This window comes from Homo sapiens, chromosome 19, assembly GCF_000001405.40.
Source record: "Homo sapiens chromosome 19, GRCh38.p14 Primary Assembly".
Taxonomy (NCBI): domain Eukaryota; kingdom Metazoa; phylum Chordata; class Mammalia; order Primates; family Hominidae; genus Homo; species Homo sapiens.
The window spans coordinates 1,553,934-1,683,852 of record NC_000019.10 but is presented as its reverse complement, the minus strand read 5'-3'; the positions used below and the strand labels follow the sequence as shown (position 1 = coordinate 1,683,852).

At 58.2% G+C, this 129,919-nt stretch overlaps 4 protein-coding genes and 2 pseudogenes across 56 annotated transcripts, besides 40 other annotated features; all 6 read left to right on the top strand.

Annotated features, from left to right (window-relative positions):
* Positions 10,952–11,479: an enhancer, noted in NCBI's record as "H3K27ac-H3K4me1 hESC enhancer chr19:1672373-1672900 (GRCh37/hg19 assembly coordinates)". NCBI's record gives its function as "activates a minimal SCP1, AML or CMV promoter by ChIP-STARR-seq in primed H9 embryonic stem cells {active_cell/tissue: H9 hESC(primed)}" and the evidence as "EXISTENCE:reporter gene assay evidence [ECO:0000049][PMID:30033119]".
* Positions 10,952–12,003: a biological region, named in NCBI's record as "H3K27ac-H3K4me1 hESC enhancer GRCh37_chr19:1672373-1672900".
* Positions 11,304–12,003: a silencer, noted in NCBI's record as "silent region_9742". NCBI's record gives its function as "represses an Ori minimal core promoter by ATAC-STARR-seq in GM12878 lymphoblastoid cells {active_cell/tissue: GM12878}" and the evidence as "EXISTENCE:reporter gene assay evidence [ECO:0000049][PMID:35858748]".
* Positions 14,159–14,909: an enhancer, noted in NCBI's record as "H3K4me1 hESC enhancer chr19:1668943-1669693 (GRCh37/hg19 assembly coordinates)". NCBI's record gives its function as "activates a minimal SCP1, AML or CMV promoter by ChIP-STARR-seq in primed H9 embryonic stem cells {active_cell/tissue: H9 hESC(primed)}" and the evidence as "EXISTENCE:reporter gene assay evidence [ECO:0000049][PMID:30033119]".
* Positions 15,846–15,895: a silencer, noted in NCBI's record as "silent region_9741". NCBI's record gives its function as "represses an Ori minimal core promoter by ATAC-STARR-seq in GM12878 lymphoblastoid cells {active_cell/tissue: GM12878}" and the evidence as "EXISTENCE:reporter gene assay evidence [ECO:0000049][PMID:35858748]".
* Positions 16,282–16,782: an enhancer, noted in NCBI's record as "H3K4me1 hESC enhancer chr19:1667070-1667570 (GRCh37/hg19 assembly coordinates)". NCBI's record gives its function as "activates a minimal SCP1, AML or CMV promoter by ChIP-STARR-seq in primed H9 embryonic stem cells {active_cell/tissue: H9 hESC(primed)}" and the evidence as "EXISTENCE:reporter gene assay evidence [ECO:0000049][PMID:30033119]".
* Positions 22,577–22,777: a silencer, noted in NCBI's record as "peak3223 fragment used in MPRA reporter construct". NCBI's record gives its function as "represses an SCP1 promoter by STARR-seq MPRAs in K562 erythroleukemia cells {active_cell/tissue: K562}" and the evidence as "EXISTENCE:reporter gene assay evidence [ECO:0000049][PMID:32103011]".
* Positions 30,500–30,609: an enhancer, noted in NCBI's record as "active region_13623". NCBI's record gives its function as "activates an Ori minimal core promoter by ATAC-STARR-seq in GM12878 lymphoblastoid cells {active_cell/tissue: GM12878}" and the evidence as "EXISTENCE:reporter gene assay evidence [ECO:0000049][PMID:35858748]".
* Positions 30,730–30,779: an enhancer, noted in NCBI's record as "active region_13622". NCBI's record gives its function as "activates an Ori minimal core promoter by ATAC-STARR-seq in GM12878 lymphoblastoid cells {active_cell/tissue: GM12878}" and the evidence as "EXISTENCE:reporter gene assay evidence [ECO:0000049][PMID:35858748]".
* Positions 31,070–31,119: a silencer, noted in NCBI's record as "silent region_9740". NCBI's record gives its function as "represses an Ori minimal core promoter by ATAC-STARR-seq in GM12878 lymphoblastoid cells {active_cell/tissue: GM12878}" and the evidence as "EXISTENCE:reporter gene assay evidence [ECO:0000049][PMID:35858748]".
* Positions 31,130–31,259: a silencer, noted in NCBI's record as "silent region_9739". NCBI's record gives its function as "represses an Ori minimal core promoter by ATAC-STARR-seq in GM12878 lymphoblastoid cells {active_cell/tissue: GM12878}" and the evidence as "EXISTENCE:reporter gene assay evidence [ECO:0000049][PMID:35858748]".
* TCF3 (transcription factor 3) lies at positions 31,238–74,561 on the top strand. 50 transcript variants are annotated; one of them, XM_047439290.1, is made up of 20 exons: positions 31,238–31,553; positions 33,566–33,676; positions 37,426–37,498; positions 51,448–51,521; positions 51,737–51,815; positions 56,427–56,494; positions 58,145–58,277; positions 59,853–59,902; positions 61,438–61,540; positions 61,630–61,799; positions 61,883–62,015; positions 62,662–62,720; positions 62,807–62,885; positions 64,000–64,073; positions 64,382–64,537; positions 64,619–64,742; positions 68,032–68,167; positions 71,423–71,646; positions 72,004–72,149; positions 72,484–74,561. In XM_047439290.1, the coding sequence occupies exons 2-19, from the start codon at positions 33,605–33,607 to the stop codon at positions 72,144–72,146; spliced, it is 1,950 nt and encodes a 649-aa protein (XP_047295246.1). In that variant the 5' UTR covers positions 31,238–31,553; positions 33,566–33,604; the 3' UTR covers positions 72,147–72,149; positions 72,484–74,561. The 50 variants fall into 50 exon arrangements, with proteins under 50 accessions (XP_047295246.1, XP_047295242.1, NP_001338707.1 ...); XM_047439286.1 differs by having other exon boundaries at positions 71,420–71,646; NM_001351778.2 differs by lacking the exon at positions 71,423–71,646 and adding an exon at positions 68,333–68,568 and having other exon boundaries at positions 74,254–74,561.
* Positions 31,790–31,869: a silencer, noted in NCBI's record as "silent region_9738". NCBI's record gives its function as "represses an Ori minimal core promoter by ATAC-STARR-seq in GM12878 lymphoblastoid cells {active_cell/tissue: GM12878}" and the evidence as "EXISTENCE:reporter gene assay evidence [ECO:0000049][PMID:35858748]".
* Positions 31,960–32,189: a silencer, noted in NCBI's record as "silent region_9737". NCBI's record gives its function as "represses an Ori minimal core promoter by ATAC-STARR-seq in GM12878 lymphoblastoid cells {active_cell/tissue: GM12878}" and the evidence as "EXISTENCE:reporter gene assay evidence [ECO:0000049][PMID:35858748]".
* Positions 31,960–32,319: a biological region, named in NCBI's record as "ReSE screen-validated silencer GRCh37_chr19:1651633-1651855".
* Positions 31,997–32,219: a silencer, noted in NCBI's record as "fragment chr19:1651633-1651855 (GRCh37/hg19 assembly coordinates)". NCBI's record gives its function as "represses an EF-1alpha promoter that drives an FKBP-Casp9 reporter gene in an ReSE screen in K562 erythroleukemia cells {active_cell/tissue: K562}" and the evidence as "EXISTENCE:reporter gene assay evidence [ECO:0000049][PMID:32094911]".
* Positions 32,200–32,319: a silencer, noted in NCBI's record as "silent region_9736". NCBI's record gives its function as "represses an Ori minimal core promoter by ATAC-STARR-seq in GM12878 lymphoblastoid cells {active_cell/tissue: GM12878}" and the evidence as "EXISTENCE:reporter gene assay evidence [ECO:0000049][PMID:35858748]".
* Positions 34,198–34,697: an enhancer, noted in NCBI's record as "H3K4me1 hESC enhancer chr19:1649155-1649654 (GRCh37/hg19 assembly coordinates)". NCBI's record gives its function as "activates a minimal SCP1, AML or CMV promoter by ChIP-STARR-seq in naive H9 embryonic stem cells {active_cell/tissue: H9 hESC(naive)}" and the evidence as "EXISTENCE:reporter gene assay evidence [ECO:0000049][PMID:30033119]".
* Positions 34,710–35,019: an enhancer, noted in NCBI's record as "active region_13621". NCBI's record gives its function as "activates an Ori minimal core promoter by ATAC-STARR-seq in GM12878 lymphoblastoid cells {active_cell/tissue: GM12878}" and the evidence as "EXISTENCE:reporter gene assay evidence [ECO:0000049][PMID:35858748]".
* Positions 35,360–35,629: an enhancer, noted in NCBI's record as "active region_13620". NCBI's record gives its function as "activates an Ori minimal core promoter by ATAC-STARR-seq in GM12878 lymphoblastoid cells {active_cell/tissue: GM12878}" and the evidence as "EXISTENCE:reporter gene assay evidence [ECO:0000049][PMID:35858748]".
* Positions 36,250–36,339: an enhancer, noted in NCBI's record as "active region_13619". NCBI's record gives its function as "activates an Ori minimal core promoter by ATAC-STARR-seq in GM12878 lymphoblastoid cells {active_cell/tissue: GM12878}" and the evidence as "EXISTENCE:reporter gene assay evidence [ECO:0000049][PMID:35858748]".
* Positions 56,998–57,499: an enhancer, noted in NCBI's record as "H3K4me1 hESC enhancer chr19:1626353-1626854 (GRCh37/hg19 assembly coordinates)". NCBI's record gives its function as "activates a minimal SCP1, AML or CMV promoter by ChIP-STARR-seq in naive H9 embryonic stem cells {active_cell/tissue: H9 hESC(naive)}" and the evidence as "EXISTENCE:reporter gene assay evidence [ECO:0000049][PMID:30033119]".
* On the top strand, positions 67,258–67,361 carry RNU6-1223P (RNA, U6 small nuclear 1223, pseudogene; annotated as a pseudogene).
* Positions 75,182–75,251: an enhancer, noted in NCBI's record as "active region_13618". NCBI's record gives its function as "activates an Ori minimal core promoter by ATAC-STARR-seq in GM12878 lymphoblastoid cells {active_cell/tissue: GM12878}" and the evidence as "EXISTENCE:reporter gene assay evidence [ECO:0000049][PMID:35858748]".
* Positions 75,282–75,331: an enhancer, noted in NCBI's record as "active region_13617". NCBI's record gives its function as "activates an Ori minimal core promoter by ATAC-STARR-seq in GM12878 lymphoblastoid cells {active_cell/tissue: GM12878}" and the evidence as "EXISTENCE:reporter gene assay evidence [ECO:0000049][PMID:35858748]".
* Positions 76,814–77,435: an enhancer, noted in NCBI's record as "H3K27ac-H3K4me1 hESC enhancer chr19:1606417-1607038 (GRCh37/hg19 assembly coordinates)". NCBI's record gives its function as "activates a minimal SCP1, AML or CMV promoter by ChIP-STARR-seq in primed H9 embryonic stem cells {active_cell/tissue: H9 hESC(primed)}" and the evidence as "EXISTENCE:reporter gene assay evidence [ECO:0000049][PMID:30033119]".
* Positions 77,891–78,200: an enhancer, noted in NCBI's record as "active region_13616". NCBI's record gives its function as "activates an Ori minimal core promoter by ATAC-STARR-seq in GM12878 lymphoblastoid cells {active_cell/tissue: GM12878}" and the evidence as "EXISTENCE:reporter gene assay evidence [ECO:0000049][PMID:35858748]".
* Positions 78,261–78,520: a silencer, noted in NCBI's record as "silent region_9735". NCBI's record gives its function as "represses an Ori minimal core promoter by ATAC-STARR-seq in GM12878 lymphoblastoid cells {active_cell/tissue: GM12878}" and the evidence as "EXISTENCE:reporter gene assay evidence [ECO:0000049][PMID:35858748]".
* On the top strand, positions 78,391–86,684 carry UQCR11 (ubiquinol-cytochrome c reductase, complex III subunit XI). The gene is made up of 3 exons (NM_006830.4): positions 78,391–78,493; positions 84,293–84,441; positions 85,638–86,684. Exons 1-2 carry the CDS (start codon positions 78,444–78,446, stop codon positions 84,411–84,413), a joined length of 171 nt encoding a protein of 56 aa, NP_006821.1. The 5' UTR covers positions 78,391–78,443; the 3' UTR covers positions 84,414–84,441; positions 85,638–86,684.
* Positions 78,571–78,640: a silencer, noted in NCBI's record as "silent region_9734". NCBI's record gives its function as "represses an Ori minimal core promoter by ATAC-STARR-seq in GM12878 lymphoblastoid cells {active_cell/tissue: GM12878}" and the evidence as "EXISTENCE:reporter gene assay evidence [ECO:0000049][PMID:35858748]".
* Positions 90,548–90,597: an enhancer, noted in NCBI's record as "active region_13615". NCBI's record gives its function as "activates an Ori minimal core promoter by ATAC-STARR-seq in GM12878 lymphoblastoid cells {active_cell/tissue: GM12878}" and the evidence as "EXISTENCE:reporter gene assay evidence [ECO:0000049][PMID:35858748]".
* Positions 90,848–90,917: a silencer, noted in NCBI's record as "silent region_9733". NCBI's record gives its function as "represses an Ori minimal core promoter by ATAC-STARR-seq in GM12878 lymphoblastoid cells {active_cell/tissue: GM12878}" and the evidence as "EXISTENCE:reporter gene assay evidence [ECO:0000049][PMID:35858748]".
* Positions 90,988–91,037: a silencer, noted in NCBI's record as "silent region_9732". NCBI's record gives its function as "represses an Ori minimal core promoter by ATAC-STARR-seq in GM12878 lymphoblastoid cells {active_cell/tissue: GM12878}" and the evidence as "EXISTENCE:reporter gene assay evidence [ECO:0000049][PMID:35858748]".
* MBD3 (methyl-CpG binding domain protein 3) lies at positions 90,988–110,257 on the top strand. 3 transcript variants are annotated; one of them, NM_001281454.2, is made up of 7 exons: positions 90,988–91,235; positions 98,639–98,798; positions 99,176–99,313; positions 101,141–101,231; positions 102,584–102,761; positions 105,315–105,518; positions 105,695–110,257. In NM_001281454.2, the coding sequence occupies exons 1-6, from the start codon at positions 91,222–91,224 to the stop codon at positions 105,511–105,513; spliced, it is 780 nt and encodes a 259-aa protein (NP_001268383.1). In that variant the 5' UTR covers positions 90,988–91,221; the 3' UTR covers positions 105,514–105,518; positions 105,695–110,257. The 3 variants fall into 3 exon arrangements, with proteins under 3 accessions (NP_001268383.1, NP_001268382.1, XP_047294895.1); NM_001281453.2 differs by having other exon boundaries at positions 90,988–91,331; XM_047438939.1 differs by having other exon boundaries at positions 90,988–91,331; positions 105,315–107,175.
* Positions 91,198–91,497: a silencer, noted in NCBI's record as "silent region_9731". NCBI's record gives its function as "represses an Ori minimal core promoter by ATAC-STARR-seq in GM12878 lymphoblastoid cells {active_cell/tissue: GM12878}" and the evidence as "EXISTENCE:reporter gene assay evidence [ECO:0000049][PMID:35858748]".
* Positions 91,638–91,737: a silencer, noted in NCBI's record as "silent region_9730". NCBI's record gives its function as "represses an Ori minimal core promoter by ATAC-STARR-seq in GM12878 lymphoblastoid cells {active_cell/tissue: GM12878}" and the evidence as "EXISTENCE:reporter gene assay evidence [ECO:0000049][PMID:35858748]".
* Positions 91,975–92,964: an enhancer, noted in NCBI's record as "NANOG-H3K27ac-H3K4me1 hESC enhancer chr19:1590888-1591877 (GRCh37/hg19 assembly coordinates)". NCBI's record gives its function as "activates a minimal SCP1, AML or CMV promoter by ChIP-STARR-seq in naive H9 embryonic stem cells {active_cell/tissue: H9 hESC(naive)}" and the evidence as "EXISTENCE:reporter gene assay evidence [ECO:0000049][PMID:30033119]".
* Positions 98,323–98,933: an enhancer, noted in NCBI's record as "H3K27ac hESC enhancer chr19:1584919-1585529 (GRCh37/hg19 assembly coordinates)". NCBI's record gives its function as "activates a minimal SCP1, AML or CMV promoter by ChIP-STARR-seq in primed H9 embryonic stem cells {active_cell/tissue: H9 hESC(primed)}" and the evidence as "EXISTENCE:reporter gene assay evidence [ECO:0000049][PMID:30033119]".
* Positions 98,934–99,545: an enhancer, noted in NCBI's record as "H3K27ac hESC enhancer chr19:1584307-1584918 (GRCh37/hg19 assembly coordinates)". NCBI's record gives its function as "activates a minimal SCP1, AML or CMV promoter by ChIP-STARR-seq in naive H9 embryonic stem cells {active_cell/tissue: H9 hESC(naive)}" and the evidence as "EXISTENCE:reporter gene assay evidence [ECO:0000049][PMID:30033119]".
* On the top strand, positions 112,993–113,278 carry RN7SL477P (RNA, 7SL, cytoplasmic 477, pseudogene; annotated as a pseudogene).
* Positions 115,249–115,298: a silencer, noted in NCBI's record as "silent region_9729". NCBI's record gives its function as "represses an Ori minimal core promoter by ATAC-STARR-seq in GM12878 lymphoblastoid cells {active_cell/tissue: GM12878}" and the evidence as "EXISTENCE:reporter gene assay evidence [ECO:0000049][PMID:35858748]".
* Positions 115,339–115,528: a silencer, noted in NCBI's record as "silent region_9728". NCBI's record gives its function as "represses an Ori minimal core promoter by ATAC-STARR-seq in GM12878 lymphoblastoid cells {active_cell/tissue: GM12878}" and the evidence as "EXISTENCE:reporter gene assay evidence [ECO:0000049][PMID:35858748]".
* Positions 115,528–129,181, top strand: MEX3D (mex-3 RNA binding family member D). Of its 2 annotated transcripts, NM_001174118.2 has the most exons (3): positions 115,528–116,389; positions 126,930–128,276; positions 128,464–129,181. In NM_001174118.2, the coding sequence occupies exons 1-3, from the start codon at positions 115,795–115,797 to the stop codon at positions 128,520–128,522; spliced, it is 2,001 nt and encodes a 666-aa protein (NP_001167589.1). In that variant the 5' UTR covers positions 115,528–115,794; the 3' UTR covers positions 128,523–129,181. The 2 variants fall into 2 exon arrangements, with proteins under 2 accessions (NP_001167589.1, NP_976049.3); NM_203304.4 differs by having other exon boundaries at positions 126,930–129,181.
* Positions 122,010–122,837: an enhancer, noted in NCBI's record as "H3K27ac-H3K4me1 hESC enhancer chr19:1561015-1561842 (GRCh37/hg19 assembly coordinates)". NCBI's record gives its function as "activates a minimal SCP1, AML or CMV promoter by ChIP-STARR-seq in naive H9 embryonic stem cells {active_cell/tissue: H9 hESC(naive)}" and the evidence as "EXISTENCE:reporter gene assay evidence [ECO:0000049][PMID:30033119]".
* Positions 122,010–122,863: a biological region, named in NCBI's record as "Sharpr-MPRA regulatory region 1835".
* Positions 122,569–122,863: a silencer, noted in NCBI's record as "tiled region #1835; HepG2 Repressive non-DNase unmatched - State 15:Elon, and K562 Repressive non-DNase unmatched - State 14:Gen5'". NCBI's record gives its function as "represses a minimal TATA promoter and a strong SV40 promoter by Sharpr-MPRA in HepG2 and K562 cells {active_cell/tissue: HepG2 | K562}" and the evidence as "EXISTENCE:reporter gene assay evidence [ECO:0000049][PMID:27701403]".
* Positions 129,182–129,919: the final 738 nt, after the last annotated feature.

Genomic DNA, 129,919 nt, shown 5'->3' with positions numbered 1-129,919 from the left:
CAGATGCATGCCCGGCTAATTTGTTGTATTGTTTGTAGAGACAAGGGGTTTCCCTGTGTTGTCCAGGCTGGTCTCGAACTCCTGGGCTCAAGCGATCCTCCTTCCTCAGCCCCCCAAACTGCTGGGATTACAAGTGCGAGCCACCACACCCAGCCTTATTATTAATATTACTACTATTATTATTATTATTGAGACAGAGTCTCACTCTGTTGCCCAGGCTGGAGTGCAGTGGTGTGATCTCAGCTCACTGCAACCTCTGCCTCCCGGGTTCAAGTGATTCTCCTGCCTCAGCCTCCCGAGTAGCTGGGATTACAGGTGTGCACCATCCCTCCTGGCTAATTTTTGTGTTTTAGTAGAGACGGGGTTTCACCATGTTGACCAGGCTGGTCTCAAACTCCTGACCTCAAGTGCTGGGATTACAGGCGTGAGCCACCGCACCCTGCCTATTATTATTATTATTATTATTATTATTATTATTATTATTATTAGTGCCTGCTGGGCAAGCCTGCTAACTGCTGCCCCTCTGTTTCCTCATCTATAAAATTGGCAGTGGCCAGGTGTGGTGGCTCCCAGCACTTCGGGAGGCCAAGGCAGGCAGATCACCTGAGGTCAGGAGCTCGAGACCGGCCTGGCCAACATGGTGGAACCCCATCTCTATTAAAAATGTAATAAATAGGTGGCTCACGCCTGTAATCCCGGCACTTTGGGAGGCCGAGGCGGGTGGATCACGAGATCAGGAGATCGAGACCATCCTGGCTAACACGGTGAAACCCCGTCTGTACCAAAAAATACAAAAAAGTAGCCAGGAGTGGTGGCAGGTGCCTGTAATCCCAGCTACTCAGGAGGCTGAGGCAGGAGAATGGTGTGAACCCGGGAGGCGGAGCTTACAGTGAGCCAAGATCGCGCCACTGCACTCCAGCCTGGGTGACAGAGCGAGACTCCGTCTCAAAACAAACACGAAACAAAAAACCCGGAGACCCGGAGGAGGCACCCAGCGCCTGCAGGGAACCAGCAACGGGGGCCAAGGAGCCAAAATACGGGGCCCCAGAAATGTCTGCTGTGGAGGGGCAGCAGCAGCTGAGTGCCATCTACTCTCTGGGACAGACCAAGGTGAAGATGGAGGAAAAACAGACGATAAACAGCTAAACCCGTACATCACCAAGAAGATCTCGGAGGGAAATCAAACAGGATCATGGGTGACGGGGAGGTGCTGGGGGCCCTGGGACTGGGGAGATTGGAGAAGGTGCTTCTGGGAGATGACACTGACGCTGAGACCCCAGGGAGTGAAGGAGCCGGGAGGAGATGCGGGACGGCGGCTCCCAGGCGAGGGCACAGCAAGGGCAGAGTCCATGTGGCGGGAAGGAGCTGGGAAGTTTCCAGCAGTAGCAATGGGCAAAGGGAGACAGTGAGTGGAGAGTGAGTGAAGACGGAGCCGCAAAGGTCACCCAGGGTCGGATGAGTGTGGGTTTTCTCCTCAGGGCACTGGGGAGCCATGGACTATTCTTGAGCAGGGTAGGGGTGTCATCTGATTATTTAATTATTATTTTATTTTATTTTATTTTATTTTATTTTTTAGACAGAGTCCCACTCTGTTGCCCAGGCTGGAGTGCAGTGGCACGATCTCAGCTCACTGCAACCTCCGCCTCCCTGGTTCAAGCAATTCTCCTGCCTCAGCCTCCCAAGTAGCCCACCACCCTGCCCAGCTAATTTTTTGTATTTTTAGTAGAGATGGGGTTTCGCCATGTTGGCCAGGCTGGTCTCGAGCTCCTAACCTCAGGTGATCTACCCACCTCGGCCTCCCAAAGTGCTGGGATTACAGGCATGATTCCTTTTTTTTTTTTTTTGATACAGGGTCTTGCTGTGTGGCCCAGGCTGGAGTGCAGTGGTGCAATCATAGCTCACTGCAGCCTCAACCTCCACGCTCAAGTGATCCTTCCATCTCAGCCTCCCCAGTAGCTGGGACTACAGGCACACACTACCACACCCAGCTAAAAAAAATTTTTGTATTTTTAATTTATTTTATATATTTTTTTTAATTTTTGAGACAGAGTCTCGCTCTATCACCCAGGCTGGAGTGCAGTGGTGTGATCTCAGCTCGCTGCAACCTCCGCCTCCTGGGTTCAAGTGATTCTCCTGCCTCCGCCTCCCGAGTAGCTGGGATTACAGGTGCACGCCAACCACACCTGGCTAATTTTTGTATTTTTAGTAGAGATGGGGTTTCACCATGTTGACCAGGCTGGTCTTGAACTCCTGGCTTCATGTGATCCACACGCCTCGGCCTCCCAAAGTGCTGGGATTATAGGAGTAAGCCACTGCGCCTGGCCTGTATTTAAATTTTTCTTTTTTTTTTTTTGTAGAGATGTGGTCTCAATGTTGCACAGACTGTTCTCAAACTCCTAGGCTCAAGTCCTCCTCCCGCCTCAACCTCCCAAAGTGCTGGGATTACAGGCATGTGCCACCGTGCCCAGCTGACATTTCTTGAGGCCACCCTAAGACCCAAATCTGAGCCCCCTTTCTGCATCCTGGCCCCGCCACCAACTAGCCTCCCCTCTCAGACAACATCTTCATTACAGAGCTGAGTTGTTTAAATAAATGAATTAATATTGACGAACCATCAGTGACCTAATAAATGATTAGTTAAGGTACACATACATCACGCCGCGGGGACGCCGGGAGCCCTTAATTACTGCTGTGGAGGGGCCGGCAGGGCCACGGCCACTGCCCTGCACCCCTTGGTCCCCAGACCCCTGCCCAGCCGTCCAGCTGCCCCCTGGGTCACAGAAGCTGGGCAGGAAGGCAAACCTTGCCTGTCTCTCCCTGTCTCTCCATCTCTGACACAGTCGCCTGGCAGAGACCATCTGCGTGGACTTGACTCAGCCTCAACCCAGCCTTCCAGCCTCCCCATCTGCCTCCAACAGCCCTTCCCTGGAAGCCACCAGGGCTGGTGGCTTAAAAAACATGACTTTAGGCCCGGGTGCGGTGGCTCACGCCTGTACTCCCAGCACTTTGGGAGGCTGAGGCAGGAGGATCACCTGAGGTCAGGAGTTCGAGACCAGCCTGACCAACATGGTGAAACCCCCATCTCTACTAAAGATACAAAAATTAGCCAGGCGTGGTGGCGCATGCCTGTAATCCTAGCTACTCAAGAGGCTGAGGCAGGAGAACTGCTTGAACCTGGGAGGCAGAGGATGTAGTGAGCCAAGGCTGCACCATTGCACTCCAGCCTGGGTGACAAGAGTGCCCAGAGCTTTGGGAGGCCAAGACGGGAGGATCACTTGAGTCCAGGAGTTCAAGACCAGTCTGGGCAACATAGGAAGACCCCATCTCTCTCTCTCTTTTTTTTTTTTTTTTTTAAATTTTTTTTAGACTGAGTCTTTCTCTGTTGCCCAGGCTGGAGTGCAACGGCGTGATCTCGGCTCACTGCAACCTCCACTTCCCAGGTTGAAGTGATTCTCCTGCCTCAGCCTCCTTAGTAGCTGGGCTTACAGGCACGCGCCACCATGCCCGGCTAATTTGCAAAATCCTATCTCTAAAAAAAAAAAAAAGAAGGGAAAAAGAAACAAGGAAACATGACTCTGTTCACAACAGCCTCCTGTGGCTCCCAGTGCACCCCAGAAAAAGACCCACGTCCTCAACGCAGCCCACGGGACCCTGCATGGCCCAGCCTCCAGCTCCAGTGTCCGGTCTTGCTTCCCCACAGCCTGGTTCCGGCCTCAGGGCGCTGTCCTCCTCCTTCCTGTACCAGAAGTGCTGTCTACTCTCTGAGCTCCTGCTCACCTCAGGCCACAGCTCAAGTGTCCCCTCCTCCAGGAAGCCCTCCCTGACCCCAGCCCGTGTTGGGCCCTTGGCAGCTGCCCCGGGGGGTCGCTTCTCTGCCTGCCGGCCCCACCCTGGGCTATACTGCTGTATTTAGGGGTCCTTTTGTTGAATGCACCTCCTTTTTTTTTGGGGTGCACTGGCATGATCTCGGCTCACTGCAAGCTCCACCTCCTGGGTTCACACCATTCTGCCTCAGCCTCCTGAGTAGCTGGGACTACAGGCACCCGCCACCACGCCCGGCTAATTTTTTGTATTTTCAGTAGAGATGGGGTTTCACCGTATTAGCCAGGATAGTCTCGATCTCGTGACCTCATGATCCGCCCACCTCGGCCTCCCAAAGTGCTGGGATTACAGGCATGAGCCACCACGCCTGGCCAGAATGAACCTCCTTCTTTGCCCTGAAGCCTGGGAGGGCAGGACAGGACCTGGCCGGATCACTGCTGGGTCGGGCATGGAGTTGGCTTTAGGGAAGTGCGTTGAGGAGTGGATAGGACCAAAGCCTCCTACAGACCCCGGCCTCAGTTTCCCCATCTGTCCAGCGGGAAGTGACCCTGACCAGGCGCCTGCCCCCTTCACGCTCATGACGATGCTCCTGGCAGGGACGTGCAGGCCGAGCCCCTTCCTGCGCCTGCCTTCATCAAGGCTGGAAAGAGGGCCAGGAACCAGCATGGGAGCACCTGGGGGGATGCCATGGGGGAGGTGGTCCCAGCCCCAGCCCCTGGCCTGAGGCATCTCCACACCCTGCAGACAACGAGAGGGACGCCCGGGCGCGGGAGCCTTTAGCCGCCTTTAGCCCTCCTCCGGCACCTGTACCCTGCCTGTGCCTCAGTTTCCCCAGAAGATGGGGGGTCTCTGCGGGGATCTGGCAGAAGTGAGGTGAGGCCTGAGGGGCTGGTCCTGGTTGGCTCATTTATTCTCTTCTCCCAGCTCTAGGGTGTCCACCTTCGATGGGTGCTGGGCTTTTATGAAGTCCTAGGCTGGGGGGACCAAGCCAGACACCGACCCTCCCAGATTTCAAGGGCAGGGCAGGGCTCAGAGAGGGCAGCGGCTGGCCAAGGCCATGCGGCCTGCTCGGGTCAGGGGACAGGGTGGAGCTGGGGCACCCAGGAGCTTCTCAAGTCTCTACCTGTCCAGCACCAAGGCCCACCAGGGCCCCATGAGGCCCTTCCCGGCAGGAGTGGGGGCACTTGGAGAGACCACAGCTGAGGGCTCCTGAGGCGGGTGGGGAGGGGGCCAGGGAGCTGGGAAGGGGAGAGATGTGGCTCCGGAGTCAGGGGGAGGAGAGGGCCAGAGACAGAGATAGGAGCATGGAGAGAGATGGAGAGACAAAGAGAGAGACAGAGACAGAGAGAGGGACTGGGGGACGAGGAGAGAGGGTCGAAGAGATAGAGATGAAGAAAGAGTAAGAGACAGAGACATGGAGATAGGGAGACAGAAAAGATGGAAAGAGAGAGACACAAAGGGAGAGGGAGACAGAGACAGTGGCAGAGATGGAAGAGAGAGACACAGAGAGACAGAGATGGAGAGAGGTGAAGATGGAGAGAGAGACACAAAGGGAGAGAGAGAGAGACAGAGAGACAGAGATGGAGAGAGGTGAAGATGGAGAGAGAGACACAAAGGGAGAGAGAGAGAGACAGAGAGACAGAGATGGAGAGAGATGAAGATGGAGAGAGACAAAAAGGGAGAGAGGGAGAGACAGTGGCAGAGATGGAATAGAGACAGAGAGAGACAGAGATGGAGACAGTGATGGAGAGAAAGAGGCAAAGATTAAGAAAGAGTAAGAGACAGAGACATGGAGAGAGACAGAAAGAGATGGAGATGGAGAGAAGGAAAGAGAGAGATAGAGAGGGAGACAGTGGCAGAGATGGAAAAAGAGAGATGAAGAGAGAGAGAAGGAGAGAGACAGAGGAGAGAGACACAGGCTCGCCCTTCTGGATGTCCGGCATTGGGGGGCTGCAGGGGAGACTCTGGGGGGACACGGGTGGGCCCCCCATCCCTGCTCTGGCCCTGCCCAGAGGCTGAGACACCCTGGCAACCCTCTCCAGCAGAAGGAATCACCTGCCTCGACCCCTAAGTGTGACCTCCCTGACATTCCTCTCCTGAGCTCCCTCCTCTCCTGTCCTCCCCACCATGGCGGGGTCCTCGCCCAGCTGGTCCCTACTGAAGAGGTCCCAGGTGGTACCGTGTGGTTGTAGCTCAAGCCAGCCACATCCCCTCCTTCTGCCTGCAACCTGGAGGGTGAGTCTTGGCCTCCTGTCTCCTCATGAAAGCTCTGTGCCTCGGTTTCCTCCCATTCAGAGCCTCAGAAGTACAAGCCCCGGCCCCTTTCCTAGGAAACAACCTAAGGTTCAGACACAGATGGGCCTGGCTGGGAGGGGTGGCTCACACCTGTCATCCCAGCACTTTGGGAGGCTGAGGCGGGCAGATCACCTGAGGTCAGGAGTTCGAGACAAGCCTGGCCAACATGGTGAAACCCCCCCTCTCTACTAAAAATACAAAAACTAGCCGGGTGTGGAGGCGGGTGCCTGTAGTCCCAGCTACTCAGGAGGCTGAGGCAGGAGAATCGCTTGAACCCAGGAGATGGAGGTTGCAGAGAGCTGAGATCATGCCACTGCACTCCAGCCTGGGCAACAGACCAAGACTCTGTCTGAGAAAAAAAAAAAAAAAGACACAGTTGGGTCTGGGTTTACAATCTCATCTTCTGGGCTCTGCGGCCTCAGACAAGGCCCTCCACCCCCCAGATCCTCAGTTTCCCCCTCTGTAGACTAGGCCAGTCATATTTCCTGCCTCACAGGCTGCTGAGAGGATGAAGAAGGTAGTTGGGGCATACAGTCGGTGCTCCATAATGTTAGGAACGATGGAAGGATAGAGGTTTTCAGGGACGATGGGGCAGGAAGGGTCATTGAGACCCAAGTGAAGTCCAGTCTAAGTGGTTTGTATTTACTGCTATTGCAAAATACTGTCATTTGGTCAATCAACAAACGTTGACTGTGGGACCACTGGACTGGGTCTCTGGGGGTGCATCAGGGTGAATGTGGGTGGGCATTGGAACCAGCTCCTACTGTGCCACAATTGGCAGGGGGACGGTTCAGGGCCTGGCACACAGCAGGTGTTCAACGAATGCGTGCTTGCCCACCCTCCAGCCCCCCGTGGGCATGGGGTCACATGTGGGAGCAAACGACCGCGGAGTGGAAGGGAAGCTGGTCCTGTCCACTGCCCACCAGCCCCCGACTCAAGCTCATGGGCCCGGGGCCTTTCTGCTGAGGCGTCAGAAGTTGGTGGTGGAAGGGCCTCCTCCTGCCCCCACCCATCCGCTGGCCCATCCTTTCCTCCCACACTCAAGGGTTCATCTGCTTCAGCTCAGGCACCTACCAGAGGCCTTGGCGGATGCAGAAGGGGTCACAGTGGATGGAGGGGCTGGTCCCCAACTCCCCCCACAACCCATCCCTTCCCTTCCTTCTACGGTGACCCTACTAGGGAGGCTCCCAGGAGCGAGCCGGGGGCCCGCCTGTCCCGGTTCGGCCCCTCTGGCTTGTTTGAGCTCCGGCCTCAGTTTCCCCATCTGTATAATGGGACCAGGGCCTCTGCCACTCTAAGTGTTGGGGTGAGGATCTGAGACAACGCACATAAAGGCTTGGTGGCACGGCAGGAGCGAGTCAGGAGCACGGATATTCATTATCACCATCATCATCATCCGCGACTCTATTTTTATGCGAAACGCTAATCGGATTAATAGGCCCCGCGCATGCGCGGCACACACTAGGCGCTCAATAAATGCAGCTGAACAAATAAACCCGTCTTCCTGGGTATGCGGCCTCGCAGAAAGGCGCACCCCTCTCTGCGCCTCAATTTCCAAACCCAAAACACAAAATGGGGGCCCCAGTTACCCATCCCCCGTTCCCGGGAGCGCTGGGCCGCGCCGCACCGGGACGCCCCCCCCACCGGGAACGAGCCCCCTCCCAGGCCCCTGGCCCAGCGCCCTTCGGGGAACCGTTTACAAGAAGCGGCGCGCTTCCCCCGCGCGGCCCCCGCCAGGCTGCCGTTCCCAGCCGGGATAATCTAATCGCGTTTCCAAGGCTGCGATCGATAACCCCGAGGCGGCGCCAAAACGAGGCTCTTAAAGGGCCAGCAGCCCCGCCCGGGCCGGCGGGGAGGGGGCCGTGAGGTGGGGACAGGCTTTGCGCGTCTGCGCCCCCCGGCCGGCCCCCACCTCCAGGCTGTGTGGCCCTAGGCAGGCAGCCTGACCTCTCTGAGCTGCAGTGCCGCAGCCGGAAAACGAGGTCCCCGGAGGCCAAGGGCAAATCTATTCCCTATCTGCGTCTTCCCCCATTGCCCGGATGGGGAAACTGAGGCTTGGGAAAGGAAGAGAGCAGCCTGAGCTAGGTTCTGCAGGCGATCCCACCCTCTCCCGCCTCTGGCCCCCCAAGACCCTGCCGCCCCTCCTGCCCCAGAATCCATACAAACGTCTTCAGCATGCCAGTCCTCCCGGGCCGGCTCACCGACCTGCCGCGGGACGCCTGGTGGCCCCACCCGGGCTGTGCCGCCCCGAGGAGGTGTCCCCAGCGCCCCACCGAGGAGGGGGGGCCAGCTTCTCCCGTGTGCTTGGAGGGTCCTCTCCCTGCCTAGCCTGCCCACCTGTTCCCCAAAGGGAAAAACCTCAGGGCACCTTCTTCCTTCTGCCCTGGTGACTGGAATGCGGAGCTGCCCAGAGAGACAAAGATGGAAGCTTCCAGAAATGGCAATGGTGGAATCTTCTAGAAGCAGCAGTGGTGGACTGCCCAGGAGCTATAGTGGTGACCTTTATTTATTTATTTATTTACTTATTTATTTTGAGACGGAGTCTCGCTCTGTCGCCCAGGCTGGAGTGCAGTGGCGCCATCTCGGCTCACTGCAAGCCCCGCCTCCCGGGTTCACGCCATTCTCCTGCCTCAGCCTCCCTAGTAGCTGGGACTACAGGCGCCCGCCACCACGCCCGGCTAATGTTTTTTGTATTTTTAGTAGAGACGGGGTTTCACCGTGGTCTCGATCTCCTGACCTCGTGATCCGCCCGCCTCGGCCTCCCAAAGTGCTGGGATTACAAGCGTGAGCCACCGCGCCCGGCCAGTAATAGTGACTTCTTTTCTGGTTGGTCCCCAGCCCTGACCACTGCCTGGCCCAGCGGCCTGAGGCCAGTGTCTTCGGGGCGTGTAAATTGGGATGAGGGCAGCGTTGTCCTTTCTCACCGTCAGCCCAGGGACTGTGTCTCCCACGCACTGGGCTCTCCAAAGGACTGTCCTGGACTGGACCCGGAGTCCAGACATCAGAGAGGCTGTGCCTCAAGGGAAACTGAGGCCCAGGGAGGGTCACACGCAGTGTGTGGCCCAGGGCTCGCCGGACCTTTGGCCCTGCTGACCCTCTCAACAGGGACCGGCTCACCCTATCTGAGTCCTGCCACCCCTGCTCCAGCCAAAGGACCCCCCCTGTCCTACACACACTGGGTCCCTCCCGGGAAGCCAGGCCTGACCCCACTTCCTTGTCACCTTCCGGGTCCGGGGTCGGGGCTGCAGGGGTGAGAGGAGATTGATCCAGCAGACGACCTTGTGGCCACTGTTGCCAAGGAGATGGCCCTTGGGGGCTGTGTGGGTGGCCAGGGCCAGGGAGTGACAGAGGGACAGAGGGAGGGAGGGATGAAGGAAAGGAGGGAGGGACAGAGGGGAGGGAGAGACAGAGAGGGAGGGAGGGAGGGAGGGAGGCACCAGCAGTGGGTACGGTCCTCACATCAGAGCCTCCTGGGCAGCTGGTTGGCTATGTTGACACAGCCTGGGAACCAGCATTCACCCCTCCCTGGCGGTCTGCCATTGACTAACCGCCATTGGGCTCCTGTCTACAGGCTTGGCTTGGAAATGAGACGCAGCTGCCACCACCCAAGTTCACCCAGGAGGGCTGGGAGCCTGGGAGCTGGCACCTGGTCTGCTCTCCAAGGTAGCTTCTGGTCCATTCACCCCCAGGACTGGGGTAGGTATCCTAGAAGTGGGGCCCATGTTCCAGGGCCCCACAGGATGAATAGGAGTTTGCCAGGTGGAGAGGGAACGGTAAAGAGGAGGGAGGCGGCCCGCTCATCCAGCCCCACCACTGGAGAGGAAGGGGTGAGTGAGTGTCAGGAGGGTCTCTGCTTGGCAGGCTCTGTGACAGGGGAACCTCTGGCTGAGGCCAGCTGGTGACTGCTGGGTTTGTGGGAGCTGAGCATGGATTTCCCATAGCGACGGGAGCTGCTGGGCCCGGCTGAAGGACGGTTAGGCTTCTGACCTGGTTACCGCGTGCCGGCTGGATACCAGAGATCAGGGTGCAGCCGTGGACCCCAGACACGGCCCTGCCTCCTAAGAGCTCTGCATCTCTTGGGGGCACAGGCAGCAGCTGGGGCTGACTGGGGACCGGACCCAGAAGCCACCACAGCAGGAAGAGGGTGCGGGTGCAGGAGGCTGCAGCCACTGAAGTGGGGGAGATCGAGTGGAGAGCTGGGGGTTGGGGCAGACCAGGGAGAGGCTGACTGGGGGCGACCTGGACCCTTTGGCTGCAGGGATCGGCTCACAGGGCCAGGGGGTTTGGGGCAGTGGAGCTGTGGGAGGGCCCTGGGGTATGTGGGGCCTGACTCAGGGGTGTCCTGTAGGACCCAGTCCATAAGGGGCCATTGCACTCAGGGACGCCAGCATGGGCTGTGGCTGTGAGTGCGCCCACATGCACACACACAAACATGCGCAAGCACACCAGAACACGCAAACACACGCGTTTACCAGGACACACATGTGCAGATACAGCAGGCCGCACATGAGAAGGTGTATGTGTGAACCTTCCTGGCACATACGTGCCCATGCGTGCACATGTATAAACGGGACTGACCATGTACAAACACACCTGAGCTCGTGGCAACGAGCGAACATGTCACAGCCTCTGTGTGCACCCACACGGACATGCCAGCACACGCATGCAAACCTGTGTATAGGAGTGAGCACACATGCTAGAATGCACACGAGCATGCGAGAACACGCATAAGCATGCCCCGTATACATCACGTGTGGCACACCTGAATCTACGTGAACACTGTTCATTCAGAAACACACCAACCACACAGGACCACGTGTGCCTCGGGTCAAAATGCCTGAGCCGGCCAGGCGCGGTGGCTCATGCCTGTCATCCCAGCACCTTGGGAGGCCGAGGTGGGCGGATGACAAGGTCAGGAGTTGGGGACCAGCCTGACCAACATGGTGAAACCCTAGCTCTACTAAAAATACAAAAATTAGCTGGGCGTGGTGGCACGTGCCTGTAGTCCCAGCTACTCTGGAGGCTGAGGCAGGAGAATCGTTTGAACCAGGGAGGTGGAGGTTGCCGTGAGCCGAGATCGCGCCACTGCACCCCAGCCTGAGTGACAGAGCGAGACTCCGTCTCAAAAAAATAAAAATAAAATAAAAATTAAAAAAAGCCCGAGCCGCGAGGCACTGGGGTAGCCGCGGATGCACGTGTGAGCGCGCACGTGGGGAGCGCCCGCGGGTTTCTGGGCTGCGGGCGCGCCCTGGTGGACGCCAGACCCGCTGCAGCTCTGTCCCTGGAAGGGGGTCCCAGTCCCACCTCCCTCGGTCTGGGCGTCACGCAGGGGTAAGAAGGGGACGGGACGGGGACAACACCAGAAGACCCAGGGAAGGCAGCCCGCAGGACCCCCATCATCCAGCTCCCTCCATTCTTCCCATGACGCGCCCGAGTTTGGGGGAGTCTGGCGAAGCTCCGTGTCCCCCACCCCTGGCGTCCCGAGCGGGGGCCGCGGCTTTCCTGAGCCCACCTCCCCCAGCGCAGGGTGGGCTCCGTGGGGTGGGGGCCCCGACGCCCGGGGAGGACCCGCGGCCTTGCCCCATTGGCCACCAGGTGGCAGCACGCGCGCCCGACTGAACCCCAGGACCAGCGAGGCCCCCGCGCCCCACCCCATGCACCCCCGGACCACAGGGAGGGGAGGGGTCTGGGGAGGACCCCGGGGGGCCGTGAGCACCAGCCTCGCCGCTCTATGCCTCGGTTTCCCCACCTCCCAGGGAGAGGGAGAATAACTGAACACACAGGCGTGGTGAAGTCACCAGGAGGGCTTCCCTGGGGAGGTGGGGTTGAAGGAAAAGGCACCAATGGTGAAGAAGAGCAGGCCGGGTACGGGACGCGGCAGGTGCAGAGGGCCGGGGGAGGGCGCGGTGGGGGCGAAGGGAACTGAGTCCTGAGCCTGGGCGGGATTGTGGGGTGGGGTTTGGAGGCAAAGGTCCCAGGTTTCCGATCTGAGCGCAGGAGGTGAGGACAAGGGCAGGATTTAGGGTCTACCTAGGACAGAGAATACAAAGGTTTGTTTTGATTTTTTTTTAAAGTGATATTCTTGGCCGGTAAATATTCTTACTATCCTCAGCCTCGATGGGTAAAATCCAAAGGTTTTAAGATACTCGGAACTTGAATTCACAGCTTTCCAAATATGGGATTCTCAGGATGGAGCCAATTGGAGAAAATTCCAGAATCCCAGTTCCCCTGGCCAATGCCAGCGTTGATGCCCAAATGCAAGAGTGGCAAAGACAGGGCGTGATGGCTCACACTTGTAATCCCAGCACTTTAGGTGGCTGAGGCAGAAGGCTCATTTAAGCCCAGGAGTTCGAGACCAGCCTGAGAAACATAGCAAGACCCCTGTCCTACAAAAATGTATTTATTTATTTATTTTTGAGACGGAGTTTCACTCTGTCGCCCAGACTGGAGTGCAGTAGCGATCTTGGCTCACTGCAACCTCTGCTTCCTGGGTTCAAGCGATTCTCCCTGCCTCAGCCTCCCGAGTAGCTGGGATTACACGCACGTGCCACCATGCCCAGCTAATTTTTGTATTTTTAGTAGAGAAGGGGTTCCCCTATGTTGGTCAGGCTGGTCTCCAACTCCTGATCTCAAGTGACCCACCAGCCTCTGCCTCCCGAAGTGCTGGGATTACAGGCGTGAGCCACGGCACCCAAACTCAAAATTTTAAATAATTAGGCTAGTGTGGTGGTACACGCCTGTGGTCCGAGCCACGTGGGAGGTGGGAGGATCACTTGAGCCAGGAGGTGGAGGCTGCAGTGAGCTATGATTGCACCACCGCACTCCAGCTTGGGTAACAGAGCAAGATCCTGCCTCAAAAGAGAAGAAAAAGAGTGGGCCGGGCGCGGTGGCTCATGCCTGTAATCCCAGCATTTTGGGAGGCCGAGGTGGGCGGATCTCCTGAGGTCGGGAGTTCGAGACCAGCCTTGCCAACATGGTGAAACTACTAAAAATACAAAAAGTTAGCCGGGCATGGGCCGGGCGCGGTGGCTCACACCTATAATCCCAGCACTTTGGGAGGCCGAGGCAGGCGGATCGCCTGAGGTCAGGAGTTCGAGACCATCCTGGCTAACAAGGTGAAACTCCGTCTCTACTAAAAAAAAATTCAAAAAATTAGCCAGGCATAGTGGTGGGCGCCTGTAGTCCCAGCTACTCGCAAGGCTGAGGCAGGAGAATGGCGTGAACCCGGGAGGCAGAGCTTGCAGTGAGCTGAGATCGCGCCACTGCACTCCAACCTGGGCGACTGAGCAAAACTCCGTCTCAAAAAACAAACAAACAAAAATTAGCTGGGCATAGTGGCGCACACCTGTAATCCCAGCTACTCGGGAGGCTGAGGCAGGAGAATCACTTGAACCCGGGAGGCGGAGGTTGCAGTGAGCCAAGATTGTGCCACTGCACTCCAGCTTGGGCAACAAGAGCGAAAGAAAGAAAGAAAGAGAGAGAGAGAGAGAGAGAGACGAGGGAGGGAAGGGAGGGAAGGAAGGGAAGGAAAGGAACGAAAGAGAGAGAGAGAGGGGAGGGAGGGAAGGGAGGGAAGGAAGGGAAGGAAGAGAAGGAAAGGAAGGAAAGGAAAGGGGGGGGAAGGGAGGGAAGGAAGGGAAGGAAAGGAAGGAAAGGAAAGAGAGAGAGAGGGGAGGGAGGGAAGGAAGGGAAGAAAAGAAAGAGAGAGAGAGAAGGGGGAGGGAGGGAAGGGAAGGAAGGGAAGGAGAGAGAGAGAGAGAAGCGAGGGAAGGGAGGGAAGGAAGGGAAGGAAGGGAAGGAAAGGAAAGAGAGAGAGAGAGAGGGGAGGGAGGGAAGGAAGGGGAGGAAAGGAAGGAAAGGAAAGGAAAGAGAGAGAGAGAGAGGGGAGGGAGGGAAGGAAAGGAAGGAAAGGAAAGAGAGAGAGAGCGAGAGAGAGAGAGAGGAGAGAGGGGAGGGAGGGAAGGAAAGGAAGGAAAGGAAAGAAAGGAAAGAAAGAGAGAGAGAGAGAGAGGAGAGAGAGGAGAGAGAGGGGAGGGAGGGGAGGGAGGGAAGGAAGGGAAGGAAAGGAAAGAAAGGAAAGAGAGAGAGGGGAGGGAGGGAAGGGAGGGAAGGAAGGGAAGGAAAGAAAGGAAAGAGAGAGCGAGAGAGAGAGAGCGAGAGAGAGAGAGAGAGAGAGAGAGAGAGAGAGAGAGAGAGGAGGGAGGGGAGGGAGGGAAGGGAAGGAAAGAAAGATAGAGTGGCAGAGACTCTGTGATTCCTGTGAGCCCCAGAGGCAGGGACCCCATAATCCCCAAGGGTCCCTGCAGCTCCCAGAGGCAGGGGCCGCTCCCAGGGCAGAGACCCTGTAACCTGTAACCTGAGGGCCAGCACCCCCCAGGCCAGGTGAGGAAGGCCCCGGTCCTCACCCCCTCACCGCCTCCGTAGTTTCAGAGCTACTGCACCTTTAAAATCATGTGCCAAAATTAGCAGCTCTGCTGTCATTAATATGCAAAAATGCAAATCAGGAACTGATTAAGCCCCAGCCCCAGAGGATGTTTCTACAGTGATGAATTCTATTGTCTGCGAGGGTGGTGGGTGGATGTGCTGGCGAGGGGGGATCAGGGGTGTAGATCCCGGAAGGGAGGGTCCTTGGGGGGAGTCCCAGCTCCGCCCCCCTAGTGCACACACAGCCCCTCCCAGCTGCCCTCCCCAGGACCAGTGGGTACGGGCAACTGGGCCAGGTTCCCTGTGTGACGGGGGAGTGTGGCTGGGGGTGGCCCGGGGAGGGACTCTCAGGGCCCTCACCCTGCCTGCTCCTAACCCGGGGAGGGACTCTCAGGGCCCTCACCCTGCCTGCTCCTCCACCCGGGATTCCCCTGGCCTCTGCCTGCAGAGTTTCAAATGCCTGTAAGGCGATTCCTTCGAAATTCTCCTTCCCCATCTGGCTGGGAGCCCCGACGGGCTGAGACCTCTGCCCTGTGGTTCCCCAGAGCACCGCTCTGAGAGGGCTCTGCAAACACCCTGCATGTGGGGAAATGCAGGCTCACAGGGGGAGCGATGCGCACAGGGTCCCCAGCCCGTGAGAGGGTCCTGGGCTCCTCCCGGTGGGTAGAGACCTTCATGCCAGCACAGAGGTGCTGGCTGACGCAGGGGTGCAGGCAGCAGGGAGTGGGGTGGAGCGGGAGGTCTGGAAGAGAGGGTGCAGCAGTGTAACCAGCCCCTGTCCGGGCCAGTCAGGGGAGTCCCCAGTGTGAAGGGGAAGGAGAGAGAGGCAGAGACAGAGGGAGACAGAGAGGCAGAGAGAGACAGAGAAAAAGACAAGAGATAGGAACAGAAAGAGAAGGAGACAGAGAAGCAGAGAAGGAGACAGAGAAGAACAGAAACAGACAAAGAGACAGAGAGATAGAGATACAGAGAGGCAGAGAGAGAGACAGGCAGAGAAACAGAGAGACAGAGAGGCAGAGAGACAGGCAGAGAGAGACAGAAAGAGATAAAGAGAAACAGAGAGACAACGAGAGAGATGGAGACAGAGAGAGATGGAGACACACACAGACACAGAGAGACTGACAGAGACAGAGGGACAGAAAGAGATACGCAGAGACAGAAAGAAACAGAGACAGAGACAAAAAGACAGACAGAGATGGGGAAGAGAAAGAGACAGAGACAGGGAGGCTGACACAGAGAGAGCACAGAGAAAGAAGACAGAGAGAAACAGACAGAAAGAGACAGAGACAGAGAGACAAAGACAGAGATGGAGACCAACCGAGAAAGGCTGAGGGGGACTCAGAAGGGGACCCAGAGGCAGCGTGAGCCGACCCAGCGCCCTCCCTCTGCACAGGCTCCAGCTGGCCTGGGGCCAGCCACCAGCTGCTGCCTCCCGCCCACCCTCCCCCACTGCCAGAGCCCCAGCTGCCACCGCCACACACACGGCCACCCTTTGGCGGCCCCACCAGCTGCCCCGGGACCCCACGGCGCCCTGGGCCAGGAGGAAATACCTTCGCCTGGGCCGGGGCTCCCAGATGCCTGTCAGGCCGCCCTCTTCGGAGCCTCAGTTTCCTCACCTGTAAGATGGGGAACCCCCCAACTTAGCCTGTGCATTTATGGAGCACCTACTGTGTGTCAGGCCCCAGATGGATGCTGGAGGTGTGGGGCGGCCAGGCTGGGCCCGGGGCTCCCCTTACAGAGCCAGGCAAGCCCCACAGGCGCAAGGGGGAGAAACAGGGGCCTGAGAGTGGGAGGAACGATAAACTGATGATACACCGGCAAAGGGGCCTGAGAGTGGGGAGGAACGGCTCCCGGCCGAGGGACATCCTGGGCACAGACCCTGAGGTCACAGGGAGAAAACGGTGTCCAAGCAGCAGCGAGGAGGTGGCCAGCGCAGCTGGAGGGAGGTGGGCAGAGGGGGCTCGGGAGGCCGGACATGGAGGGCAGTGGAGTCCTCCGAGACAAAATAAAGCTCAGGGTCGGCCGGGCACGGCGGCTCACGCCTGTAATCCCAGCACTTTGGGAGGCCGAGGCGAGCAGATCACGAGGTCAGGAGATCGAGACCATCCTGGCTAACATGGTGAAACCCCATCTCTACTAAAAATACAAAAAATTAGCCAGGCGTGGTGTCAGGCGCCTGTAGTCCCAGCTACTCGGGAGGCTGAGGCAGGAGAATGGCATGAACCCGGGAGGCGGAGCTTGCAGTGAGCTAAGATGGCACCGCTGCACTCCAGCCTGGGCGACAGAGCGAGACTCCGTCTCAAAAAAAAAAAAAAAAAAAAAGTTCAGGGTCAGCCAGGCCAGGGCGTTCCCACCTGGGATCCCAGTGCTGTGGGAGACTGAAGTGGAGGATTCCTTGAGGCCAGGAGTTTGAGACCAGCCTGGGCAACACAGCAAGACCCCCCTCTACACAAAAAATAAAAATCAGCAGGGTGTGGTCAGGTGCAGTGGCTCACGCCTGTAATCCCAGCACTTTGGGAGGCCGAGACAGGTGGATCACGAGGTCAGGATATCGAGACCATCCTGGCTAACACGGTGAAACCCCGTCTCTACTAAAAATACAAACAATTAGCCAGGCATGGTGGTGAGCGCCTGTAGTCCCAGCTACTCGGGAGGCTGAGGCAGGAGAATGGCGTGAACCCGGGAGGCGGAGCTTGCAGTGAGCTAAGATGGCGCCACTGCACTCCAGCCTGGGCGACAGAGCAAGAACTTGTCTCAAAATAATAATAACGAATAAGGAGAAGAAGGAAGAAGGAGGAGGAGGAGAGGCCGGGCGCGGTGGCTCACGCCTGTAATCCCAGCACTTTGGGAGGCCAAGGAGGGCAGATCACCCGAGGTCAGGAGTTCGAGACCAGCCTGACCAACATGGAGAAACCCCGTCTCTACTAAAAATACAAAATTAGCCGGGCGTGGTGGCAGGTGCCTGTAATCCCAGCTGCTCGGGAGACTGAGGCAGGAGAATTGCTTGAACCCGGGAGGCAGAGGCTGCGGTGAGCTGAAATCACGCCATTGCACTCCAGCCTGGGCAACAAGAGTGAAACTCCTTCTCAAAAAAAAAAAAAAAAAAAAAAGAGGAGGAAGAGGAGGAAGAGAAGGAAGGGAGAAGTAGGGCCCGGCCAGGTGCAGGGCACATGCTTCCCGCCCCTCTCCAGTTTGCTGTGTCCCCTGGATTCCTCCCGTGCCCCTGGGCCTGCCCTGACTCAGCCCTAGCTGCAGGCTCCTGTACCCAGTTCTGTATCCCGTCTCAGCCCAGGTCTCCCTGACAGGGTCAGGTTCAGGGTCAGGACAGGAGTGAGGAGTGGCTGGTGAATTTCTTGTCTGTCTCTGCCCAGTGTGCAGACTGTATGCGTGAGGTACATACCGGCCACGGACCGGCCGGAGACCCGGGGTTCTGCCCTGCCCTGCAGGTAGCTGAGGTTACGAGGGGGCCATGCCCCCACCCAGACAGCCGGGGTGATAAGGAGGCCAGGCCTGATGGAGCAGGAGCTGGGGGGGACTAACAAGAGTCTGAAGCAAATAGAAAACCTGAGACCAAGCTTCAGGGGGTGGCTCCGGGGGGTCACATGACCCAGTATCTCCCGGGCAGCCCTTGGGGCCGTCCCTGGCCTCTGGAAAGGGGCCTCCCCTTCTCACACCCCTGCCACCTGCTGGGAGACCCAGAGGCCCAGCCTCTGCTAGGGGCCTCAGCAGCAGAGAGCACCTGCTCCTTCCCGGGCAGGACTGCCCTGTAGGGCTGTCTGGGACCAAGTCACTTTTGCCATCCTGAGTCCTTTCCTCTATTGAAAAAAAAAAGTAAAATTGAGACTAGAATTGTTATTATTAATTTATTATTATTATTATTTGAGACGGAGTCTCACTCTGTCACCTAGGCTGGAGTGCAGTGGCACGATCTCGGCTCACTGCAACTTCTGCCTCCCAGGTTCAAGCGATTCTCCTGCCTCAACCTCCCTAGTAGCTGGGATTACAGGCACCCACCACTACACCCAGCTAATTTTTGTATTTTTAGTAGAGACGGGGTTTCACCATGTTGGCCAGGCTGGTCTTGAACTCCTGACCTCATGATCCGTCCGCCTCGGCCTCCCAAAGCGCTGGGATTACAGGTGTGAGAGCCACTGTGCCCGGCCTTAATTCGTTATTATTATTGTTCATCGGAAAACAATTATTATTCATCATTTTTCTTCTGATTAAATTTTTTTTTCTTCCTGAGACAGGGTGTCACTCTGTCTCCCATCCTGCAGTGCAGTGACACAAACTTGGGTCACTGCAGCCTCAACCTCTTGGGCTCAAACCATCCTCCTGTCTGAGCCTCTCCAGTAGCTGGAATACAGGTGCCTGCCACCACGCCTGGCTTTTTGTTTTTTTGTTTCTGTTTTTGTTTTTTTTTGAGACGAGGTCTCGCTGTATTGCCCAGGCTGGTCTCAAACTCCTGGGCTCAAGCGATCTTCCCGCCTCAGCCTCCCAAAGTGTTAGGATTACAGGTGTGAGCCACACAGTGCCCGGCCCTGATTTTAAAAGAAATTAAAACATTTTTGGCCAGATATGGTGGTTCATGCCTGTAATCCCAGCACTTTGAGAGGCTGAAGCAGGTGGATCACCTGAGGTCAGGGGTTTGAGACCAGCCTGACCAACATGGTGAAACCCCATCTCTAGTAAAAATACAAAAATTAGCCAGGCATGGTAGTGGGCACCTGTAATCTCAGCTACTTGGGAAGCTGAGGCAGAAGAATTGCTTGAACCTGGGAGGCAGAGTTTGCAGCGAGCCGAGATTGTGCCATCACACTGCAGCCTGGGTAACAGAGCAAGACTCTGCAACAAAGGAAGAAAGAAAGAAAGAAAGAAAAAGAGACAGAGAGAGAGGGAGGGAGGGGAGGGGAGGGGGGAGGGGAGGGAGGGAAGGGAAAGAAGAGAAAGAAAGAGAGAGAAAGAGAGAAAGAAAAGAAGGAAGGGAGGAAGGGAGGGAGAGAGGGAGGGAAGGAGGGAGGGAGGAAGGAAGACAGACATTTTCATGGGCCCTAAAAGCCTCCGGGGCCTGGGCCTGTTGCGTTCGATGGACAGATTGAACTCACCCTGGTGGGTGCTCTTGTTAAACTCCTTTGACAGATGAGAGCTCACACCATCGTGTGACCACAACCACAGTGGACTCGCTGAGCAGTGCTCCTTGCCCTGAGCTCAAGCTCACGATCAACCTGGTGGGGCCTCCCCAGGACACCAGGGGTTTCCCCCAGGGAACCCTGGGACAGCAAGAGGCCTCCCCACCCCCAGGGAAATGCCCGGGCAGTGCGGATCCTGCAGGAGGAGGGGGTGCCCCGGTGGAAGCCCACCCACGCCCGTTCTGTGGTTCTGCAATCTCAGTCATGCAGCATCTATGGTGAGGTGAAAAACTAAACATTCTTTAATTTTAAAAAGCGGCCGGGACCAGGGCACAGTGGCTCATGCCTGTAATCCCAGCACTTTCGGAGGCCGAGGTGGGGCTGATCACCTGAGGTTGGGAGTTCGAGACCAGCCTGACCAACATGGAGAAACCCCGTCTCTACTAAAAATACAAAATTAGCTGGGCGTGGTGGTGGGCGCCTGCAATCTCAGCTACCAGGGAGGCTGAGGCAGGAGAATCGATTGAACCCGGGAGGTGGAGGTTGCAGTGAGCTGAGATCACGCCATTGCACTCCAGCCTGGGCAACAAGAGCAAAACTCCGTCTCAAAAAAAAAAAAAGCGGGGTGGCGGGGGTCCGGGCATGGTGGCTCATGCCTGTAATCCCAACACTTTGGAAGGCCAAAATGAGAGGATGGCTTGAGTCCAGAGGTTGGAGACCAGCCTGGGCAACATAGCAAGATCCCGTCTCTACAAACAAAATAAAGAAAAATTAGCCAGGTGTGGTGGTACATGCCTGCAGTCCCAGCTACTTGGGAGGCTAAGGATGGAGGATGGCTTGATCCCAGGAGTTTGAGGCTACAGTGAGCCATGATCGTGCTACTACACTCCAGCCTGGGTAACAGAGTAAGACCCCATCTTTTTTTTTTTTTTTTTTTTTTTTTTTTGAGACACAGTTTCACTCTGTTGCCCAGGCTGGAGTGCAGTGGCGCAATCTCCGCTCACTGCAACCTCTGCCTTCCAGTTTCAAGCGATTCTGCTACCTCAGCCTCCTGAGTAACTGGGATTACAGGCGCCCCCCACCCCCGCCCACCACGCCCAGCTAATTTTTTTTTTTTTTTTTTGAGATGGAGTCTCATTCTGTCACCCAGGCTGGAGTGCAATGGCGCGATCTCAGCTCACTGCAACCTCCACCTCCCGGGTTCAAGCGATTCTCCTGCCTCAGCCTCCCGAGTAGCTAGGACTACAGGCGCCCGCCACCATGCCCGGCTAATTTTTTGTATTTTTAGTAGAGACGAGGTTTCACCATGTTGGCGAAGATGCTCTCGATCTCTTGACCTTATGATCCACCTGCCTCGGCCTCCCAAAGTGCTGTGATTACAGGCGTGAGCCACCACGCCCAGCTGAGACCCCATCTCTTAAAAAAAAAAAATTAAAACTAAAAAACATAAAATACACACAAAGATAAACCATCATCTTAGAACATGAAGATGAAGTGGATGCTGGCAGTCTTTTTTTTTTTTTTTTTTTTTTGAGAGGGAATCTCACTCTGTCACACAGGCTAGAGTGCTGTGGCACAATCTCAGCTCACTGCAGCCTCTGCCTCCTGGGTTCAAACGATTCTCCCACCTCAGCTTCCTGAGTAGCTGAGACTACAGGTGCCCACACCACCATGCCTGGCTAATTTTTGTATTTTTAGCAGAGGGGGGTTTCGCCATGCTGGCCAGGCTGATCTCAAACTCCTGGCCTGAAATGATCGGCCCACCTTGTCCTCCCAAAGTGCTGGGATGACAGGTGTGAGCCACCGTGCCCGGCCCCTGGCAGTATTTATTCAATGTCTCCAGGACAGCAGCTCTCCTGTCAGCCTCACCTTCCAAATATTCTGTGGCCTTGTATCCAGTGGCCATTTGCATTTCTTCTTGTATGAATTAATCATTCATTTCTTTACATGGTTTTCTTTTTGAGTTTTTTCTTATTGATTTGTTGGAACTCTTTGTATATGAAGAACCCAAATCCTTTGCCTCTTATGATGTTGCAAGTGACATTCCAACTGAGCTTCACGCATGTGGCCTTATGCATATTGTCAAAATGAAATTTTTTTTAAGAGGCAAGGTCTCGGTCTATCCCCCAGGCTGGAGTGCAGTGGCACAATCATAGCTCACTGCAGCCTCCAACTCCTGGACTCAAGGGATCCTCCCACTTCAGCCTCCCTAGTAGCTGGGACTACAGTTGCACACCACCATGCCTGGCTAATTTTATTTATTAATTTATGGTAGAGATGGGGTATTGCTATGTTGCCCAGGCTGGTCTCGAACTCCTGGACTCAAGCAATCCTCCCACTTTGACCTCCCGAAGGGCTGGGATTACAGGCGTGAACCACCACTCCCGGCCCCCAAAACAAACATTTTCAACCAAGGAAAAGAGAAAATAATGTCCAATGTAAACTCTCAAGCTAATCCTGCCTCTTCAAAAGATAAAGTAAGGGCCGGGCGCAGTGGCTCACGCCTGTAATCCCAGCACTTTAGGAGGCCAAGGCGGGTGGATCACGAGGTCAGCAGATGGAGACCATCCTGGCTAACTCGGTGAAACCCCGTCTGTACTAAAAATACAAAAAATTAGCCGGGCATGGTGGCGGGCACCTGTAGTCCCAGCCACTCGGGAGGCTGAGGCAGGAGAATGGCGTGAACCCGGGAGGCGGAGCTTGCAGTGAGCCGAGATCGCGCCACCGCACTCCAGCCTGGGCGACAGAGTGAAAAAAAAAAAAAAAAAAAAGATAAAGTAAGAACTGAAAGTGTCCCCCACCCCCAGAGTAACCACCAAGCCCTTGGGGCATTTCCTCCTGCACTTTTTCAATATGCTTTTTTCCTTTACAAAAGCTTCAACCAAAAGTGGCATGGCGGGTCTTTAACTTGTATTTCATTCCCCCAGAGAGGCGGCCTCAGGCGTCTCTTGGCTCCAAGCAGGCACGGGAACCTGACTTGCTGGACGGTCAACAGTCGGGTTCCTAGTGCAGCCATGACAGAATCTTCTTCTACAGCCCTTGTTGTTGGACACTTGGGCAGTTTTCAAATCAAGTGTTCTGTGCCACAAACCACGTTCTAATGCACAGCCCTGCTCATGCCGTCACGTTTTGTCTTGTTTTTAAAAAACGGCCTTGGCATGGGTGAGCAGTGGTCATGCCACCATTTTTATTAGATTTATTAGTTTGGTTTTTTTTTTTTTTTTTTGAGACAGAGTCTTGCTCTGTCACCCAGGCTGGAGTGCAGTGGCGCCATCTCGGCTCACTGCAAGCTCCGCCTCCCGGGTTCACGCCATTCTCCTGCCTCAGCCTCCCGAGTAGCTGGGACTACAGGTGCCCGCCACCACGCCTGGCTGATTTTTTGTATTTTTAGTAGAGATGGGGATTCACCATATCAGACAGGATGGTCTCGATCTCCTGACCTCGTGATCTGCCCGCCTCAGCCTCCCAAAGTGCGAGGATTATACAGGCATGAGCCACCGCGCCCGGCCCATTTGTATCTTTTTCACCAAGAGTGACTTTAGGTTTTTTATTCGTCTGTGTATCCAGTGGCCATTTTAATTTTTTCCTGTATGAATTAATCACTCATTTCTTTGCATGGTTTCTTTTTTTTTTTGAGTTTTTTCCTTATTGATTTGTTGGAACTCTTTGTATACGAAGAGCCCAAACCCTTTGTCTGTTATGATGTTGCAAATAGTTTCTCCCTAGCTTTCTCATCTCATCTAACTTCATTGTGAGTCTGTGACCACACAAAAGTGTTTAATTTTTATGTAGTCGAAAAACTTTTTTTTTTTTTTTTTTGAGTCAGAGTCTCATTCTTGTGTCCCAGGCTGGAATGCAGTGGCATGATCTCGGCTCACTGCAACCTCTTCCTTCCAGGTTCAAGTAATTCTCCTGCCTCAGCCTCCAAGTAGCTCGGATTACAGGCGCCTGCCTCTGTGCTCGGCTAATTTTTGTATTTTTAGTACAGAGTGGATTTCATCATGTTGGCCAGGCTGATCTCGAACTCCTGATCTCAAGTGATCTGCCCACCTCGGCCTCCCAAAGCGCTAGGATAACAGGCGTGAGCCATCATACCCAGCCTAAAAAACATTTTTTTTTTTGAGTCTGAGTCTCGTTCTGTTGCCCAGGCTGGAGTGCAGTCACACAACCATGGCTCAATGCAGCCTCAACCTCCCCAGACTCAGGTGATCCTCCTGCCTCAGCCTCCAGAGTAGCCGGGACTACAGGCACATGCCACCAGGCCCGGCCTAATTTTTGTATTTTTTTTGTAGAGATGGTGGTCTCGCTATGTTGCCAAGGTTGGCCTCAACCTCCTGGCCTCAAGTGATCCCGCCGCCTTGGCCTCCCAAAGTGCTGGGAATACAGACATGAGCTGCCGTGTCTGGCCTGTGTGGTCAAATTTGAAGAATTTTCTCCTTGCATGGTTCTGGATTTTGTATCTTCTCTATGCCTGAAAAGGACAAGGGGGCTGGGTGTGGGGCCAACCTTTGCTGAGCCTCTTCTGATCCCAGCACCTCCTGCTCACCCTCTCCTGTCTCACACGCAGCCACCCCCAGCTGTTAGAAAACTGCCGACCAAGGCCGGGCACAGTGGCCCACACCTGGAATCCCAGAACTTTGGGAGGCCAAGGGGGGTGGATCACCTGAGGTCAGAGAAGTTCAAGACCAGCCTGGCCAACATGGTGAAACCCCGTCTCTAATAAAAACACAAAAAATTAGCTGGGCGTGGTGGCAGGCACCTGTAATTCCAGCTTCTCAGGAGACTGAGGCAGGAAAATTGCTTGAACCCAGGGGGCAAAGATTGCAGTGAGCCAAGATGGCACCATTGCACTCCAGCCTGGGCAACAAGAGCGAAACTCTGTCTCTGGAAACAAACAAACAAACAAACAAACAAACAAACAAACAAACAAAGCAAGGAAGGCTCCCCGGAGGAGGTGGCCCCCAAGCTGAGGGTGGAAGGATGAGGAAGAGAAGACAGCCAGGTACAAAGAGAGGAAAGTTGTTCCAGGAGAGGACACAGCCAGGAAACAGGCCCAGAAACCAACAGGCGCTTGGAGGGACAACCAGGAGTGGCGGAGACGGGGAGGTGGGCAGGGACTTTCGGGCTCTGGGCAGCAGCAAGACATACAATGTCTGTGGAGTGCAGGGCCGGTCTGACGGAGGGAGGGAGGGGCGAGGGCAGGGTCCCGGATCCAGACAGGATGGCCCGGATGGGGGTGGGTGGCACATCCATCAGTGCCACCCGCCCCCGCCCCCTGGCCCTCGGCCCAAACCCAGGGAACAACTTGCATTTCCTCGTCTCGTAGCTTTTGCCTCTGCTGTTCCCTCTGCTCAGTTACCCTTCCTCCCTGTTCCAGCTTTGCAGGCTCAGCTCCAGGCAGCCATCCCTGCAGCCCCCAAGCCCTGAGTCTCCTCCTGAGTCTAGTTCTCACCCCTTGGGGTTGGGGGCACCTGTGCTCCCCGCCCTCCTAGGATCCTTGTCGTCTTTCCCCAGGGGCGCCCCCCCAGTTTCCCGTCTAACAGGCATCTCTTTCCACCCCTCCTGTTGCCTTGGGCATCCCACTCCACAGCCACGTCACCGGCCTCCACCTCGGTCTCCCAGATGCCCTTCCCAACCCCCAGTGAGACCACGTGGCCCCCTCGGCTCCTCCAAACCCGCGAATGAAACCCAACCTTCTTAGCGTGGCAAGGCGTCCCTGGATGGCTTCTGACCTCCCAGCCTTTGTGCCAGAGGGCTGACAGCCTGGAGTGGCCTCCCCCGTTTCTGGAAGGCACCAGGTGCAGGTGAAGGAGCCTGGCGGGGTGAGGTGGGGTCGGTGGGGGACAGGACAGGTGGGCCGGGGATGGGAGCCTGGCTCAGCTTCAGGCATGAGGCCACTTGAGTCCTGCCTCGGTTTCCCCATCTGAACAATGGGATGACGTCCTCTGTGCCTTGAGCAAAGTTCAGGGGAGGTGAAGACCCCCGGGAAGAAGGGAGATGCCCCCATTGTGCCCAGGGTACACTGCAGAGGCGCCGTCCCCCCATGTCAAGGCGGGTGCAGGTCAGCAGGGCTGCCTGTGGGCAGGTGCATGGGTGGCGGGAACTGAGAATCTGGCTGGGCTCCCTGTCCCCTGCCCTGCCCCCGCCTCGGGGTAACTGGGCCAAACAATGCCCCATGGGGGGTGATGGGCAGGCGCCCTGTGTTTGCACGGGCGGCCCCGGAATGTGGCAGGACAGGCCCCCGGGGGCCCCTGAGTCAGGAGCTGTGGGCGCCTGGCCAAGAGGGGGTGGGACCATCCTCGGCAGTTGGCCCTGGCCCTGGGGTGGACGGGCACCCGGCAGGTGCAGAGGGGCTGCGTGGGGGGCTCGGACAGAAGGAGGGCTCGGGGAGGCCAGGCTGCATCCAGAGCTGGGCTCCCCCCGACTGGGGACTGTGCCTTCTTCACTGGTGCCCCCTCTCACGCAGCCCCTCCTGGCCATGACCCGCCTTGTCTCATGGGGCCTGGACACCACCCTGGGACATGAGCCTCCTGTTCCCCCTTCACGCCTCTCCCTTGACCCACGCTGGCCCCACTCAGAGAACGATACCACCATTCACAGGCCCAGGTCCCTAACCCCACACCTAGTAGGCAGGCTGCTAACCCCTCATACCCACCCCCTGGGAGAGCCCTCAGTTATCCTCCAAATGTACCCCAGATCCACCCCAACTCATGGTCCCTGTGATCACGTCCGTCTCTTGCTCAAACTCCCACCATGGTTCCCTAGTCCTCTCACCATGAAGACCCAATTCCTCCCTGTGGCATAGGAGGCCCTGCCCCTCTCTCTGATCTTGGCTCCTCTTCTCTGGTCTTCTCTGGGCTCCAGCCTCACAGGCCCCGTTCCTTGAACACCCCACACCCCCTCCCACCTCAGTACCTTTGTCCCTCAGCTTCCCCTGCCTGGCATGGTATCCGCTCTCTGCCTGTCGACCGCATGCATCTTGAGGTCATAGCCCAAGAGTCACTGCCCCAGGGGACCCACTCCCTGTGGGAGATGGTCCTTCTTCCCCTGAATGCCCTACAGCAGGAGGTGTGAGGCTGTGTTCCCATTCCCGTCAACCTCAGAGCCTCCTGCCCAGCTCTCCTGGCCCTCTGGCTCCCATAAGTCTGGGTGGAGGGGTAGGGGTCTGATCACCGACAAGCCTCTTCCCTTCCTTGGTGTCCTCATAGCTGGAAGTGCCCGAGGAGTCAGGAACCCTTGTGATCAGACCCCAGGAACTGGAGTGTGTCCCCACTGCTCCATTTCACACCAGAATCTCCTCCCTCCGCTAGGGGAGAACAATCATAAGCCCCTAGCACTCCCAATCTCAGGAGGCTTCCCTGCCCAGGTCCAACCAGCAAGCCTGGAGACGCCTCCTCCCAGAAGGCAGGAAGAATGGGGCCGGGTGTGGTGGCTCATGCTGGTAAGCCCATCACTTTGGGTAGGCCAAGGCAGGAAGATCGCTTGAGGCCAGGAGTTCTAGACCAGCCTGGGCGACAGGGTGAAACCCCGTCTCTATAAAAAAATACAAAAATTAGCCAGGCGTGGCAGTGGGCACCTATAATCCCAGCTACTCAGGAGGCTGAGGCAGGAGAATCGCTTGACCCCAGGAGGTGGAGGTTGTAGTGAGCTGAGCTGGCACCACTGCCCTCCAGCCTGGACGACAGAGTGAGATTTCATCTAAAAAAAAAAATTTTTTTTTAAGAGATGGGGTCTTGCTGTGTTGTCCAGTCTGGTCTCAAACTCCTGGGCTCAAGCGATCCTTCCACCTCACCCCATCTCTGCTAAAATAAAATAAAAACGAAGTTGTGGAGAATAAGGGAATGGGCCCTACCCTGGCCGAGTCCCAGCCCAGGGCTCTGTGGGGTGGTCCTGATCTGGTCGTGTTGGGATCAGGCCCCTCACTGGAGGTCTGAGCTCGAGCAGGAAGCCCCCACTTTGGGAGGCGACACCGATCGCCCCAGCTGCCCGTGCTCAGTGGACGCCGGAGCGAGGTTTGTCCCAGGGCCTGACGTGGGTGATAAGTGCTGGGCCGCCACTCCCTTCTCCGCCCCTGCTGGAGGGCGCTGGGGGTTGGGGGAGTGTGTTCATACCCTGGGAGAAGTCAAAGGTGCCCACTTTAGGGACAAATGGAAACAGAAATCTGGAGGGTGGCCCCGAAGTCCTAATCCAAGCCCAGTCTCTCTGCGGACAGCTGTGGCCTGCACACCTACTGCGTCTGTCTCTGGAAACCTCGCCATCGCCGCCCCTCGCCCCCCTCGCTTCTGTGTCTCCCTAGTGGGAAGTTGTCCTTGGCCTCAGTTTTTCTGACATACGTGGTTCATGTTGGCGGGGGCGCACACAGTAGGTGTGGAGGGAACAGGCGGCAGGTGCAGAGGCCCTGCTCCTCCTCCTGCCCGGCCCCAGAGCAAAACAAAGGCCACAGTCAGGAGGATAGCTTGCTGCCTGTCCCCGTACCAGGGCCCTGGAGGGAGCACCCAGGCCTCGGGGCTGGGCAGAGGTGGTGGCCAAGTGGGGGGCCCCCACGGGCTGCTCCACCCAGTGACTCAGCCCCAGGACTGACCTCCTTGGGGAAAACAATGGTGGCTTGTGGTTACCAGCGGAACCTCCTGGCAGGCGCGAGCCCCAGGGTGCCCTGGGGCCCAGGGAGGAGACCCCTAGTCTCAGTTTCCTCATCTGTACGATACGTGGAACCACACAGGCAGGAGGACCTCACAGGAAAGAGCCACATTCAGGACTAGACAAGGGGTCCCTCATGGGTCATCCTGCCGGGACAGCAGGGACTGAGTCCATCACTGTCCACAGTGCTACGATGCGCGGCACAAGGCCCCGTTCGCTGTCAGTGCCCGATAATTGAATAGTCTTGTACGGCGCAGTGGCACACGCCTGTAATCCCAGCACTCTGGGAAGCCAAGGCGGGAGGATCACTTGTGCCTAGGAGTTCAAGACCAGCCTGGGCAACATAGGGAGAACCCCGTCTCTACAAAAAATACAAAATTAGCTGGGTGTGGTGGCGCGTGCCTGTGGTCCCAGCTACTCGGGAAACTGAGGCGGGAGGATCGTTTGAGCCCAGGAGGTCAAGGCTGCAGTGAGCTGTGATCTCACCACTGCACTCCAGCCTGGGCAACAGAGCGAGACTCTTTCTCAAAATAATAATAATAATAATAAGAAGAAGAAGAAGAAGAAGAAGAAGAAGAAGAAGTCCGTGATTGGATGGTTGCTTCCCTTCCGTGGGTGAAACTGAAGGGCTCCTCGGGAGGACTCCGGCTGCCACACTATGGCTTGGACCCTGAGTGTGGGTGGGGAGTGGCCCACAGTGAGCTCCCTACACTGGAATGGGGAGAGCCAGACCCGGCCACAGACACCCTCAGACCCATGGGGTCAGGGCTGGGCCACAAGGAAGGGCCGGGGGCTGAGGAGGCTGGGGTGGGATTGGAGCTGCTTGGAGACCCTGGCTCCGGAGAGGCCTCTGCGGGGGTGGGGGGCGGCTGAGGAAGGCAGGCATCAGCTGTGAGCACCTACTGTGTGCCAGACTCCCCCCTTCCACTGTCCAGATGGAGAAACCGAGGCCCGGAGAGTAGCACGAACTTGCCTGAGGTCACAGTGAGGTGGAGAGGGATGAGGGATTTGCAGCACAGACCCTGGGACCCACAGCCCTCTCCCCAGACCTGCGGCACGTGGAACTCTCTGGGCACGGAGGGTCGGACTGTGGACAGCCCAGTTTGGGTGTATAGCAGGAGGGGCTTGTGGCTTTGGTGGGGGGCCCCTGTGGCCCCGCCTCCCCGCCGGCCTGGCATAGGTGCAGCATTGAACTGTGATGACTCAGGGGCTCCAGATAGGGGTGGGAAAAGCCTCCCAGGTAGAGGACAAAGCAAACGTAGAGGCCCGGGGTGGGGATGAGCTTAGCAAGTTCTGGACCATCCAGAGGGCAGGATGGCTGGAGCCAAGCGGGCCAGCGAGATGGTGGCATCTTCCCAGGCTGGGAGTGGAGTGTAAATTTCCCTTTGGGGCCCCAGGGAGCCCTGGGAGATTGTGTTATTTTCATTTATTTGTTTAGTTATTTTACTTTTTTTTTTGAGACGGAGCCTCGTTCTGTCGCCCAGCCTGGAGTGCAGTGCTGCGATCTCTGCTCACTGCAACCTCTGCCTCCTGGGTTTAAGCGATTCTCCTGCCTCAGCTTCCCGAGTAGCTGAGATTATAGGTGTATGCCACCACGCCCAGCTAATTTTTGTATTTTTATTTTATTTTACTTATTTATTTATTTATTTTGAGACGGAGTTTCGTCCTTGTTGCCCAGGCTGGAGTACAATGGCGTGCTCTCGGCTCATTGCAACCTCCGCCTTTCGGGTGAAAGCGATTCTGCTGCCTCAGCCTCCCGAGTAGCTAGGACTACAGGTGCCCGCCACCATGCCCGGCTAATTTTTGTATTTTTAGTAGAGATGGGGTTTCACCGTGTTGGCCAGAGAGGTCTCGAACTCCTGACTTCAGGTGATCTGCCCGCCTTGGCCTCCCAAAGTGCTGGGAATACAAGCGTGGGCCACCGCGTCCGGTCAACTTTTTAAATTATTATTTTAAATTATTTTAAATATTTTTAGAGACGGGTGTGGGTGGGGGGGGTTTCACTATGTTGTTCAGGCTGTTCTCGAACTCCTGGCCTCAAGCGATCTTCCCGCCTCGGCCTCCTTCAAAGCGCTGGGATCACAGGCAGGAGCCACGGCGCCCGATCCTAGGCGGGGTCACTTTTTACTAAAATGTAGACACGGACTACTAAGAATCAGGAAGCCAGATCTGGCCTGAGTTCTGTCCAAAGTCAGGTCCAAATTCACAGATGCCGAGACGGAGACTCAAGTCGGCAAAGGCACCGCTGAGACTCCCCGCGGGGCTCTCTGACCCAGAGCCGGAGCCAGAGTCGGTTTTCCCGCCGGGAAAATGGGTCTGACGTAGCCCCCTCGGGGCCGTGATACCCGCTCGCACCACTCAGCACGCGGGGCCGGCCCGAGGAACGCAAATATAACCAAGCAGAAGGCTCCGCGCGGGCGGCCACGCCAACCTGAGAACAAAACTCCAGGACCCACCCCGGCCGCCTCTCGCGGCCTCTCGCTCGCAGAGTCCCGCCTCTGCTGAGGGGCGGGGCCGAGAAGAAAGGAGGCGGGGCCTCACCACGAATGGCTAGGATCCCCGCCCATCAGACTTTCGCGGCTTCCGATTGACCAGACTGCTCTGCCTTAGCTTTCAATCTCACGGGCCTTACTCGCTTGCGTCATGGACTAAGCGCACAGCTCGTGTGTGCTTCCGCGGACGGGGATAGTCCGTGATTTCTCCCCGCGCCGTGGCCCGACCGCCTCCTCTGCGCGTCCCCGCTCCCAGGCTCTGGACCTCACGGGATTCGGGGTCCTCACGAGGGTGCTCGAGAGGCCGAGCTAGGGCGTTCGGGCCCGAGCCGCCCGGAGGTGGCGGAGGGATCCGCGTGGGCCGCCGGGCGGGGCACTCGGGGGCGGGGCAGGGGCGGGGCCTGCACGGGGCGGGGCGGGGCGGCGCGGGCGGGGGGCGGAACATGTCTCCCGCCGCAGGAAGATGAGGCAGCGGCGGCGGCTGCGGGCGTAGCGGGCCGGAGCCGACGCGGCGGCGGGCACCGCGGGCACCGCGCACGCCGCTGCCCCAGGGGCGCCCCGGCCGGCCGCGCGCACGGGCCCCGCGGGACGGGCCACGCGGGGGTGGGAGGGGCCCGGGCCACGCGCGCCGCCGCCGCCGCCCACGCGCGACCCTCGGGGGCCCGGCCGCGACGCACCTTTGTCCGGGGGGGGGCCCCCCCGCTTCATGCCGCCGCCCCCCCCCACGCGCCGCGTGCCCGGCCGCGCCCAGCAGGTGAGCCCGGCGGGGGGCGGGGGGCGCGCCCGGTACCCCCGTGCTTTGTGCCCAGGGAACCCCGGCCCGCCCCGCGCGCGCTTGTTGGGGGGGGGCGCGGAGGAAGTTGGGGCGGGGGCGGTGTCGGGGGGCGCCCCGCGGCCCGGGAGTCATTGTTCTCCAACTTCGCGCGGCGCCGGGGGGGCGGCGACGTGGAGGAGCCCGGAGCTCGCCAGGCCCGCGTCGCCCCCGTCGGGCCGGGCACTTCGGGAAACTTTAAGCAGCCCCGGGCGGGGGCGCGGGGGGCGCCGGACGGGCTGTGCAACTTAGGCGCGAGGACCGTCCCCCCCAGCCCGGGCGCACGGGGACCCCGGGGCGCCCCCTTTCTCGGGTAGAGGGGGGCCCGGCCCGGGCGCCGGAGTTTGGGGTGGGGAGCGCGCGGGAGGGACGTCCTTTTGTCTGCGCGGGGAAGGTGCCGCGCGCTGCAGGCGCTGGTCGGGGCCGGGCGGGCCGGGGGGGGGCGCGCGGGTAACATCTGCTCCGCGTTAATGCGGGGCGAGGCGGCGGCCGCGCTGCGAGCTTCAAAGGCTCCCGGGCCGCACCGCCTGCACCGGCTGCGGGGGGAGGGGGGTCCGGCTTCCCGGGCCGCCTCCCCCCGGGAAAAAGGCGTTCCAGCGCGCCCCCCGCCTTCGGCGCCGTGCAAAGTGGCTTCAAACATTCTCCAAGTCTCTCAAAGTCCTTGGGACGCCCCAGAAGTCTTCCAGCTCCCGTAGAATGCCCGTTTTAGCTCGCCACCCCCCCAACTAAGTCTGTCTTAAAATCGGTTTCAGCTACCCCACAAAAAAGTGCGGTTTCGTAGTCCTCAAAAAAAGTCAGTTTCACACGCCCTCCAAAAAAGAAAAAAACTGAGCGGGGGAGGGGCTGCGCTGGGGCGCCCGCTTCACACCCGGCCTCCAGTTGGCAGACAAAGAGGGGATTTCTCTGCTTCTGAAGTTGGGTCTCCCTCGACCTCGGAGGCTCCTCCCCACCCCCAGCCTCGGAGGTGTCTCCCGGGCTGCCCCCGTCCCCACCTGGGGACCCCTGGGGAAAGTCGAGACTGGAGGGGCCTGGAGTGCATTTCTTTGGAATGGAAATTTTTCTCTGTACCTTTTTCTGGGGGTGGAATGGGTCTTGGCAGGTGGATCCCCCATCCCCCATCTTAGAATGGAGCCCCCTGGGACCACGCGGGAGCACCCTGGTCTTGAGACGCTCTCCCCGCTCATGGAGGGCAGGCAAGGGATGTTGTCAAAGTTTTGCTTAAAAATAATTCCCGGATACATCGCGACAGTAAAGCAATCTAGGGCTGTTTTTTTTTTCTTTCCTGAATACTGTTGGGGTTTTCTTGGGGGGAGGGAGATTGAGGGTGGAGGAAAGCTTTGCTGGTCCCTGCATAGGATGCGCGTCCCCCCCACCCCCGGCACTTTAAGTCTTGAAGCTTGTAAAAGAGTTTCGTGGTTTTCTGACTTGTGGATTTCCTTCATGTTGAATTTGGGGGCGACCTGGTCTTCAACGGGCTGTGCCATCTGCTGGGGGAGGGGGGAATCACCAAATTTCCCTCGGGGCGGGGTAGGATCGGGCTGTTCCTCCCTTTCCCGGGGGTAGGGGGCCTCAGAGGAAGCCCGGGGTTGGTTGGAAATGAGAGAGTTGGAGAAAGGAGAGGTTCTGGCTGCCCTGCGTGCAGTTTAAACTTGGCAACTTGATGCCCTGGTGTTCCCTGGGGGAGTTAGGGAGTTTATATTTGCACACCCTCCCCCCATTTTTCAGACTCCCTGTGGTCTCTGGGGAGGACTCTGCAGGGACCTAGACTCTGGAATTCCAGCTTCCCTGCGCCTGCTCCCAGGGCTCCCCGTGCCCCCAGGGCTCTGCTGGAACTCAGACCCCAGGGCGGTTGAGGGTTTTTTAGGTGGCTTTTAGCACTCTGTGCTTTGACCACTCACAACTCTTCTCCCCTCCCTGTTTCTCCCTGTCCATCTGTCCCCACATCCACCAAGCAGGGTTTCCAGGCCTGAGGTGCCCGCCCTGGCCCCAGGAGAATGAACCAGCCGCAGAGGATGGCGCCTGTGGGCACAGACAAGGAGCTCAGTGACCTCCTGGACTTCAGCATGGTGAGCCAGGACCCCCGCCCAGCCCCCGACACCCCTTTGCCTCCACAGTTCACGGGAAGGTTTTCAGGGGAGAGTGTTTGCTGAATACTTCAGCGATGGAGCCTCAGCTGTTTGGATGGGAGGCCCCGGTGGGGCTGGGGGAGTGGGCCGCTCTCTGGCAGGAGGCTGACAGCGCACGGCAGCACGTGTGCTATGGGGCTTTTGCCCGGACGCAGCATTCTACAGCCTACTGCTTTACAGATGGGGAAACTGAGTCCTCAGGGGCATGGTCCTGGGCCCCCAGCTTGGCTGGGTAAGCAAAATGCGGCCTTGATCTTCTGATCTGTAAAATGGGCCTGATCAGGGTCGCTTACCTCATTGTAGATACAAAAATTAAAAGTAAGTAAAAGATCACTGCACTCCAGTCTGGTTGACAGTGAGACCCTGGAGACCCTGTTTCAGTAAATGGGAGGGGGGCTGGGCACAGTGGTTCCCACCTGTCATTCCAGCACTTTGGGAGGCTGAGGCGGGAGGATCGCTTGAGGCCAGGAGTTCCAAGTCCAGCCCAGGAAACATAGTGAGGCCCCATTTCTCAAAAAGACAAAACAAAACTCAAAAAATTAGCTAGGAGTGGTGGTAGATGCCTGTGGTCCCAGCTACTTGGGAGGCTGAGGCAAGGAGAATCACTTGAGCCCTGGAGGTTGAGGCTGCAGTGAGCTGTGATTGCGCCACTGCACTCCTTCCTGGGCGATAGAGTAAGATCCTTCCTCAAAGAAGTAAAGGAGGGGGTGCCCAGTGCTGAGCGGACCACCCTCCGTGAACAGGGCAGACACAACCTGCCCCATACGGGACTCCCCTGGTGGGCAGAGGATGCGGGCATGAAACTGACTGTGTGGTTAATTAGTCACACGTGGGTGCTGAAGTTAAGCTGCCAGAAGCCGAGCTTGGGCCAGGAGGAGGCTGGATTGGGATTGAGTGGGAATTCATGGGCCACCGAGCAGACAGCAGCGCCACCATTGTGACTGCCACGGTTATCACTGCGGAGCAGGCAGGCCCGGTGGGGAGGGCGGGGCGGCTTCTTCAGAGTCTTAGGTGGTTGGATCTGTCCCTGTACGGCCCATTCTCCACCTGGGTGAACGGAGGCTCAGAGGGTGCTGGTCCTCAGAAGTCACACAGTTCAGGCAGGTGCAGTGAGGCTGGAATGCCGGAGCCCCCTGGGGTACCGGCCGCTGACGGGTGCTGTAAAGGCCCGGGGCCTCGGTTTGCCTGCTGGTACAGTGGGGCCATGTGTTATGGGTTCCTGGAGAAGCCCAGGGACCTTGGTTTGTTTCTTCTGGCCTGTCTACAGATGTCCTTAAATTCTGCTCCCCCCCCCCCCCCATGCCCAGTGGCAGCGTTTGGGGTTGAAACAGGTTGGGGGAGGGCACTTTCAGTCTGAATTTAACCCTCCCGCCTATGAGGCACAGGCCACTGAGGTCTGTCAAAAACAAAAGTCCCCAAACTGAAACAACACCGGCCACCCTGCGGAAAAAAACAGCCCAAGGGCCGGAGGGGCCAAGGCTCCGGAAGGGCCATGCTGGTATTTTTAAGCCCCGTTTTATTTTTGCTTCCCTGGCTGAGTAACCCGAGGTGCAGTTGGGTTGTTTTTTGTTAAACTGACAAGTCACAGACCGCTGGGCTGGAACAGACCAGCGTTTGGGGGGAGGGGGCACAGGTTCAGCCCCAGGACCTGACTCCTCACCTCAAGCCACTCAGCACGTCTCCCCATCCCGGGTCGGAGCCGTTCCCAGATGAGGAAACAGGCTGGGAGCGGCGAGGTGCCCGTCCTCTCCGGGCGTCCCCCCTCGGGCTTTACCCAGAGGTGGAGTTCCACCTCCCTGGCCAGGACGGGGAGGCAGAGGCAGCCCCTGTGACTGCCCGCATCCCCACTCTGTTCCTGCATGCCTGCCTTCTGCCCCTGCCGAGGCTGGGTCCTAGGGGAAGCACTTACTTCCCTGGACCAGATGCGTATAAAGTGAGAGAACAGGGAACTCCAAATAAATACGAGGGAGAACGCTAACCCAGGCTGTTCCCAGCGCGCCTTTGTCCTGCCCTGACCCAGGCTAGCTTTGGTCGGGAACGAAGGACCCGCCAGCACTGGCCTGGGCTGACATGCCCTGCCTGGGTCCCAGGCAGTCCCTGGGCCTGAGTCAGGGGCTTCAGGAATGAAGGGGGAGCGAGTCCCTAGGACCGAGGCTGTTGGAAGCGAGCTCCCCAGGCCCTGCCGCGTGCGAGACTCCCATGGGCTTTTGGGTTTCACCACGTCCCACACAGCCAGAGCCCTCGGTCCATTTCTCAGAAGAGGAAACTGATGCTCCAAGGGGTGCGGGGGCTGTTCTGGGCTGCTCATGAGGCCTGCAGAGCCCACAGGACACAGCCCGGTACCCATGTGACCTGTGGCACGTTGGTGCAGCCCTGGTGTCCTAGGGGACAAAGCAGATAGAAATGCAGTTGGCTGTCCCCCACAGCAGGCCTTTGTTTCCCAAATGAGAGGTTGGCCCTTGGAGGTCTGGGTCCAGGGGAGGCTGGGTGCACCGGAGCCTGCGGGAGGGGGTGTGGTCCAGGGCGAACACTGCCTTCAGCGCGGGTGCCACCCCTACCCGCAAGACCGTTCTTCCTCTCCAGGGCCAGGTGAGAATGCGGCCTCCGTTTCCCCTTCTGCAGGACCAGGGAGTGGGGGACAACCCCGCTTCCTGGGTCCCCTTTGGACCTGTGGATCGTGGCCACAGGCGCTGTGCCTTCGCCTCCTGGCTGGCTGGGGAAGGTGTTGGGGATCTTGGCTGCTCCTCAGAAAGCCCCTGGCTCTGATTCCAGCCACTTTGATCACTTAAGCCCCGATGGGAGCCTTAAAACGCAGCCCCTTGGGGCAGGGCGGAGGCTTGTTGTGTTTTTTTCTGTGGCAAAAGGGTTTGTTGCCGTTGGCTTTTCCGGTTAATGCCGCTGAGCCCGTTAATCTTTAGGGACTTAGTGTTCTGGGTACGGGTGAGCCGGGCGGGAGGGAGGGTGGCAGTCCCACACCCCTAGCACCCAGGAGCTGGATCAGCTGTGGGGTGCAGCCTCTCCCCAGCCCCTCCAGCTTCCTGCCGGGCCCGGGGCTCCATCCCGTGTCTTCCTCGACCTGCTGCCTGTCTGAGCCTCGGCTTCCCCTTTTGCCAAGCAAACCCATACCCAGCCCTGGTAGGGGGACACTGGGCCCTACCCCCCGCTCCAGGGACCCCCTGCTCCAGGGCCTGCCATGCGGGGCCAGTGCACACACAGGAAACGAGGAGTCAGCCAGGGCTCAGGCATCCGGGGACTCTCCACATGTCCACCTGTTGAGTGTAAACCTCTCACTTTTCAGAGCTGAAACGTAAAGACAACTTTGTATCACTGTCAAGAGCTGATAAGTTGTATCCTTCGCCTAATGGGATACCCCTCCCCCCAGAGCAAAGGCAGGGGGAACAGCGAGTTTTCAGCGGCAGGGACTCTGCCTGGCGGTACAGCGGGGTCATCGTCTGGAGTTTTCTCACTCTGGGCGTGGGTGTCCAGGGTGCAGCGTCACTTGAGGGCACGCGAGTCCTCAGAGTCTTCTGGTCTGTGATGGGGCGGAGCAGGACGGGCCGGGCCTAGATGGAGCGCAGTCTCAGGTTCCCGGGTGTCCCCAGCTCTGCTCCCAGCTTGGGTTTGAACCCGGGACTGTAGGGTTTGGTTTGCCACCCGCCCCGCTCACGTCTCCCCTCCCCTCCCTGCAGATGTTCCCGCTGCCTGTCACCAACGGGAAGGGCCGGCCCGCCTCCCTGGCCGGGGCGCAGTTCGGAGGTTCAGGTAGGACCCCGCCTTCCTGCCAGCGCTCGTGGAGTGAGGAGATCAAGGGTCTGTTGAAGACAGTGTGCGGGCGAGGGAGGCTGGGGCAGCAAAGGAGGGAGACAATGGGGAAAGGGCCACACAGGCCGGGTCGGGGGCAGCGAGCCTGAAGACCCCTGAAATCAGCTGCCGTTGCCCGTGTGACCTGCCTTGGGAGCCCGAGCCCCTGAGCCCCTCGTCCCCTCGTCCCTCCCGCGCCTGGAGCCTGGGTCTGGGGGCTGGGTGGGGCTTGTTTTTAGGCGCAGGGTTGGAGCTGGGCCTGTGTGTGGGTGGGGATCTCGAGCATCCGTTTCTCCAGTCAATCCATAAGGGGGAAACTGAGGCTCTGGAGAGGGCGTGGTGCGGGATCCCGGCTCTCACTGGATCCCACCCACCTTGTGAGCCTCGACGACTTTCATTTAAGCAGGTATTAGGCGCTTGCTGTATGCAGGGCCCAGCACCAGGGTGACCGGCCATTGTGGTTTGCCCAGGACTGAGGGGCAATTCCTGGGACCCGCGGCTTTGAGTGCTCAAAGCAGAAACATCCCAGGCTGACCTGGATGAGCGGGTCACCCTCGCTGATGACACAGCAGTGGGCGGGACAGATAGGGGAGACGTGGGGTCCTGGGGGTGGCCTGAAAATCACACTCTGGAGCATGGGCAGGGCTTCACGGCACACCCAGCGAGGGCCAGGTTGCCCCAAAGCGGGACCTCTAGTGAAGGTCTCCGCAGAGGGCGTGTCGGGGCAGAGCCCTGAGGGTGAGAGGAAGGGGCCGTGGGAGCATGAGGGGAGGAATTTGCCAGGCAGAGAGAGCAGCCCGTACGGACGCCCTGCGGTGGGACCGGCCGGCGGGGCGGGCTAGGGGCGCTGTGTTCGTTGCAGGGGCAGCGGGGAGCCCTGGATGGTTGTGAATGGAGAGAGGGTCTAGTCTGATGTGCATTTGGGCGGCCCAGGCTGGCTGTCGACAGGATTTGGTGGGGGAGGTTGGGGCGGGTGCCCCCGATGCTGCTTCAGAGCCACGGGTCTCTTTGTGGACATCAGCATCTTTCCGGGGAGTGGGGGCCTCGGGTTGGGGCCTCTGAAGCTGTGTCCTTCCTGCCTCCGGGATCTGGGTGGAAAGCGCCGTCCTGCAGTTATCTCCAGAATCCCCCAGGGGTGGGCCCTGGCTGGAGTGTCGGGGTTTTGAGTGGTGGGCAAAGGGGGTTCTGTACTTGGGCACTTGCACCCCCACATGGAGAGACATCGCTTTGCTGCCCCCACTGCCTCACACTGGCCTTCCCCTCTACGTGAGGAAGTGGCCACAGGGCTGGCCGGAATATGCTCCCTGAGGCGTGGAAATCCCCAAACGCCACCCTGCCAGCCCCCCGGAAACAGCCCCAGGAACCGGACATGCTAATGCTTCCCTGTGTGAGGCAGAGGGTCAGGCCCTGGGGGCTTCCTGGAGGAGGAAGCGCAACTCCCAAGGCCGTCCACCCCCATTCTCCTGGGCCTCTGGGTGGGCTTACAGCAGGGCCTGGTGGGGAGGGTGGGGTGGGAGGTGTCTTCCCTCGTCCCCTGTCGCCTCTCACCCCCTCAGCCCTGGCACGGACCACTGTGAGATTGGTCCCTGGGTAACCAGAGCTGTGGTGTGTAGGCCGTGTGGACCTGAGAATGCTCCCTCTGGGTTGCCTCTCCCTGGACGCCCAGCCCGGTCCCAGCAGGAACCTGCCAATGTTTGCAGATGTATTTTCTGTGGTTCCCACAGAGTCTCGCCCTGTGCTCCGGCCCTGCCCCAATGCTGCAGGTTGGGAGGGTCTCGCCTTGTCCCCTCACACGTTAGGGCGGAGGCTTTGGAGGGCCCAGTGAGGCCCAGTATGTTGCATTTTTTGCCCTTGAGGGACGTGATGTGGCTGCTCCAGCCTGGGACCCCCCAGCTCCTGGACACAGAGGGGTGACCCCCTCCCCGTTCAGTCCATGCAGTTAACGCCCGCCTGAGCCCGGGGGTGGTGGAGGATGCAGAGCTCCAAGGCCTGAGTTGGTGGCACCCTCCTCATTGCCTCCACTCCCCCAGGCCCCTGCAGGCTGTGGCGCTGGCCCCAGGTGTGGCCCTCCCGAAGCTCCCGCAAGATGGGCACCTGCTCTCTTCCATCGTCAGGTTCAGCGAGTCGATGGGTGCGAGGGGCGGAGGGATCCCGGCAGGGCCCAGGAGCTGCAGTAGCTCATTTCCCCGCTTCCTGCTTCTCCTCTCCGAGGACCCAGGAAGAGGGGAGTTTGGGGCTCATCAGCAGGATGGAGCCCCGGAGCTGTGGGATCCCTTCCCAAACCTCGGCTTCTTCCTGGAACAGTGGGTGCAGCTTCCTTCCAGGCGGGGCCTAGTTGGCTTCGGGGACGCCACCCTTCGCCAGGAGTCCCCAACGCTGATGGCTGATGGGGTACCCCAGCCGCATTCTCCACCTTGGCCCCTTCTTCATGTGCCCTGTTCTAGCTCCCTTTTAAGTCACCTCGCTTTTCTTAAGTTCATTTGAAAGGAAACTTTAGATTTGAGAACCAGAAACCCAGGTGAGAATAAAAGGTGTCCCTGAAAATTAATTAAACATAAGTTTTCCCCTGTGAAGGGTCTGCCTGTTCTTCGATATTTATAAATATTTAAAAATTGGTGTCGAGAGAGGAGTTAGGTACTGGGCAAGGTGGCTCACACCTTTAATCCCAGCACTTTGGGAGGCCAAGGCAGGAGGATCGCTTGAGGCCAGGAGGTCAAGGCTGCAGTGAGCTATGTTTGAGCCACTGCGCTCCAGCCTGGGTGACTGAGAGACCCCAACTCAAACAAACAGAAAAGGGCCAGACACAGTGGTTCATGCCTATAATCCCAGCACTTTGGGGGACCAAGGCGGAAGGATCGCTTGAGCGCAGGAGTTAGAGACCAGCCTGGGTAACACAGCAAAACCTCATCTCTACTAAAAATACAAAAATTAGCTGGGCGTGGTGGCGCACACTTGGGGTCCCAGCTACTCGGGAGGCTGAGGCAGGAGGATTGCTGGAGCCTGGGAGGCGGAGGTTGCAGTGAGCTGAGATTGCGCCACTGCCCTGCAGCCTGGGTGACAGAGCCAGACCCTGTCTCAAAACAGAAACGAAACAAAAAAGGCATTAGAGATTAACGAATAGGAAACCAAGATTTTCTGGTTGTCTGGATCGGAAGACATTTAAAACGGGAATAATTTTCGTACGCCTTCTCCCACCCACCGCCTCCCATTTTTGGAAACCCTCAGGCACAGGTCTCTGAGTGACAGCCTATCTTCTGCCAAGACAGACAGGCTCTGAGGCCACGGGAGACACCAGGAAATTGCTTATTGACGGACCAAAGGAAAGTTCTTTCCTATTTTTCATTTCCCCGTCGCTTTCTCTGTCCGTGCGATTGTAAGTGTGACACACGGTCAGAGTGAAAATCCACAGAACGGCACCTCCGCGTTCTGCTTTAAGAGGAAACCCCGGGAGAACCTGGCGCATGGGTCATTTCCTCCGGGTGCGTGTCTGGGAGTGGAATTGCTGGGTCCCTGGATGCTTTTTCACATTGAAAGCGTCCCTTGTGACCGGGCGCGGTGGCTCAGGCCTGTAATCCCAGCACTTGGGAGGCCAAGGCAAGAGGAGTACCTGGGACTAGGTGTTCGAGACCAGCCTGGCCAACGTGGTGACAGCACGGCCTGTCTCATTTAATAGGTGACAAAGATCGTGTCCTTTCACCTGCCACTTGTTTAATAGAGGGCGGTGGTCTTCTCGGAAGGGGATTGACCCTGTGAATGGCTCTCTGGTGAATTTTCTGTTACTCTCTTGGGCCCTCGTCCTTGAAGTTGATCCACTTTTTATTCTGAAGTCTTTCGGGATTCACAGGAAGTGGCAGAGTGTTCTCCTCTCACCTAGCCACCCCCAGGGGTACCGTCCCGCCCACCCGTGGTGCTGCGTCAGACCTAGGAAGCCGACATTGGTGCCGTCCACAGATCCTGATCAGATTCCACCGGCTTTACACGCACGTGTGTGTGTCTGTGTGTGCGTGCGGGTGTGTGTCTGTGCGTGTGCGCGTCTGTGCGTGTGCGTGCGTGTGTGCGCACGTGTGTGTGCGTCTGCGCGTGCGTGTCTGTGCGTCTGCGCGTGTGTGCGTGTCTGCGTCTGTGTCTGCGTGCGTGTGTGTACGCGTGCGTGTGTGTGTGTGTGTGTGTGTGTGTGTGTGTGTGTAGTTCTGTGCAGTTTTGAGACATGCACCTTCTTTAAGCCCAGGAATCACCAATCTGTTCTTCATCTGTACGATTTTTTTTTTTTAGGGACCAGGTCTCACTCTGTTGTCCAGACTGGAGTGCAGTGGTGTGATCATAACTGACTGTAGCCTTGAAGTTCTGGGCTCAACTGATCCTCCCACCTCAGCCTTGTGAGCAGCTGCGACCACCTAATTAAAAAAATATGTATTTTGTAGAGGGCTGGGTCAGCGGCTCACACTGGTAATCCCCAGCACTTTGGGAGGTTGAGATGGGAGAATTGCCGGAGCCCAGGAGTTCAAGACCAGCCTGGGCAACATGGAGAAACCCTGTCTCTGTTTAAAAAAAAAGAAAAATTTCAGCTGGGTGCGGTGGCTCACACCTATAATCCCAGCATTTTGGGAAGCCAGGGTGTGTGGATCACATGAGGCCAGGAGTTCAAGACCAGCCTAGTCAACGTGGCGAAACCCCGTCTCTGCTAAAAATACAAAAATTAGCTGGGCGTGGTGGTGCGTGCCTGTCATCCCAGCTACTCGGGAGGCTGAGACACGAAAAGCACTTGAACCTGGGAGGCGGAGGTTGCAGTTAGCTGAGATTGCGCCACTGCACTCTGGCCTCGGGGACAGAGGGAGACCGTGTCTGAAGAATAAAAAAATATTGTCTAGATGGGGTCTTGCTGTGTTCTCCAGGCTGATCTTGTATTCATGAGCTCAAGTGATCCTCTTACCTCAGCCTCCCAGAGTGCTGTGATTACATGTGTGAGCCACTGTGCCCAGCCCAATTTTTCACTTTGAGTATTTTGTGTAAATGGAATCCTATAGTTTGCAACCTTCTGAGATTAGCTTTTATTCTGTTACGTTAGCATAATTCCCTGGAGATCCAGCCAAGCTGTTGGCTGTATCTTTTTTTTTTCTTTTTATTGCTGCCTCATTAACTTTTTTTTTTTTTTTGAGACCGAGTTTTGCTCTTGTTGCCCAGGCTGGAGTGCAGTGGCACGATCTCAGCTCACTGCAACCTCCGCCTCCGCCTCCGCCTCCTGAGTTCAAACGATTCTCCTGCTTCAGCCTCCTGAGTAGCTGGGAATATAGGTGCCTGCCACCATGCCTGGCTAATTTTTTGTAGTTTTAGTAGAGACATGGTTTCGCCACGTTGGCCAGGCTGGTCTCAAACTCCTGACCTCCAGTGATCCACCCACCTCGGCCTCCCAAAGTGCTGGGATTACAGGCGTGAACCACCGCGCCTGGCCGCCTCATTAACTTTTTAACAACATCAGTAATACAACAATTTACATCACTTTTTTTTTTTTTTTGAGACGGAGTCATGCTCTGTCACCCAGGCTGGGGTGCAGTGGCGTGATCTCAGCTCACTGCAAGCTCCGCCTCCCAGGTTCACGCCATTCTCCTGCCTAGCCTCCCTAGTAGCTGGGACTACAGGTGCCGGCTAAGTTTTTGTATTTTTAGTAGAGACGGGGTTTCACCTTGTTAGCCAGGATGGTCTCCATCTCCTGACCTTGTGATCCGCCCGCCTCGGCCTCCCGAAGTGCTGGGATTACAGGTGTGAGCCACTGCTTACATCAGTGTTTCTTGAGCACTGTGCATTGGACACAAAGCTTGGCTTATTCACTGGGAATTCTCAGTTCTAACAGGTTAGCGAAATAGGTGTAATTATTACCGTATTTTACTGGTAAAGAAGCTGAAACTTAGAGAGTTTAGTAACCATTGCGCTAATTTTTTGTATTTTTAGTAGAGGCAGGGTTTCACCGTGTTAGCCAGGACAGTCTCGGTCTCCTGACCTGGTGATCCTCCCGCCTCGGCCTCCCAAAGTGCTGGGATTACAGGCATGAGCCACCGAGCCCGGCCTCATTTGGCTGTTTGATAATGTTTGTAGGCGCCTGTCTGTCCACCCGTGCCAAAAGTGCTGGGATTCCAGGCCTGACCCTCTGCGCCTGGCCCCGTTCGGCTCTTTGATAACGTTTGGAGGCGCCTGTCTTTCCACCTGCGCAGGGAGGCTGAGGGCGCCGCGGTCCTCAATGCGCCAACTTTTAGGTGGTTTCTTTGTTCTTGACTCGGCTGCCCTGTGCATTTTCTCTCTCTCGTTGATTTTTCTTCTGGAGAATCTGCTTCATTGGCAAATCGATATTGATCAATTGATCAATTTTCCTCTTTATCGGCATTTCTTCTCTTTCTAAAGTTTTTGGTGACTTTCAGATCACAGGCCCCTTTTGCTGACTTCTGCCCTCTTCTGTTCCATCAGTGTGGTGTTGAGGGTTCCACCCCGTGAACCCCATCCCATTGGTTTCCATAATGCATGTTTTTCTCATATTACTGACATTTGTTCCTTTTTTTTTTTTTTTTTTTTTTTCCTAATTTCCTCTTCAGGTCAGGTTGCTTCAGAGGTTTCTGAGTTCCAAGTTGGAGGTCCTTTCTTGATTTCTAGATCTCCAGTGCCAAAACTCAGCTTTGGCTTAAACGGTAGCTACTGTTTGGAGGACGCAGAGCTCCTCTGCCGAGGCTGAAACATGGATTATTTTTGTCCTTCTTTGTGAGTACTTGAGGGATAGTTGGATGTGGAGCTGCGAGGCCTTTGAACCATATTTAGATTTTTAATCTGTTTAATGTCAGGCTGAGAGCAGCGCCATCCCCCTCTGTTCTGTTTGTCGGTTTCTCTGTTGACGTATTTAGATGCCAGGATTGTGGGCTTGTGTGGGCTGAGACAGTGGGATTTCGTTGTGGGTCGAGCCATTGTCAACAACAAAAAAATCCGTTCCTTGGCTGGTGGTGGTGGCTCATGCCTGTAATCCCAGCACTTTGGGAGGCCAAGGCAGGTGGATCTTCTGAGGTCAGGAGTTCAAGACCAGCCTGGCCCACAGGGCGAAACTCCATCTCTACTAAAATATAAAAAATTAGCCAGGCATGGTAGCAGGTGCCTGCAATCCCAGCTGCTCGGGAGGCTGAGGCAGGAGAATCACTTGAACCTGGGAGGCAGAGGTTGCAGTGAGCTGAGATCGCGCCACCGCACTCCACCCTGGGCGACACAGCGAGACTCTGTCTCAGAAAAAGAAACCTCCCTTGAATTGAAACTTCGATATGAAGGTTGCAACCCTTCCTTTTTGTTGGTGTGGCTTGGCAGATCTTTGTGCTCCTGGTTGTATCTCCTGAGTCGCTTGTTTCAAAACTGTCTTTGGTCGGCACCGTGTTTTCAGATTAAAGACGTTAAGCACCCGTCCATCTTCGTTCTCAGCTTTTCCTTCCATCGTCTTATTTTGTTTTTCCATCTGTGTGCTCCCAACTCCGGATTGCTTCCCCCGGTGTGTGTTTTCTGAAGCTCTGTACCGCTTTGCGGCTCTGCCAGTGGTTCTTTTCTAGTTTTGAATAACACGTTTAAGGCCGTGATTGAATAGCGGTTAGTATTCTGCGTTGTGAAGAACACGTTTAAACACGCCGTTTCTCGCGCTCTCAACGTCCGAAGTGAAATCGCATCTGCCCCCTTCTGTGAGAAGGTGAAAATTGAGCCTGTATATTTCTCTTCCCTGCTGGTATTTGCTACCAATAAATTGCTACTTTTAAAAAACATTGTCCGAGGCCAGCGGATCATGAGGTCAGGAGATCGAGACCATCCTGGTTAACACGGTGAAATGCCGTATCTGTTAAAAATACAAAAAAATTAGCCGGGCGCGGTGGTGGGCGCCTGTAGTCCAGCCTGGGCGACAGAGCCAGACTCAGTCTCAAACAAACAAACAAAAAAAACAAAAAAACATTGTATCTGTTCATAATTGTGTATTTGCATCTTACTAGGAAACATTTGTATCATTAAATAGTGACTTTGCTACTTACTGTGAGGGCTTGAGCAAATGGCATCTATCTTTTGCGTCAGTTTCCTTATCTGTAGGGTAGGGGTAATGTAGCCACTGCAAGGATTCAGTGAAATGAGAGAGAACTCACAAAGTGCCCCCAGAGGGCTTTCCTTGTGTGCCTGTCTTGTTACGGCTTCTAGGAATCTCTTGATTCGTAATTAAATGTGCTCACTGTCTACTTCATTCCATAGAACCCCCAGGCTCTGCCATTTCTTTGAGGATCCATGGGGCTTACAGGCTTAAGACAGTCTTCTCGTTTTTTAGGGTAAATCATTGAACTTCTTGAACTTCATCCTTTTTGTTCCATGTTGGGTTCCCTCTTGTGTCTCTTTTTCTTTTTCTTTTTTTTTTGAGGTGGAGTCTCGCTCTATTGCCCAGGCTGGAGTGCAGTGGCACGATCTCGGCTCACTGCAAGCTCTGCCTCCCGGGTTCGCGCCATTCTCCTGCCTCAGCCTCCCGAGTAGCTGGTACTACAGGTGCCCACCACCACGCCCAGCTAATTTTTGTATTTTTAGTAGAGACGGGGGTTTCACCCTGTTGGCCAGCATGGTCTTGATTTCTGGACCTCGTGATCCGCCCGCCTTGGCCTCCCAAAGTGCTGGGATTACAGGCGTGAGCCACCGTGCCCGGCCCCGGGTTGGTTTCTGAGCTTGTTTTGAGGGGCAGGTTCTCCGGTCCCCACACTCAGGTGTCACTGGTGATGCCCATAGACATGGAAGCAAGAGCGGGATGGGGTCTCGGTTATCTCTGTGGTCACTGAAATTCAAAGCGGGGCCCTGTTTCTCTGAGTTGTTACTTAACATCTGTGCTCGATGCCCACTCTCGGGGCCAGCTCTGCCCTCCAGGGAAACCCCAGGGCCTTGGGGGAGCGGGGTTGCAAGGCGCCCCTGCTTCTGGGGGAGAAGGTTGTCCCTGGTTCTGGTGGAGGAGGTTGTCCTCGGTTCTGGTAGAGGAGGTTGCCAGGCATCCCCGGTTCTGGTGGAGGAGGTTGCCAGGCGTCCTCGGTTCTGGTGGAGGAGGTTGCCAGGCGTCCTCGGTTCTGGTGGAGGAGGTTGCGAGGCGCCCCTGGTTCTGGGGGAGGAGCTTGTCCCTGGTTCTGGTGGAGGAGGTTGTCCCCGCTTCTGGTGGAGGAGGTTGCCAGTTGTCCCCGGTTCTGGCGGAGGAGGTTGTCCCCCGTGCTGGTGGAGGAGGTTGCGAGGCGTCCCCGGTTCTGGCGGAGGAGGTTGCCTGTGTTGCCCGCACAGCCTCACTGTGCCTCTACCCGAGGGCACGTCCTGCCACTTTAGGTGCTGTGGGGACCCCCACTCTTAGGGTGGTGTGTGGTCTCCACTCACATTCTCTTCAGCCTCAGGTTTGTCTGCTCGCGGGCGGGCCACAGGGCCCTGCTGTCCCACCCCCCATCGCCAGACATTAGAGGCAGATCGAAGTGGGAGGCTTTGCGGGATCTCGTCAGCCCCCCAACAAGGAAGGGCTCTGTGGTGCCCCAGAAGCATTTTCTCCCCCACTCGGGATCCTCCTCAGAAGCTGGGAGCATGTGCTACACAGCCTGCGGGCCCTGACCAAGAAGACACGACAGGAAGATAAACCCAGGGCGGCTGCAGTGCGCGAGCTGGGCCGAGGGCATCCTGGTCTTTCATCTTCTCCCATAGCTTGAATTTAGATAAAATGGAGGCTGTGCACGCCTGTGACCCCAGGGCTTTGGGAAATACAAGGTGGGAGGAGCGCCTGAGTCCAGGAGTTTGAGACCAGCCTGGGCAATGTAGTGAGACCCCATCTCTACAAAAAAATTTTTTTAAATTCACCAGGCGTTGTGGCTCATGCCTGTAATCCCAGCACTTTGGGAGTCTGAGGCAGACGGATCACTTGAGGTCTGGGATTCAAGACCAGCCTGGCCAACATGTATGAAACCCCGTCTCTACTAAAAATACAAAAATTAGCTGTGCGTGGTGGCAGGCTCCTGTAGTCCCAGCTACGTGGGAGGCTGAGGCGGGAAAATCACTTGAACCCAGGAGGCGGAGGTTGCAGTGAGCCAAGATCGCACCACTGCACTCCAGCCTGGGCAACAAGACCCTGTCTCAAAGCAAAAGAAAAAAAAAATTTTTTAAAATACTGCTCCACCCAAGGAAAGGCCACCCCCGGATTCAAACCTCTGTCTGATCTCACCCGTCATGACCCCCAGAGGGGCTGGGAATGGGTCTGAGAAGCATCACAAGCTGCAGGGGCCAGACCCAGGCAGGGCGGTGGGACAGGCTGCCATCGGGGTCCTTCACGATTTTAATTATAAGGAGGAAGAAGAGACGGGGCGAGGCACGGGCTTGGGGGGTCATAGTGACCCTGTATCGGGTGGCCCGCTCCTACTCCCGAGTAAACGGAACCTGCGTGAGGAGCTGTCGAGGTGTTAATTGGTTTTTAGACGTGACCGTGGTATTTGGTGGTGGCTGTTATTTCATTTGCTTTTGGGGACTGGGTTGTTCAGTACAGCAGGCATTAGCCATATACACATTTTTAAATGTAATTTTTAATGTGCTTGAAAAAATGCTGGCCACGTTTCCAGCAGTTGGTAGTGTGGTCCCCGTATTGGACAGCAGAGGTGGAGAATATTTTGATCCTCCAGGAAAATGTTCTTGGAAGCACAGTTATTTATGAGTAAAATGAAGACGTTGAGGGTGGGTGTTTTGGGGGCGTCAGCTGTGTTCCAGGCAGTGCTGCAGACAAAGAGGGGTCCCAGGCTGGGAAGGGGCTCAGGCAGGGGGTGTGGGTGGGGGTCACCTCCTGTGTTGGGGAAGAGGAGAGTGGTGAGATCAGGAAAGAGTTTGGTCTTTATCCTGAGGACGGTGGGGAGCCATGAGAGAGGGTAGAGGGAGGGAGAAGAGCCAAGTTTTGCTTCTAAAGGCTCCATCCGGCTGCCTGAGGATGTCAGCAGACTTGGAAGGAAGCTGCTGCAGGGACTGGGCTTAACCCGCTGCTGTAGCTATGGGGCAAGCTGCTGTTCTTTGGGAGGAGGGAAGGTGAGGAGGACTCCCAGGACTTTAGCCTGAGCACCTGAGTGGGGGCACATTGCAGAGCTGGGGCTATAGGATGAAGTCCCCAGGCCCATCTGAAGCCAGACCACCTGGTGGTGTGCCTGAGGGTTTGGCAGGGGCGGTACACAGGGCTGTGTTCAGGGCCCGTGTCCACCAATAGTTTTGCCTGCCCGGCATGGTAACCCCACTCCTGGTACTGAAGTCTGTCGATTGGGTTTCTTGTGCAGAGGCAGCTGAAGGCACTTGGACAGTCTTTTTCTGTATCAAGGTCAGCCAGCCTTCTCCGGAAAGGACCAAGGAGTGAATATTGTTGGCTGTGCAGGACAGATGGTCTCTATTGGAATTGATTCAACTCTACTGTTGCAGCAAAAGCAGCCGTTGATAGTACATGGACAAACGGGCATAGTGTGTGCCAATAAAACTTTATTTAAAAAGCAGCTTAGGGGCCAGACTTGGTCCTTGTGTACTGTTTGCAGATCCCTGCTGCAGACCAATCTCAGTCCTACCCGGTATTTACTAAGCGCCTTTTGAAGCCTCCCTCTCCCATTTGCCAACGAGCCACCAGGCAAAGACCAGTCCCCGGTCCCTCTCAGGAGGGGACCCAACAGGGACCGGGACTGGGAAACCACCAGCCTGGAGCATTCCTTGGCTACGGATGGCCTCTCTGAAGCAGCATCTTTCATTGTTATCCTCACGGCAGCCCAGGCAGGTGGGCGGCTTCCACACCCCGTGACTGGAATTGGAACTGAAGCCCAAGGGGTGGGCCGCTCCTGGGGCCCTCTCCCCAGCGCCCCTGCGCCGTCCACTCGCAGGCCTCTCCCGAGGCAGCCAGGCTGGCCCAGGGCAGGAAGGTGCCCTTCCCGGGTAAAACTCTGCGGTGCTTCACCAAAGAAATCACAGAAAACCACACTCTGACAGCAGTGTCTTATTCTATTAGTACATTTTAATTAGAACAGGAGCAATGGATGCATTATGAATATTCATGGTGGGTTATTAAAATGCATCATTAATCGGTGGGGGGGATTTTAATAACTGTATTAATGTGGGGGCTGTCCTTATTTTTGTCATTTCTAGGAGGAGGCCAAGGCTGGGTGAGGGAGGGTTCCCCCAAAGGGCAGATTGAGGCCGCAGTGCCTCTGGCACAGGCCTGTTGGAGTGAACTTCGGGGGCGATCCCTGGGCATGGGGCCCCAGGAGGTCCCCCACCACACCAGGCCTTCCAGGGGATGAGGGCTGGGGTGCCAGGAGCCTCCCGTTTGCTCAGTTGGGGGTCTCTGCACCTCCTGGGGTACTGGCTATGGCCGGAGGGGACCAGACAACATGCAGGTGGTATAGAGGCAAACTGAGACCCAGAGGGTGCCGGCGCTGTGCCCACCCCTACACAGCCAGCCCACCCTGGCCTCAGCAGCTGCCCTGTTCACCAGGGCCCACGTGCAGGACCAGGATCTTGGGGTGCAGATGGCCCAGACCTGGCAGCGAATGCCGTGTGGATTCCTGGAGACCACAGGAGCCCCCTGCCTGGCCCCCAACCCAGCCAAGGCAGCATCCCAGCCCCCCACTCATAATCACATTGGAAATTTTTGATTAGAAAACAAAATCTAAATGAGGCGCATGAATATTCATTAGACTTGGAGATTAATATGCATAATTATGCAAATCAGACAGCAATTAAACACCAATACTCCCCGGGGGGAATGATTAACACAAAGGCACCGAAATAGAAGGATGCGATTTGAAAGAAGTTTCTGGTGTGGATGAGCAGGGAGGGCAGGGGGCGGGGCGGGGGAGCCTGCAGAACAGCCTGAGGTGGTGCCGGTCACAGACATCAGCACTGGGCTGGGTCCCCCAGGCCTGGCTCTCGGGAAGCCTCTGGACTTGGGAGTTGGACATGGACACCCCCAGCCCTGCAAAAGTAGGGCCTGTTTGTAAATCATTTATAGAGAGGGAAACCAAGGCAGGGCAGCAACTCCGTGGCCAAGCTGAGGAGGCCCAGGGCCCGCTCCTGCTTCTCCACGGGTGTGCTCTGTGGCCCCCGATGGAAGGGGGAAGGATCCAAGCAGGCCCTCCCTGCCCAGGGCAGAAGATTCTGGAGTCCTGGGCGTTGCCTGTGAGTGTTCTGAGAGATAAGGGCCCCGCCCGCCCCGCCCCGGGACCAAGGTCCTCGTCCCGTCCCTTGCTGCGCCGGGAACTCCTGCCCCACGCAGGCTTCTGGTCTCCACACTGGGCTTGTTCCTGGGTGATGAGATTCGGCTCCACCCTCACGGGCTGCCAGCCTCCTGCCCGATGGGTGAGCCTCTGCTGCTGCTTCAGCAAAGGGCGGCCCCACTTCCCACACTGGCAGGTGGGGACAGGGAGACCCTGGGCCTCCCCAGAGCTCATGGGTTAGCTTCCACACCCTCATGCTGTCATGAGCCTTTCTCACAGGGTCAGAAGAGTCTGCATCTGACACAGAGACCCCAGTCCACATAGTCAGGGCTGGGCCAGAGGGAGGGACTTGGGGCTGATGGGGAGGAGGCTCGGCGTGAGAGTGAGGTCTTTGCCCAAGGAGGGTATGAAAGCTGGGGCTTTAGTGGGTGGGTAGGAGTTGGCCAGCAGAGAGCCGACGGAAGAGTTAATTTAAGTTTATGGACCTGTAAGTGCTCCGAGTCCCAGGGTGTCTGGGTGTTAGCTGCTGACTGGTGTCCTCATGAGTCGGGCTGGGTGAGGCTGGGTTAGGAAGGGTTCCACAAGCCCCCCGGGTCCACTGAGGTTTGCCCCTGAGATGATGAACCGAAGCTTTTAGAGCTGGGCAGGCGTGAGGGTGACCCATAACTCTCTCTGTCCTGCCTGCAGGTCTTGAGGACCGGCCCAGCTCAGGCTCCTGGGGCAGCGGCGACCAGAGCAGCTCCTCCTTTGACCCCAGCCGGGTAGGAGTCCCCGTGAGGCCTGAGACCCTGAGTTTCCTGTCCCCAGAGTTGGGGGCGAGGGGTGTGGGGAAACTGAGGCTGAGAGAAGGGGCCAGCCTTCCAGGGGTTTGGACTGGGGGACATGGGTTTGAGTCCTGCCTCTCCAGCTGTAATGCGGGGTGGAGGGGGGGCCTGTGAAGCCCCAGCACCTCTCATCCCCACCCCATCTCCCCTAGACCTTCAGCGAGGGCACCCACTTCACTGAGTCGCACAGCAGCCTCTCTTCATCCACATTCCTGGGACCGGGACTCGGAGGTGAGTGCCTGGCCTGGTGCGGTCCCTCTGCTGTGCACAGATGTGCAGACGTGGGCCTTGGCATGGTCAGTGCACGCACAGCGCCAGGCAAGTCCCCAGCGTTCACCCAGAGGGTGTGGACAGCCGAAGCCTCTGCCCGTCCTGGGAGCAGCTGCGGGGAGGTGCAGGGGACGTGGCCCGGACTCCCTGGCACGGCACTCTGCAACTAGGCTTCCCCGCCTGAGCGTAGAGGCAGGGAGGCCGTTCCAGACCCCACTTCCTCCCTGGGATTTCTGCAGGGCTCCTCCTGCTTCCCGGGGAGGGGTCAGCCGGGCTGGCCTGTGCCCGCTGGGAAGGAGGCGTAGGAGTTCTGGAGACTCGGGAGGGCGGCCAGAGTGTGCGGTGGTCAGAGCCCATGCCCTTCCGCAGACCGCCCGCCCGCCCTCTTTCCCTGGGGGGCCCTCCTGTTAACCGAGAGAATCGTGACTCAGGTTGGGCTCGGTGGCTCACGCCTGTAATACCAGCACTTTGGGAGAGCGAGGTGGGTGGATCACCTGAGGTCAGGAGTTTGAGACCAGCCTGGCCAACATGGTGAAACCCCGCTTCTACCAAAAACACAAAAATTAGCCGGTCATGGTGTTGGATGCTTATAGTGCCAACTACTCAGGAGGCTGAGGCAGGAGAATTGCTTGAACCCAGGAGGTGGAGGCTGCAGTGAGCCGAGATCACGCCATTGCCCTCCAGCCTGGGTGATGGAGCGAGATTCCATCTTAAAAAAAAAAAAAGAATGAAGACTCAGGCCTGGTGTCTGGTCCCACCCCACCACGGAACCTGGGCAAGCGCCATCCTCTTCTGAGCCTCAGTTTCCCCACTGTGGGAAAGGGACCCTCCCAGAACCTTCTTGGAGGGAGGCGGTGAGGACTGACCCAGCTCTGCAGGCCCTGCCCAATGCCAGGTGGGGGTTGGTGCCTGGTCTTGGGTATATTCCAGCCCCGCTGCAGGCTCACCCGTGCTGCAGGGGAACGAACCGACGCTTGGGAAGGGCACCCTGGCCGGGGGTCTGCGGCTGGGTGGGGCTGACTGGGACGCCCTCCTCCAGGCACCTGGGGCTGCGACTGGGACAGTGTCCCGTGTGCGGTCCCTCCTGCGGGTGACACAGGAAATGCCCCGAGCTTCACATGCTCCGCCTCCTGCGGGAGTGTCAAGTCCTGTGCCCCAGGGTTCGGGGGCTCAGGTAGGGGTCTTGGGGGGGTCCCGCTGCTTGGGGGGCTGGTAAGGGCCTCAGGGGTCCCGCTGTCGTGGTCAGCCTCCTGCCCCAGTGCCTCAGCTGTGGAATTTGTGGTTTCATCCCTCAGTCATCCTGGGATGCGGGATCCTTCCCTTCTCTGGAACCCGACGGTTTGAGGCAGTGTTTCTGCTGGCTTTTCGTGGTGCAGTGGGGGTGTGCGCTGCTTAGAAGCCGGGAGCTGTGGGGCACTGGACCTGCTGCGGGGCCCAGGTGCTCACCGTGTACCCCTCGGCATTGTTGGCTTGCGGGGAAACTGAGGCCCGGAGGACTTTGGCCGACCCAGCCTTTTCCCTGGACCCTGAGGGGCAGCGCCTGTTTGGGCCCCACAGCGGGGCAGGGACGGTCCTGTCTCGCTTTGCCCGGCCTCGAACTTGGAGTACAGTAGAGTCAGTTGGTGTCCTGAGTAGGAAGCGAATAGCGTGAAGGTCTGGCGGGTGTGTCTGAGGGCCCACCACGTGCCACGGGCGATTTCTGCCCGTTCCCCTTACGGGGTAGGTGAGGCCTGGCCCCGCCCCCCTGCCGGGGGTGGCCCCTGCACCTGGGAGCCTGGTTCCTCACTGGCTGTTCCTTCCTCCCAGCCTCTTCCTCATACCCCCGATGGCCCCAGGGTGGGCAGGGCTGACGTGGGCAGTTCCCACGGCCCGGCCAGCAATGCCCAGAGCCCAGCCATGTCCCACCTGCCACCCCCACGGGTGGGGCCCAGGCCATAGCCAGGCAGCTTGGAGAGGGCAGGCGGGGGTCCCGGGGAGGCACGGGGGGCTTTTGCCATAACCTCAGTCTCCTATGGCCTCAGTTTTCTCACCCGAGGAGCCGGGCGAGTGACTGCTGTGGCCGGGTGTGGCCTGTGGGGTGGGTCGTGGCTGTCATCTTCCCCATGTCCCCCCGGGTCACCAAGATGAGGAAACGGGAGGCAAAAAACAGCAGCATTTGTTCCAGGAGTTGGGAAATCGTTGAACTTTTAAAATTCAAAAATCGGGAAATTTTTTTCCTGCTTTGAGAATAATGTACATTACTCGATCGCGCGTCCCAGCCCCTCACAGCAGCCCCAGTCACATTCCGTGCCCAGTGTCAGCCAGAAGGGGATTTAAGTGGCTCAGGTCCTGAGTAATCGGGGTGCCTGCTTCAGGCAAGGCTGGATCCAGGTGTCACCGCATCAGCCCCAGGCCCTCCACACTGGGGGCTCGCCCCGGCAGGCTGTCCTCCTCCGTAGCCCAGGCCCTCCATGCTGGGGGCTCGCCTTGGCCAGCTGTTCCCCTCCGTAGCCCAGGCCTTCCATGCTGGGGGCTCGCCCTGGCCAGCTGACCCCCTCCGTAGCCCCGAGGCCTCACCTGTCCTTTGTCACTGAGCGCCCCAGGGAAGTGCTCATTGGTGGGGTGCAGGTCACGTGCTCATTCGCGAATGAACCCTGGCCTGAAGGCTGAATGCTGGGCACTTTGGGGGAGCCTGTGCGGTGAACCTGATGCGGTGTGCACAGGCCCCGGGGCTCCCCGCCAGGGCCCCCAGGCCTGTCCCCTGGGACAGACAAATGCCTCTGACCCCAGCACCCCAGGGCATCAGCCCCTCAACGCCTGAAACAGAGGAAACTGAGGCTCAGGAAGGGCAGGGGCCTGGCCAGCAGGAAGCAGGGCCACTGTGAGCTCTGCTGTCCCCTTCCCGCCTCACCCCGTGAGCTCTGCTGTCCCCTTCCCGCCTCACCCCGTGAGCTCTGCTGTCCCCTTCCCGCCTCACCCCGTGAGCTCTGCTGTCCCCTTCCCGCCTCACCCCCGTGAGCTCTGCTGTCCCCTTCCCGCCTCACCCCCTGTGAGCTCTGCTGTCCCCTTCCCGCCTCACCCCGTGAGCTCTGCTGTCCCCTTCCCGCCTCACCCCGTGAGTTCTGCTGTCCCCTTCCCGCCTCACCCCGTGAGCTCTGCTGTCCCCTTCCCGCCTCACCCCGTGAGCTCTGCTGTCCCCTTCCCGCCTCACCCCGTGAGTTCTGCTGTCCCCTTCCCGCCTCATCCCCTGTGAGCTCTGCTGTCCCCTTCCCGCCTCACCCCCTGTGAGCTCTGCTGTCCCCTTCCCGCCTCATCCCCTGTGAGCTCTGCTGTCCCCTTTCCGCCTCACCCCCTGTGAGCTCTGCTGTCCCCTTCCCGCCTCACCCCGTGAGTTCTGCTGTCCCCTTCCCGCCTCACCCCCTGTGAGCTCTGCTGTCCCCTTCCTGCCCCACCCCCGTGAGCTCTGCTGTCCCCTTCCCGCCTCACCCCCGTGAGCTCTGCTGTCCCCTTCCCGCCTCACCCCCTGTGAGCTCTGCTGTCCCCTTCCCGCCTCATCCCCTGTGAGCTCTGCTGTCCCCTTTCCGCCTCACCCCCTGTGAGCTCTGCTGTCCCCTTCCCGCCTCACCCCGTGAGTTCTGCTGTCCCCTTCCCGCCTCACCCCCTGTGAGCTCTGCTGTCCCCTTCCCGCCTCATCCCCTGTGAGCTCTGCTGTCCCCTTCCCGCCTCACCCCGTGAGCTCTGCTGTCCCCTTCCCGCCTCACCCCCGTGAGCTCTGCTGTCCCCTTCCCGCCTCACCCCCTGTGAGCTCTGCTGTCCCCTTCCCGCCTCACCCCGTGAGCTCTGCTGTCCCCTTCCCGCCTCACCCCGTGAGTTCTGCTGTCCCCTTCCCGCCTCATCCCCTGTGAGCTCTGCTGTCCCCTTCCCGCCTCACCCCCGTGAGCTCTGCTGTCCCCTTCCCGCCTCACCCCCTGTGAGCTCTGCTGTCCCCTTCCCGCCTCACCCCCTGTGAGCTCTGCTGTCCCCTTCCCGCCTCACCCCGTGAGCTCTGCTGTCCCCTTCCCGCCTCATCCCCTGTGAGCTCTGCTGTCCCCTTCCCGCCTCACCCCCTGTGAGCTCTGCTGTCCCCTTCCCGCCTCACCCCCTGTGAGCTCTGCTGTCCCCTTCCCGCCTCACCCCCTGTGAGCTCTGCTGTCCCCTTCCCGCCTCACCCCCTGTGAGCTCTGCTGTCCCCTTCCCACCTCACCCCGTGAGCTCTGCTGTCCCCTTTCCGCCCCACCCCCTGGGCAGGGCTTCTGTGGGCTGCAGATGCTCAGAGTTGGCCCCGAAATCATCGGGGACCCCTTCTTGTCCCCAAGCCTGTCATTGGGCAGGAGATGGGCACACTGAGGGCAGGGCTCTGCGGGAGATGGGCATACTGGGGCCAGGGCTCCCCGAGATGGGCACACTGGGGTCAGGCTCTGCCAGCATCCTGCCGTGGCGCTCTCAGTCGTGTGCACTTACTGAGAGCCTATTGTAGGCACATGGCAGGCACTCGGGGGCCCTCAGGATGTTCCTTGGGGTCGCCTCCCACTAACCTTCCTTCTCCCCTTGCAGGCAAGAGCGGTGAGCGGGGCGCCTATGCCTCCTTCGGGAGAGACGCAGGCGTGGGCGGCCTGACTCAGGTGAGGGGCTCGGGCCGGGCTGGGGTGTATTTTGATTTTAAACAAATCTGTCACCCACCCTCTCTGATCTGCAGAAGCTCTCCTGGCTTAGCTAGGTTATGTTTGCTTCCTGATAGCGAAACCAGGCTGGGCTTGGGCCAGGGTGGGCTGGGTGGGTGTGGACCGGGAGCAGAGGGGAGGTAGGTGAGGACCAGGGAGGCCAAGGCCTGCAGGGCTGCCATGCTTAGCTGGAGGGGCTCGGTTGCCCTCTCCTCTGAGTGGCAGGCAGGAAAACAGGCCATGCAGCAGGGCTTTGCAGGTGTGGACCCCCTGGGGAGCCCATACAACAGGCCCCTGTGCAGCCGAGATCCTCACCCACGCTGGCCCTGGTTGTGAGGCTGGGGGAGGATGTTGGGGGCTGTGACCAGCCACAGGGGTCCCATGCAGCCTCCGGTGCTGGGCACCCCCAGGGTTCCTCCCTCACCCCAGGACTTCATCTCTGTCCCCGCCGTCAGCTCCTAGCTCTCGGTGGGGCTCGGCCTTGTCACAGGTGGGGCCGTCTGTGTGCTCACTGTGCCCAAGCCAGAGCAACAGTAGCCATAGTGATGGAGGGGGCCAGCCGGGTGCCAGGCTCTGCGCCAGGGGCAGATGCGCGTTTCCCTATCAGTCCCCGCAACGAGGGGCCGCGGCCTACGTGCCCATTTTACAGACAGGAATACGCAAGTGCCCGGGCTCCCCATCCGAGAAGCAGAACTAGGGCTCGGGCCCTGCTCTCTGGCGCTCCCGGGTGACTCATCGAGCCCCGCGGTGGCCACACAGGGTGCGGGCTCAGGACAGGCCGGGCCTCGGGAGAAGGCCCTGTCCTGGGCGCTGGGCCACCCCGTGGGGCCACTGGATGATGATAGAACAGATGATTCTTTTTTTTTTTTTTGAGACGGAGTTTCGCTCATGGCCCAGGCTGGAGTTCAATGGCGCAATCTTGGCTCACCGCAACCTCTGTCTCCTGGGTTCAAGCGATTCTCCTGCCTCAGCCTTTTGAGTAGCTGGGATTACAGGCATGTGCCACCATACCCGGCTAATTTTGTATTCTTTGTAGAGACGGAGTTTCTCCATGTTGGTCAGGCTGGTCTTGAACTCCCGACCTCAGGTGATCCGCCCGCCTCAGCCTCCCAAAGTACTGGGATAATAGGTGTGAGCCACCGTGCCCGGCCTTAGAACGGATGAAATGCAGGAGTCAGTTCCGGGACCCGGCTCAGGGCAGCCCTGGCTCCCCAGGAAGAAAGCCCGTTTCACACTAACATGTACAGAATCCAACCGAGGGCTTTACAAAACAAAACCAAAAAGATAGGAAGCAGCCGGGTGCACAGACGCTTAGCCACGCAGCTTTGTACTTTGCGTCTCAGAATCGGGGGAGCAGCCCCTTGGGTTGGCCACACTGGTATCTGTTTCTCAGTCTTTCGTTCTTCGTGAAAACAGCAGTGTGGGATGCGGTCAGTCTCAAGTCAGAAAAACACAGCAGGTGTCACAGAGAAACACCGTGACAGGCAGAAGGGGCATCACCCACTGCAGGGCGGGTCTGAGTGGCTTCGGCCTTTGCAGTTTTTTCTTGAATGGAACAGCCTGGGGTCTGGATGCCAGCTGGGCGCTTTCTGACCATCCGCTCCCCACCAGGCTGGCTTCCTGTCAGGCGAGCTGGCCCTCAACAGCCCCGGGCCCCTGTCCCCTTCGGGCATGAAGGGGACCTCCCAGTACTACCCCTCCTACTCCGGCAGCTCCCGGCGGAGAGCGGCAGACGGCAGCCTAGGTGAGCGGGGTCTGGCCGGGGCATCGGGGGCTTCTGGGAGGGAGCCTGCAAAGGGAGGTAGGAGGCTTCCCGTTAGCTGAGGGCACCAGAGGGAGCAGACCCCGCACCTTCCAGGTCCTGGCTGGACGTCGGGCGCTCGGGCCGTGGGAGGGATGGACGGTGACGGGGGGTCGAGGCAGGGGCCGGCGGGCGTGGCACGTCCAGGGAGAGGTTCCTACGAGCCTCTGGTCCCGAGGTTCCTGCAGCTGACGGGCACGGGCTCTGCCATGTGCTTTCTGTGTCAGATGCCTCATGGGGCTGCATCGTGGCTCCTCTGCACTGAGCCCTGCTGCACACGCGGGCATCCCCCGCGAGGCACGTCACAGCCTCGGGCTCAGGAGCACTGGACGGCGCCTTGAACTACCCGGGGCCCATTCCAGGCAGCACAGTCGCCAGGCATGGCGGCACTCACCTGGGGTCCCAGCTTCTCTGGAGGCCGAGACAGGAGGATCACTTGAGGCCAAAAGTTGCAAACCATTCTGGGCAACATAGGGAGATCCCATCTTTGCGAAAAATTTTAAAAATTAGCTAAGTATGGTGGCACACACCTGTGGTCCCAGCTACTCAGGAGGCTGAGGCAGGAGGATGGTTTGACCCTGGGAGTTCGAGGCTGCAATGAGCTGCGATCGCACCATTGTACTCCAGCCTGAGCAACAGCGCAAGACCCTGCCTGAAAAAAATAAGCGTGAAATCACCCACAAAAAGCACAAAAACGTAAAAGATCGTGGCTCTGAATAGACCAAGGACAGGAGCCCCATGATGCGGGAGGAGGCCTCTGTTCCGCCTTGGCTGGGCACATGCGCCTGGGCCACTCGAACTTTTCCCACTGTGCGCACGTCCGTGAGTGATCAGGAAGGCGCCTGAGTGCTGGTTTCCGGGTTACGGATTTTATCCTGTAGGCGAGTTTGCAAACAGCAGCCCCTAGTGGTGAAGCCTGACTGCGTGGGATAGTCGGGGCCATCTTGGAAGGAGGGTGGGGCCAAGGGGCTTCTCAGCAGAGCCTTGGCTTAGAATCCACCAACTCCTCGTTTTCCAAACTGCGCGTCGCGGGAGAAAACCATCGTGGTTCTTCGACATCTTTGGAGCCGTATAAATAGACCCGGGGCTTTTTGTTGTTGTTGCTGCTGCTGCTGTTGTGTTTTGAGACGGAGTCTTTCTCTGTCCCCAGGCTGGAGTGCAGTGACACGATCTCGGCTCACTGCAGCCTCTGCCTCCCGGGTTCAAGTGATTCTCCTGCCTCGGCCTCCCGAGTAGCTGGAATTATAGGCACCCGCCACCACGCCCGGCTACTTTTTGTATTTTCAGTAGAGACGGGGTTTCACTGTGTTGGCCAGGATGGTCTTGATCTCTTGACCTCGTGATCTGCCTGCCTTGGCCTCCCAAAGTCCTGGTATTACAGGCATGAGGCACCGCACCCAGCCGACCCGAGGTTTTTAATATATGAAACGGGAATTGTGAGGGTCTCTCCTCCAGGGTGTAGGGCAGGGGTTGTTCTCATGGCCGGTGGCCGGTTCTCACCCCTTTTGCTTCTAACAGACACGCAGCCCAAGAAGGTCCGGAAGGTCCCGCCGGGTCTTCCATCCTCGGTGAGTCGCACGAGGGAGAAGGGACCCCACAGCTCGTCAGTGGCAGTGCCAGGCCCTGTGTCCTGGCGAAGCTTGGGAACACACATGGCGGGGTGGGCCCTGAGTGGACAGGCCCCCTGTGATTTCTGAGCCAAGATCTGAGCTCTGACCCGAGGCCGCCTCCAAGGGAAGGCGGGGAAGTCCTTCCCTAGGTCCAGCCTCTGTCTGTCTTGTTTTGAGAGAAAGGCAGTCCTGGTGGCTGAGGCCCCTTTAGAAAGGGCACAATTGTGCTGGGTGTGGTGGCTCATGCCTGTCATCCCAGCGCTTTGGGAGGCCGAGGTGGGTGGATCACCTGAGGTCAGGAGTTCTAGATCAGCCTAGTCAACATGGTGAAACCCCATCTCTACTAAAAATACAAAAATCAGCCGGGCGTGGTGGTGCGTGCCTGTAATCCCAGCTACTTGGGAGGCTGAGGCAGAAGAATCGTTTGAACCCAGGAGGCGGAGGTTGCAGTGAGCCAAGATCATGCCGCTGCCCTCCAGCCTGAGCAACAGAGTGAGACTCTGTCTCAAAAAAAAAAAAAAAAAAAGCGGGGGGTGCCGCAATTGGGGCTCCCTGTTACATCCTCACAGCTTCAGGCTGCCCCGCATCCCTGCCTCCCTACCAGGCCTCGCAGATGGTCCAGGCTGCTGTGCCACACTCCTGCGGTCTCATCTCGCTGGAGGGAGAGGGAATTTGCCGATTCCCTGGCTCAGTAGCCACCAACCACCCTCTGCCCAGTGCCTGTGCTGGCCCCAAGAGCCCTGGGCATACATCTCCTCACCCCTCCAGCCGACCAGCTCCCCACAGGCCTGGGTTCGGGGTTAGAGTCAGGTTGACTTCCCAGGCCAAAGGCGTGGTCAGGCTCTGCTCCCAACAGTATCACTCACTCCCCTCCTTCCCCAGGGTGCACTTTCTCTGCCCTGAAACCGCCCCCCAGTTTATTACAACATCAGGCCCACCCAGCATACTTCCCGCTCCAGCACAGCAGCAGACGTTACCAACAGGCCCCAGCCCCACAGTCCAGGCAGTGCCAACCAGTCAGAGCTGGCGCTACTCACAGACCCCTCTTCCTGTTACTTTAGTGAAGGACGAATGTTGCTCTGGGACCAAGGGAAGCTCAGCACTGGAAGATTGATTCCAGCTGGGGAACAAGGGAGAAGGATGGGATGGGGTGTTGGAGCTGGGGTTTTGATGGGTCGATAGGAGTTTTCTGGATTAAGGAGGAAAAAGGTTTAGTAGGCAGAGCCAGATCCAAGTCCTCAAGTACAAAGGTCAGAAGTTCAGGGAGGCGGGAGGTGGGGGCTGGAAAAGGAGTAGGAGAGAGAGACCAGGACATCATAAGAACCTCAAACTTGGCCAGGGGCTGGGATTTACCTAAAGGGGGGTGGCTTTACAGGGAAGGGAAACGGGGTGGTAGATGTGCTACCAGGAGGGGACAGGAGGCCGGCAAGGTGCATGGGCTGATCGTGGTCCCTCCGTCCTGACTGCACCCCCCACCGCCCACCCGCCCGCAGGTGTACCCACCCAGCTCAGGTGAGGACTACGGCAGGGATGCCACCGCCTACCCGTCCGCCAAGACCCCCAGCAGCACCTATCCCGCCCCCTTCTACGTGGCAGGTACATGGCAGGGCGGGGGCTCGCCAGGGACGGTAGGGCAGGGCTGGGGTTCCCCACTCGGCCCCCACCTTACCAGCTCCCCTCCACAGATGGCAGCCTGCACCCCTCAGCCGAGCTCTGGAGTCCCCCGGGCCAGGCGGGCTTCGGGCCCATGCTGGGTGGGGGCTCATCCCCGCTGCCCCTCCCGCCCGGTAGCGGCCCGGTGGGCAGCAGTGGAAGCAGCAGCACGTTTGGTGGCCTGCACCAGCACGAGCGTATGGTAGGACCCAGGGCAGGGGGCAGGGGGTGGGCGGAGGGTGGCAGTGCCCATCTAACCCACCCTCCTCCTGCCTGACCCCCCAGGGCTACCAGCTGCATGGAGCAGAGGTGAACGGTGGGCTCCCATCTGCATCCTCCTTCTCCTCAGCCCCCGGAGCCACGTACGGCGGCGTCTCCAGCCACACGCCGCCTGTCAGCGGGGCCGACAGCCTCCTGGGTATGGCCCCTCCCTGGGATGCGGCCTCTCCGAGGGGACACTGGGCTCCAGGCAGGGTCTGGGTGGGGGGTGGCGAGGACTCCACGGGAGGCGCAGGCGCGTCTGCTGGCCCTGAGAGCGGGTTGTTGTCAGTTCTCATTGTCCGCTGTCTGCAGGGCCTGCCACGTGCGTTGGGCTTGGGATGTCTGGAAACAGATCTTTGAGGAGCGGCTTTCCCGCCTTACAGCTGGGAAAGAGGCTCAGAGAGGGACTCACCCACCCAGGGTCAGAGAGGGACTCACCCACCCAGGGTCAGAGAGGGACTCACCCACCCAGGCCCAGAGAGGGACTCACCCACCCAGGCCCAGAGAGGGACTCAGTTACCCAGGCCCAGAGAGGGACTCACCCATCCAGGCCCAGAGGGGGACTCACCCACCCAGGCCCAGAAGGGGACTCACCCACCCAGGGTCCCCTGCCAGTGGCCTGTCCCCAGTGCCTCAACCCCTGCAGAGGCTGGTTTCAGGGGGTCAGACAGAAACCGGACCCGAGTCAGGCTGCTCTCCCTGGCGCAGCAGTGTCTGTGCAGGACGGCAGAACGCAGGAGAGCTTGCCGTCGGCGGCAGCACCCAGGCCGGGCTGCGTGGGCCTCACCTCTCTTCACCCACAGGCTCCCGAGGGACCACAGCTGGCAGCTCCGGGGATGCCCTCGGCAAAGCACTGGCCTCGGTGAGGCGTGGGGCATGGGGGGTGGCCAGGCAAGTGACCTGAGAGGCCGGCCCCTGACCGCCCATCTCTCCTGGTCCTCCTCGCAGATCTACTCCCCGGATCACTCAAGCAATAACTTCTCGTCCAGCCCTTCTACCCCCGTGGGCTCCCCCCAGGGCCTGGCAGGTCTGTGAGGGTTTTGGGGGGAGGGGAGGCTGAGGTCTGTGAGGGTTTGGGGGGAGGGGAGGCTGAGGTCTGTGAAGGCTTTGCGGGGGAGGGGAGGCTGGTTCTGGTGTCTGCACCTTGCTGGGATAGGCAGGCAGCGGGGAGGGAGCAGATGGCCCCCAAGGGCCCGTGGCATCGCTGGTCAGGAACCGACGGTGGAAGGGAGTCCCCCATGGGCTTGTGTTCCACTGGGCAATCCAGGAAAGCTGCCTAGTGGAGGCAGCCTCCAAGCCAGCCCTCCAAGGCTATAGCACATAACCAGGCAGTGAGGGAGGGCTGGGAGGTGGCGTCCAGGTTAGGTCACAGCACAGGCAAAGCCAGGAGGCAGGACCTGGCAGTTCACACTGCGTGAACATGAGGGGACATTGGCGTGCCTAGCAGCTCCCAGGTCCGATGGGGCCAGCATCGCCAGGGCTGTGGCCTGGACTCTAGAATGTGTGCGTGTTGCCATTTGCTCACCCACTGGGTATTTATTAGGTACTGACTGTTTACCCTGTGCGGTGCTCCGGCATGGGAGGGCAGACCCTCCTATCCCTGTGAGGACGTGCTTGCTTATCCGCAGGGGGTCGGGGGCAGGTACAGGAGGAGGGGGAGTGAGAACTGGAGGTTTCCAGAAGGTCTGGGTGTTTAAAAACACCCGTGAGTCCTCATCTCTGCCCCCATGGGAAGCGCCAGGAACCCTCACTTCACCTCGGCCTGTCTGGTCCCACCTGGAGCTTGCCACTTTCTTGCCTGCTGCTGGAGCCCAGCGTGGGTCAGCCAGGGTGGGGCAGCATGGGGAGGAGCCCCCTACTGTGTGCTGCCGAGCCACTTTATCCTCTGAGTGGGGAGTTGGATTTTGTAGATGGGGAAACTGAGGCTCAGAGATAGGAATGGCAGTACCCACTGGGCACCCAGCATCCCTGCCTGGCGGGGCCGAGCAGCTTTGCATCAGTGTGGGGTGCCCCGGAATGGCCATCTTGGGCATCACCGGAGGCTGGACAGGCGGGGTGGTTCATGAATCCCTCCCCATGGGCATCAGGCCATGCTCACACCCCGCCCCTCGCACCCCATTCACGTCCCCACTCCCTTCCAGGAACGTCACAGTGGCCTCGAGCAGGAGCCCCCGGTGCCTTATCGCCCAGCTACGACGGGGGTCTCCACGGCCTGGTGAGTGCCTGCCCCGCCCCACCCCACCCTTCCCCGACAGAATTTGCAGGACAGACGCTCCTTGAGAAGGAGAAACCTTTTTGTTAGTTTCTTGTAAATAAGCCCCAAGCTGTTATTGAGGCCTCGTGGCCGCCAAGGCACACACATTTTGTGTGTGCTCCCGGGCGCCAGATGCCTGGCATATGCAGCTTCCTGGGGAAGGGGAAGATGGGACCACCGGCCACTTGCATGCGGAAGGGACATGAATGGAGGCCTGTGGGGTCCCTCGGCTTGGGCCCCTCACCACCCATCCCCCCACCCTGCAGCAGAGTAAGATAGAAGACCACCTGGACGAGGCCATCCACGTGCTCCGCAGCCACGCCGTGGGCACAGCCGGCGACATGCACACGCTGCTGCCTGGCCACGGGGCGCTGGCCTCAGGTTTCACCGGCCCCATGTCACTGGGCGGGCGGCACGCAGGCCTGGTGAGCGCTGGGCGAGGGTGGAGCTGGGCAGTGGGCGGGGACCCGGCTCCCCCTGATGCACCCGTCTCCCCACGCCTGCAGGTTGGAGGCAGCCACCCCGAGGACGGCCTCGCAGGCAGCACCAGCCTCATGCACAACCACGCGGCCCTCCCCAGCCAGCCAGGCACCCTCCCTGACCTGTCTCGGCCTCCCGACTCCTACAGTGGTAAGCCCTTGAGCTTGGGACTGTCCGACTCCTGGTTCCAGTTGGGGAAACTGAGGCACTCTAGTGGTGGGGGTCAGGGTGGGAGCCCAGGGCAGGTGTCACCGTGGGGGCACCTGGTGACATGGGCGCCCCAGTCAGCAACTTCAGGAGGGTGGGTAAGACCGGCGGGGCCGGCGTTGGCCCTGGGCGTGTGAGGTGGACAGCTCTGGGCTGCCTCTTCATTCGCCTGCTCCCAGACGCTGTGTGCCTGGCAGCGCTCAGCACTGGGGAAGGGGCGAGGGGTGCAGCAGGATGCCTCTGCCTCAGGGGAGACAGACCAGGAGCTCGCTGCACAGTACAGGTGCCAGGGAGAAGGAACGAAGTGGCTGCGGTGGGTTGGGGGTTTTGTATGGCTTTGAAGATGGTGGCCCATGAGGCCACAAGGTGGTGTTTGGGCAGCATCTGGGAGGAGGCAAGAGTAGGCAAGTACCTGGAGGAGGAGGGTTTCAGGCAGAGGGCGCAGCCCAGGCAAAGGCCCTGGGGCTGGACTGCACCTGGGAGGAACAGCCAGGAGACCCGTGGGGTTGGAGCAGAGTGAGGAGAGGGAGAGAGGGAAGGGGGGAGGGCGGGGCAGGGCAGGTCATGCGGGGCCTTGTGGGCTGCGGGGAGGACTTGGGATTTGGCCATGAGAAAGGTGGCAGCCGTGGAGGGCTGAGGAGGGATGGGACCTGACCCAGGTGCTCACAGATACCCTCTGGTGGCTGCTTGGAGGACAGACTATGAGTGGCACCGGGAGACCAAGGCAGAGGCCACAGGGCTGGTCCAGGGGCCTTGGAGGGGTGAGCAGTGGGTGGGCCCTGCATCTCCTGAAGGCGGGGCCCACAGGATTTGTGATGGACAGGACTTGAGGGTGAGAGAAGGCAGGGTGGCTCTGGGATTTCTGGCCCGAGCTGTGGGTGACACTGGGGCTGGGAACTCCGTAAGGAAGGGGACAAAGGAAAAGGTTGGGGACAAATCTGGACCTGGGCCTGGGGATTGTTGAGTGTCTCAGACACCCATGAGAGGCCCAGGAGAAGGTGGGGTCATTGTGGGCGCTGTCCTGGCCCTGTGCCTTCCACCAGCCCAGGAATCCTGCCTGCTTTCCAGGCAGACTTTCCAAGTACCTTGATTCTATCACTCCTAGGCCAGGGCATCTCACCGCAGCGGCTCTGCCCCCAGGGGACACTGGGTGATGTCTGGGGACATCTACAGTTGTCAGGGCTGAGGGGAGCTCCTGGCATGGAGTGGGTGGGGGCCAGGGATGCTGCTCAGCACCCTGCAGTGCCCAGGACGGCCCCACCCCAGAGAAGGGTCCGGACCCACAGGTCAGCAGTTTCCAGGGGCAGCCCCAAGCTTAGTCTTTCACCCATAGGCTCCCCTCTGTTTCCTTCCTGTCCTTCACTTCGTGTGCTGAGGCCTGGGCTGGTCCTGGTGGCTGGCGTTGGCCGATTGGAGCAGAGTTCACTGTGGGGAGCGGGTGCATTTCTGAGGCTCCCCCTCAGGGTACGGGGGTCTCAGGGGATGGCAGCTGGTTTGCTCCATGTGAGCCCTGACTGATTCCTGGACTCCCCAAGCCCGGGTTTTGGGGGTGGCCCAGGCCCTGCTGAATGCAGAGTGGCCGCATTCATTTGGGGCACTGTGTACCCTTAAGCCACATGTTTTGCAATTATTGTTCTTGAGCTTCATGAACACGGCGTCCCACTAGCGTGTTCTTTACACGCTGGTTTGCTGGCTTATGTTGTGTGTGGGGTACATGTGTGGTGTGAGCGGCTGGGGTCCCATTGTGAGTGTGCCGTTGGCCCTGGCCCGGGCGTGGGGCTGTAGGTCATTCCAACATCACGCTTTCCTGCCAACCTGCTGATCAAGGGTGTGATACACCTGTTGTCAATTCAGAGGAAAGGCTGATGAATTATTTTCCAAAGCAGCCAAGTTGCCCTCCCACAGGCAAGATTTTGACTGTTCAGGTCCCTCAACTTTGCTAGCTGACTGGGTATGAAAGGGTAGCGCAAAGCCACCCTAATTTGCATTTCCTTAATCTCTTGATGTGCTGAAGCGGACTTCCACGTGTTTCTAGCCATGTGGTTTCCTTGTCTGTGAGATGCCTTTTTGGATACCTTGCTTATTTTTCTACTGAGTTACTTTCTTTTTGTCCTTTCCCATTGATTGTGGGAGATCACCTCCTGGTTGGCTACATCTGTGGTGGGTGTCTTCTATTCTTTGGCAAATGCTTTTCTTTTCCTGGTATCTTTGCTGATCAGGAACTCTCAATTCTGATATAGTCCAGCTTACTGATTTTTGTTTTTTCTTTTTTACTTGTTTTGTTTTGAGACAGGGTCTCACCCTGTCACACCAGAGTGCAGGGGCATGATCACAGCTCACGGTAGCCATGACCCCCTGGCCTCAAGTGACCCTTCCACCTCAGCCTCCCAAAGTGCTGGGATCACAGGCGTGAGTCAGCCACTGTGCCCGGCCTGTGTTCTTTCAAAAGCAGCGCTTTGAGCACTTGCTTGGACAGCTCTTGGACTAAAATGAGAATGATAAAGATTAGCATAGCATCTGCACAAGGGTGACGTGGACATTCCTGAAGTGTTCCAAAGTTTTATTCTTTTTTTTTTTTTTGAGACGGAGTCTTGCTTTGTCACCCAGGCTGGAGTACAGTGGCGCAATCTTGGCTCACTGCAACCTCCGCCTCCTGGGTTCAAGTGATTCTCCTGCCTCAGCCTCCCAAGTAGCTGGGATTACAGGTACCCACCACCACAGCTGGCTAATTTTTTGTATTTTTAGTAGAGATGGGGTTTCACCATGTTAGCCAGGATGGTCTTGATCTCCTGACCTCGTGATCCACCCACCTCGGCCTCCCAAAATGCTGGCATTACAGGTGTGAGCTGGTGTGAGCCACTGTGCCCATCCGAAGTGTTCCATATTTTTAAGTTAATGATTGAAACAGTTTACTTTCACCAAAAAAGAAGAGTGTTCTTTTAGCATCTTAGTAGATTCCTGCCATTGAGTTGCTGCAGAATTTCTACACACTTTGTTCCAAAGGTGGTAAAACTGTTTCCCTTTCATCTTGTGGTCCTTAATCTGTCTGGCATTGGTAGCTACACATGGCGTGAGGTAGGGATCCAGTTCTGGTTGTTGGTTTTTTGTTTTTATTTTTGGCCAAGACCTGGTTTTTCCAGGAAAGCCCAAGTCCCTCACCACAGGAGCACAAAGAGATATGTCAGTTGGCCCTGGAGGCCGACGCAGGCCCCTGACCCTAGGCCTGTTGCAGGGCTAGGGCGAGCAGGTGCCACGGCGGCCGCCAGCGAGATCAAGCGGGAGGAGAAGGAGGACGAGGAGAACACGTCAGCGGCTGACCACTCGGAGGAGGAGAAGAAGGAGCTGAAGGCCCCCCGGGCCCGGACCAGGTGCCAACCCACCCCTCGGCACTCCCCACCCTCACCCCATCAGGACGCACATGTGCACAGGCCACACGCACACCGCACCCACACTGGGAGGCCGTCGGCGGGCCCCACGCTCTTCCCCCAACCTCACTGTCTCCCTCTGGCCCCCTCCCGGCGCCCTCCCCATAGCCCAGACGAGGACGAGGACGACCTTCTCCCCCCAGAGCAGAAGGCCGAGCGGGAGAAGGAGCGCCGGGTGGCCAATAACGCCCGGGAGCGGCTGCGGGTCCGTGACATCAACGAGGCCTTTAAGGAGCTGGGGCGCATGTGCCAACTGCACCTCAACAGCGAGAAGCCCCAGACCAAACTGCTCATCCTGCACCAGGCTGTCTCGGTCATCCTGAACTTGGAGCAGCAAGTGCGAGGTCAGTGGGGGCGCGGGCCACCAGCGTCCCTGCAGCGCCACCCTCCCTCGTGTTCCTGCCCTCGTTCTCCTTCCCCGCCCGCCTTCCTGGAGCCAGCCCTCCCTCTGCAGCAGTTGCCTCCTTGCAGTGACTGTGCCCTTCACCCCTCTGACCGCATTGCCATGACTGTCCACTCCTGACTGCCAGCCCTTCTCCCTGCCTGCCTCAGCATCCCCTCCACAGTGGGAGGACTGGACTCTTTCTGGACCCCTAGTCCTTCAGGCCTGGGCTCTGTGGCTCAGAACTGTATCTCCCAGCTCCACGGGGCTCCCACTCGCCGTGGTCCTCCTTTCTTGGGAAGCCCAGAACCCAGCTCACAGAGGCCAGTGTCCCCCGATCCCAGAGACAGGAGCTGGTGTGCAAACCACCCTGGCCCCTTCCCGTCAGGCAGATGCCACGCAAGGCCACATGAGCCCATCCCCTGTCTCTGACTCAGTTTCCCTATCTGAAGGTGATAGGGAAACTTCCTATCACCCCCATTTCCCAGGGCCAGGGGGAGGAAGGATACAGACAGACCCTGTCCCCACCCGCAGATGTGAGCTGACTCCTTCCCCCCGCTGGCGCTGGCGGCTGCTTCCTTAACTCCTTCCTTTCCTCGCCTGCACCCCGTTAACCCTTTCTCTCCTGCAGCACTGTTGCTGGGACCGGAGCCAGAGCCCCGGCCCGGCCCACACGCTATCCCCTCAGCTCTAAGGTTTCCGAGTCTCTGCAGCCGTGTGTGGCACGCCTCGCGCCCCCCAAGCCCGCCTCTCTGCTGTCTGCCTTCCGCCCTCCCCTCCATCCCGCCCGTCCGTCCCTCTGCTTCCCGTGGCAGCCCCTCCTCACCTCGCACTTGCTGCCCGAGCACCGGGAGCGGCTGGGCTGCAACCTCAGGGCGTTTCCTCCCCCAAAGCCCCCCGTCAGGGCTTGCGGGAAGAAACCAGACCCGGGAGCACGCAGCCCCTGGTCCTGTCAGTTTGGTCTGTGCGCTTGTCCTGGGCTCCAGGGGCCGCCCCCACCACCTGGAGGGATCCCCTCAGGCCCCTAAGGCAGGGTGGGCAGGCAAGTGGGTGAGGCAGCCCCCTAGAGACTAAGACAGGGCACCAGGCATGCTGGGCACTGGGCCAGACCTTCACCCATTTCATCTTCACCACAACCTAGAGCAGTGGGTGCCCTGATGGGGACCGGCATCCATTCTACCAAGTAGGAAGCCAGGGAACAGAGCGAGGTCACCCATGCAGGGCCATGCAGCACAGAGGCCTGGGCCGGGACCCGCACCCCTGCGGCAGCAGCAACAGTGCCCGCTCGCCAGCTGCATGCTGCTCGGCTGGAGAGGGGGCTCAGCCTTGGGCCTGGCACAGAACAGGCTCTTGGAACCTCAGAGCTCCTACTGCGACCATTCACGGTGGCAGTGACAATGGGGTTCCTGGAGGCCTAGGGAGCTGGCCTTCCCAGCCAGGGGCAGGAGCTCAGGGAGGGCTCATCTTGGGGCAGCCGGAGTTCACTGTAGGGGACGGGTGCATTTCTGAGGCTCCTCCCCAGGGTGTGGGGGTCTCGGGGGATGGGAGCTGGTTTGCTCCATGTGAGCCCTGATTTGAGTCCTGGACTCCCCAGTCCCGGGTTTTTGGAGTGGCCCAGGTATTTGCCTGCTGAGCCCGTGTCTTCAAGGCCTCCTCTGTCCACAGTGAGTCTGGCCAGGCCTAGCTGTCCATCACCCCGCAAGTGGCTGCTCTGAGCAGGGAAAGTCATCATCTTGGGAGGGAAGAACAAAGAGAGGAGCAGGCACTGGGCCTCCCCTGCCCCCAGCCCTGCCCTGGGGCCCACAGAGTGAGCAGGGTCAAGGGAGAAGCAGTTACCCTGTGGGCTCCCAGACGGGGAAGCAGGGCCCCATCTCCCTCCACAGAAACGTCTGGGAACAGTCAGACCTTGGGTCTTCCTGGGTGTGACCACATCCACAGCCTCCCCTAGAGCTGAGTCTGAGGGCACTTGCACCTGGGCAGCCAGTCGCGTACACACACAGGCGCCCCACCATGGGGCTCTGCTGCATTCCAGGGAGCACATTCGCCGCGTGCACAGAGAAGCACATTTTCACGCATGTGACAACACACACATCAGCATGTGGACCCGTACTGCTGCCCACACCAACACCAGCCGTGTACCCCCACTGCTGTCCACACCCACACCAGCCATGTACCTGCATTGCTGTGCCCGACACCAGCCGTGTACCTACACTGCAGTGCCTGACACCAGCTGTGTAACTGCACTGCTGCCCACAGCAGCACCAGCCATGTACCCACATTGCTGTGCCCAGCAACGTAAGCTGTGTACCCGCACTGCTGCCCACACCAGCCGTGTACCCCCACTGCTGTCCACACCCACACCAGCCATGTACCTGCATTGCTGTGCCCGACACCAGCCGTGTACCTGCACTGCAGTGCCTGACACCAGCTGTGTAACTGCACTGCTGCCCACACCAACACCAGCCGTGTACCCACACTGCTGTGTCCACCAACGTAAGCCGTGTACCCGCACTGCTGCCCACACCCACACCAGCCGTGTACCCGCACTGCTGCCCACACCAACACCAGCCGTGTACCTGCACTGCTGCCCACACCAACACCAGCCGTGTACCCACACTGCTGTGCCCACCAATGTAAGCCATGTACCTGCACTGCTGCCCACACTGCTGTGCCCACCAACACCAGCCGTGTACCCACACTGCTGCCCACACCAGCACAAACACAAGTAGCTGGATACCCTCTCCACAACCCAGCCCTGCCCTCCCACCCAGCCTTGGCGCATCACTAACAGAGGCCTCGGTGCTGTGACCCAGCAGTACGGACGAGGTGCTGTCCCTGGAGGAGAAAGACCTGAGGGACCGGGAGAGGCGCATGGCCAATAACGCGCGGGAGCGGGTGCGCGTGCGGGATATTAACGAGGCCTTCCGGGAGCTGGGGCGCATGTGCCAGATGCACCTCAAGTCGGACAAAGCGCAGACCAAGCTGCTCATCCTGCAGCAGGCCGTGCAGGTCATCCTGGGGCTGGAGCAGCAGGTGCGAGGTAGGCTCCCCGGCCAGGGCTGCCCCAGCACCCTCTCCCTTCCCCACACCCAGGTGCAGATGCTGGGGTCCTCCTGTGCTTGCCGCCCCCGGACTCTGTCCATGTCTGTCTTTGTGGCTGGACTCAGACCCAGTGATGTTCCCCAGACACCCCCTGATACCCACTCTCTTCTTTACAAGCCTCCACCCCATCCCCCCAGCCTTCTCAAGGAAGGAGGTGAGAGCCGGAAATACAGGAGGCCACACGTGATGGGGCTCTGCCCCCACCCCCCCCCCCGACATCCTACCCCCCACTCCCACCTCACATCTTTCTCCTCCCTGGGACCGTCTCCCACAGAGCTCTCCCCCCTCCCTCCAGAGCGGAACCTGAATCCCAAAGCAGCCTGTTTGAAACGGCGAGAAGAGGAAAAGGTGTCAGGTGTGGTTGGAGACCCCCAGATGGTGCTTTCAGCTCCCCACCCAGGCCTGAGCGAAGCCCACAACCCCGCCGGGCACATGTGAAAGGTATGCCTCCGTGGGACGAGCCACCCGCTTTCAGCCCTGTGCTCTGGCCCCAGAACGGCCACTCGAGACCCCGGGCTTCATCCACATCCACACCTCACACACCTGTTGTCAGCATCGAGCCAACACCAACCTGACAAGGTTCGGAGTGATGGGGGCGGCCAAGGTGACACTGGGTCCAGGAGCTCCCTGGGGCCCTGGCCTACCACTCACTGGCCTCGCTCCCCCTGTCCCCGAATCTCAGCCACCGTGTCACTCTGTGACCTGTCCCATGGATCCTGAAACTGCATCTTGGCCCTGTTGCCTGGGCTGACAGGAGCATTTTTTTTTTTTCCAGTAAACAAAACCTGAAAGCAAGCAACAAAACATACACTTTGTCAGAGAAGAAAAAAATGCCTTAACTATAAAAAGCGGAGAAATGGAAACATATCACTCAAGGGGGATGCTGTGGAAACCTGGCTTATTCTTCTAAAGCCACCAGCAAATTGTGCCTAAGCGAAATATTTTTTTTAAGGAAAATAAAAACATTAGTTACAAGATTTTTTTTTTCTTAATGTAGATGAAAATTAGCAAGGATGCTGCCTTTGGTCTCTGGTTTTTTTAAGCTTTTTTTGCATATGTTTTGTAAGCAACAAATTTTTTTGTATAAAAGTCCCGTGTCTCTCGCTATTTCTGCTGCTGTTCCTAGACTGAGCATTGCATTTCTTGATCAACCAGATGATTAAACGTTGTATTAAAAAGACCCCGTGTAAACCTGAGCCCCCCCGTCCCCCCCCCCCCCCGGAAGCCACTGCACACAGACAGAACGGGGACAGGCGGCGGGTCTTTTGTTTTTTTGATGTTGGGGGTTCTCTTGGTTTTGTCATGTGGAAAGTGATGCGTGGGCGTTCCCTGATGAAGGCACCTTGGGGCTTCCCTGCCGCATCCTCTCCCCTCAGGAAGGGGACTGACCTGGGCTTGGGGGAAGGGACGTCAGCAAGGTGGCTCTGACCCTCCCAGGTGACTCTGCCAAGCAGCTGTGGCCCCCAGGGCTACCCTACACAACGCCCTCCCCAGGCCCCCCTAAGCTGCTCTCCCTTGGAACCTGCACAGCTCTCTGAAATGGGGCATTTTGTTGGGACCAGTGACCCCTGGCATGGGGACCACACCCTGGAGCCCGGTGCTGGGGACCTCCTGGACACCCTGTCCTTCACTCCTTTGCCCCAGGGACCCAGGCTCATGCTCTGAACTCTGGCTGAGAGGATGCTGCTCAGGAGCCAGCACAGGACACCCCCCACCCCACCCCACCATGTCCCCATTACACCAGAGGGCCATCGTGACGTAGACAGGATGCCAGGGGCCTGGCCAGCCTCCCCCAATGCTGGGGAGCATCCCTGGGCCTGGGGCCACACCTGCTGCCCTCCCTCTGTGTGGTCCAAGGGCAAGAGTGGCTGGAGCCGGGGGACTGTGCTGGTCTGAGCCCCACGAAGGCCTTGGGCTGTGCGTCCGACCCTGCTGCAGAACCAGCAGGGTGTCCCCTCGGGCCCATCTGTGTCCCATGTCCCAGCACCCAGGCCTCTCTCCAGGTCTCCTTTTCTGGTCTTTTGCCATGAGGGTAACCAGCTCTTCCCAGCTGGCTGGGGACTGTCTTGGGTTTAAAACTGCAAGTCTCCTACCCTGGGATCCCATCCAGTTCCACACGAACTAGGGCAGTGGTCACTGTGGCACCCAGGTGTGGGCCTGGCTAGCTGGGGGCCTTCATGTGCCCTTCATGCCCCTCCCTGCATTGAGGCCTTGTGGACCCCTGGGCTGGCTGTGTTCATCCCCGCTGCAGGTCGGGCGTCTCCCCCCGTGCCACTCCTGAGACTCCCACCGTTACCCCCAGGAGATCCTGGACTGCCTGACTCCCCTCCCCAGACTGGCTTGGGAGCCTGGGCCCCATGGTAGATGCAAGGGAAACCTCAAGGCCAGCTCAATGCCTGGTATCTGCCCCCAGTCCAGGCCAGGCGGAGGGGAGGGGCTGTCCGGCTGCCTCTCCCTTCTCGGTGGCTTCCCCTACGCCCTGGGAGTTTGATCTCTTAAGGGAACTTGCCTCTCCCTCTTGTTTTGCTCCTGGCCCTGCCCCTAGGTCTGGGTGGGCAGTGGCCCCATAGCCTCTGGAACTGTGCGTTCTGCATAGAATTCAAACGAGATTCACCCAGCGCGAGGAGGAAGAAACAGCAGTTCCTGGGAACCACAATTATGGGGGGTGGGGGGTGTGATCTGAGTGCCTCAAGATGGTTTTCAAAAAAATTTTTTTAAAGAAAATAATTGTATACGTGTCAACACAGCTGGCTGGATGATTGGGACTTTAAAACGACCCTCTTTCAGGTGGATTCAGAGACCTGTCCTGTATATAACAGCACTGTAGCAATAAACGTGACATTTTATAACGATGCCCTGCAGTCCCCGGGTTCTTTCTGGTGTCACATGTTTAGGAAGGGAAGTGGGGGGGGGCCCTGACGTTCACCTCGGGTGCAGCAAGGACCGTGGTCCACCCTGTGCACTGGGCTTCCTCGAAGCGACTCCTCACTCTGAGGAGCCCATGGCTCCCAGGGCGGCTGGGAACCTGCATGTGTACTCAGGGCTCCAGGCCACCTGGAAGCAGGATTGGCTCCCGGGGAAAAGCAGCTCCCTGGGGGCTGCACTTGGGCGCGTAGGAACCATCCAGGACCTGCGGTCCTCCCAGCCCCCATCTGGGAGGGCTCCCCATCTCCCAACGTCCCCCCCCCGGGCTGTTGGAACCCACTTCCCTGCCCCTTCCTGCTCCGAAGTCGGCTCGAAGTCTGAGTCTGTCACTGCTCCTCTGAAACCTTCCACGGCTCCGTTGCTGGCAGCGTCAACCCCACACTCCTTAGTGCGGCATCTGTGACTTCCTCCACAACCGGATGCCCACGGAACCCACGGACAGAGCTCTCGGGGGGAAGGGGTGTGGCAGGACCTGTGGGGGCGCTGCTCATCCCAAAGTGCCCACTGGCAGGCATCTGCTGCTGTGCCCAGGGACTTGGCCGCTGCATCTCTGCGAGGACACAGCTGGACTGCCCTGCTCCCCTACAGGGTTGGGGTGGAAGGAGTGCCTTCCTGGCCACTTGACGGGGGGTGGCCCCCAGGAGAGAGCCCTTTGGCACACAAGTGCCTTAGGGAGGAGAAGGCTCAGCACAGTGACTCATATCTGTAATCCCAGCACTTCAGGTGGCTGAGGCGGGAGGATCGCCTGAGGCCAGGAGTTCCAGTCCAGCCTGGGCAACATAGTGAGACCCCATGTCTATAATTTTTAAGGGAAAGAGAGTGGCCAGGAGTTGACAGAAGGTGCTGAGGGAGCCCTGTCCACCACTCTACCCAGCTGGCCTCTAAATTCATGCTGGAAAACAACTTTTAAAATATACATTGGCCGGGCGCGGTGGCTAACGCCTGTCATCCCAGCACTTTGGGAGGCTGTGGCGGGTGGATCACTTGAGGTCAGGAGTTCGAGACCGGCCTGGCCAACATGGCGAAATCCCATCTCTACTAAAAATACAAAAATTAGCCGGGCATGGTGGCGCAAGCCTGTAATCCCAGCTATTTGGGAGGCTGAGGCAGGAGAATAGCTTGAACCCAGGAGGCAGGGATTGCAGTGAGCTGAGATTGCACCACTGCACTCTAGCCTGGGCGACAGAGCGAGACTGTCTCAAAAAATCAAAATTAAATTGGTTGTACCTGGTGACACACACTTGTAGTCCCAGCTACTTAGGAGGTTCAGGTGGGAGGATCGCTTGAGGTGGCAGTGAACTGTGATTGCACCACTGCACTCCAGCCTGGGCAACAGAGCCAGAACCTGTCAAAAAAAAAGGGTGGGCCAGGTGCAGTGGCTCATGCCTGTAATCCCAGCACTTTGGGAGGCCAAGGCGGGCGGATCACGAGGTCAGGAGATCGAGACCATCCTGGCTAACGGTGAAACCCCATCTCTACTAAAAATACAAAAAATTAGCCAGGCGTGGTGGCGGGCACCTGTAGTCCCAGCTACTCGGTAGGCTGAGGCAGGAGAATGGCGTGAACCTGGGAGGCGGAGCTTGCAGTGAGCCAAGATCATACCACTACACTCCAGCCTGCAGCCTGGGCGACAGCAAGACTCCGTTTCAAAAAAAAAGGGTGGAGGGGACATCCAGATGGTCCAACAAAATAACAAAAACCGGCTCAAGAAACAAAAAGGAAGTTCTATGTCATGTTGAATGGCTTCAGGCACAGCTGGATCCAGGTGTCATTACAAATCTCTCTCCATCTCTCAGCTCTTGTTTATGTCACTGTCTCTGATGAACTCTTTTTTTTGTCTGTTTGTTTTGAGACGGAGTTTCACTCTTGTTGCCCAGGCTGCAGTGCAATGGCGTGATCTCGGCTCACCGCAACCTCTGCCTCCCGGGTTTTCAAGCAATTTTCCTGCCTCAGCCTCCCGAGTAGCTGGAATTACAGGCATCCGTCACCATGTCCGGTTAATTTTGTATTTTTAGTAGAGATGGGGTTTCTCCATGTTGGTCACGCTGGTCTCGAACTCCCAGTCTCAGGTGATCTGCCCGCCTCAACCTCCCAAAGTGCTGGGATTATAGGCGTGAGCCACCGTGCCCGGCCACTGGTGAACTCTTACATTGTGGCATCTGGAAACTCTGGGCTGACATTCCAGCAGCCCTTGTGTTCCTGTCCTTTCTCTTAATAGTCTCTGTGTCAGCCCCTGCATCCCACTTTTTTAAGTTTCCACCAATGGGAAGAGTCTTATTCAGGTGCTCTCTGATCCCAAGCTCAAAAACCCCAAGCCAACTGGAAAGTTCTACAAACAATGCCCAGGGCCGGGCCCGGTGGCTTACACCTGTAATCCCAGCATTTTGGGAGGCGGATCACTTGAGGTCAGGAATTCAAGACAAGCCTGGCCAACATGGCCAAACCCCATCTCTACTAAAAATACAAAAACTAGCCAGGTGTGGTGGCTCACGCCTGTAGTCCCAGCTACTTGGGAGGCTGAGGCAGGAGAAGCTTGAACCCGGGAAGCGGAGGTTGCAGTGAGCCGAGATCGTGTCATTGCACTCCAGCCTGGGCCACAGAGCGAGACTCCGTCTCAAAAAAAAAAAGAAAGAAAAACAGTGCCCAGACTGTGGTGTCCAAAACCTATTTCCGGCTCCCACCCTGAGTCCTTAACCAGGGATAGGGATGGGTTAGCACCCGCAGTCCCCAGAGAGCTGCAGGCTTGGGGTGTACTGAGGGGCTGACCCCAGGAGGACAGGCCAGGCTGGGCAGAAGAACCCACGGTGTCCATTCCTTATCACGAGGCCTGCAAGTGACGCTGGCGCCCGAGAGACAAATCACGCCCAGTGCCCCGTCTAGGCTATGGCCTTTCCGTTCATGCTGTAAAGGTGCCTGTGGGTCAGGCAGTCCAGGAGGGCTTCCTGAGGGAGGCAACTCTTGAATATGGGGGAAAAGGCACAAAAGTGCAATGGCGGTGTCTGGGAATATGCCCCTCTTCCTTCTGCCCACACCGGCCCGGTGTGCAGGGGGGAGGCTGGAAGCTGGGAGCTGAGTGAGCATGTACGGTGCTGCGCCGGGTTGTGGGAGAGCAGAGGAAGCAGGGACTGGAGAAAGGCGAGCCCAAGCGAGCCTGGTGCGGTGGAAAGCAGGAGGCAGAAAGACCTGCCTGTCATCAGCTAAGAGCATCCAGAGACGTTCACCGAGCAAGGAGCCAGGCCACCCTCTGCTGCCGGAATGAGGAATAACCCAGGCTCGCAAACGGAATCCTGCAAAGAGATTTCCGACAGGGCCTCCAAGCAACGGGCAACGCTGAGGCTCAGGGAAGCACTGCCGCTCGACCAAAGTCCTACAGCGAATCAGGAACAACGCCTGACGCCTCCAAAAGTGGGCTCCAATCCCAGCTCTTCCCCTCTGTGTGACTCTGAGCAAGACCCTTCCCCGCTGGACCTCAGTTTCCTTCATTGTAAATAACGTTCTGGCACATACTAGGCGCACAAAATCACTGGCAGGTAGCCCCGCGGAGCCCAGAAGCACAATCGGCCGCCAGACCACGTGGCCAGAAAGCACCGCCCTAACGCCGCCCACTCCGGACCACTTCTCCGCGGTCGTCCAACCCTCGCCGGAAGTTACTGTAAGTGGCTTCCGGGTCTGCGCGCACAGTGGCGGATGATGTTTTTTTTTCCTCCCCCCCCCCCCGCCCTCCCCGCGCGCGTGCGCGCCGCGGCCGCGCCTGCGCAGTGTAGCCGGGTCAGCTGGACAGGGTCATCCTGAGGGTGCGACTCCGCCGCGATGGTGACCCGGTTCCTGGGCCCACGCTACCGGGAGCTGGTCAAGAACTGGTGAGGACGCCGACCCGCGGCCCCATCCGCGCTCCCGCCTCGGCCCAGCCCCGCGCCGCTGCGTTCCGTATTTGTGCGCGTTTCCGGGGGCCGGGCCGGGCCGGGCCCAGGTCCCTTGTTGTTCCCGGTGACAGAGGGGGAAACTGAGGCCGAGAGGCGGAGCGGCGCGTCCCGGCGTGAACGGGACGTGACGGACCCAAGGCCAAACCCCAGCATGCCCGGCTCCGCGGCTAGGCCGCTCCAAGCCTCAGTTTCCCCATCTCTACCGGGGGATCCGAATGGTGACCCCCTGGACGGAAGCGCCCAGAAGGTGCCGAGTCCCGATCCCCAGCCCAGCACTCGCGGCATCTTCGGCCTTTGCCACTATTTTGGTTTTTATGATTTTTAACAAGGAGCGTGAAAGCTTCAGCTGCGCCTGAGCCCACGTGGGCAGCGGGACGGCATAGGGGTGGCCCCCATAGAAGCCGGGCTGGGGGTGGCCTCCGTAGGGTTGTCTGGTGTTTCCACGTGGGGTGCTAAGAAGCAAGGCCTGGCTGGGTGCGGTGGCTCCCGCCTGTGATCCCAGCGCTTTGTGAGGCCGAGGCAGGTGGATCACCTGAGGTCAGGAGTTCGAGACCAGCCTGGCCAACGTGGTGAAACCCGCGTCTCTACTAAAAATGCAAAAATTAGCCAGGCGTGGTGGCGGGTGCCTCTAATCCCAGCTACTCGGGAGGCTGAGGAAGGAGAATCGCTTGAACCCGGGAGGAGGAGGTTGCAGTGAGCTGAGATTGCGCCATTGCACTCCAGCCTGGGTGACAGAATGAGACTGTGTCCCAAAAAGAGAAAAGAAAAAAAAAGCAGCAAGGTCTTAGCCGGGTGCAGTGGCTCCGGCCTGTGATCCCAGTGCTTTGGGAGGCCCAGGCAGGAGAATCACTTGAGCCTGGGAGTTCAAGACCATCCTGGACAACACAATGAAACCCCATCTCTACAAAACAAAAAATTATCAGGGCATGGTGGCACCTGTCTGTAGTCCCAGCTACTGGGGAGGCTAAGGTGGGAGGATCGTTTGAGCCTGGGAATTTGAGACCAGCCTGGGCAACACAGCAAGACCTTATCTCTACAAAAAAATTTAGAGCTGCTGGGCGCAGTGACTCACGCCTGTAATCCCAACACTTTGGGAGGCCAAGGCGGGCGAATCACCCGAGGTCAGGAGTTTGAGACCAACCTGACCAACATGGAGAAACCCCGTCTCTACTGAAAATACAAAATTAGCCAAGTATGGTGGCGCGTGCCTGTAATCCCAGCTACTTGGGAGGCTGAGGCAGGAGAATCGCTCAAACCCGGGAGGTGGAGGTTGTGGTGAGCTGAGATTGTGCCATTGCATTCCAGCCTGGGCAACAAGAGCGAAACTCCGTTTCTAAAAAAGAAAAAAGCAAAGGCTTATGATTGGCAGTGTCTCCGGAAGCCAGAACATACTTCCTCTATCCCAGACTGGGGGACAGGTCGGGGACAGGGTCTGCACGGTGGAGCTGACTGGGACCTTCAAGTGGAATGTGATGGTGCCGGTGGCGTTTTACAGCGTGGGTAACTCAGGCCTGGGATGAGGAAGCCTGCTCCTAGCTGAGAACCCAGTGGCCCATGGTAGCCAGTGCAGCCCCTCCCGGGTGCAGCAGGTCTGCTTCTTCTGTGTTCAGTCACAGCGGGGACCACCCGTCATCCGTGCTTTCATCCAACAGCAAGCATTTATTTATTTATTTATTCATTTATTTATTTAGAGACGGAGTCTTGCTCTGTCGCCCCGGCTGGAGTGCAGTGGCGCAATCTCGGCTCACTGCAAGCTCCGCCTCCCGGGTTCACGCCATTCTCCTGCCTCAGCCTCCCATAAGTAGCTGGGACTACAGGCGCCCGCCACCACGCCCGGCTAATTTTTTTTGTATTTTTTAGTGGAGATGGGGTTTCACCGTGTTAGCCAGGATGGTCACGATCTTCTGACCTCGTGATCCACCTGCCTCGGCCTCCCAAAGTTCTGGGATTACAGGCATGAGCCACTGCGCCCAGCCCAACATTTATTGAGCACCTACTATGTGTTAGGGACGCGCCAATAGACCGAACCCTTGTGGGCGGACATTCTGGTTGGTGGGCAAGGAAAGGTAAAGAAACGAGACCTGTGGTGTGGGGCTGACCTAAAATAACGAAGCGGGAGAGGAAGGGGTGCAGACACGTGCGTGCGAGGGGCCGTGCAGGGCTGTGCCACCAGGCAGTGGCTTTGGGAGGCTAGGGAGCGGGTCTCATCCCCAGGAGGCACTGTGGGGTTGTGTCTCAGAGTCTCAGACTTAGGACTGAGAGGGCCACAGTTCACCAGCTGGGGACCCTGCAGTCCACACCCCTTCTAGGCCCTGCTGGGGCTTGCTTTGAGGAAGGGGTTGTCGTGGCGACGAGGTCGTTGGTCAGTGTGGTCATGGTCTGTACGTCCTTCCTCAGTGGCTAGTGGAAATCAGGTTTTGTGGGCTCTTCCCACACTGTCCAAATCCACAGGGTCCTACATGGGGTGACCAGGATGATAGGGGAGGCGGAGGCCGGCCCACTGGGCATATTTATGAGCAGGCTTCTCTGGTGATTAATAACCCAGGGCTGGGCGCAGTGGCTCACGCGTGTAATCCCAGAACCTTGAGAGGCTGAGGTGGGTGGATCCCTTGAGGTCAGGAGTTCGAGAAGAGCCTGGCCAACAAGGTGAAACCCTGTCTCTACTAAAAATACAAAAATTAGTCGGGCGCGGTAGTGGACACCTGTAATCCCAGCTTCATGGGAGGCTGAGACAAGAGAATCACTTGAACCTGGGAGGCGGGGGTTGCCGTGAGCTGAGATTGCGTCATTGCACTCCAGCCTGGGTGACAGAGCGAGATTCTATCTCAAAATAAATAATAAATAAATAAATAAATAAATAACTTATCCAGAATGCCATCAAGACAACACGTGCGAAGATTCCTGCCCTGTTGGTGGCATCTGCCTCCGAGCCAGGTTCCAGGAGCAGCTGTGCGTGCCCCCAGCTGGTGAGCGGGCACCTGGCCTACACTTGGAGAGTCTCTGGTGAGGCCCCTTGGGGCAATGTGGGCAGGGTTTCTTCATCCGCCTCCAGGAGGAGCACCCCCTACCGCCCCAACATCCCAGCTGTGTGATTTGCTGTGATCCAGGGAGGTGAATCGGATTTTTTTTTTTCTTCCGAGACAGAGTCTCACTGTCGCCCAAGCTAGAGTGCAGTGGCACGATCTCGGCTCACTGCAACCTCGACCTACAGAGTTCAAGTGATTCTCCTGCCTCAGCCTCCCCAGTAGCTGGGACTACAGGTGCGCACCACCACACCGGGCTAGTTTTTATATTTTTAGTAGAGATGAGGTTTCACCATGTTGGCCAGGCTGGTCTAGAATTCCTGACCTCAGGTGATCCACCCGCCTCGGCCTCCGGAAGTGCTGGGATTACAGGTGTGAACCGCCGCACCCCGCCCGGAATTGGATTTTAATTTCAGCCCTCTGTTGGCCAGCAGTGGGACCTGCAATTGTTATCTAGTGCTGTGTGCATAAGAAATGGTCTCCCAAAATTAGCCGCTTAAACTAGCAAATGCTGCTTATCTCACAGTTTCAGTGGGTGCACTGAGTCAACTCCTCAGGCTCTCTTGTGAGGCTGCAGTCTCATCCGAGGGTGTGACCAGGCAGATCCGTTTCCACGATCACTCACGGGGTTGTTGGCTGGATTCATTTATTTCTTCCTTTTTTTTTTTTTTTTTGAGACGGTGTCTCGCTCTGTCACCAGGCTGGAGTACAATGGCATGATCTAAGCTCACTGCAAGCTCCGCCTCCCGGGTTCATGCCATTCTCCTGCCTCAGCCTCCCAAGTAGCTGGGACTACAGGCGCCCGCCACCTTGCCTGGCTAATTTTTTATATTTTTAGTAGAATGGGGTTTTACCATGTTAGCCAGGATGGTCCCTATCTCCTGACCTCATGATCCGCCCACCTCACCCTCCCAAAGTGCTGGGATTACAGGCGTGAGCCACCATGCCCGGCCCTCATTTCCTTCTTAGCTGGAGGCTGCCGTCAGTTCTCTGCCACATGGGTCCCTTCATAGGGCATCTCACAGCATGGCAGCTGGCTTCTCCAGAGGCAGCTAGAGGTTGCACAAAGGTGCCCAGGATGGAAGCCAGTCTTTTTCTTTTTTTTGAGACGGAGTCTCACTTTGTCACCCAGGCTAGAGAGCAATGGTGCAATCTTGGCTCACTGCAACCTCCACCTCCTGGGTTCAAGCCATTCTCCCGCCTCAGCCTCCCAAGTAGCTGGGATTACAGGCACCCACCACCATGCCCGGCTAATTTTTGTATTTTTAGTAGAGATGGGGTTTCACCATGTTTCCCAGGCTGGTCTTGAACTCCTGACCTCAGGTGATCTGCCCGCCTCAGCCTCTCAAAGTGCTGGGATTACAGGCGTGAGCCACCACGCCCAGCCTCTTTTTCTTTTTTAATTTTTTTTGAGATATGGTCTCATATTTACCGAGGCTGGAAGGCAGTTGGTGTAGCCACAGCCTCTGCTTCCTGGGCTCAAGAGATCCTCCTGCCCCAGCTTTCCTAGTAGCTGAGACTACTGGCATGTGCCACCACACCCGGCTAATTTTTCTTAATTTTGTGTAGAGATGGGGTCTCACTCTGTTGTCTAGGCTGGTCTCAAACTCCTAGGCTCAAGTGAGCCTCCTGCCTCAACCTCCCAAAGTGCTGGGATTCCCCTTGTGAGCCTCCATGTCTGAAGCCAGTCTTTTGTCACTTGACCTCGGCAGTGATGCCCCATTGCTCATGCTGCGTTCTACTCATTAGAAGCCTGTGCCCGGCCGGGCGCGGTGGCTCACGCCTGTAATCCCAGCACTTTGGGAGGCCGAGGCGGGCGGATCACGAGGTCAGGAGATTGAGACCATCCTGGCTAACACGGTGAAACCCCATCTCTACTAAAAATGCAAAAAATTAGCCAGGCGCAGTGACGGGCGCCTGTAGTCCCAGCTACTCGGGAGGCTGAGGCAGGAGAATTGCTTGAACCCGGGAGGTGGAGATTGCAGTGAGCCGAGATCACGCCACTGCACTCCAGCTTGGTGACAGAGCAAGACTCCGTCTCAAAAAAAAAAAAAAAAAAAAAAAGAAGCCTGTGCCCAAGTTCATACTGTGCGAGGGCGTAAACGCCAGCAGGCGGGTTTGCTGGGCCTTCCTAGAATCTGCTGGGCCTTCCTAGAATCTGCTGGGCCTTCCTAGAATCTGCTGGGCCCAGGCAACTCAGGGGAGCTCTCACAGCACGTGCCGTGGTGGGCAAGAGCATGAGCTTGGAACCGGAGGCCTCGATCCTCGCCAGCTGTGTGGCCTCAGGTGAGGGCCTCGCCCTGTCTGTTGTTTGGTGTCCTCGCCTGGGAACAGGGACTGTGATGGCGGCACCTGCCTGAGTCCTGCAGCTGTGGCAGGGATGGATGAATTTCTGCAGACTGCAGCAGACCGGACCCATCATCATGGTGGTTGCAAACTTACAAACACCTACACATGCGCCAGGCCCAGCCTCCCCCCAGCTCCACTCCCACCCCAGCAGCCCCTTGAGCAGTTACTGGCTTCCTGAGAGCCGGCAGCATGGGCAGGGCCTGTGCTGCTGGTGCCAGCCCTCAGGGCTCACAGCACTGGGCGGGCACAGGTGCCAGGCCCGCACCTCAGCCATCACCGCTCAGGACGGGGGGCCGGGGTGGGCAGGAGAGGGTCTTGGAGAAAGGGTCCAGAGCAGGCCTGACCATCCCCTCTCCTCTCGCAGGGTCCCGACGGCCTACACATGGGGCGCTGTGGGCGCCGTGGGGCTGGTGTGGGCCACCGATTGGCGGCTGATCCTGGACTGGGTACCTTACATCAATGGCAAGTTTAAGAAGGATAATTAATTACACAAACCCTTCACAGACTGCTCTGGTAAGTTTCAGTGGGCTGCGGTGGGTGGACTGCATGATGGCCGGATGGTGGCCGAAGAGTGGGTTCTCCAGGCTCCCAGAGCCGGGGCGGCAGCCCTCACTGCTCCCCCTGGAGAGACCTGCATTCGAGAGTGGGGCCCTGGGTGCCCCTTCTGGCATCTCCGGCCCACGGGCACAGAACTGTCCGCCCCGCAGCCTTGGGTTGTGTGATTGGGGTGTGGGCCTCGCCCTCCCTCTGGACAATCCCAGTGAGTCTTTGAGGCAAACCTTGCTTCCGTCTCAGTGGGCACTGCAGCCTGAACTGGGTGGGGCCCATGTTACAGACAGAGGGGGAAGGTGGAGGCTGGCCCACAGTGGCTGGACACCCCATGAGCTCTTGGAAGCGCCTGTGAGGCCCTGGACGCATCCACGTGTTTCTCCAGCATGCCAGCTGCCCCCTTAACCACAGTGCCTGTGGCATCTTCCCAGTGCCCACATGACAGTCCCACGTGGCCGTGCTCTTACACCCCCATTTTCCAGGTGCTGGCCTGAGGCCTGAGGCCATGCCACTGTTTGAACCTGGGCCTCAGAGCCCTGCTCCGGTCTGTGTTTCTCCCTACTGCGTGGAGCCCGGGGCCTGTGCTGCATTGGTGTTCCTGCCAGGCTGCTGTCCTGGGCCACTTCCGCAGCCAGCTTCATATGGAAGGGACGTTTCTTTTTTTTTGAGACGGAGTCTCGCTCTGTTGCCAGACTGGAATACGGTGGCGCGATCTCAGCTCACTGCACCCTCTGCCTTCCAGGTTCAAGCGATTCTTGTGCCTCAGCCTCCCAAGTAGCTGGGACTACAGGTGCCCACCACTACACGCAGCTAATTTTTTTTTTTTTTTTTGAGACAGAGTTTGGCTCTTGTTGCCCAGGCTGGAGCGCAATGACGCGATCTTGGCGCACTGCAACCTCCACCTCCCGGGTTCAAGCGATTCTCCTGCCTCAGCCTCCCAAGGAGCTGGGATTACAGGCATCTGCCACCACACCAGGCTAATTCTGTATTTTTAGCAGAGATGGGGTTTCTCCATGTTAATCAAGCTGGTCTCAAACTCCTGACCTCAGGTGATGCGCCCGCCTCGGCCTCCCAAAGTGCTGGGATTAGAGGCGTGAGCCACTGCACCCAGCCTGGAAGGGACACTTCTACTCACCCTGCCTCGTCTGCTCTCCCTCCAGGTGCCTGGTGGTGCTAGCTCCTCCCACCTCAGCACCTGCTGCATCTGGAGCAGCCCAAGCCTCAGGATGGACAAGAGGAAACCCACAGCTCAGCTTCAGGCTTCTTATGTTTCTGAAAACAGCTTGGATATTTTAATGCACGTTGCATTAAACCTCACTGAAACCTGCTCCGTGCCCGGATGTTGATCATGCTGGTGGCTTGGTTACTGTGACTGTAGCTGGAGTGGCACAGGTGACCCAGGCGTCCTTTCAGCTCCAGAATGTTGCAAGTCTAGGAGAGTGTTCCAATGGCTGACAGAAACTGCCTATTTGAAATGGCTCATAAGTAGTATCTGCAGTGTGTTCATCCGTTGCTGCCTTAACAAGTCACCCACACGTAGTGGCTTAAAGCAACGAACATTCACTCTCTCACAGTCTGTGTCAGTCGGGGATTTGGGAGTGATGTATCTGGGTGGTTGTGGCCCAGAGTCTCTCATGAGGTTGCAGTTAAGACATCAGCCAAGGCCACTTCGTCTGAGGAAGGCTCAACTGGGGCTGGAGCCACTTCCAAGCCAGTGCCCTCACGTGGCTGTCGGTGACAGCCACAGTTCCTTCCCATGGGGGCCCCTACACGAAGCTGCTTGAGCATCCTCACGGCATGGCCTCTGCCTTCCCCAGAGCAGGTGAACCAAGGGAGAGGAAGGAGCAAGCCACAGTGCTTCTATGAGCCACCCTGAGAAGTCTCACGTGATCACTTCCGCCACAGCCTGTTTATCAAAAGCAAGCCCCCCAGGCCCAGCCCACGTGCAGAGGGAGGAGAATGAGGTTCTGTGTTTTGAAGGGAAGAATATCAGAATTGGTAGACATTTCAAACTGTCACATTAGGGATACAAAAATGAACAGGCTGGGAGTGGTGGCTCAGCCTACAATCCCAACACTTTGGGAGGCTGAGGAAGGGGCATCACTTGAACCAGGAGTTCAGTACTAACCTGGGCAACAAAGAGGCCCCTGTCTCTGATAAAAAGAAAAAAAATGAAAAAATAAAAATGAACAGGTATAAAAAGAGAATATGGTACAAAGTCACACTCCCTGATACAGCTGCCCAGTTTTTTCCAGCTCTTGCCAATCTCTGAGCCGACATTGCACCACTGCACTCTAGCTTGGGCAACAGAGTGAGACTCAAAAAAAAAAAAAAATCCTAGACATACTGTCTGCATACATAAGTGTGTTGATGGAAATAGCTATTATATCAGTCTGCTAGGGCTGCCATAACAAAATACCACAGATTTTGCATGGCTCAACCAACAGAAATTTATTTTACTTATTCTTTTTTAAAAGACAGTCTTGCTCTATCGCCCAGGCTGGAGTGCCGTGGCACGCTCTTGGCTCACTGCAACCTCCGCCTCCTGGGTTCAAGCGATTCTCCTGCCTCAGCCTCCCAAAGTGCTGGGATTAACAGCTGTGAGCCACTGCACCAAGCCTATTTATTTATTTATTTTTGGAGATGGAATCTTACTGTGTCACCCAGGTTGGAGTGCAGTGGCATGATCTTGGCTCACTGCAACCTCTGCCTTCAGGGTTCAAGCGATTCTTCTGCCTCAGCCTCCCGAGTAGCTGGGATTACAGGTGCCTGCCACCACGCCCTGCTAATTTTTGTATTTTTAGTAGAGATGGGGTTTTGCCATGTTGGCCAGGCTAGTCTTGAAATGACCTCAGGTGATCTGCCCACCTCAGCCTCCCAAAGTGCTGGGATTACAGGCGGGAGCCACTGTGCCCGGCCAGATTTTGTTCTGATTTTTAAAAAAACATTGGCCAGGGGTCTGTGCGTGGTGGCTCACGCACCACTGCACTCCAGTCTGGGTGACAGAGCCAGACTCTGTCTCAAAAAATATATAAAAATTTAAAAAAAAAAATTGTCTGCAGGCTAAGTGTAGTGGCCCACACCTGTAATCCCAGTACTTTGGGAGGCCACAGTGAGAGGATTGCTGGAGCCCAGAAGTTTGAGGCTGTGGTGAGCCGTGATTGTGCCACTGCACTCCAGACTGGGTGGCAGAGTGAGACCCTGTCTCAAAAAAGAAATTGTGTGACTTGAGCCCTGAATCTGTAGGTTACCAGACCCCAGTAGCAGTGAGCTTCCCCTGCCTATTTCTGTATCTGCTGTCCTGGTACTTAAGTCCCGAAAGGGAAGGCAGAGACTTCAGCATGGTGGCACTGAGGCCCTCGCCAGCCCAGGAGGTGACAGGAGCCAGACTGGCGGATGGGGTCCTGTGTTTGTTGCCACAGTGAGTCACTGGACTCCACTGTAAAGAGGAGCAGTCTCGTGGTCCCATCAGCCATTTATTCAGTCATTTATTTCTACCAGCATCCACTCGAGGACATTTTTTCTTTTTCCTTTTTTTTTTTTTTGAGACAGAGTCTCGATCTGTCGCCCAGGCTGGAGTGCAGTGGCGCGATCTCAGCTCACTGCAACCTCTGCCTCCCAGGTTCAAGCGATTCTCCTGCCTCAGCCTCCCGAGTAGCTGGGACTACAGGCGCCCGCCACCAAGCCCAGCTAATTTTTTGTATTTTTTAGTAGACACGGGGTTTCACCGTGTTAGCCAGGATGGTCTCTATCTCCTGACCTCATGATCCACCCGCCTTGGCCTCCCAAAGTGCTGGGATTACAGGCATGAGCCACCACACCCGGCCTTGATGACATTTTTTCTACAGACTATAAATCCTTTATAAACTTTAATTTTGTTGCTCAAGTTGTCCTCTCTGTTTGGCCATCGTGACCCCTTCCAAATGGGCTCCTGTGTGCACATGATATGTCCCGGGTCACTTTTTTTGTTATTGAGGTGAAATTCACATAACATAAAATTAACCATTTTCAGGTGTGCAATGCAGTGCTTTAATACATTCACACTGGTATGCAGCCACTGCGCCCAGCCTGGAATTGGCCATTTTAAAGACTATTTTATTGACTTACTTATTTTAGACAAGGTCTCGCTCTACCACCCAGGCTGGAGTGCATTGTCACAATCATAGCCCAATTTTAAAAATAATCTTGGCCGGGCGCGGTGGCTCACGCCTATAATCCCAGGACTCTGGGAGGCCAAGGCAGGCGGATCACCTGAGGTCGGGAGTTTGAGACCAGCCTGACCAACATGGAGAAACCCCGTCTCCACTAAAAATACAAAATTAGCCGGGCATGGTGGCGGGTGCCACCATAATAATCATCTCCCTTGCATGGGGGCAGGCCTTGCACTGGCTGCCCTAGTCAAGTAATCCCAGCTACTTGGAAGGCTGAGGCAGGAGAATCGCTTGAACTCGGGAGGCGGAGGCTGCAGTGAGCCGAGATCGCGCCGCTGCACTCCAGCCTGAGCAACAAGAGCGAAACTCCGTCTCAAAAAAAACACAAATAATTAAATTAAAAAAATAATAATAATCTCCCAGCCGGGCGTGGTGGCTGGCGCCTGTGATCCCAGCACTTTGGGAGGCTGAGGCAGGCACATTGCTTGAGCTCAGGAGGTTACAGTGAGCCAAGATCACGCCACTGCACTCCAGCCTAGGCAACAAAGTGAAACCCTGTCTCAAAACATAATTATCATCTCCCTTGCATGGGGGCAGGCCTTGCTCTGGCTGCCCTAGTCAGGTACCACGGCTGGTTCTGGGGTGTAACTGCCTGGCTTTGAGTCCACAGCATAGACTTTCCTGTCTCCTTGGGAGCACTGATTCTTCCATGGCAGCCCAATGCCATGGGGCCTCGGTCTCAGGCCAGTAACCAGCTCCTGAGCTTCTCGGGAGACAGAGCTGGCTGTCTCACACCTCACCTCACCTCACGACGAGGTGGGGTGAGCGGGGCATCCGACCATCATCCACCCATCCATCCTGATTTATTCAGTGCTTCTGTGGTCAGCACAACATCCCGAAAATGTGCCCGTTCCGTCGGCCGCTGTGGCTCACACCTGGAACCCCAGCACTTAGGGAGGCCGAGGTGGGCGGATCACTTGAGGTCAGGAGTTCGAAACCAGCTGGCCAACAAGGTCAAATCCCATCTCTTCTAAAAATTCAAAAAAATTAGCCGGGCATGGTGGTGGGCGCCTGTAGTCCCAGCTACTTGGGAGGCTGAGGCAGGAGAATTACTTGAACCCGGGAGGTGGAGGTTGCAGTGAGCCGAGATCACGCCATTGCACTCGAGCCTGGGCAACAGAGCAAGACTCTGTCTCCATCAGTCAGTCAATCAATCAATAAATGAATGTGCCTGTCCTACTCCCTGGAACCTGCAGCTAAAGGGACTTTGAAAATGGGACGAGATCTTCAGATGGGAAAGCATCCCAGATCGGGTGGACCCAATGTCAACAAAAGAGTCCTTAGAACCAGGACAGTTTCTCCAGCTGGAGGCAGGGGAGCACAGCAGCTAGACTCAGTCCTTGAACACCTGTGCAGGCCCGCCCAGCCCTAGCCTTGGGAGCGACGCTGTCAGGGGGAACTGATGGGGGGCAGCCCACCCGTTTCCATTTCAGGATCCCTCTGGCTGGCTGGGGAAGGGGTTAAGGGGAGACAACAGGGGGTGGGCGATTCCGCAGGAAGGTCCTGGAACTCTCCCGGCCAGAGATGGTGGCTGGACTAAGGTGCAGGGGGTGGTCGGGGAGCTGGGGGGGGGTGCTCAGATTCCTGGATTTTGAGGGTTCAAAAAGCAGCTGGACGGGGCGCAGTGGCTCACGCCTGTAATCCCAGCGCTTTGGGAGGCCGAAGTGGGCTGATCACCTGAAGTAAGGAGTTCGAGTCCAGCCTGGCCAACATGGTGAAATCCCGTCTCTACTAAAACTACAAAAATTAGCCGTCCGTGGAACCAGCTACTTGGGAGGCTGAGGCATAACAACTTGAACCCGGGAGGCGGAGGCTACAGTGAGCCAAGATCGCGCCTCTGCACTCCAGCCTGGGTGACAGAGACCCCGTCTCAAAAAAAAAAAAGCTACTGGAGGGAACTTGGGGGCGTGGAAGGGGTGGTCACGGGGGAAGTCCCCCAGATTTGGACGCTCGTAAAAAGCTCGGAAGCTGGGAGACCAGGAGGGCGGGGAAGTCGAGGTCCAGTCACTGGGCCAGAGTCCCCAAGACTTGGGCTGGAGAAAGGTCGGAGGAAAGGACCCCACTAGTCCGAAAGCATGTCCCCGCGCACGCGCACCAGGCGGCCGGCAGAGACAGGGCACAGTAAAAGGAGCCGCGCGGACTCCGGGCACAGCTGCTGGGCACTGGCAGCTCGCAAGGCACAGCGCGCAGGCGCGCACGCCACTTAAGGCCCCGCCCCCTCCCAGCGCGCTGATTGGCGGGGCCGTAGAGGGGCGGGGGCATGGCGCCGCGGCTGCGCAGCGCGGGGCCCCGCGCGGGCGGGTGGGCGGAGCGGGCCCCCCGAGCGGGGGCTGGCGAGCGCGGGGAGGGGGCCGAAAGGGCGGCAAAGCCGGCGCGCGCCCGGCTGGGGGCGGAGGGCGGGGGCCCGCGGGCCGGAACAGCCGCGGCAAGTGGCGGCGGCGGCAGCGGCAGCGGAGGCAGCTGAGGCGGCGGCGGCGAGTGGGGGTCCGGGCGGCGGCGGCGGGCCCGGCGGCGGGCCGAGGAGCCGGGCGCAATGGAGCGGAAGAGGTGGGAGTGCCCGGCGCTCCCGCAGGGCTGGGAGAGGGAAGAAGTGCCCAGAAGGTCGGGGCTGTCGGCCGGCCACAGGGATGTCTTTTACTATAGGTGAATGAGCGCGCCGGCCGCGCAGGGCCTCAACGGGCTCCTCCCAGCGGCCTCTGCGGCGGCCTCGGCGCCCCTGCCCCGGGCCGCGGCCTGGGCCCCGCGCGTGCGTCGTGCGTGCGTGCGTGCGTCTTGCGTGCGTGTGCGCCCGGCGCGCGGAGGCCCAGTGCGCGTGCGCCGCTTGTTGGGCCGCATGGCTTTCGGCCGGCCGTTCAGGGACTGGCTGCCGGACGGCGACTGCGGCCTTTGTTCGTGCGCGCTGGGCCAGGGGCGCCTGGCGGCGGCCAGATGCTACCGGGGGGCAGGGGTGGAGGGTGGGCTGTCCCTTTGGTTCCCGTGAGACGCAGGGGGTGCCTTCTTGGGGCGCTCCTGGGGTGGCGCGGAGCCCGAGGGGGTGGCCAGCCGGGATTTCGGGGAGCAGGGCTCATGGGCGGATCGGGGAGGGCGTGCGTGAAAATACGGGTTCTTGGGCTCGCCCCAGTCCTGGGAATAAGCGCCTCAGGGTGACTGGTCTCCCACGCAGCGTTGCTTTTTTTAAAGGTATTCCCCTTGACTCCTTCCGAGGCCTCTGGTCCTCTTGGGTCGTGGCCCCCTCAGGGTGGAGACCTGAGGCTTTCGACTTTCCGAGCCCACCTAACGGTAGTCTTTGCGTGGATGTTACTGGTGGTGGAAGGCTTTCAGAGACCCCCCCGTCCCCAAATTGGAACAAGGCGCTGCTCTGAAAGGTCGCAGGGAACCCCCTCCGTGGAACAAAGACTTAGTCGCCTGCTGCAGCCAAGTCCCAGACAGTCGGCCACCTGCTGTTTGTCCTCTTTTTTTTTTTTTTCCTGGCTCGGGAAAGATGCTTTTGATTCTGGGCCAGCTTTGATTGCGCCCTCCCCTTGGTTCAGTGTCCCGTGGCGCCTTCAGGTCCCCCAGGAGGGGAAAGCGGAGGACGCCTGCCATGTGCCGAGCACCTGGGTAAAGGGGGGTGTGCGGCTGGTCCCCCTTTTTCCCACAGCTCGGGGTCGTGGGCAGGAGACCGCCCAGGTGAGGGCGGGTGGTTTCCACGAGCCAAGGAGGGGCAGAACGACCGCTCCGTCCACTGTGCACTTCGGTCCTCTGTGGTTCTTGACTGTCCCGGTTTGGGGAGATAAAGTGAGAAAAGTGAGCGGGGAAAGGATGGCTGTGATCAGAAGCAATGTGTGGGGCCTCGTCCTGCAGGAGGAGCTCAGGGACTGGTTCCTGGAAAGTTGGAGGACAGCAAGAGAGGGGAAACTTGGTCCCCAAATGTGTACCCTTATGAGCTGGAACCCTGTACACGTCCTGAGATCTGCAGTGACACATGCTGAAATCTGGGAGGGCAGATGACGGGGCCTGAATGAGACTGGGGTCAGGGAGGGCTTCTCTGAGGACGTGACATTGAGTGACAGGGAGAGGCGTCCAGGCAGCAGGAACCCCCTAAGAGGTGGCTGCAGCTTGGGAGCTAGAACCAAGGCCAGCTTGAGCGGAGTATCCTGAGGCTGTCATCACCCCACCTCTCTCATTCCCACTCTGGGCCCTGGCCCTGAGCATGAGGGTCTAGCAGTGGAGAAAAGCAGGGAGAAGCTCCTCTACAGGCTAGAGATTTCAGGTTTCTCTGCAGAGGGTGAAGCCAGGCAGCCCAGAGCCGCCCTCTGCAGGTCTGGGGCCTCAACCCAGCCCTTCATCTGAGGCTGCAGGCTCCCAGACTGCGTTTTCTGTTGGGGGTGCCTGGGGAGAGTTCAGGCCATGTTGCCCACTTTTTTCTATACGTGTGGTTTTATCAAGGCTGTTCTTTTTTCATTGAATAAAATCTCAGGGACATCATTTTGTGTCAATAGATGGGCATAACCTTTATTTAAAATTGAGATATAATTCACATTCCACAAAAGCTACCTTTTTTGTTTTTTTTCTTTGAGACAGGGTCTCACCCAGGCTGGAGTGCAGTGGTACAATCACGGCTTACGCATTCTTGACCTCCCAGGCTCAGGCGACCCTCTCAGCTCAGCCTCCCAAGTAGTGGGAATTACAGGCACGTGCCACCATACCTGGCTTATTTTTATAGAGATGGGGTTTTGCTGTGTTGCCTAGACTAGACTGGTCTCGAATTCCTGGACTCAAGCAGTTAACCCGCCTCAGCCTCCCAAAGTGCTGGGATTACAGGCATGAGCCACTGCCTGGCCAAAGCCACTTTTTAGAAATGTACAATTCAGTGGGGTTTTTTTTTGGAGATGGAGTTTCACTCTTGGCCCAGGCCACAGTGCAGTGACGCAATCCCAGCCCACTGCAACCTCCACCTCCCGGGTTCAAGCGATTCTTCTGCCTCAGCCTCCCGAGTAGCTGGGATTACAGGCGTCTGCCACCATGCCCGGCTAATTTTTGTATTTTTAGTAGAGAAGGGGTTTCGCCATGTTGGCCAGACTGGTCTCGAACTCCTGACCCCAGCACCTCAGCCTCCCAAAGTGCTGGGATTACAGGCCTGAGCCACCACACCCGGCCCCCAGTGGTTTTTAGTACATTGACAAAGTTGTGCAACCATCACCGCTATCTAATTCCAGAACATTCTCATCACCCTGAAAAGCAGCTCTGTCCTCATTAGCAGTCACTCCCCACTTGTTACTCCCCCAGCCCCTGGTAACCACTAACCCCCTCTATCTTGCATTTGCATTCATTCATTCATTTATTCATTGTGAGACAGGGTCTTGTTCTGTCACCCAGGCTGGAGTGCAGTGGTGCAGTCACAGCTCACTGCATTCCTTGACCTCCTGGGCTCAAGCGATCCTGCCTCCTAAGCCTCCAGCATAGCTGGGACTACAGGCATGTGCCACCATGCCCAGCTAATTTTTTATGTTCATTATTATTTATTTATTTTGAGAAGTAGTCCCGCTTTGTCACCCAGGGTGGAATGCAGTGGTGCAATCTCGGCTGACTGCAGCCTCCACCTCCTGAGTTCAAGCGATTCTCCTGCCTCAGACTCCTGAGTAGCTGGGATTACAGGCCCCCACCACAACCCCCAGCTAATTTTTATATTTTTAATAGAGACGGGGTTTCACCATGTTGGCCAGGCTGGTCTTGAACTCCTGACCTCAGGTGATCTGCCCTCCTTGGCCTCCCAAAGTGCTGGGATTACAGATGAAAGCCACTGCGCCTGCCTTCTTTTTTTTTTTTTTTTTTTTTTTTGAGACCGAGTTTCGTTCTTGTTGCCCAGGCTAGAGTGCAATGTTGCAGTGCAATGCTGCAATCTGGGCTCACTGCGACCTCCACCTCCTGAGTTCAAGCAATTCTCCTGCCTCGGCCTCCCAGCTAGCTGGGATTACAGGCATGTGCCACCACGCCCGGCTACTTTTGTATTTTTAGTCGAGATGGGGTTTCACCATGTTGGTCAGGCTGGTCTCGAACTCCTGATCTCAGGTGATTGGCCCTCCTTTGCTTCCCAAAGTGCTGGGATTACAGGTGTGAGCCACTGCATTTATTCTTTTTGAGAAGGTGTTATCGAGATACAGTTTTATGTACCATACAATACAGTCATTTAAAGTGCACGAGTCAATGGTTTTTCAGCATATTCACATATTTACGGATATAGGCAGCTATCCTCAGATTCAATTTTAGAATTTCCATCACCCTAGAAAGAACCCCAGGCCCATTTACCACTGCCTTGTGCGCCCACCCCCAGTCTTAACAACCAGGCTGTGGTCTGTGTGTGTCTCTTGTTCGCCTTACACCTTTTTTTTTTTTTTTTTTTTTTGGAGACACAGTCTTGCTCTGTCGCCCAGGCTGGAGTGCAGTGTCATGATCTCGGCTCACTGCAACCTCTGCCTCCTGGGTTCAACCCAATTCTGCGTCAGCCTCCCGAGTAGCTGGGACTATAGGCACGTGCCACTGTGCCCGGCCAATTTTTTGTATTTTAGTAGAAACGGGTTTCACCATGTTGCCCAGGCTGGTCTCGAACTCCTGAGCTCAGGCAATCCACCCACCTCAGCCTCCCAAAGTGCTGTGATTACAGGCGTGAGCCACCGCGCCCGGCCTTGTTTCCCTTCATCTTAAAAGGCAGAACGGCCTCTCTTTGGGGTGACCGGAGGCAAAGAGCTGTTGGGAGTGTTTTGTGGGGTCTCTTCTTCCTTCCTTGTGGCTACATGAAGCCTGAGTCTCAGCCTCTGGTTTCTTGGTTTCTTTCCACTGCCCTGGGCAAACCAGCTTCGACTGAACGTCAGCCAGTCCAGAGAGTAATTAAAAGAGTTAAGTCTCAAAAGTAAATCTCCGGGAAGAGCCCTCAGTGGTTTCAGACCCCCAGGCACTTGTCCTCGTGCCCTCCCTGAGGCGTCCTGTCCTACTGGACATGCTGGAGCCTGCCCGTGTCCTTGTGGACCATGGAATTTGCCCGGGGTTGGGGGGCAGGGGTGGAGAGAAATAAAACTTCCTGTGATCTATGTATCGGCCCAGTACATAGATCCTGGATAGAGGCGATTGAGCTAAGCATGGGACCAAGCATTTCTGTGCAGTGCCTGCAGAATTGAGTTTCCTTCTGGCTATGGGAGATTCTTCTGAGCTGTCTCAGTTGTCTGACATCTGGCATCTGCCATGGGCCAGGACGTCTGGGGCAGGGGCAGAAGAGGACAGGAGGAGACTGCCCTAGAGGATTCTGGGAAAACGGGAAAACAGCAAAACAGAGCTACCCACCAATCTCAGGCTGATGCATTATTAATAAAAGTGACTGTTGACTGAGTTTGTAGACATAATATGTTTGAGGTACCTGGCCTAGTAAGCACCATACAAGTGCTATTATTTCTAAATGATTTTATCAAGATAAAAGACACCAGCCAGGCATAGTGGCTGCCGCCTATAATCCCTTTGGGAGGTCGAGGCAGGAGGATCTCTTGAGATCGTAAGTTGGAGACCAACCTGGGCAACATAGCGAGTCCCCATCTATGCAAAAAATTTAAAAATTAGCTGGGCATGGTGGTGCACACGTGTAGTCCTAGCTCCTCAGGAGGCCAAGGCAGGACAATCCCTTGAGTCCAGGAGGTCAAGGCTGCAGTGTGCTGTGATCACACCACTGCACTCCAGCCTGGGCGACACAAGGAGACCCTGGATCTAAAAGTAAAAATGAAAAAAAAAAGAAATGAAGCAGCAGGGCGTGATGACTCACCTTTAATCCCAAAGCTTTGGGAGGGAAGATGGGAGGACTGCTTGAGCTCAGGAGTTCCAGACCAGCCTGGGTAACATGGTGAGACCCTATCTCTATTAAAAAAATATAAAAATTGGCTGGGCGCGGTGGCTCACGCCTGTAATCCCAGCACTTTGGGAGGCCAAGGCAGCCAGATCATGAGGTCAGGAGGTCGCGACCATCCTGGCTAACACTGTGAAACCCCACCTCTACTAAAAATATAAAAAATTAGCCGGGCGTGGTGGTGGGCAGCTGTAGTCCCAGCTACTCGGGAGGCTGAGTCAGGAGAATGGTGTGAACCCGGAAGTCGGAGGTTGCAGTGAGCCAAGATCGCACCACTGCACTCTAGCCTGGGTGACAGAGCGAGACTCCGTCTTAAAAAAAAAAAAAATTAGGCCGGGCACGGTGACTCACACCTGTAATCCCAGCACTTTGGGAGGCTGAGGCGGACAGATCACCTGAGGTCAGGAGTTCGTGACCAGCCTGGCCAACACAGTGAAACCTGGTCTCTACTAAAAATACAAAAATCAGCCAGGTGTGGTGGCGGGCACCTGTACTCCCAGCTACTCAGGAGGCTCAGGCAGGAGAATCACTTGAACCTGGGAGGTGGAGGTTGCAGAGAGCCAAGATCGAGCCACTTCACTCCAGCCTGGGCGACAGAGTGAGACTCCATCTCAAAAAAAAAAAAATTAGGCGTGGTGGCTTGTGCCTGTCGTCCTAGCTACTTGGGAGACTAAGGTGGAAGGATCACCCTAGCCCAGGAGTTCAAGGTTGCAGTGAGCTGTGATTGAGCCATTGCATTCCAGCCTGGGCAAGAGTGAGACCCTATCTCCAAAAGGAAAGAGAGAAACGAAGTCCTGTCCCTATCAGCAGCCACTCCACATCCTGCACCCCAGCCTCTGGCACTACGCGTCCCCTTCCTGTCTCTGAATTATCCTGTTCTAGACATTTCTTAGAAATGGGATCACACACTGTGTGGCCTTTTGTGTCTGGCGTCTCTCACTGAATGTGGCGTCCTCAAGGTGCATCCACGCTGTGGCCTGTGTCAGAGCCTCGCTCCTTTTCATGGCTGAGTATGTCCCATCGTGTGGATGGGCGTTTGTCCGTTCATCCATTGAAGGCGTCTGGGCTGCTTCCACCTTCTGGCTCCTGGGGACATCCGTGTAGAAGTGATGGTGTGGATGCGTGCTCATTTTTCGGGCAGATACCTAAGAGTGGCGTGGCCGGGTCATCTGGAAACTCAGTGAAGAGCTGTCAGGCTTTTCCAACATGGCTGTTCCATCTTACATCCCAACCATGATGACGGTGTGTTGGGTTGGGTGCTTGTCATCCTGTAGTGTGACCTCATGTGACACACAGGGCAACCCATTGGTGGGTGTCCTTATGTCCTGGAGAGGATGAGTTGCCGGCGCTTGTCCATGGCAGGCTGAGAGCAGAGCCCCGTGTCTGAGAGCAGGTCTGTGTTTACCTGGCTGCCTTGTTGCGAGCTCTCCAGTCGGGTTATGCCCAAGCAGCTGTTAGGGCCTGGCCCCAGATCTTAGAACGAGACCCCTTCCCAGTCTGGCCCTGCTGCTGTAACCCCAAGGTGGAAGAAGATTGCTTTTAGGGCTGTCCCTCACATACCTGTTCTCCGTGGGGTCTTTTCTCAAGAATGTGACCTAAATTCCATGTCTGGAATGTTCTGGACATGTGAGCCATCCTCCCAGAGCCGGGGCCCAAAGCCCTGTAGGTAGTAGCGTTTGTACCCGAACTCAGCGTCTGCTGTGCCTGACGCTGCCAGGGCCTACGGTGGGGAGGATTCAGAGGGGACCGGGGTTGGGGGTCTGGAGCAAGGATCCGATGTGGAGGCTGGGGCTAGGGCCAGGGTGTGAGGATCGGGGCCAGTGCTCTGGGTCTGGCTGGCGCCCAGATCTAGGGGCCAGTTGTGGGGTGCTGGGGTCTGGGATGAAGGTCTGGGGTCACGCCAGGGTTGGGGTCTGGGGCTGGGGCCAGGGCCTGCCTGGGTTTGGGGTCAGGGCCGTGTTGGGGTCTGGGGCTGGGGTCGCGACCTGAAGCTGGGGCTGGGACTGGGTTTGGGTCTGCGGCCGAGGCCTGGGTTTGGGGTCTGGGGTCCGCCCGGGGCGCCGACCGTCCCGCCTCCCCGCAGCCCGAGCGGGAAGAAGTTCCGCAGCAAGCCGCAGCTGGCGCGCTACCTGGGCGGCTCCATGGACCTGAGCACCTTCGACTTCCGCACGGGCAAGATGCTGATGAGCAAGATGAACAAGAGCCGCCAGCGCGTGCGCTACGACTCCTCCAACCAGGTCAAGGTGAGTGGTGGCGTCACGCAGGTGACGTCGGCGCGGGGCGTTCTAGGCGGGGACGCGGCCATGACGTGAGCTGCAGGCGACACAGCCCGGCGTCCTGAGCGCAGGAGGTCACAGCGGGCGGAGGGCACAGAGCGGAAGGCGCAGGCCACAGGGTGCAGAGCGCAAGGCGCATGGCGAGGACGCGGCCCGCGGCGGGCGTTCCAGAGCCGGCCGGACCGACCCTGCGGGAGCGGCCTCCCCGGACCGTGGGGGTCCTGGCGGGCGCGGGGGACACGAGGGGCGCCGGCAAAGCAGGGGGTCACCCGGGCCCCGCACCCCCTGAGGCTCCGCGCCGCCGGGGCGCCCCCAGGCCGGACTGCATATCCTTCCTCCCGCAGGGCAAGCCCGACCTGAACACGGCGCTGCCCGTGCGCCAGACGGCGTCCATCTTCAAGCAGCCGGTGACCAAGATTACCAACCACCCCAGCAACAAGGTCAAGAGCGACCCGCAGAAGGCGGTGGACCAGCCGCGCCAGGTGAGCTCAACGCACAGCGACCCCAGCCTTCCCGGCCGGGTTGTTCACTTTGGTGGGTGGACGTTTGGAATGAGGTCGTACGTGGAGCGGACGTAGTGAGCGCAGGAGTTCCAGGCTAGCCTGGGCAACATGACGAGGCAAAAAACAAGTAAAAAATTAGCTGGACGTGGTGGCGCCCGCCTGTGGTCCCAGCTTCTGGGGAGGCTGAGGTGGGAGGATTGCTTGAGCCCAGGAGGCTGAGGCTGCAGTGAGCTATGATCACACCACTGCACTCCAGCCTGGGGGCAGAGCAAGACCCAGTCCTGCGGTCCCCTCTTGGAATGTGCAGGGTATTGGTGCCAGGATACGCCCCACCCTCAACCCCCAGATACCAAAATCTGGGGATGTTCAGGCCCCTCAGAAAATGGTCTAGTATGGCCTCACGCGGTGACTCACGCCTGTAATCCCAGCACTTTGGGAGGCCGAGGCAGGTGGATCACCTGAGAGGTCAGGAGTTTGAGACCAGGCTGACCCAACATGGTGAAACCCCGTCTCTACTAAAAATACAAAAATTAGCTGGGCGTGGTGGTGTGCGCCTGTAATCCCAGCTACCCGGGAGGCTGAGGCAGGAGAATCACTTGAACCCGGGAGGTGGAGGTTGCAGTGAGCCGAGATGACACCACTGCACTCCTGCCTGGGCGACAGAGCGAGACCCGGTCTCAAAAATAAAATAAAAATATTTTTAAAAAATGGAAATGGTCTAATGTTTGCACGTTACCTGCAGGTATTTTCTAGCTTGCTCATGAGGTGTGGATGCTTGTGACGTTCCTTGTGTGTGTTTTATTCATTTTTTTAAGTTTTTCACTTTCGAGACAGGGTTTCTGTATGTTGCCCAGGCTGGTCTCAGGCTCCTGGCCTCAAGTGATCCTCCCACCTTGGCCTCCAAAACTGTGGGGATTACAGGTGTGAGCCAACTCACCTGGCCAGTTGTTGTATTTATTTATTTTTTTTCCCCCCAAATATTTTCAGTCTGCCGCTGGTTGGGTGTGTGGTTATGGAACCCACAGATACAGGGGGTTGACTGCCCATATGTGACTGTGTAACCTACTTCTTAAAAACCTGAGAACCGTGTGTATTTTCTTTTTGTTTTTTCTTTTTTTTTTTTTTTTTTTTGTGACAGAGTCTCGCTCTGTCACCCAGGCTGGAGTGCAGTGGCAGGATCTTAACTCACTACAACCTCTGCCTCCTGGTTTCAACTGGGTTCAAGTGATCCTTCCACCTCAGCCTCACAAGTAGCTGGGATTTCAGGTACCCGTCACAATGCACGGCTAATTTTTTTTTTTTTTTTTCTTTTTTGAGATGGAGTTTTGCTCTTGTTGTCCAGGCTGTAGTGCAATGGTGCGGTCTCAGCTCACTGCAACCTCCACTTCCTGGGTTCAAGTGATTCTCCTGCCTCAGCCTCCCAAGTAGCTGGGATTACAGGCGCCCGTCACCACACCGGACTTTTTTTTGTATTTTTAGTAGATAAGGGGTTTCACCATGTTGACCAGGCTGGTCTCAAACTCCTGACCTCAGGTGATCCACCCACTTCGGCCTCCTAAAGTGCTGGGATTACAGGCGTGAGCCACCCCATGTGTATTTTTTATTCTTATTTACAAACGTCCACTGGATCCCTGGCTGTGGAAAGCCTGGGCAGGGTCTGGAGACCCAAGGCAGTGGGAGGGGAGATGCCCCATTGGGACCCACATGGGGCAAGGAGGCCAGGTGGGCCTCCCTGGAGCCCAGCAAGGACCTGGAGTGGGGAGAGGGCAGGGCCACTCTTGAGGTTCACATATGTGTCTGGGGCAGCTCTTCTGGGAGAAGAAGCTGAGCGGCCTGAACGCCTTCGACATTGCTGAGGAGCTGGTCAAGACCATGGACCTCCCCAAGGGCCTGCAGGGTGAGCGGGCACCCTGAGGGGAGGCGGAAGGGGATGTGCCGGGTGGGGTGGAGGTGCTGCAGGTGCCCTCATCTCCTGGCAGGGTGGATGGCTGTTCCTGCTTTGGGTGCTTAGGGCAAATCTGCCAGCGACTGGGGCAGGAGGAGGGGACCCAGTGGGGTTGGGGATGGGTAAGGGCGCTTGGGCTGGGCCCTTCATTCTTGACCTTGGAGACCCTGCGGGTGGGGCTTTGTGGCTTCCAGGTGTGGCGCAGGCCTGGGGCTGTTTTCACCTGCAGGACGTGCAGTTTTGCCATGGAGATCCTAAATAAACAAACAAGGACAGCTGACTTTGCTTCTGTACTCTCCCAGCACGTCCACACCACAGAACAAAGAATGCAGCTCTTGCATGGTTTTGGTGGTTGTTTTTTGAGACAGGGTCGGCTGGGTACAGTGGCTCACACCTATAATCCCAGCACTTGGCGGGGCTGGGGCAGGAGTTTCACTTGATCTCAGAAGTTTAAGACCAGCTTGGACAACATAGTGAGACCCCATCTCTACAGAAAATACAGAGCAAGGCCAGGTGCAGTGGCTCACGCCTGTAATCCCAACACTCTGGGAGGCCAAGGCGGGCGGATCATGAGGTCAGGAGATCGAGATCATCCTGGCTAACATGGTGAAACCCTGTCTCTACTAAAAATACAAAAAATTAGCCGGGTGTAGTGGCGGCCGCCTGTAGTCTCAGCTACTTGGGAGGCTGAGGCAGGAGAATAGCGTGAACCTGGCAGGCGGAGCTTACAGTGAGCCGAGATCGCACCACTGCACTCTCCTGGGCAACAGAGGGAGACTCCGTCTCAAAAAAAAAAAAAAAAGATACAGAGCAAGACCCCATCTCAAAAACAAAAGGCAGCCTCTCCGTGGCCCATGCTGAAGTACAGTGGCGCCGTTACTACTCACAGCAGCCTCTACCTCCCGGGCTCAAGTGGTTCTCTCAGCACAGCCTCCTGAGTAGCTGGGACCACAGGTATGCAGCGTGACACCTGGCTAATTTTTGAATTATTTTGTAGAGACAGGAGTCTCACTGTGTTGTCCAGGCTGGTCTCAAACTCCTAAGCTCAATCAGTCCTCCCACCTCGCCCTCCCAAGATGCTGGGATTACAGGCGGGAGTCGCCACGCCTGGCCTAACTTGCTTTTTTTTCTGTTATGAATGTAGTAACACAAGCGGGAGAGGGAATTTAGAAATGGAACCCAAGTTGGGGTTCCTTCCAAGAAGGTGGCAGCTCCCATTCTTGGGGCATTTCCGTGGCCTGTCTGGGCCACAGCTGCCCCGTGGTGACCTCTCCACTTGCGGCTGTTTGTCCACTGCCTGGCAGGGGTGGGACCTGGCTGCACGGATGAGACGCTGCTGTCGGCCATCGCCAGCGCCCTGCACACTAGCACCATGCCCATCACGGGACAGCTCTCGGCCGCCGTGGAGAAGAACCCCGGCGTATGGCTCAACACCACGCAGCCCCTGTGCAAAGCCTTCATGGTGACCGACGAGGACATCAGGTAGCCCCTTGGCCTGGTCCCCTGCTGCTCCACCCTGTCTCTTGTGGCCGTGGGGACCCTGAGTGTCCCCGTGTGCCTGCGTGCTTCCCGTCTCCCCACGATGCTGCTGGGGTTTTGAAACAGAAACAGCCAGGGCAAGGGGACCCATCGTCGGAGCAGTATGAACCGTTTCACCCGCGTCCTGGGTTCAGGGCGAGCCAGGCACCCCTTGGAGGAATGTTCTTGAAAAGAGTGTGGTCCTTTGAGTCCGTGAGGACTGGCTATGCTGGGTGCTGGGCTCCATGTTGGGCCCTGGAGACGGAGGGACAGGGCAGGCCAGGAGTCTCTGCCTTCAGGGAGATGGCTCTGGGTGCCTGCTGAGGGGCAGTTCTGATGTGCAGAGCCTCGGAACGAACAGCAGGGAACACGGCCGCTCAGAAACAGGCAACAGTCAGGTGAGGCTGAGCAGCCCAGGGGTGAGCGGCCCTCCTGCGGGGCCTCAGGGCCGAACCCACTTCCAGTGTGCAGAGTGGACGCAAGGCCGCCTGGTGACGGAGGCGCCTGCAGGAAACTCTGGAAGTGCTGGAGCGAAGACGGGACCTTTCACGTTCAGTGCAGCACACGGCTTAGGTCAGAGGAAGGAAAGGAAACTTGACGGTTCCAGAAAGAAGGAGCCAAGACCCGGAACGGCCAGGGAGGCGCTGGGCATGCGGGTTTCCTGTGGCAGCAGCCGGGGTTAAAGGCCCCTGGGCACAAGAAGAGACCCTGTGCCCCCACACAGGGTGAACAGATGGACCTGAGACGCCACCCCCACAAGCACACAAACTGTGGGCGCCAAGGGTTCCATCCGGAGCGGCTGGCGGCATCCTCCTCCGGCCGTGGTACCTCTGGGCCCCCTCTTTTGGGTTTGAGGTCCATTTACACTCTCTGCGCGCTCAGAGAACTTCCCGAAATGAAGATGGTGAAATAGGAAGAATTGTCAACAAAAGAAAAGAACAAGACTGTGAAAAATAGCAGACAGATCATTAAAAGCCCTGCAGAACTTGCAGAAATAAGGCCGGGCACAGTGGCTGACGCCTGTAATCCCAGCACTTTGGGAGGCCGAGGCGGGAGGATCACCTGAGGTCAGGAGTTGAAGACCAGCCTGGCCAACATGGTGAAACCCCGTCTCCACTAAAAATAAAATAATTAGCTGGGTGTTTTGGCACATGCCTGTAGTCCCAGGTACTCGGGAGGCTGAGGCAGGAGAATCACTGGAGCCTGGGAGGCGGAGTTGAGATCCTGCCACTGCAATTCAACCTGGGTGACAGAGTTAAAAAAATAAAATAAGAACTTATAGAAATAGAAAAGGGCATTGAAATGAGGAACTCGGTGGTGGGTTCCGCAGGAGGTAGGGTCCTGTCTGGAAAGATGACGAGCAGGTGGTGGCTGCAGTCGAGTAGGTGAGCCAGGGTGTTCCGGGTGGTGGGGACAGAGTGAGAGGGAGCAGCTCAGGTCTGCAGGAGCCGCTGGAGAGAGACCCCGGAGGCAGGGGGCGGCTGAGCCTCGGCCACAACTGGGGAGAAACAAAGTCAGCTTTGCCTGGGACTGAAAGCAGAACAGAGACGGGCTCTTTGGGCAGCCGGAGAGGGAGGTGGGCAGAAGCACGTGCTGCGGCCCCGGAGGCGGCAGGCAGAGGAGCGGCCACCCTGGAGTGCCTGGCATCAGCTTGTAGGCCCCGAGGAGGAGGCCCCCCATCCCTGGTGGTGGGTTGAGACGAGGGTGTGGATTCTTTTTCTCAGGCCGCCCGAGCCATGGTAAAGGAGTACACGCTGGTGCATAGTGGGCAGCGGAAAGGTGACCCCCGGCCTGCGAGGGTGGGGGCTGCTGCGGGCTGATGGTAGCTGATTTTGGTGAGGCTTGCTTTTTTTTTTTTTTTTTTTTTTTTTTTTGGCAGAATCTGGCTCTGTTGCCCATGCTGGAGTGCAATGGCGCCATCCCAGCCCACTGCAACCTCCGCCTCCCGGGTTCAAGTGATTCTCCTGCCTCAGCCTCCCAAGTAGCTGGGACTACAGGCGGCCGCCACCACGCCCAGCTAATTTTTATATTTTTAGTAGAGATGGGGTTTCGTCATGTTGGTCAGGCTGGTCTCGAACGCCTGACCTCAAGTGATCTGCCCACCTCGGCCTCCCAAAGTGCTGGGATTACAGGCATGAGCCTCTACCTGGCCTGGTGAGGGTTTTCCTGCCCCACTCAGTGCCTGTCAAGGGACAGGAGCAAGGGTTTACACAGCTGAGCCCCGGGGAGGCTCAGGGCCAAGTCTGGGGACTGAAGGGTCAGGCCCCTCCCTTGGTCCCAGTAGAGGTGGCAGGGGGGCCATCTGGGAGGGTGGCGGACGCTGGCGATGGCCAGCGGCAGCCGGTCATTCTCTGCGTGGATTGTGAAGGGAGGGGTGGCACGGGCCAGGGCTGGTCCTGGGGGGGTGCCTGTGGATCCCTCGGGCCTCCCCTCCCAGCTGAGGTCCCCACGTTCATCCTGTGTCCATGTCCTGCTGGCCGCTCACCTTGGTGTAACGCAAGGTCCATGTGTCCCCAGGAAGCAGGAAGAGCTGGTGCAGCAGGTGCGGAAGCGGCTGGAGGAGGCGCTGATGGCCGACATGCTGGCGCACGTGGAGGAGCTGGCCCGTGACGGGGAGGCGCCGCTGGACAAGGCCTGCGCTGAGGACGACGACGAGGAAGACGAGGAGGAGGAGGAGGAGGAGCCCGACCCGGACCCGGAGATGGAGCACGTCTAGGGCAGGTGCTGCGGGGCCACGGGGGCTCCCTGGAGTCGGGTCCTGGCAGTGGGGACTGCCTGGTGAACACAGATGTGCTTGGGATGACGGGTGCCTCCCAAGAGCTTCCCATCTCCCTAGAAGAGCCCAAGCGTCCCCGTCCCGTGGAGTCGCTAAAGCCAGCCCTCCCTGTCCTTTCCAGAGGCCCTGCCGAGAGCCCGTGCTGCCTGCTGGAGCCGCCTGCAGACGCGGTCCTCGGCCCCACGTGAACCAGGCTCGGCGGCGAAGCCCAGCCTTGGAGACACCCAGGAGGAAGGCCGTGCTCCTGGCTCCCTCCTCGGCCCGTCCCCACTTCCCGGGGCCTCGGGGCACACAGCTGGGGCTGCCCCCACCCGAAAGACCCTCCACGCTCGTCCTCTACAGAGTCCGGCTTCGGGAAGTGCCGGGTGCTCCTGGGCCCTGCCTGGCTCCCTACGACCTTTGGGCTCGAGGCCAGCTCCTCCCCATGCCCGCTGTCCCAGCTCCTTGAGACTGGAGAGCAGCCAGCAGGTGCCCGGCAGCTCGGCGCCACGGCTTGCTGACAGCTGGGAGGGTTTCTCGGTCTGGAGGCGTAGTTTTGAAACTCACATCACCCACTGTGCAGCGTGAGGACGGGACTCTGGTCTGCTGTGGGGGGCATGCAGGACGGCGCCACTCTCTGCCCTGCCATGCGGCTGGTGGTGCCACAGAGCCTCACCGTGCCTGAGTGGCATGCCCAGGAGGCCGCTCTCCTTCAGTAAATGTAACACAGTCGAGGCACGTCATCGGGCAGCCTTCCCTGTGTGCCAACGCCAGCCTTCGCTTCTGAAAACCAAACTCCAGCCGCTGCCAGTCGGGACTTGGTCGCCCGGCGCTGCCAGAATGCTCCACTGCCAGCCGGCCCCCCTGCCTCGGTTTCCCTTCTGTTTAGTGGCGACACAGGCACCCAGCTTTGGGGTGGTGCTGACGCTCCCAGGGGTGCCAGGAGCCACTGGGACAGGGTGAGGCTCCCAGACGCTCCTCGAGGTGCCCAGCTCTCCAGGGAGCTTCTGGCCCAAGGCCGTCTGAGGGATCTGCTCCTTAACCCCCCAGTGCCTTGGCGAGGGCAGGTTCCAAGCCACAGACGCCTGCCCCGAGTGGACTCTGCGGCCAGTCCCTGGTGCCCTCCTGGCCCTGCTGCCCAGTGAGGGCTCCTACGGGTGGGTTCATTGGCCTGGGCCCAGCGAGCCCCCACCTGCATTGACCTTAGGCCCATAGAGAGGGCCTGTCCCGGTGCTGCCCCAGCCAGGATCTGGTCGCTGCCCCAGGGGGACTGATGGGCAGAGTCGCCCCTGTGGCTGGACTGTGACCATCCCTGATGGGGCCTGACCGCGGGAGCTGAGGAAGCGCCGCTCCACCGTCTGCCCTCCAAGGACCCGCATGGAGGCAGTGGGCTGGCAGCTTCCTGCTGCTCCCTGTCAGAGTCAAAGCACAAATCCTCAGGACGGGCTCAAGGGCCAGGGCAGCCGAGGGAAGCTCCAGGTGGGGACCACGTCTTCCTGAGGTTGGTGCCCACTGGCTGGGACCCTTTGCAGTGGGGTGGCCTCCCCTCTGTCTGCCTGGTGGAGGGAGCCGTGGGCGTGGGGACGTGACTGAATAAAGCCACCATGGGTGGATGTGCTTGGAGCCTGGAGTTCGGTGCGTCCGCTAGACTTTGGTGCCCACGTTTGAGCTTCTGTCTTTGGTTGGGTGATGAAAGGCTGAAAGCGGTGTGGGGACAGGGCCAGCAGGTCCCCCAACCTCGCGGACATTCACAACCCAAGAGTCAGGCTTAGGGGTATTCAGAGAAGACCAGGCCGGCCTGGGCATCTGTGGGCAAGGGCCGTGCCCCCTGAGGTGCCGCTGGCTCAGCCTAGGGATCGTGGGTCTTGGCCCTGCTGCCCCGGTGAGGAAGATGGGCTGGGGCTCAGACCCAGCACCGCTCCTTCCAAAGGAAGGGAAGCAGGAGGGGCTGCCTGGCAGGGAGGGCCCCCCAGGTCCTCAGGTCCTGCACAGCCGCTGCAGGGAGGGGAGCTGTGCCCCGGGACCCTGGACTTCAGCTCACTAGCCATGGCCACTGGAAGCTGCTTTCTGGACCTGAAGGCTGGGAGGCCACCCTCCCCTCATCTGCCCGGCACTCAGAGACACTCTGTTTCCCTCTTCCCATCTCCCACTGTGTCCCTGTCTCCCTTGGTCTCTCTCTGTCTCTGTCTATCCCTGTCTCTATCTCTCCCTCTTGTCTCTCTCTTGCGCCGTCTCCCTCTCTGTCCCTCTTTGTTTCTTGCTCTCTCTCCTGTCTCTCTCCCTCGGTCTCTGTCTCTGTCTCTTGCTGTCTCTCCCTCTCTGTCGCAGCCCAGCTTCCTGTCACTGACAGACCCCGATCAGTCCCTCTGATCCCGGGGTTCTGGCCATGTCCTGGCCTTGGTCTGAGATGTGATGATCCCTACCCCTGCCACAGGGCCCTCCCCACTGGAAGCCCATCCAGGCCCTGGGCTGTCGCTGTTGACGAAGCTTGAGGGTCCTTTCCTCTCTCCCTGAAACCTTGGGGACCCCCACAGGCCAAGGCAATACTGGCCTTTGCTAGAGGTCGTGCCCGGTGAGAAGTGAGTTGTAGGCGTGGGCACCTGAGGGGCCAGCCCAGTGCTCAGGCCCTCGTCAAATTCCCTGCCCTGGAAAAGTCTCAGACCCTCAGGCTGAACCCCCTGGGCGCACCGAGGCTCCACACTCCAGCCCCAGAACCCAGACCTGGCATGGGGCGGGGAAGCCTGAGCTCCCAATGCTGGGATCTTTCGTGGGGGCCTCATGACCAGCCTGCCCTGTGCGGTGCCTGGCCCCATCCTCAAAGGCCACTTGGCTGCCCCCAGCCCCGCCCATGTCTCAGCCCCAAGACCTTCTGGGACTTTTTTTTTTTTTAGACAAGAGTTTCGCTCTTCTTTCGCTCTTGTTGCACAGGCTGGAGTGCAGTGGCGTGATCTGGGCTCACTGCAACCTCCACCTTCTGGGTTCAAGCCTCAGCCTCCCGAGTAGCCACCACGCCCAGCTAATTTTTGTATTTTTAATAGAGACAGGGTTTCACCATGTTGGCCAGTCTGGTCTGGAACTCCTAACCTCAGGTGATCCGCCCGCCCCAGCTTCCCAAATTGCCGGGATTACAGGTGTGAACCACCATGGCAGCCCTTCTGGCACTTGCCAGCAGCAGCAAGAGCCTCACGTGTCCCCCGCCTCCCCTCAGACCAAGCTCCCCACCGCTGCCGCCACAGAGGGTACCAGGGAGGAGAGGCTCAGGACCCCCGTGGCGAGGATGCACCTCCCAGCCCTCGGCCCAGCCACACGGACCACAGGGCTCCCGAGTCTCAGCAACACCAGCTAAGGGGCATCATGCCTCTCCTGCCACACCCAGGGCCCGTGCCTTGCTGTCCCTGCAGCCCCCAGACCCAGGCAGACAGGGACAGCCCTTCTGACCACCGCACACACTCGCCACCGCAAAGATCCCCGGGGATGCCCCTCGCCTGTGTGTGTCCCTCATGGCTGTCACAGCAAATCTCCAGGAGCCCGGAGGTGCCCATGGAAAACACCCCCAGCTTCCGGAACGTTCTTTCGGACAGGGCCATACCGGAGCAAGACTCAGCTTTCTGGTAGCGGGTGGCTGGGCACTGCCTGTGAGATTCTGTCACACTCGCTCCAGATTCAAGGGGTCCAAAAAGTGTAAACAAGTCAAGTGCCCATCCAGGGATGAACGAACACAGCCCGGCCCGGCCACACCATGGAGCAGGACTCGGCCATGAACAGGAACCAGGCTCTGACACCGGCCACGGCGCAGATGCCCCTGGAGGAGTCCACCCTCAGCAAGAGACACACAGACACCGACACGGCGTGCAATCCCATTTGTGTGAATGTCCAGGACAGGCCGATTCAGAGACAGGAAGGGGACACGTGGGTGCCAGTGACTGGGGATTATGGGGACTGGGGGAAATGGCTAAAGGGCACCCACAAAAGTTAATGATAATGTTCCACAGTTTTTTTTTTGAGATGGAGTCTCACTCTTGTCACCCAGGCTGGAGTGCAATGGTGTGATCTCTGCTCACTGCAAGCTCTGCCTCCTGGGTTCACGCCATTCTCCCTCCTCAGCCTCCCAAGTAGCTGAGATTACAGGCATATGCCACCACCCCCAGTAGAGACGGGGTTTCACCATGTTAGCCAGGCTGGTCACGAACTCCTGACCTCAAGTGATCCCCCACCTCGGCCTCCCAAAGTGCTGGGATTACAGGCATGAGCCACCGTGCCTCACCAGAATTGTGTACTTTTTTTTCTTCTTCTTCTTCGGCATGGAGTTTCGCTCTTGTTGCCCAGGCTGGAGTGCAATGGTGCAAACTTGGCTCACCGCAACCTCCTCCTCCCGGGTTCAATAGATTCTCCAGCCTCAGCCTGCTGAGTAGCTGAGATTACGGGCGCCCGCCACCACACCCAGCTAATCTTTGTACTTTTAGTAGAGACAGGGTTTCACCATGTTGGCCACGGGCAAAAGAATTTTGTTGAGGGCAAATAATATGAGACCACAAAACTGCCTTCCCTGCTCAGTTTTAATTTTCACAGTTTTAATTTTTAGCCTTCTCTGGTTACCAAAATAACCACGCTCACGGCCGTTCATTTGAAGATATTTCCAGTTAACGTGTGTGAAGTGGGTTTTTTGAGATGTAATTTACAAGCAATAAAATGCTCCTGTCTCTGCTGTCCTGCCTGCCTTCCTTCTCCATCACAGGATTCTCCCTGTGCATTTTCCTTTTCCTTTCTGAGTTTTGTTTTGTTTTGTTTTGTTTTTTGAGATGGGGTTTCCCTCTTGTCGCCAGGCTGGAATGCAATGGTGCGATCTTGGCTCACTGCAATCTCTGCCTCCCCAGTTCAGGCAATTCTGTCTCAGCCTCCCAAGTAGCTGGGATTACAGGCATGTGCCACCACGCCCGGCTAATTTTTTGTATTTTTAGTAGAGACGGGGTTTTGCCATGTTGGCCAGGCTAGTCTCGAACTCCTGACCTCAGGTGATCCACTGATCTGCCCCCACCTTGGCCCCTCAAAGTGCTGGGATTACAAGCGTGAGCCACTGCACCTGGCCTTTTTTTTTTTTTTCTTTGTTTTGAAGCAGGATTTCACTCTGTCACCTAGGCTGGAGTGCAGTGGCGTAATCTCAGCTCACTGCAACCTCTGCCTCCCGGGCTCAAGCAATCCTCCCACTTTAGACTCCCAAGTAGCTGGGACCATAGGTGTGTGCCATCAGACCCGGCTAATTTTTAAATTTTTTGTACAGGCTGGGCAAGGTGGGACACGCCTGTAATCTTAGCACTTTGCAGGGCCTAGGCAGACAGATCACTTGAGGTCAGGAGTTTGAGACCAGTGTGGCCAACACGTACTAGAAAGCACGAAAATTAGCTGGGCATGGTGGTAGGTGCCTGTAGTCCCAGCTAGTCGTGAGGCTGAGGCAGGAGAATCCCTTGAGCCAGGGAGGAAGAGGTTGCAGTGAGCTGAGATCACGCCGCTGCACTCCAGCCTGGGCGACAGAGTGAAGGGATTCTGTCTTCAAAAAAATAATAATAATAAATAGGCCAGACACGGTGGCTAACGCCTGTAATCCCAACACTTTGGGAGGCCTAGGCAGGAGGATCACCTGGGGTCGGGAGTTTGAGACTAGCCTGACCAACACGGAGAAACCCCTTCTCTACTAAAAATACAACATTAGCCAGGCGTGGTGGGCACCTGTAATCCCAGCTACTCAGGAGGCTGAGGCAGGAGCATCTCTTGAACCTGAGAGGCGGAGTTTACAGTGAGCCAAGATGGCGCCATTGCACTCCATCCTGAGTGACAGAGCAAGACTCCGTTCTCAAAAACACAAAACAAACAAAAAAAAACTGTATCCTAAGCAAGACAATGGATCCCCCAGGCCCACCCCTGGGCTTCATCAGCGATGATCACGGCTCCTCTTGTCTCCCATAACCCCCACCCTGCCCGGTCAAAATGCCTCCCTTCCTATGTGATTTTCTTCCAACATTCTCCCATGAAAAAATGTCAGACGCGGCCGGGCGTGGTGGCTCATGGCTGTAATCCCAGCACTTTGGGAGGCCAAGGCGGGCGGATCACCTGAGGTCACGAGTTCAAGACCAGCCTGACCGTCATGGTGAAACCCCGTCTCTACTAAAAATACAAAAATTAGCTGGACTTGTTGGCGGATGCCTGTAGTTCCAGCTACTCAGGAGGCTGAGGCAGGAGAATCGCTTTAACCCAGGAGGCGGAGCTTGCAGTGAGCTGGGATTGTGCCACTGCACTGCAGCCTGGGCAACAGAGCTAGACTCCGTCTCAAAAAAAAAAGAAAAGAAAAGAAAAGAAAAAGTAAAAAACATCAGATGCAGAGTGGGCCTGAGAGAATTTCACATTTCACGGTGACCACAATAGTGCCACCACCTACACCAGCGCTTCCCACCTGAGGTGACTCTGGGCCCAGGGGCCACGTTTGTGGGCATCTGGGCTGTCACAACCAAGGAGGTATATTATGGGTTGAATCATGTCCGCACAAAGATGTCTGTGTCCTCAACCCCACAACTTCTGAATGGGACCTTGTTTGGAAAGAGGGTCTCTGCAGACAAGTTAAGCCAAAGTTGTACGGGAGGGGGTGGACTCTCATCCCGTGACTCCTGTTCCCATGAGAAGAGGGAAACCAGGACACATACAGGGAGACATGGGTGTGTGAAGACAGAGGCCGAGGTCAGAGCGATGCGGCCACAATGAGCGATGAGGCCACAATGAGCGATGAGGCCACAATGAGCGATGAGGCCCAGAGCCCCCAGAAGATGGAAGAGGCAGAAAGGACGCTCCCCAGAGCCTTTGAAGGGGGCGCGGCCCTGCGCACACCTTGAGTTTTGACTCTGAGGCTCCAAAACTGGGAAAGAATTAAATATTCATTGCTTCATTCATTCATAAATTCATTTGTTTATTAGACACAGGGTTTTTTCTTTGTTTGTTTGTTTGTTTTTGAGACAGAGTCTTGCTCTGTTGCCCAGGCTGGAGTGCAGTGGTGTGATCTCAACTTGCTGCAACCTCCACCTCCCGGGTTCAAGCGATTCTCCTGCCTCAGCCTCCCAAGCAGCTGGCACTACAGGCTCACGCCACCACACCCGGCTCATTTCATATTTTTAGTAGAGACAGGGTTTCACCGTGTTGGCCAGGTTGATATAGAACTCCTAACCTAAGGTGATCTACCTGCCTTGGACTTCCAAAGTGCTGGGAAGACAGGCGTGAGCCACCGCGCCCGGCGCCCGGCTGACAATGCCATTAATAATTGCAAGTGGCTGGGCATAGTGTTACCCACCTGTAGTCCCAGCAGTTTGGGAGGCTGAGGCAGGAGGATTGCTTGAGGTTAGGAGTTCAAGACTAGCCCGGGCAACAAAAAGGACCCTGTCTCTACAAATACAAAAAGTAGCCCGGTGTGGTGGTGCACACCTGTGGTCCCAGCTACTCAGGAGGCTGAGGCGGGAGGATTGCTTGAGCTCGGGAGTTCTGAGCTGTAGTGAGCTATGCTGATCCAGCGTCTACATTAATATGATGACCTCCCTGGACTGGGAGGACCACCAGGTTGCCTAAGGAGGGCTGAACCTACCCAAGTCAGAGACGGAGCTGGTCAAAGCTCTCATGCTGATCTGTCCTGGGGTCACACCTGTGAATAGCCACTGCACCCCAGCCTGGGCAACAGAGCAAGACTCTGTCCGAAAAAGAAAGAAAAGGAAAGGAGAGGAGAGGGGAGGGGAGCAGAGAAGGAAGGGAGAATCCTGGTTGATACGGTGAAACCCTGTCTCTACAAAAAATACAAAAAATTAGCTGGGTGTGGCGTCAGGCACCTGTAGTCCCAGCCACTCGGGAGGCTGAGACAGGAGAATGGCGTGAACCCAGAGGCGGAGCTTGCAGTGAGCCAAGACTGCACCACTGCACTCCAACCTGGGTGACAGAGCGAGACTCCGTCTAAAAAAAAAAAAAGAAAGAAAGAAGGAAGGAAGGAAGGAAGGGAGAGAAAAGAAGAAATGAAGAACGAAATAAAGGATGAAAGAAAAGGAAGGAAGCAAGGAAGGAAGGAGAAGAAAGAAAAGAAAGAAGGAAAGAAAGACAGAAAAAAGAAAAGGAAGAGAAAGAAAAAAAGGAAAGAAAGAAAAGGAAAAGAAAAAAGAGAAAGAAAGGAAAGAGAAAGAAAGAAAAAGAAAAGAAAGAAAGGAAGAAAGAAAGAAAAAAAGGAAAGAAAGAGAAAAAAAGAAAGAGAGAAAGAAAGAGAGATAGAAAAACAATTCCAAGCATGGGCGTGCACGAAAGAGAAGTCCAGGACCCCAGGAGGGGAAGTGGGGCTGGATGCAGCCTGGGGTCAGGAGAGAGATTTTGGGTGGGGAAGGGCTCCAGGCAGGGGGATCCTGACCCTGCCTGCCTGGAAGAAGTGGGCAGAGAAGCCACCAAAAGTGAAGGGCCCAGCAGTGGGTGGCTGTGGCTGAGGGACTAGAAGAGTGGCTGAGGGGGACCCAGGGTGTGTGAGGCGGGGGGAGGGGACAGAGGAGAAGCCTTGCTAGGCAAAGGGGCAGGCTGCCCCACTCCTGCCCAGAGAGCCCTGCCTTCGGTCCAAGTTTGCACAGCCAGCCAGGGACAGGTCTGGTAGAAGAGGGGGGCAGGTAGACCCAGCCAGACAGGTTTATCACAAAAAACCCCACAGGTGCAAGGAAGGCCCCGAAGGACAGCTGGAGGAAGAGCCGCTGGGAAAGCGGCTATTTTTTTTTTTTTTTTTTTTTTTTGAGAGGAGTCTTGCTCTGTCAACCAGGCTGGAGTGCAGTGGTGCAATCTCGACTCACTGCAACCACCACCTCCAGGGTTCAAGCAATTATCCTGCCTCAGCTTCCTGAGTAGCTGGGATTACAGGTGCGCGCCACCACGCCTGGCTAATTTTTGTATTTTTAGTAGAGTCGGGGGTTTCACCATGTTGGCCAGGCTGGTCTCTAACTCCTGACCTCGTGATCCACCCGCCTCGGCCTCCCAAACTGCTGGGATGACAGGCATGAGCCACCGCGCCCGGCAAGGGTGGCTTTAGAGGTGGACAACGCCCGTTGCGGGGAAAGGCACCCCAGAAGAGGGTGGGGCTCCACATGGAGGGTTCTGGCTGGTGTGAGCCTGCCCTCGCCATGGAAGCACCACTGTGGTAGAGAGGTCTCTGGCTGGGGGCACAGAGACCGGGTCTGTGGCCTTGGGTGGGGCGGAGGAGGTGGCGTGGAGGAGGTGGCCTGATCCCAAAGCCGGGAGCCAGCCAGAGGGGAGCTAGGAGAGACTAGGGGAGAGGGACCTCAGGCCCTGGGGTGTGCATGATTGTGGAGCTGTCCCTGGCACAGAGGCTGGGGGTGGGGCAGGGGCCTGACCCTAAAGCCCACCTGATAGCAAGGGGTACTTGGGGACTGGGACCCCAGGCCCTGGGGGGTGCACCGTGGGGCGGGGGTTGGACCCTGGCACAGAGGCGGTGGGCGGGCAGGAGCCTGACTTCGAAGTCCAGTGGGATCGCGAGGGGGACTTGGAGAGGACCCCACGCCTTTATGCAGGGAGGTGGGGGTCCCTGGCACAAGGAAGCGGGCGTGGAGCAAGAGACCTCGCTTGGGGGCGACCCGGATCTCTAGGGGAAATTGGGGAGCGGGACCTCGGGCCCTGGGGCGCGCGAGGCAGGGACTCTCAGGCTTGGGGAGGGAGCGCTGTCCAGGCAGGGGCTGAGCCGCACACACCTGCAGCAGCGCCCGCACGTGCGGATGCGCCCGGGTTCCCGCCCGAGCGCCGGGCGGAGGCGGGGCCTGGACCACGTGCCCGGCGCCGGCCCCGCCCCGGCCCCGCCCCGCGCGCCTGCGCCCTGGGGGCCGCCCATTGTTGGGCCGCGGCGTGACGTCGCGGGGGCGGGGCCGGGGCGGGGCCGCGGGAGGCGGCGGGAGGGAAGGAGCGTCCCGCGCCGCCGCCGCCGCCTCGGCCGCCGAGGAGCCGCCGCCGCCGTCGCCGCCGCCGCCGAGCCGCAGCCAGAGTCGCTGCCGCCGCCCGGCCCGGCCCGGCCCGGCCCCGAGCAGCCCCGCGCCGCCGCCGCCCCGCCCGCCCGGCCCCCCGTGCCCGCCCCCGCCGCTGGATGCAGGCGGCCGGCGGCCCAGCTCGCAGAGGCGGAGGGCGGCGCGGGCGGCGGCGGCGGCGCGGGCGGCAGGAGCGCGGGCCCCAGCGCTAGCTCCCGCCATGCCCAGCTCGCTCGGCCAGCCCGACGGCGGCGGGGGCGGGGGCGGCGGCGGCGGCGGCGTGGGGGCGGCGGGGGAGGACCCCGGACCCGGACCTGCGCCCCCGCCCGAGGGCGCCCAGGAGGCCGCGCCCGCGCCCCGGCCGCCGCCCGAACCCGACGACGCGGCCGCCGCGCTCCGCCTGGCGCTGGACCAGCTGTCGGCGCTCGGGCTGGGGGGCGCTGGCGACACGGACGAGGAGGGGGCGGCCGGGGACGGCGCAGCGGCGGCGGGGGGCGCGGACGGCGGGGCGGCTCCGGAGCCTGTGCCCCCCGACGGACCTGAGGCCGGCGCGCCCCCGACCCTGGCCCCCGCCGTGGCCCCCGGGTCGCTGCCGCTGCTGGACCCCAACGCGAGTCCCCCGCCGCCGCCGCCGCCCCGGCCGTCGCCCCCCGACGTGTTCGCGGGCTTCGCGCCCCACCCCGCGGCCCTGGGGCCCCCGACGCTGCTGGCCGACCAGATGAGCGTGATCGGCAGCCGCAAGAAAAGCGTCAACATGACCGAGTGCGTCCCGGTGCCCAGCTCCGAGCACGTCGCCGAGATCGTGGGTCGCCAGGGTGAGTGGCCCTCGTCGGGGGTTGCTGTCCTGGGGGTCCCCGCACCGTCCGCCCCGGGGAAGGGGGTCGCCCGAGCCCAGCCCAGCCCGCGCCGGACGCCCCGCACCGGACACGCCCCGCGTGGGCTCCGGCCTCGGCCGCTGCCTTTGCGCCTTTGTCCTGCAGCCGCCGCGGGAGAAAGTTGGGCGCAGCCCGCGCTCCTCCCCTGCGCGCTCCGGCCCCGCCGCCGCCTTTGTCTGGGCCGCCTCCAGCCCGGAAAGGCTCCGGGGAGCCGCGCCGCAGCCCAGGCCCTCGGCCGCCCGCAGGGGCACCCCAGAGAGGGGCTCGAGGGCCCGGGGCTCCGGCCGGGCGGGGGGCGCCCCACACCCAGCACAGGCGGCGGGGCGGGGCAAGCGCAGGTTTAGGGGTGGCTTAGGGGGGCCGCCTGCAGGACCGGGAGAGAAGGCTGACAGTACAAAGAGCGCACGTCTCAGTCTCCAGCCTGGGGCCCTGACTGGGGTGGGGACGGGACCGGGCAGGAGAGGGTCCCTGCTCCACTCTCTGGCCCCGAGTCAGGGATTTCGGGGCCTGGGGAAGGACCGGCTGTCAAAGCCACTTCTGGGGTGCAGCCTGCTGGGCAGGCCGGCGGGCGGCAGGCCCCGGGTGTGGGGTCCAGCGGTGGCATCGTCGGAGCTTCCCTCTGGCCGCCCCATTGTTCTCTTTGTTAGAGAGCGAGGCTGAGATTTGCAGGGTGACATCAGGCCGGCCGCTGCTCATTGGCCCCCGAGCTGCGGGGCGGGCGGGCGGGTGGTGGGCAGTGCCTGGCCCAGCTCACACCCACCACCCCGTTAGCCACCCGCCCGCCTGCCTCCCTCAACTTTCTCCTGCCTTCCCGCCACCCCTCCCCGCTCCTGGGTCCCCGCTGACCGCCAGTGATCAGCCAGGTTCTAGAACTTGGGGTGGGGCCTTGGCGGGGCTGGTGGTGGGGCCGCAGGACACTTGGGCTGGGGGTCCCTGCCTCCCCGGGGCCCTCGGGAATCCAGGCCAGAGAAAGGTGTGGGGGGCTGGGATTGCAAGGTCATCTATGGCCCTGGCCTCAGGCGGGGGACCACCAGGGCGCCCTCCCCTCCGCCCTTTCCCTCGGTCCAGGTGGGTGGGGCACCACAGCCTCCTGTCTTTTGGTCGTTCATTTGTCCAGCTCATGTGGGGACCCACGGAGGGTCAGGCATGGTGCTGGCCCCAGGAAGCATGCTCTGGAGTGGTGGGTGGGGAGGGACTGGGTTCTGTCTCAGTCCTGCTGGCTGCCCTTGGTGGGACCCCCTGGCAGGAGGGCGCCCTACCATCCTGTTACTGCCTCCCCATTGAGGCCTTCCACCCGGCCTCCATGTCCCATACCCAGGGCCTAGAACGGGACAGCTGCCCTGTGCGGAGTGTCTGGGAGCCTGTGGAGACAGGCGTCCAAGCCGAGGCCTGGGGACCAAGTGACCAAAGGCACGAGCCTGAGCCTCCAGGTGGTGGAGGCTGTGGCTGTGTTCTTTGTGAACGCGCTTGTCCTGGCACCCAAGGGCCTTTGAGCGAGGCTATGGCCACATGGGGAGCTGGCAGGAATCAGCGTCAGGCTGAGAGCTTCTAGACCTGTGGCCTCAGGGTGGGAATTCTCTAGGGGCAGGTCCATGGGAAATGGAGTCTGTGGGCACCAGGCTCAGCCCCCACCTCTGGCCTGTGCGTTCTGCACCCACTTACTGGGCTCTTGCTGGTGGCCGTCAGCAAGGCAGGCCCTGGGGTACAGTGGGGGTCGGGGGTAGAGTGGGCCCTGATTGCTTGTCCTGCAGGCCGCCGTGGCCCTGCGCAGATGACGGCCCCTCTCTGTGATGTGCGGACGTCTCACCTCCATTAGGGTAGAGGATTCTGGGGCAAGATGCTGGTTTTATTTATTTATTTATGAGACGGAGTTTCGCTCTGTCGCCCAGGCTGGAGTGCAGTGACGTGATCTGGGCTCACTGCAAACTCCGCCTTCTGGTTTCAAGCAGTTCTCCTGCCTCAGCCTCCTGAGTAGCTGGGATTACAAGTGTGAGCCACCACGCTCAGCTGATTTTTGTATTTTTAGTAGAGACGGGGTTTCACCATGTTGTCCAGGCTGGTCTCGAACTCCCGACCTCAAGTGATCCGCCCACCTCCACCTCCCAAAGTGCTGAGATTACAGGCGTGAGCCACTGCGCACGGCCAGTTTTATTTATTTGTTTTTATTATAAAGTTTTTCTTGTAGAGACAGGGTCTTGCTCTGTTGCTCAGGCTGGTCTTGAACTCCTGGCCTCAAGCGATCCTCAGCCACCCAAAGTGCTGGGGTTCCTACAGGTGTGAGCCACTATGCCTGGACCCAAGTTGCTGGTTTTAATCCCAGCTCCAGGTCACACACAGTGGCCACCCCATAAGTGGAGTGCGCGTTGCCAGGGATGCAACTGTGGATGCCAGGACAGGTTGGCAGCTTCAGTAGTCCTTACGTCTTCCACAGCTTCGGTAGTCTGTACTTCTTCCACACTGTAGAACCATCTGTGGCTCCCAGCTTCTCCCACCCACCCCGTTCTCAAGCATACCTTTCAATGTCCTTTGTGCCCCGGCCCTGCCCCTTTACTCACCTTCCTCTCCACCCTGGGGCTCTCTGAACTTCTCATGCTTCTCTGTCAAACCCAAGCTCCAAGGTTACCCCTTCCCTGGAGGCCAGGAAGGGTGCACCTGTCCGGCCTCCCCACCTAGACAAGAGTCACACAGGCCTGGCACCAGCCCTCTCCCCAGTAGCTACGTGCTGTTCTCTGAGCTTCAGTTCTCTTGATCCTAGAGGGGGTCCGAGTGCTTTCTGGGCAGACTGTGGTCATTCAAACCCTCTGAGTTCCCACCCATCTGCTGGAGGCTCCAGTTCATTCATTTGCTATATCTTTTTTTTTTTTTTTTTTTGGGATGGAGTCTCGCTCTGTTGCCCAGGCTGGAGTGCAATGGCACGATCCCGGTTCACTGCAAGCTCCACCTCCCAGGTTCAAGCGATCCTCCTGCCTCAGCCCCCCTAGTATGTGGGATTACAGGCACGTGCCACTATGCCCAGCTGGTTTTTGTATTTTCAGTAGAGACGGGGTTTCGCCATGTTGGCCAGGCTGGTCTCACACTCCTGACCTCAGGTGATCCACCCACCTCAGCCTCCCAGAGTGCTGGGACTACAGGTGTGAGCCACTGCGCCTGGCCATTGGCTAGATCTTTATTGAGGGTCTACTGTGTGCTAAGCCTATGCCAGACTTGACCTGCCCCATCTCACTGAGGCCCATAATGTGCCCCAGGAAAGGTCCTGCAGCTCCCAGGTCACAGATGGGGAGGCAGAGGCTGCAAGAGGTAAAGAATAGGTAAAAACTGAGGGGATAGCAGCACTCAGAGAGGCTGAGGCAGGAGGATCCCTCGAGCCTAGGAATCGAGACCAGCCCGGCCAACATGGCGAAACCCTGTCTCTACAAAAAAAAAAATACAAAAATTAGGCATGGTGGCACACTCCTGCAGCCCCAGCTACTCTGGAGGCTGAGGCAGGAGGATTACTTGAGCCTGGGCGGTCGAGGCTGCAGTGAGCTATGATCTTGTCACCGCTCTCCAGTCTAGGCAACAAAGCAAGACCCTGTCTCCAAAACAAAACAAAAATCATGGGCTGGGATTCAAACCCAGTTTCTCTGGTGGGTCAGCAAAGAAAATTTCAGATTCCAAAGCTTGAGGGCTGGGGGTGAGGGGAGGCAGCCCTGTCTGGGAGACAGGCAAAGTGGAGACCCAAAAGCACAGGCGTCTCCCTCCAGCCGGCCAGCAAAGGTGCTCTAGGGGACCTCCGGCCCTGCTCCTGCTGAGACCCCAACATGTACCCTCCTTTCTCACCCCGCTTGCCAGGCACCCTGGGTGAATCTGTGCTCCGTGGCAGCCTCTCCCCCTGCATGTTCCCAGGGACAGGAACCAGGGCAGGTGCTTGGTCATGGTTGGGTCTTCAGTGTCTTGCCAGGGCCTGTACACAGAAGGTGTTCTGTGGCTAATGAATGAATGAATGAGTGAGTGATGTTGAAGGCAGGGCCTGGACTGGAAGCTGCTCAGGGCTCGCTCTCTCTGCTGTCGGCACAGGCTAAGGCTAGTGATTTTAGGTTGTTCCCCTCAGCTGGGGGCGACCCCTGGCTCACTGTCTCCCCTCCTGTCCCTTGTTCCTGGCTGCAGCCCCAGAGGCTCCTCTTCTCCTCCCATCCCCGCAGGCCCCAGGTTTTCCCGACAGCTGGGGACAGTGCTGGGGTGTTGGTGGGGACCATGCCATGGTTTTCCTGTCCATACACTGCAGAGCCCTAGGAAGAAAGGCTCTGCTAGGAAACCTCCACACTGCAGACCCAACTGAGAGTTCTGGCGTTAGTACAGTGTACATGTTCCCTTCATTCCCCGAGAGGTTTTTTTCTTTTCATTTTGAGACAGGGTCTTGCTCTTGTCGCCCAGGCTGGAGTACAGTGGCTCAGTCTCGGCTCACTGCAGCCTCCACCTCCCAGGTTCAAGCAGTTCTTTCACCTCAGCCTCCCGAGTAGCTGGGATTACAGGTATCTGCCACCACCACGCCAGGCTCATTTTTGTATTTTTAGTAGAGACGGGGTTTCGCCATGTTGGCCAGGCCGGTCTCGAACTCCTGACCTCAGGTCATCCGCCTGCCTCCACCTCCCAAAGTGCTGGGATTACAGGTGTGAGTCACCACGCCTAGCGGTTTCTTGTTGTTGTTGTTTTGTTTTGTTGTTTTTGAGACAGGGTCTGGTTCTGTTGCTCTGTCCTGAGTGCAGTGGTGTGATTGTAGCTCACTGCAGCCTCAACCTCCTGGGCTCAGACGATCCTCCCACCTCTGCCTCCCAAGTAGCTGGGACCACAGGTGCGCACCAACACACCCAGCTAATTTTCTTTTCTTTTCTTTTCTTTTGAGGCGGAGTCTCACTCTGTCGCCCAGGCTGGAGTGCAGTGGTGCAATCTCGGCTCACTGCAAGCTCTGCCTCCCGGGTTCAAGCGATTCTCCTGCCTCAGCCTCCCGAGTAACTGGGATTACAGGCGCCCGCCACCACGCCCGGCTAATTTTTGTATTTTTAGTGGAGATGGGGTTTCACCATGTTGGTCAGTCTGGTCTCGAACTCCTGACCTCGTGATCCACTGTGCCCGGTCCACACCTGGCTAATTTTTTTTTTTTTTTGAGACGGAGTCTCACTCTGTCGCCCAGGCTAGAGTGCAGTGGCGCGATCTCAGCTCACTGCAACCTCCATCTCCCAGGTTCACGCCATTCTTCTGCCTCAGCCTCCCAAGTAGCTGGGACTACAGGCGCCCACCACCACACCCGGCTAATTTTTTGTATTTTTAGTAGAGACGGGGTTTCACCGTGTTAGCTAGGATGGTCTTGATCTCCTGACCTCGTGATCCACCCATTTTGGCCTCCCAAAGTGCTGGGATTACAGGTGTGAGCCACCGTGCCCGGCCACACCTGGCTAATTTTTAAAAATTTTTTGTAGAGGCCGGATATGGTGGCTCACACCTGTAATCCTAGCACTTTGGGAGGCTGAGATGGGAGGATCACCTGAGCCCAAGAGTTCCAGACCAGCCTGGGCAACATAATAAGACCCTGTCTCTGCAGAAAAGCTTTAAACAATTAGCCGGGGGTGGTGGTGCATAACTGTAGTCCCAGCTACTCGGGAGGCTGAGGTGAGAGGATGGCTTGAGCCCAGGAGGTCAAGGCTGCAGTGAGCTGTGACTGCACTCCAGCCTGGGCGACAGGTGACACCCTTTATAGAGACAGGATCTTGCTATGTTGCCCAGGCTGGTCTCGAACTCCTGGCCTCAAGTGATCCTCCTGCCTTGGCCTCCCAAAGTGCCGGAACTACGTACGGGTGTGAGCCACTGTTCCTGGCCTGGGAGGGGGTTTTGACATCCCTGTTTGACAGCTGAACCAGCTTCCCTCCTCCCCACCAGACCCCTCAGCTCCCGCTGGCTTCCATAGTGGCCCAGGTCTGGGATGCTGCTGTCCCGCGTCACCCGGCTGCCTGGCTGGGGGCGGCTGCGTGTTGGACTGAGTGTTGGCTGTGAGGCCTTGTTCTCGCCCCGTCCTGCTTCTAGAATCCTGTCCTTGCTGTTGCCTCAGCGGCTCCCTGGGGTTCACATTCCCCTTCCTGCCATGGCAAACCCATCCAGCCTGGGCTGGTGGCCTCGGCTCCCACACCAGGACTTGTGGTTTCATTGGTAAGTCGTAGTGCACGGTCATTGCAGCCAGGACCCTGGACGGGCTGGATGAGTGATGCCCGCTGGTGTGTGTGCTGCGTGGGGCCCTGGTAGGGGGAGACTTGGCTGCTGTGGGTTGGGGGTGTGGGACAGGTCAGGGCCAGACTCTGGGGTGGTCACCCCGATTCCCAGGCATCTCAAGCCCTCCGAGTTGGAATTCTGGGGACATGGCCCACGAATCTGCATTTCAGTGCCTGCCAACCTTCGGTGTCCCCCAGAGCCCGCCCTTCAGGCTTCCTGTCCCTCTAGCCTCGCTGTGTCATTTCCAGTGGGGCAGGGGTGGGCTGGGATCACTCCTGGAGCCCCGATTCCTTGGCCCCTTGGCGTCTTGATGTGGGTGGAGTTTTGGGGGCCAGCACGTGTCAAAGCAGACGCAGCACCAATGAATTGAGCTCCAGCTCCGTCTTTGAGGTCCTAGAGGCCTTCTAGCTGTGAGGTCTCCACCCAGCGCCACCGTCTGGGTTAGGGCAGGATGGAGTAAGGGGAGGGGGAGGCGCCAGTTCCCTCCCCTGCCCCGACGCACGCGTGGCTCCCAGCACCATCCTGGTTTCTGCTCAGACAGTCACACGCCCCCTTCCTTGCCACCTCCATCTCCCAAATTTGTCATCTCACCCAGACCAGACTTTCTGTGACCACAGCCTGTGAGCTCAGCGGTGGCCACGTCGGGGCAGCCTCTCCCACGTGTGACCCTCTGGGGACCCGGGGCGGCTCCCAGATCAGCAAGGGAGGACCCCATGCTGCACCCTGGCAACGCTGGCGGGCTCTGCCCTCTGCCGGGTCGGCGTGATGGGGAACAGGCTCACTTCCTGCCTGTGGGCAGGGCCAGCGGAGCCTCCATCTGTGGGTGGCACCTCCTTCCCCAGCCTTGCTGGGTCTCCACTCCCTGTGCCTCAGTTTCCCTTCCTCAAGGAGGATCTATCTAAAGCAAACACTGTGGGCTGCAGTGAGACCTGCCAGGGTGGCTGCCAGGAGCCAACGGCCTGGTCATGGCCCTCTGAGGGCCTGTGAAGCCGGGCCTGTGAAGCCAGGCCTGTTACCTTCCCCTTTCACAGTGAAGAAACAGGCATAGCAAGGTCCCCCAAGTGCCGAGGGAATCCCCAGCCCCATCCTCCAGCCTCAGGGAGGCAGCTCAGAGAGTCAGGCATGTTAGGAGAGACTCAGAAGAGCAGGCCCAACCCGATGCAGTCAGGGTGGGCTTCCTGGAGGAGGGGGACACCGGACTGTACAGAAGAATGGAGGGGACTGGGTGCAATGGAGGTGAACAGAATGCTGCGACTGGGAGGGACAGGTGTGGTGGCAGTGCAGCTGGGGCGGGAAAACTGCTGTCCTCCTCCGAGTGGGTGCACCCCCGCCACCCCTCCCAGGGTCCTCCCTACCGAGCCCCTGGGACCACCAGCCTCCAGGTCCCACGCCTTCCATCTTCCTGGCCCAGGCAGTTTCTGACTTCTTCCCCGTCAAAAGTGCTGATCCTGCTCATTTCATCTCTTGCACTGTGGGAGAGTTAGCAACACTGTTTTCCCCTCAGAGCCACCTTCTGACTGTATTGAAACATCCCTGCAGCTCCCTCTGCTTCCCCAGAGCCTGAGGGGTTGTGAGCAGTGGCTCAAAACTCCTTCACGGGCCGGGCGCAGTGGCCCACACCTGTCATCCCAGCACTTTGGGAGGCCGAGGCAGGAGGACTGCTTGAGCCCAAGAATTTGAAACCAGCCTGGGCAATATAGTGAGATCCCATCTCTACTAAAAATAAAAATAGGCCGGGCGTGGTGGCTCACGCCTGTAATCCCAGCACTTTGGGAGGCCAAGGCAGGTGGATCACCTGAGGTCAGGAGTTCAAGACCAGCCTGGCCAACATGGTGCAATCCCATCTGTACTAAAAATAAAAAAAATTAGCTGGGTGTGGTGGTGGGCGCCTGTAATCCCAGCTACTCAGGAAGCTGAGGCAGGAGAATTGTTTGAACCTAGGAGGCAGAGGTTGCAGTGAGCCGAGATGGTACCACTGCACTCCAGCCTGGGCAACAAGAGCAAAACTCCGTCTCAATAACTAATTAAGCTGGGCATGGTGGTGCCAGCTCTGGAGGCTGAGGTGGGAGGATCACTTGAGCCCAGGAGTTGAAGGCTGCAGTGAGCTATGATCACACCACTGCACTCCAGCCTGGGTAACAAGAGTGAGATAATCTCAAAAAAGGAAAAGAAAAAAAAAAAAACCATTAAGGCCCCAGGGGTGGGGTAGGGATGTCTGGGACCCCAAGAAGGCCATACCTGGTCAGCGGTTGCCTACACAATCGGTGAGGAGAGCCCTGCCTCCCACACTGACACTCATGTCCCTCACCAGGTCAGACCCCCAGCCCAGCCAACAAGAACAAAGCCACAGCAGGCCCCTCAGGGCCCACCTGGATGCCTCGGAGGCATCTGGAGTCAGGGTGCGGGCGTCTGCAGTCGGGCCGAGACCTCGGCTCCCCTTAGGCCAGGGTCTTGGTAGCCTAGGGAGGGTCATTTGGCCGGAAGAAAATTGTAGGCAGTTTCCACAATCTGAATTTCGGCTTCCCCTCCTGTTGGGCCGGGAGGTGGTGTCAGAGGGTCTCCAGTTGCTCTCTGGGCTGACACAATGGGGGCTTGAAACCATGGAAACGTCTCCTCTCTCATTTCTGTAAGATAAAAGTTCCAAGTCAAGGTGTGGGCAGGGCGGGGGGCGCCTTCAGTTTCCGGGGGCTATGGCCAGTCCTTGGCTTGTAGAGACATCACTGCAGTCTCTGTCTGTGTCTCCACAAGGCCAGCTTCTCTGTGTGTGTGTGTCTTTTTTTTTTTTTTCCTTCTTTTTTTGAGACAAGGCTTTGCTCTGTCACCCAGGCTGAAGTGCAGTGGTGTGATCATAGCTCACTGCAGCCTCCACCTCCCGGGCTCAGGTGATCCTCCCACTTCAGCCTCCTGAGTAGCTAAGACTACAGGTGTGTACCACCACACCTGGCTAATTTTTTGTTGTTGTTTGTAGTAGAGATGGGGTCCTGCTGTGTTGCCCAGGCTGGTCTCAAACTCCTGGGCTCCAGTGATCCTCCTGCCTCAGATTCCCGAAGTACTAGGATTACGGGTGTGAGCCACTGACCCTGCCACTGTGGCTCTTTTTTTTTTTTTTTTTTTGAAATGGAGTCTTGGTCTGTGGCTAGGCTGGAGTGCAGTGGCATGATGTTGGCTCACTGCACCCTCCACCTCCTGAGTTCAGGCGGTTCTGCCTCAGCCCTCCCCAGTGGCTGGGATTACAGGCGTGCGCCACCACACCTTGCTAATTGCGGCTTTTTTTTTTTTTTTTTTTTTTTTTTTTTTTTTTTTTTGAGACAGTCTCGCTCTGTCACCCAGGCTGGAGTGCAATGGTGTGCGATCTCGGCTCACTGCAGTCTCTGCCTCCCAGGTTCAAGCGATTCTTCCGCCTCAGCCTCCCGAGTACCTGGGACTACAGATGCCTGCCACCACGCCTGGCTAATTTTTTGTATTTTAGTAGAGACAGGGTTTCACCATGTTGGCCAGGCTGGTCTTGAGCCCCTGACCTCGTGATCCACCCAACTTGGCCTCCCAAAGTGCTGGGATTACAGGGGTGAGCCACTGCACCCCGCTTTTTTTTTTTTTTTAGTTGGAGTCTTGCTTTGTCGTCCAGGCTGGGGTGCAGTGGTGCAATCTTGGCTCACTGCAACCTTCGTCTCCTGGGTTCAAGTGATTCTCCTGCCTCAGCCTCCCAAGTACCTGGGACTACAGGTGCCTGCCGCTACACCCGGATGATTGCTTGTATTTTTAGTAGAGACAGGGTTTCACCATGTTGGCCAGGCTGGTTTGGAACTCCTGACCTCAAGTGATCCACCTGCCTCGGCCTCCCAAAGTGCTGGGATTACATGGGTGAGCCACGGGCCCAGCCGACCCTACGTATTAAATTAATACTGTCAACGCCGCATATTAGGGTCCAGCTTGTGAACTTGGGGGAAACATTCACACCCCAGCCGTCACACTGCGGTTCCAGGGGAACATAAATTATGGCGCACACCTTTCAACCTAAAACAGGGTCCCCTTGCCGTCTTGCTTTTAGGCCAAACTCGAGCCCAGAGGGGAAACTGAGGCTGAGGGAAGAAGGGACGTGGCGTGTCTGAGGATAAAGTGTTGTTGGGCACAGGCTGGGAGGTAGGGGCTCCCTCACTGGCCCTGCAGCCTGCATGCCCAGCGGGGCTGAGCTGCGCAGGGGGCTCTGGGTCACCTTGTCCTTCCCCTCCCTCCCGGACAGGCTGCAAGATCAAGGCCCTGCGGGCCAAGACAAACACCTACATCAAGACCCCAGTGCGGGGCGAGGAGCCGGTCTTCATCGTGACCGGCCGGAAGGAGGACGTGGAGATGGCCAAGCGTGAGATCCTGTCGGCGGCCGAACACTTCTCCATCATCCGCGCCACGCGCAGCAAGGCCGGGGGTCTGCCCGGCGCCGCCCAGGGCCCGCCCAACCTTCCCGGACAGACCACCATCCAGGTGCGCGTGCCCTACCGGGTGGTGGGGCTGGTGGTGGGGCCCAAGGGCGCCACCATCAAGCGCATCCAGCAGCGGACGCACACCTACATCGTGACGCCCGGGCGCGACAAGGAGCCGGTGTTCGCGGTCACTGGGATGCCCGAGAACGTGGACCGCGCGCGCGAGGAGATCGAGGCGCACATCACGCTGCGCACTGGCGCCTTCACCGACGCGGGCCCCGACAGCGACTTCCACGCCAACGGCACCGACGTCTGCCTGGACCTGCTCGGGGCGGCCGCCAGCCTCTGGGCCAAGACCCCCAACCAGGGACGACGGCCCCCCACGGCCACGGCCGGCCTCCGCGGGGACACGGCCCTGGGCGCCCCCAGCGCCCCCGAGGCCTTCTACGCGGGCAGCCGCGGCGGCCCCTCCGTGCCGGACCCAGGCCCCGCCAGCCCCTACAGCGGCTCCGGCAACGGGGGCTTCGCCTTCGGCGCGGAGGGTCCCGGTGCCCCGGTGGGGACGGCCGCCCCCGACGACTGCGACTTCGGCTTCGACTTCGACTTCCTGGCGCTGGACCTGACCGTGCCCGCCGCGGCCACCATCTGGGCGCCTTTTGAGCGCGCCGCCCCCTTGCCCGCCTTCAGCGGCTGCTCCACGGTCAACGGAGCCCCGGGACCTCCCGCCGCCGGCGCCCGGCGCAGCAGTGGGGCCGGGACCCCCCGCCACTCGCCCACGCTGCCCGAGCCCGGCGGCCTCCGCCTGGAGCTCCCGCTGTCTCGCCGTGGCGCCCCGGACCCGGTGGGCGCGCTGTCCTGGCGACCCCCGCAGGGCCCCGTATCCTTCCCAGGCGGCGCCGCCTTCTCCACGGCCACCTCGCTGCCCAGCAGCCCCGCGGCCGCCGCCTGCGCCCCCCTGGACTCCGGCGCCTCCGAGAACAGCCGCAAGCCCCCTTCGGCGTCCTCGGCCCCGGCCCTGGCGCGAGAGTGCGTGGTGTGCGCCGAGGGCGAGGTGATGGCTGCGCTGGTCCCCTGCGGCCACAACCTCTTCTGCATGGACTGCGCCGTCCGCATCTGCGGCAAGAGCGAGCCCGAGTGTCCCGCCTGCCGCACGCCGGCCACCCAGGCCATTCATATCTTTTCCTAGAGCGCGGACCACCACGTGGCCGGGGCCATCTGCGGGGGCCAGGGGTGGGCGCGGGAGACGGGGCGGGACCCGGGGTGGGAGAGGGACGGGGAGGGGGCGAGGGGCGGAGGCCGAGGGGGCAGGGGGGTGGGCGGCGGCCAGTGTTTACAGATGAGCTTTAACTGCCGCCTCAGGCGTGGAGACGGAGACCCCGCAGCCCGGCGGCGCCTCAGCCCTTCAACGACAGTATTGAGTGGTCAGGTTACAATAAACCGGAGAGAAAAGGTCCGCTTGCACTTTTTTTAGTTTTCTTATTTTTAGACACCCCTCCCCTCCAGGGTGATCTTTAAAAAAGCAAAACAAAAAACACGACTTTTCCAGCGCTCAGCGTTTTTTCCTTTCGTCCGAAGCCGTTTTCTGATTTGACTTTTCTCGCCGGCCGGTCTCAGGCCGCACAGACGTTCCAGAGGAGGAGGGTGACATTTTTACTCCCTTTTTGGGGCTAACCATTTATGCTTTTGTACATCAACCGTGCGCGGCCGGAGGGGGCAGGGGGGCGGGGGCGAGGGGCGTTCCAATCAAATTTCTAACTTTCTGTTAATTATTAATCCCCTTTTTACTGCGGTTTCTGTTGTCATTTTTAAAATTTTTTTAATTTTTTTTTTTTTTTACTTTTACTTTTTACCTCTTGTGTATATGTAGGGAATTTATAGGGAAATATGTACTTTATGGAATAAATTTTAAGAACTAAAATATATTTTATTTTAAATAAAGTAATGGACCTTTAATCTTACACAGCTAAATTACTGATTATATATTTGCTGAGCTGATTTAAGGGTTAAAAAAATTGTATCAAGAGTTTTATTTTTTGACTTCAAAGCCTTCTTAATAAAGCCTCTTTTCTACATGTGAGCACACGGCTTCAGCGTGGTGTGGGGGATGGGCACCAGGAGGGGAGACCCCGGGGCAGGGGACACCCGGATCCAGCCCCTCAACCCCCCAGTTCCGTGGTCCAGGCCCTCACCCCGACCAGGCACTGTCCCTTGTTCCAGACGAAGGAATTGGGTCTGTGGGGGAGGGTCTAGCTGGGCTCCCCGTGAGCAAACCTCAGGTCCTCCCCATCCCTGTGGGTGTTCAACCATGGATCCCACAGAGAAAGGGGACCCAGGCTGTCCTTCCTCAGGGACATCTGCCCAGCTCTCTGGGTGTGTGGGATCCATCCCAACAGACCGTCCAGCGGTCGTGCAGATGGGGAAACTGAGGCCTGGAAATGCCCGTCCCAGGTTTGACCCCGATGCATCCTGGTCTGTGAAGGACGTTTGAGCCGTGGTCATCCCCCCACTGCTCTGGGAGCCATGACAGACACATGGGGCCACCAGATATAGCTCTTCAGGGCTGGGGTTGAGACCACAGGCTCGCCGGGTGCAGTGGCTCTCGCCTGTAATCCCAGCACTTTGGGAGGCCGAGGCAGGTGGATCAGGAGGTCAGGAGATCGAGACCATCCTGGCTAACACGGTGAAACCGCGTCTCTACTAAAAGTACAAAAAAAATTAGCCGGGCGTGGTGGTGGGCGCCTGTGGTCCCAGCTACTTGGGAGGCTGAGGCAGGAGAATGGCGTGAACCCGGGAGACGGAGCTTGTAGTGAGCCGA

Coding starts and splice junctions, on each gene's coding strand:
- TCF3 (XM_047439259.1), top strand. CDS start 33,605: ATGAACCAGCCGCAGAGGATGGCGCCTGTGGGCACAGACAAGGAGCTC. Junction 59,903..61,437: donor CGCCGGGTCTTCCATCCTCG/GTGAGTCGCACG, acceptor ACCCGCCCGCAG/GTGTACCCACCCAGCTCAGG. Junction 64,074..64,378: donor ACGGGGGTCTCCACGGCCTG/GTGAGTGCCTGC, acceptor CCCACCCTGCAG/CAGAGTAAGATAGAAGACCA.
- UQCR11 (NM_006830.4), top strand. CDS start 78,444: ATGGTGACCCGGTTCCTGGGCCCACGCTACCGGGAGCTGGTCAAGAAC. Junction 78,494..84,292: donor CGGGAGCTGGTCAAGAACTG/GTGAGGACGCCG, acceptor CTCCTCTCGCAG/GGTCCCGACGGCCTACACAT.
- MBD3 (NM_001281453.2), top strand. CDS start 91,222: ATGGAGCGGAAGAGGTGGGAGTGCCCGGCGCTCCCGCAGGGCTGGGAG. Junction 99,314..101,140: donor CGGTGGACCAGCCGCGCCAG/GTGAGCTCAACG, acceptor TGTCTGGGGCAG/CTCTTCTGGGAGAAGAAGCT. Junction 102,762..105,314: donor GTGACCGACGAGGACATCAG/GTAGCCCCTTGG, acceptor ATGTGTCCCCAG/GAAGCAGGAAGAGCTGGTGC.
- MEX3D (NM_001174118.2), top strand. CDS start 115,795: ATGCCCAGCTCGCTCGGCCAGCCCGACGGCGGCGGGGGCGGGGGCGGC. Junction 116,390..126,929: donor CGAGATCGTGGGTCGCCAGG/GTGAGTGGCCCT, acceptor CCTCCCGGACAG/GCTGCAAGATCAAGGCCCTG. Junction 128,277..128,463: donor GCCGGCCACCCAGGCCATTC/ATATCTTTTCCT, acceptor CTGCCGCCTCAG/GCGTGGAGACGGAGACCCCG.